This window comes from Mauremys reevesii, linkage group 11, assembly GCF_016161935.1.
Source record: "Mauremys reevesii isolate NIE-2019 linkage group 11, ASM1616193v1, whole genome shotgun sequence".
In the NCBI taxonomy this organism is placed as follows: Eukaryota; Metazoa; Chordata; order Testudines; family Geoemydidae; genus Mauremys; species Mauremys reevesii.
The window spans coordinates 63,469,482-63,613,660 of NC_052633.1; the positions used below are offsets into that span (position 1 = coordinate 63,469,482).

The 144,179-nt window shown below is 40.8% G+C and overlaps 1 long non-coding RNA gene across 2 annotated transcripts; it reads left to right on the top strand.

Moving 5' to 3' along the window:
* The first annotated feature begins 10,112 nt into the window (after positions 1 to 10,112).
* LOC120375173 lies at positions 10,113 to 111,713 on the top strand. Of its 2 annotated transcripts, none has more exons than XR_005586482.1 (4): positions 10,113 to 10,367; positions 20,336 to 20,417; positions 104,463 to 104,587; positions 107,162 to 107,588. It is a non-coding gene; the product is annotated as an uncharacterized LOC120375173 (long non-coding RNA). The 2 variants fall into 2 exon arrangements; XR_005586481.1 differs by lacking the exon at positions 107,162 to 107,588 and adding an exon at positions 111,097 to 111,713 and having other exon boundaries at positions 10,114 to 10,367.
* Positions 111,714 to 144,179: the final 32,466 nt, after the last annotated feature.

A 144,179-nucleotide genomic window follows, 5' to 3' on the forward strand; every position in this document is an offset into this window, starting at 1 on the left:
CACTGCTCAGGGCCATAATCGATTTCATCTCTCGCTGCCTGCTGGCTTTCTGCCTCTCTCCGGGGGCAGCTCCAGGCCCCAGCACTCCAAGCACGGGCTTGGGGCGGCAAGCCGCGGGGGGCAGGCTGCCCTCGGCGGCTTGCCTGCGGAGGGTCCGCTGGTCCTGCGGCTTCGGAGGCCCTCCCGCAGGCACGCCTGCCTGCCGTGCTTGGGGCGGCAAAATCCCTAGAGCCGCCCCGGCCTCTCTCATACAGACATACACAACCAGTCAGTCTCCTGGCCCCTGTGGTTGCAGTCATTCCCGCGGAAACCACTCAGGCCACATGGTTTAGCTCTGTTTACCTACCAACTTGAGCAGTAGCCTTCTGTTGTTTCAGCTATCACTGCACAAAGGGGCATTTAATTGTTTCTTCCATCTTGCCTGAAAGCACAGTGCTTAGCACACCCATTAGCTTTAATCAGTTCTATAAGGACCTATGAAGAACAGAGACCTAATGCAAGCATAGCACTATTAACATTTCTGCATTCTGACTTTTTTTTTTAGCACCAAGACATTAGAACAAAATGTCCTAAATCAGATCTAACCAGGGACTTTCTCTTCCATTATGAGTTTGGCACAATTTAAATTTTATAGGCACATTGCCCCAACTTAGAATATTTCATCTAAATGTGTGCAACACTGTTAGTGAGGAGTAAATACTCTTCATAACTTTCATGATGTACCCTATTAAAAACAGAGCACATTTTTTGGGTCATCAGAGTCTAGTCCTTTGTAATTCATTTGGTATATTCTGTCCAGTGAGGAACAGCAAGAGATTACTAAGAAAGTTGACAAGTGCTTATGTTGAAAAATTGGAAAGGGTTCAGAGTACCTACATAGGGGAGAGATTTATGATAGTAAACAGCAGAAAAAGGCATAATGGGATTCAATGATTAGAAGCTGAGGTTAGACAAATTCAGACTAGAAATAAGATGCCATTTTTTAGCAGTGAGGATAATTAACCACTGGAACAATTTACCTAGGGAGGAGGTAGAGTCTCCATCTTTATGGCAAGATTGAGTATCCTTCTATAACTCAGACAGAAGTTGCATGATGCGGCAGGGGAGGTGGGGGGAAGTTTTTGGCCAGTATTATGCAGGAAATCAGATTAGATTATCATAATGGGGCCTTCTGGCCTTAAAATCTATTAATCTATTTAGGAGGCTTTTTGTGATTCCAGGGATTCTGCCACACTTATAGACTGAGATTTTCAAAGTAGACTACAGGAGTTAAGATAACTAATCCCATTGAAATTCAATGCAAATTGAGAGTACACAGCACTCTGCAGGATTGATCCCTGGAGTGGACATAAAAAGGACATTCTCAACATTGGGGAGAAGTCAATTGGCACTCTCCTTTTGTAAAGAATTGATTTTTGTTTACAAAGTTGACCAGTCAGGAAAAATATAGTCAGGAGTTTGTTCTTGCATCTGGGTACTGGAAGCTGAGATAAAGACATCTTTTCAAGTCCACAATAAAGCCCTTTGCCCTAAACCGTAAACATACTCATCAGGATCATGAATGAGGCAAATCAAAGGAAAAGACTAAGGTAGGAGAATTTTTCCAGCAAAATTTCAACCCACTGGATACTTCTGTGTGCTACTGACATCACAAATTTTCTGCAGTCCCTGAACCCAGAGTAAATGCAGCACAGGTTACAGCCGGGCAATGGATAAAGTACTTGGATTATTCAGCACAACAACTAGATTATCTGAAGGACAAGCAGGATTTATTCCTCACTTCTTCACTGACAATTTTTTTACAAGTGATTTTCTGACTTGATATTCTGCCATAATCCACTGGAAGGATTCCTGAAAGGATGATGAGTCACAATTGAGATTTCTGGAGCAGTCTCAATCTCTCTGCCACCGTGGAAAATGGAAGCAAAGTATCAAGATAGACAAAGACCAGTTAAAGATACCTGTGAAAACAGACATGTTAGAAAAAAAAATGTCTGCAGCCAAGAAAAGCAAGCAAAGCCAGGACAAGGCATAAGCAGACTAAGCAATTGCTTATGGCCCCGAGCAGCTCAAGCGGGTCCCCTATTAATTATTAGTATGTGTGGGGGAGGGAATATTCCTGCTTAGGGCCCGCAATGGGCTAGCACTGCCTCCGAGCAAGACATGGATGTTGCAAAGATGGTCTCCTGTCCAAATCTTCGTTCACATTTGTGGGTTCATGGACTTCACTGGCATTATCTCTGCACTTTATTTTCTTCTGTTCAAGTATTATTTACTTCTGTTAAAGTAAAATAAATGAGCAATGAGGGACATAGGAGGATGCACAAAAAGTGGAATAGAATAAAGAGCCACCAAGACCAGAATTTTCACATGGACTCAGCTGCCACAATCATGTCAGGGGGTAAACACTTCTGAACATTTGGTGCTATGTTCCAATGGTAACTTAGCCTTTTTGAACACCTGGATCTGATTTTAGGTGTTGAGTACTTGAAAATGTGGCCCCAGGTGCATTTTAAAACAATTGAATAGTCAAGGACGCTACACAACAAGAATGTTCATTCAAAATATACCATTACCACGACTTCAAAGCTGAATCAAATTTTGAAGGGAATATGGGTGTCCTTTTGCTTAAGATACAATTGTAGGAGTCAGAGACTTGGTTCTGTTCCTGGCTCTATTGTGTACTTCCTGTGTACTATCTTGGGCAGCTCAGTAAGGCTGACATCCTCAAGCTTGAGTGACTAGAAGTTAGGCACCTGAATCTGGAGCTGGCCACCTAAATAGATGGCCTGATTTTTGAGAGGTAATAAGCAATCAAAACACTCAGTCAGTGGGAAGAGATGGGGTGAGTGCTCCGCATCTCTGCAAATCAAGCCATTAATTTAAGTACTTAATTATGGATTAATGTAGGCACCCAACTTTTAATATAAACAGAAGGTTGCCTAAGGTTGAAAGTTTTGGCCTAAATTTCTTTGTGCCTCAGTTTCCCAATCGACAAAAAACATTTATTATTTGTGCCGCTGGTTGTTATATTTTATTTCCATTTATTTCCCGTCACAGTCATAACCTTTTGTGTCCCTGATGCACGTCAGGTGCCTGGGGCCAAGAAAAGAGCAGCCTTATTCTTGTATGTCACATTTTAATGGCAACACTCTTGCAACCCATTTGAAGAGAATTTGGCCTCATGTTTGGTTTTGAATAGTTGGTAATATTAGTGATTTTTTTCTTAGGTGGTCTGACTCATTTCTTTGACTCTAAATCCTTTATACAGAGCCGTCCCTTGGGTAGGGTGAATTGGGGCAACCGCTCCGAGCTCTGCACTTTGTGGGGGCCCATGGGCTGGTGCAATTGGCCTGCGCGGTCAGTCCCATAAGAGACAAATCCGTCACTTCCGCCCCGGGCCCCCACTCTCTGGGCCCCGTGCTGTGGGGGACCCACAGGCTGCTGCGATTGGTCCCAGAAGAGACACTTCTGCCCCGGGCCCCGCACCCCCGTATGGACAGCCCCTCCTTTATATCAGTCCCTAACTTCATGCTACCCCTATTCTCTCTCTCTGCTTACAGGGGCACCCCGAATCTCCCCCCCCCCCATCAAACCACTAGGATCTTCTTTATGAAATTTAAGGGCTCAGCAGCAGCAGCAGGAGAGGTTTGCAGACCTTATCTAATACTGTTTGATCATAGACATGTGCACAGGCCTAGATGGGCAAAACTGAACCCACAGGTCAATTTGCCAGGCCACTCTTATAAGCTTCATACTAAAACACTAACACACAGGATCTGCCAACATTACTGGGAGCATGGAATAAACATGTAACATTTGCCAGGAACCATATTCCCAGTGGCACAGATCTGTATCTTACATAGCCTGTTAGGCAGTGTTGTCTATTGCTTAGAGTAGGTGACAGCCCTGAGTCTGTTCCTGGTTCTGCCTCTGACTCATTGCGTGACTTCAGGCAAATCATTTAATCTCTTTTCTTGACTTTACAATGAGGATAAACATTCTCGCCTTAGAGGAGTGCTGTGAAACTTAGATCCAATATATATTATCATTAACTATAGCAGGATTCCCAACCCCAGCAGCTCATAAATCATGAGTCAGACCCAAAAAGTCATGAGATTGGCCTAAACATCATAAGATTGTTATACCAGATTAAATCATTATTTTTTTTTATCTCTCCTTCTGATTTTTCATCTCCCCCTGCCTCCTCCCAGTGTATGTGTGACTAGCACTGTACTGCCTATGCTTGCATGTGTATTGAAAGGAAGAGGATTTTGGCTCCTGCTGCAGGAGCTCTCACAATAATGCAAAGCTCTTATCTTTATGCAGTTATGGAGCAAGGCCTGCAGGTACCACTCCCTATATCTTGCCCTCCCAGGCCAAGGCAGTCACTTGTTTCCATAGCTGCCAAAGTTTATGCAGCTCCATGTAGGACATTTTGCACCAGTGAGAAAAAGTCACTAGTCTCCCCAAAATGGTCCCCTGCCACTGTTTGTTGCGGGGGTGGGGGGAAGGTACAACCACATGAGGAACATTAAAGATTTGCTCACTGATGAGGAACATCATGCATGGAGCTGCACACAACTTTACTCCCCCCCGAAAAGTCAATGAATGTTCCATACCTTTTGTGGCCCTACTGTTGCCTCCTACCTGCTGCTCCCCTGCCAGAAGCCCTCACTCAGGAGTGGGGGATGCAGAGGAAGATGATGGAATCTGATCTCTCCCTTGCTCCTGGTCAACAGCAGCAGCTGTGCCCAGCGCAGAAAGGAAAACCGTGGGGAAATGAGCAGGAGGTGTGGGTGAAAGCTCAGAAACCAGGGCAGCACTGCTCCAAGTGGCTGCTAAGGGAGGCAATGTCCAGCCATGTCAGAGGAAGTGTATTAATAGGTAATAATTGGAGATATACCAATTGCCTAGAACTGGAAGGGACCTTGAAAGGTCATCTAGTCCAGCCCCCTGCCTTCACTAGCAGGACCAATTTTTGCCCCAGACCCCTAAGTGGCCTCCTCAAGGATTGAACTCACAACCCTGAGTTTAGCAGGCCAATGCTCAAACCACTGAGCTATCTCTCCCCCTTCCCCAGCTCCCCAAAACAATGTGCACCTCAGGGCAGTGGGAAGAGGTGGGGGATGGAGGGCTTAGACAGGGCAGTGGGGTGATGTGGAAAGGGGCAGAAAAGCTTACCTGACAGCCCGAGCCTGGCCGCCCAGAGCTGACAGCAAGAGACCCTCCTCATGGGGCTGACAACGGGAGCCCGACGAACCAGGCCTGATGATGGGAACCCCTCCTCTCAGAGATGACAGCAGGAACTTGGCCACCTGGGGCTGACAGCGGGACCAGGCCACCTGGGGATGATAGCAGGATCGCTCCTTGCGGAGCTGACAGTGGGAGCCCCACTGCCCAGGGATGATAACGGGAGCCCCGCCTCGTGGGGCTGACTGTGGGAGCTGCTCCTCATTGGACTGACAGCAGGAGCCCTCCTCAGTGAGCTGACAGTGGGAGCCCCACCACCTGGGGATGAAAGCAGGAGCCCTGAGCTATCCGGTTTGAGCATTGGCCTGCTAAACCCAGGGTTGTGAGTTCAATCCTTGAGGGGGCCACTTAGGGATCTGGGGCAAAAATTGGTCCTGCTAGTGAAGGCAGGGGGCTGGACTCAATGACCTTTCAAGGTCCCTTCCAGTTCTAGGCGATTGGTATATCTCCAATTATTACCTCACAGGGGCTGACAGCAGGAACCTGTCTACCAAGGGCTGAAAATAAATTCCTGAGATTTGAGAGTTCTATCATGAGTGAGGCTTAATTTTACTTATCAATCTCATCTCTCGTGATAAATTCACAAGAGTTGGCAGGTCTTCTATCTGTGGGGAACCAAGCATTCATATGCTGCTATGTGTTTCACAGAGTCAGATACGGACCTAGCCTGGAAAGGTTTAAAGGCTGCATAACCTAGACAGAGCAGACAGATCACACCGGGCAGCCAAAAATAGTTCAGTATGAAACCAGTGAGGTGTTTCGCCCTGGCCTCTCAAATAATTTCCTCCTTTTGATGGATTATCACTGAAAACACTGCAGGGGGGTATTTTGAAGGGAGAAGGAAGTCTGTCACCTATCCCTGGATCCTTGCAGGGGGCCTCCTGTCGCCCGGCTGGAATCCTGCCAGGGCCCCTTTGGCTGCCAGCTCTGGAGCCACTAAGGCTGAAGCAGAGAATGTCACAGAGGTCTCTGGAAGTCAGGGATTCTGTGACTTCCATGACGTCCGTGACACAAACGTAGCCTTAACTATGATCAAGTCCCACTTTGTCCTGCTCTTTGTGCATGGGAGTACAGTTGCATGGGAGAAGGCACAAAGTGAAACGTGAAGGATTGTATTTTGGCTTCTTTGCCTTGATGGTGCTACATAAGTGTAAAGTATTCTCAGTTTTGCAGTTATTAATTGGCATAATTTGTTCTTTCTAGTAGATTCTTACTTCTTTTTTCTTTCTTTTCTCTGTTTGGAGCGATGTATTGCAAAAGTTTCCCATGCATCTTATAGATATAACTCCGCTGCAAGCAGAATACATAAATAAGTCTCCAGATGTTAAAAAGGAATTTGAGCTCATGTTTTGAACTTTCCATGTGGCACTTTATTACTCATACCCAGAGTGAGAAAATATTCACCTTATGCAGGTGACAATTTATGCTTTAGAAGCGTTTAAAAACAGGAATGGTCTTTAGGGCACTTGAAACAAGTACACGCAAGGGAGGCATACAGGCAGGTGCAAGAGTGCTGGAGCTTTGCCTCCTTCAAAGAATCAATAATCACTTCTGTACCTTCGAATTTGTAACAGCAGCTTCACAATGACGTTACCCAAATACCTGTATTTTAACCTTCATGCTGGCACAGCAAGGATTTCAGTAATGACTCGGTGGGCATAGGCACAGGGACCCAAGGGTATAAAAACTTAAGGTAGGAGGTCAAAACAGAGGAATGCAGACTTAAAACAGGGACAAGTAAAATAAAGACCTCGCCTAATCTTTTCCCCACTCCATGAACCAACCCCAAACACACTTTCTGGGAGTTTAAGAAAGTGCATGTCTAAGAAAGTGCTGACACAAGAGGACATCCTTGAATTGGCCCAAACTGGAAATCTCTCTTCTTGTTGAAGAAAAAAACTAAACAAATTGAGGGGGAAACTGTTATGTGAGGAGTATAGTGTCCTCCCTTCTCTTTCTCTACACATTAATAGTTTAATGGTCCTAAGTGGTGCCGTTCCCTTCCTCTTGTAGGGAGAAAGTGACTTTCTGCATTTACCTACAGCCTTCTCCTTGCATGGTGTCAAGTACCAGGGGGTAGCCGTGTTAGTCTGTACCCACAAACCCAATGAGGAGTCCGGTGGCACCTTAAAGACTAGCAGATTTATTGGGACATAAGCTTTTGTGGGTAAAAAAACACTTCTTTTTTTACCCACGAAAGCTTATGCCCAAATAAATCTGTCTTTAAGATGCCACCGGACTCCTCGTAGCCTTCTCCTAGCATTTCTTGTTGACTTCTGCTGGTTGGGAACAGTTGCTGAGATTTTTCACTTGTCTCTCAGGACACAGGATTCAGAACCCTCCTGACAGCAGGTGAGAGAGCCAGTGACCTTTCCCTGTCTGTAGCAAATCAAAGGACCATTGAGCGCACTGCCAGAAGGCAGGCTGCTACTTGCTGCTGTATAAGGAGGCAGCTTTCAGGGCCAGCTTCCCTGCATCCAATAGCCTTTCAAGCTTTGTCTCCCCCAAGGCCAGGTCCTATTGTCCTTCCTTATCCCAGATTTTCATTTGTTTTCAGGGGAACATGTTTCCTGCACATTCCCCAGTATTAGATGCCTTAGCGGCCTAGAAGCTCCTATCTCCCCTCGACTCCCTTGTAGTTTTAGGGCTGCTACTATTGGAAACAGCAGCCAGTTTTGCCACAGATTCTGCCACATCTTTCTGCCTGTGGGAACCCAACCATTTGTTGATATGATAAGCAGCTCTGAGTAGAAGGTGTGACTTCTTCCCAGAAAAGAACAGGTCTTAAACAACTCCATTGATGTAATATATAACACACACACACACACACACACACACACACACACACACACACACACACACACACACACACACACACACACACACACACACACACACACACACACACTGTTCTTAAGTCTTTGCAGGATTTGACCCATAGAGTCCTCTGCTACAGCAATATAATTTCTGTTAGCTTTCACTACGGTCATATTTAAAGGATTCACAACCAGTCCTGCATTTGCAGCTAGTCTACTACTTTTCGTCTATTTGGATCACTTCTAGTCTGAACTACACAGCCATGTGTGGAACACATGTGTTTTATCCTAAGGCTAGGGAGCTACATAAATTACACATGCAAAATATGTCAAGCACATGTGAACATGTCCAGAATCGACATGTAATTTTGCTATGGAAAAAGTAAGTGGTGTTTAATTAGCTCATTTATTTAAAAGGGGCGGGGGATCTGTGTAGGGTACAATTTGCAGAAAATGAGATTTTATTTGTCATCGTGCTGTCCAAGTTGTGAAGTTGGGTGCCAATATTTCCTTCCCTTCTGTGAATTTTACTCATGCCCATATATTACAGTTCAGGATTGGAAACTCTTCCTGCAAAATTTAAGTTAAGACACCATGAGGTGAGCTCTTCCTGGCGATGATCCAATTCTTGAGTGATCTGATTATTGCTAGTCAGTGTTGGACCAGGCTCTACCTAAACATTCCAGTATTATTTAAGAAAATTTGGGGGAGAAAAATCTAAGAGAAATGCCTTATAATCTTTCTTGCAATGTATTGAGTTTAGGTATACTTTCCAGAGAGCTAGAGAATGAAATTGGCCTGAACTGGGACACCAAATTCAAACCACAATCCCCAACCTTGGGGAAGTTCAGATCTGGAAACAAATTTTACACTTGGGTATACTAACTAGAACACTGAATACAGAGAGTTGATGCATGGTGACTTTATATTGGTTTGTTCTTTCTTTGTTTCTTTAATCTAAAATAAAAGTTATCCAGACAGAAAGTACATATTTGGATTATCTTATTGTCACCGACTCGGAAAGGGATTATCATGTTTCCTTTTGATACTTGATTCAATAGAAGACAACAGTCTACTACTGCTACTGGCTAATGGAGTTATTCTGAGTTCAAGTGGCAGGGATCTGTGCTGTGGAACTGAAGGTCCTAGGTAAATTCAGCTGACAATAAAACTGGAAGGAGAGGGGTCATATTTGTTGGGGGGGGGTTCCCCTATGGAATAGTAACATCTTTTAAATCTATTTTTTTAAAATAGGTACTATCCCTTTTACACGTGTGTAGTTGATAAAACTGTTTTGATTACTTTTCTTGCTTCATTGTACTCATTTCCTTTTAAATAATAATAGACAAAATTCCAGTTACTGACTAGATAATTTGTGAAACCCCTCGTTTGAACATGTAGTGGAATGAAAGAATTTAAAAACTAATATTTATTGAAGAGAATATGTTTTGCAAAGTTTAAGTAACTGTGTGGAGTGTGAAGGGGTCAAGCCAAGGTCAATACAGGGTTGTGTATGACTGCATGGTTCCATAAAGGGAGACCGAGGAGTATGCAGGCCTGTTCAGGGCCAGATCCTGCAGGGGCTGAGTCACAACCTGAAGTCAGTGAGAGTTAAGGGTTTTCTATACATCAGAAGAGGTGACCAGGTCTTTGCAGGATCAGGCCCTAAGGAAGAAGCTTCTGGAAGCTGTTTTTGGGCTATGACAGGGAGCAGAAATCCAGCGTGAGGCAGGGTGATATGTTTTAAAACGTAACTGCAAGGCAAGGCTGTACCTGGCCTATATCTTTCTTGTTTGTAGTTTTCCAAAAGAGGTGAATTAGGTGTAATTTTAAAGGAAGGAGGAGGGGCACCCCCTCCCCTTTCAGCCTTGGGGAAGAAACAACAAATATTCCTCAGCCTCCAACTTTCAGCTGACTGGAGGGGAGGAAAGCAAGGCTGCAGAATGGGAAGCACAGGTGGGTTTCTGCTGCTGCTTTTTGCAGCAGTGCTCAGCTGAACTCTCATCTACTCTCACACCTCAGCTGTGGAGGGGAGGGGGTGCTCGGCTGAGGGGAGGCAACTGCGTTGAAGGCTACTGCCAATTGGGGCCACTCTGATCTCCTGTTGAGTAGGCAGGAGGAGGCTGCTGCTGAATCTTCTTCCTGGAACTGCAGAGCTCCGCACCTGGCTGGGCCACCCAAACACCAGCTGGCTCTGAGCACAGAGCAGGGGGAGCCTGGCTTGGCAGGCATGAGAATAAGCTGCAGATGCTGCTGTTTCTTCTTAGTCTCCACCCTGTCCGCGTAGCTCAGAGCCAGGTAAAGGCAGGGGACAGACCCAGTGGGAGGATGGCGTGGGCATGGCTTGCTGGGCAAGTTTGTGGTGGGACAGGTGCAACACAGGAGAATGACGGGGGGATGGCTGGAGAACCCTCGAGAGGGGATAGGACTGTGGGGAGAGGGGCCTTGCAGAGGAGGGAGCTGTTGCAGTGACAAGCACACTGTGAGAGTGGAAGCTGGAGTGAGTTCAGTGTGGGCAGAGCAAAGCGGAAAAAGAGGTGAAGAAAGGGGACACGGAGAAGGGGTCCTCAGGAGGCAGGGTAAAGAGGACAGTACTGAATGTTTCACTTAAATCTAGGCAGTTGTTTAACATGTTTTTTTGTACTCTGATACCTGAAAAATCAGTTCACTGTTAGACTTGCCTTGGAGTTGCTCTCAGCGAGAGCAAGTGATGCTAATGTATTTGAAAACCTCTAGTTGAAACTTAAGAGATGAGTGATTAAAAGCGAAGCGCACTTGTAAGAAATCAGAGTACTCCTCTGTGGGTATGGCTCTGGCAGTTGCCAGGAGACCCCTTTGCTTCTGCAAGACTTTTGTGTTGTGTTAGCAGCTGTGAATTTATTGGTTTTTGTTTGTATAATAGTAGCAGCTAGGACCCCACTGTGCCAGGTGCTGTACAAACAGAACCAAATAGACTGCCCCTGCCCCCAAAGAGCTGTAATCTAGATTGTAAACCCTTTGGGGCAGGGAATAGGGGTTATCTGCTCATATTTCTTGTACTGGTGGCGTGTTTCTTCTATGCAAAAAGAGCCAACAAATACTTTACATCTGAATTCTTTTTATTTCACGTTCATTTGCTCTTGTTTTCTTAATGGAAAATCTCCATGATAGGGCCTGTGGTGTGTGCTGCTTTGTAATTGGGCTGCTCAGAACTCAGTGCAAAATGGCTGCCAGCTTCTGCAGCTGGCAGAGTGCTTGGAGCTGTAGCATGCAGAAATGGTCATGAGTTATGCCACAAATATAGGCATAACTTTTGCATTGAGTTGCCGTATTACCCAGTTGAGAATATGACAATTAAACTAAACTTATTTATCTATAAGTGCTGAATGTCAGTCTCTCTTCCCCTCCTGCCCCCAGTTGGGGTTCACGCACATGTGATGGTGCACTGTACACAGCCAGGAAATTCTGATGCACAGTGGAGTGTTTGGAGCAGCATGCAATCTCTTCCAGTGTTTGGGGGTATTAAAACTGAACCTTTGTGAAATAGGATGAGCACTGCAACAGGTCATTAAACAGATTTATCTGCAAGGACTTAACCAGAGTCTACCACCCACCTCCTAGCCAGGGCTTGCAGTCAGGATGTCAGAACTCAATGGAAATCAGCCCAAACAAGACTCATTATAAATTTGTCCAAAACATATTAATCCAATCTTTATCAGCTTTGGGGCTTTAGCTGTTTTTATACTCTTCAGTTCTTTAACAAGGGGATGTTCTGAAACTCTCCTGATTCCATAAGTGCCTCCCCCACTACTGGGATGACATCAAATAAATCTTTAGTCACTGGTCCTCTTCACAGAGACCTATTAGAAATCACCTGTGTGTCTGAAACCTAGGGGCTAATGGTTTTGTTGTTCTAATCACCAAGCACCTCACCAGTCAGGGGGCATGTAGTGCAACTTCAGAGGCTGACATGATGAAGATTAATTCCAAGGCTCAAAAGAGAGAGTGAGCTACTAGTGCAGAAGGTCAATCAACACAAGTGGGTGTTTTATGGTACTGGAGTCATGCAGGAAAATCTTAACACAAAATACTTAGATAGTTCTCTACTCTGTTGATGAACTGAGTATAAAAAGGACATCAGGGACCAAAACTGAGGATTTACTTGTATTGGTCGCAGAAACATGTTCAAGAGAAGTTTCTAAGGGGTCTTGTTTTTTATCCTTACTGCACTGGTGAAATTGTGTAAAGAACACTTAATTCCTAATGTAAATTATATCTCAGTCAGGATGGTTGCATGGCTAATATGCTGTGAATGTGCTAGTTGCAAAAGTCAGAGTTGTTCACGCTGGGGCGAATCCTGCCAACCACTTCACAAGGAACACAAGGTGCAGAATGCAAGAGCACTACTTTTCCTGTGTGGGTGGGGGCCTGGCTGTGTAGAAACCTCACCGAAGGATGTTACACTCTTTGTTCCCATGGAGTAGGCTTCTATAGTGGCTCTGCATACATACTGCATGGTGATGGGGGAGGAAGGAGGATGAATGTGGGGAATGAGCATGACCAAAGGATCCTTAAGCTGATCTGCAGACCTAAAACCCCAGTTAAAGGCAGAAATGGGCCACATGTGTTACCTTTCCCTGAAGGAGCTGATGCCAGTCAGGTTTGCAGATGCCTCTGTCCCTACCTGCAGGTCAGAGTTGAAGGGTTCCAGGCTCCAAACCCACCCACCAGCCCTTTTGAATGGACTTTGCTCACAGGAGAGGAATTTGTTTTGCAGGGTTCTTTTCATGTCTTAAACTGAGTGGTGATTATGGAAGTGGAGGACAAACAGTACAGGCTAATATTAGGCAGAATCAAGCAGTGAGCCAGCACTCCTCCAGAGTCTCCCAAGGCACCCCAGTCCTAGCCTGCAACACTAGTGCTGTCCCTCCTGCAGGGCCTTTGCTGAGCAGATGTTTAACAATCATGTTCTAGTGGTTTTGTGGTTCAGCAAGCCTGATTCTTAATTTACTCCTTTGGACCCCAGTCCCAAAGGGAAGAGTTAAGTCTTCTCACCTGGCCGCTTTGTCTTTTTATTTCACCCTGGACATTCCTTTGTTTGTTTGTTCTCTGTGGCTTTTTTGACACCACCACTCTTACTATTGAGCACCAATCAGTGAAATGCAAAACAACCCAAATAATCTGCCAAGCCTGGGCTTTACTTGTATCCAACTTTCATTCCAATTCTCTGGCTTCTAGCCACACCCCACTGCTTTCCTTTTATCTCCTTCCTGAATATTTTCTCTACTGTGGTATAACAATGATGAGATAAGATTTGGCCCAAGCACTAGAAAGCACTACATTTGAATTTCTGGCATCAAACATCCTGCTGCACTTTTAAAAGTATCAGATGTTTCAGGCTTCCAATTGCCAGTTTGTATATTGGTGTGTGTTTGTGGAGATCTGACAAATGGGTGTTTCAGTTACCAGCCAGCCCCATTGGCGTATCAAAACACAATTTGGAGTGGGTGTTTATTACTTCCCGTTGTTTGTGTTCACAAAACAGCTATTTTAATGCAAGTAAGTATACTGCATGATTTAAATCTAACAAACAGAACTCTTTTTTAAAAAAAGACACATGGGTGTGTGCTAAAGTCAACTGTCTAGAAGCATCTGTGTGTGAAGCATTTTTATTCTGAGGATGGATCAGGGGAGCCATGGTGATATGACCTTTGATCTATTTATTGGCATTATACGCTTGTATTTTATTATATTGTTTAATATATAGCTGTGACAGAGGTACATTTTGAGCCCATATCTGTACAGCACATATTTAAGAATCAACTAACTAAATATTCAACAAGTTTTATAACTTTTGTGTGTTGTATCTGTTTTTCTCTTGTCTCTTGTGGGCATATAGGCACTGTAAATATCATTTGTATGTATTATATTTGATCTCTGCCATTGCTGTTTAATATTAGGCAAGAATGAGGAAATATTCCAAGCCATGTACATGCCACAGTAAGATTTTATTGGTAGGAGGCACAACCATTGCCATAAAAAAACTCAGCATTTCCCAAATTATTACAGAGAAATCTGAAATTCCCTGGTTTTTTCCCACACACCTTAGAATAGGAATTAACTATGGTCTTTGTGTGGTATCTTTGGTACCTTTAGCAAATTCTGATTTTGGTTTTAATGCCCACCGCTGTATCTGTCTTGTATCAATGTATTCATAAGAGGAACAGAAAAAAACAAACTTACCTTATATTTTTAAAAACAAAGTGATTTTTAAAATCCTTATATAAAACTGCTGGAGACCTTAGGCACTTCTACAATTTCTGTAGCTGTAACTAGCAACTTGCCAGCCCTTTAAATCTAATCTTCTCTGTTCTTGCCAAAACAAACAAACAAACAAACCTTTGGAATTGATGTGGCTTTGCTTGAAGCCACACTTCAATGGAAAGAACAGGCAGTTTTTAAAATCATTTTTCTGTTCAGATCTGAGTTACAAGCTAGTGGGATTTTTCCTCAGTGTTAGTTTTTCCTAAAATACCAGCTTAAACTGGAGCTACATCAGTTTCTGGGCCTGTCATTGCAATCAACGTGGGGGAAATTCACCAGGTAGCGGAAGCCAGAGGGAGTCATTTGTCGCCTCCCCCCCGCACTTCAGTAATGTGGCCAGCTGTTTGGAAGGTGCATTATGGGGCAAGGTAGGAGGAATGTTCCCTCCTAGGCAGTAGAGTGGCTACAAAGCCACTCGCCAGAAACTGCTTCATCCCAATGGCTGAAGTTGGCTATAGGATGCACTTACACAACTGCCATGTGAGGGGGGAACTTGAGATTCTGTGCTTCTGTAAATCTTTACTCTGACTTGTCCTCTCTGTGCTTCTGTATGGGGCACAGCATGTGTGCACCTATAGAGCCCCTGCCTCACCTTCAATGCACATGCACTAGTTCTGGTGCACAGGAGCACTTCTCAGCTGCAGGGGAGGGGGTTGACTTATCCTGGATGCTGTCATGATGAGGCAGTGAAATAAGAAGCTGTAACCGCCTTCTTGACCACTCACTAAACCCTTTTCTCTGCTGTGCTCAGTGGAAGCTGCTGAGAATCTACCTATAGATCCTAGCGTGGCCAAGTGAGAGTCTCAGGGTCTGCTATGTTAGTTCTGTTCCTCTTGCCTGGGAGTCCAATGACTGATTAACTGTGTAACTGAAAATTTATATTGCAGATTTTAAAGCCTGTCATAATTATGTGTGTTAAATGATGTGAAGCACCTACGTTTTGGGAAAGGATCTGGGTAATTCCAAAATAGTAAAAGATATTTTTCTTAAGTTTATGTTTTTGCCTAAAAACTTTTCAATTTTTTTTTTATTTATAAATGCAAAGATAGGTTCAGGTCTACATGCCAAATTATTTTGCAGGTACATAATTATAGATGGTTTTTAAGTATAGATAAGTTTACATATCGTACATTATATAAACACGATTTTATCAACCTCTAATCGTTTATTCTGTTGGATCGAAAAATCTTTTTATTGAGTGCAGTTATTTTATGCATGCACAGATTCACACACAAACTTAAGTTATACTGCTACTCTAGACTTTGACCTTTTGCCTCTTATTTCACAGGACTCCCAAGGCAAGTTAATTGCTCAATGAACTGCATGCATGTCCCTTATAAAAACTTTTGAAGCAAAATGCATTACTATTAAATTTGTTATAGAAAACATGGCTTCAAAAATAGTCTTAAAAGCAGTCAGAATGCCAAATATGCATGCTTTTAAAAAAAAGTAATCATTTTCCTTCTAATTTAGTTTGTACATGATCATTCAGGATACAGAGCTAAAAATATAGTCCAGTGTAACTGAACAGAAAAAAATAATGAGAATTAATTATAAATGAGGCATGTTTTTAAAATAATGATCATTAAAATCAACAGGAATTTGTCAATGGGAACTGAAAATCAGACTCGGAGCACCCAGAGCTCTTATAAAATTTCTGATCCTCACCAAAATAGTTTTTAAATATGCATTTAGACAAGAAGAATTAGTCCTCCTCAGTCTTACCAACTATCAGTCTGTGGCGAGTAATTACCCATGTGTGCAAGGGTTGTGTATCATATCATATCTTCAGCTGTTCGGAATTAATAATGGTGCACAGCAATTTCATAAGTAAAGTGCTTTACAAACATTATTTAGGCCTTTCAACATGCTTGGGTGGTAGAAAACTACTGCTTTTCGGCTGGCTAAACTAACTTACAGAATAGTTAAGGGCAAGATGGTCAAAAGTGGCTAGTGATTTTGGGTGCCTCACTGTTGGGTGCTCAACTTTGAGACATCTTGAAGGGGCCCGGTTTTTGAAACTGCCAAGTACCTCAGGTCCTGAGTCAAGCCAGAGGAGTTGTGGGAGCCAACACTTCTACCTTGAGCCTAATGTTGGCTCCAAACTTTCTCTTTAACTTGACTAATATCACTATTTCACTTCACCAGTGTACCACTGCCTGGAAGCAGCAATTGAAATCAGACCATATATTACATTTCCCTGAAGACCCCAAGGTGTAATACTGAAAACAAAGGCTTAGCTACCTAAGTAATTGCTCATTCTGTATGAGTATTCTCAGCAGTGCAGCAACAGGATCAAAACAATACTATTAAAGGCACAGTAAGTGTCAAGAGAAGAAAGTGACAACATTTACAATAAAAGCTGGAATAAATGCTTACAAGAAGCTGCCAACCATCCTCTGATACATTTAAACAATTCTTAGGCTTACCAACCAGTGTCACTAAGGAACCACAAAGTACCTGAATCAAAGCCCTAGCAGTGGAATGAGCAATAATTAGTTATAGCATGGGAAGGCACATCCAAAATGTTTTTTTTAAAACAGAACAAAACTTCTGCTTCTATCAGAGAAACCTTATAGGCTTAAAAAAAAATCCTGCATATCCTGACTCACCTGAGTAGTGCAGCTGGAGTCAAAGAATTTGCATGACTAAGTACTGCTTGGGTCAGGAAGGGCTTACATACATTTGAGCTGAGTCCCTATAGTTTCAAACTTGGGGGCATAAAGTTAGACAGCTGAATAACAGTCCTAATTTTCTGAGTTGCAGAACCACCCCCAGCTCCCATTCAAGCCCTCAGAACAATCAGGTCACTTAATTAGGTACTGAAATATGTGCATAGGCGTCTGAAAACGTGGCTATAGTGACCAGGGAGCTGCTCTTGCTCCCGCGGTGGACAATGAAATTAGTCATTGGTTTCACTAGCATCATGACTTGGCCCCATTTCACTCCACAGTTGTTGTCCCTGATGTAAAGGAACCTTAGTTGCTGTCATTCTGCGCATGGGGTGGACATGGCCAAATGCATTAGCTTCTCACCCCACTATGGCTCCTGTAAACCAGGGAAAGAGGCTGGAGCAGCACAGAAAGGATCTAAATTCCCGGGAAGTGATGAAGACAGTAACAAACCCCAGCCAGATCTATCAGGGGTGTGAAGGGTTGGAGTCCCTGCACACAGTTGGAGTCCCGGCTGCAGAGATCCAGGCAGTGCCGCTGTCTGTAGGTAGACCTCCTGGGTGGTCTAATTCATGCCAGGCTTGCTCCAGCCTTCAGAGCAACTCCAAAGCAGACAGGTGGTTTTAAAGCCAGCTTATCCACCCCTCTTCCCCTTGGGTGTAAGCACTTAGAGGTGCAGCCTAGCCTCTGACCCAATGTCACTAATGCCACATCGTTTGTCACAGAATGTGTGACACTGAGCAATATTGCACAGACCCCATTGTGCTAGGGGCTGTTCAAACACAGGAAAAAAAAGTCCCCAGGAGCTTACAGCCTAAAATGAGAGAACAAATGGAGACAGCCGGGGAACTACAAGGAAACAATGAGACAGCGCTGGTCAGCCTGATAAGCAGTGGTCTCCGGCATGCCAGCAGCTGTTACGGATGTCTAAGTGGAGCTCTTCCAAAGTCTGAGGGGAAGCATGGGCGAAAGCATCAAGGTGTTTGTTTGAAATTTAACAAGTGGGTGATGAAGGCTGACATCATGGGCTGACAGAAGTTGAAAGTCCACATCATTCAATAGCGAATGAGTGACTATAGATAGGGTGTGGGTAGCTCGTGAAGAGCCTGCAAAGTGAAGATAAGTAGCTTATGTGTGATGCAATAGAGGAGGAGGAGACAGTGGAAGGATTCAGAAAGAGGTGGCAGGTTCAAGTGACAGGCTAGCAAAGTGCTCTTTGGAATTGCATTCTGAATGGATCTCAGTAAGGTAAGAACGCATTCGCCAAGGCCAAAGAGAAGGCTGTTGCAGTAATTAATATGTGATATGAGACCTTGGATGAGCATTTTAGTTCTGGGGATAGACAGGAAAGGCCACAATGTTATGTAGAAAAAATCTGCAAGACTTAGTCATAGCCTGGATGCAGGAGCGGCGCCAGGGTTTCTAGCGCCCTAGGCAGAATTCGGGGGGCGGCATTTTGTGCACTTCCCACGGGGCATGCGAGAGCTTCCGGTTCCACTCCCATCGCGCCGCCGAAGAAGGACCCTCCGCCGAAGTGCCACAGGCGACAGTGGCAGTCATTGAGCTGCTCAATTGCCTGCCGCTGTTTTCTGCGGCATGTCAGCAGAAGGTCCTCCTTCGGCGGTGCGACGGGAGCGGACCCGGAAGCTCCCGTGCGCCCCGTGGGGAGTGCACAAAATGCTGCCCCCAAAATCCTGGCGCCCTAGGTGACCGCTTAGGGTTGCCTAATGGAAGCGCCGGCCCTGCCTGGAGAGCGTTCCAAGTCGAAGACAACATCCAGGTTGCAGGGTTGAGTGACGGGCAGAATAGTGATCGACCAAGGAGGTAGCAGCAGGTCAGAGTAGTAGCTGCTTTAGCCATGCAGAGCTAAACATCCATGACTAGATATCCATGGGGCAATGTCAGAGAGGGAGGCTGAGATTTTAGTTTGGAGGGAGGTTTGGAAGAGAGAGTTAGGTCTGTGAGTGGTAGTTCAATTTGTGTTTTATGGAAGAGATCACTGAAAAATAAGATGCAGAAGGAGAATAATAGTACTTTACACATAACATCATTCACTTGTAGATCTTAGAACACTTCACTACAATTATTATTTTATTTCTACCAAAATATTTTATAAATATCAATTAAACTGCAAAATATCTTGCAAGTAGTAGTATCCCCATTCAACAGATGGGAAAACTGAGGCATATAAGTGAGGTAACTTGCCCAAGATCACACAATGATTTATTTGCAGAGCTGGGATAGAAGTCCTTACTCTTGAATACCACATCACCCTGTATGAAAAGCTTTTGCCTTTTCCCCCCATTATTTGTTTGCCACGTTGAAGTAGCAGATATAATTCTGCAGATCACCTGTACTCATACCCTACATGGGAGCATGAAGTACAACTCCTTATTACATTAAATATTATGACCCTGAAGCAGTATTACCAACAGTGGCAAAATGTTCTGCAAGACCTCACACAGAGGATGAAATCCTGATCTCATTGAAGCCAATTGGGATCAGAACCTGGCCTTTTGTCCGCTACACTACCCAGTGGCATTTCTTCAGTTTGACGGAAATCTGGTCAGGGCAAAATTCGCTGGTCCATTCCAAGCTGCAGAAGGCCCACAGCACAGCAGCAGTACCCTGGTTGCATTCCATAAGTAACAAAGAATCCTGTGGCACCTTATAGACTAACAGACGTTTTGCAGCATGAGCTTTCGTGGGTGAATACCCACTTCTTCTTTGTTGCTTTTACAGATCCAGACTAACACGGCTACCCCTCTGATACTTGATTCCATAAGTAGTGCCAGAACACAGAGGTGGCACTGTGGCCCCTGGCATTCTTTGGAAACCATGCAGTGGCATCCGACAAAGTGGGTATTCACCCACGAAAGCTCATGCTTCAATACGTCTGTTAGTCTATAAGGTGCCACAGGACTCTTTGCTGCTCATGCAGTGGCTGTAATTATTACTATAATCCATGGGCTGTAGTAGCACCCACAGCCTCGCTATGCAGATACTCCTTGCCCTACTTTTATCCTGAGAGAATTCTGTCCCCTCGACACTGTATTAGTCCCACATGCAGAGCCTCCAGCTTTGGGGAGGGGGTGTTTTCACTCTAAAAGAGCCCTCCTGGCAAAAAAATGAAGCATTGTGATAAGATAAGTAGGTTTCAAAATGATCTACAAGGGATTCCCTTGTAAAGATACTGGAGACAACCTCCAACTCTGAGCCCACAGCCCCAGAAGGGGAGGAGAAAAACAGGATAAAACATAGGGTTTGACATGCATGCTTGTTGTTTTTCAGGATTCCAGGCCTCTAAGAGTCACTTTGACATTCATAGTCTGACAAATGGGTGTTTGTTCTGTATGAGGACAGCTGAAACAAGGTAAGATTACATTACTCAGCTATGTGACCCTCCTTCGTGGGACTGCCATATGCTGTACATATTGCCATGAGGCTTTCTAGACAAAAATAAATGGTTGCATAGATCCTGCTTCTCGAAACTGACTTCCCAGTTTGTACCTGCTGGTTTGAGAGTGCAAACCAGGAAGGCATCTAACTGCCAACCATTGTGCCGACAAGTGTTTGTGGGCAAACCACTGTGGGTACAAAATGAGTGGTTACGTTCTTAGAGCTAGCCTAATTTTTAAGGCATTGTTTGGGAGTGGTAGTGACCCATGATTCCATGCTCCTGTGTAGGAATGAATATGCAATATGAGAACAGCTTCTTAGCAGCAGCTTCCAGGGGGGCACAAAACAAGCAAAGGCCTGCAAAATGCCTAGAAATGCCCCTGCCGGGCCGCCGGCCGGGAGGGGAGGCGGGGGGGGGGACCGCGGCTGGCAGGTCGACCAGAGCCGGGAGCGGTGAGTGGACCTGCGCATGGCTGCGCGCGCGCTAACCGGAGCCCGCGGGCACGGCCGCGCCGCGCATGCCCGCCCCCGGGCCGGGGGCGTCGCGCCGCCTGCGCATGGCCTGCGGGCGGAGCCAAGGGAGCGGGGGAGGGACCCGACCCGGGGGGGGGAAAGGGGCGGCGCGCCGCGCGCGCTGCTTGGGGCAGCGTGATTTCTAGAGCCGCCCCTGGCAGCAGCTAGCATGTTTCTTGTTGTTGTGGATTAAGTTATACTTTAAAATGTCTGTCCGTATTCTGGTACCCTAATTTACACCTTACTCCATGGACCATCTCAGTGAAGTCAATGGGCTACTGTGACACAGAGACCCCTTGGCAAAGGGTCCCCTGTTCTTTGCAAATGTTTCTCACCTCAGACCTGACAAACTCACTACACCAAACACATGCCTTACAGGATGTTTATCCATAAAGAGTAACAGGTAAGGTACCACAGAAAGCTCATAACTAGTCAAGTCATTGTGAAATGTCCATAAATAGAACTGTACAAACATACAGGTAACATTTTAGGAGTAATGTATTTATTCTGAAAGCATGCATTAGGGCCTTAGAGTACGAATTAGTCACCAGGCAAGAATGTGTCTCAGTGTTGGCTGATTTGGGCAAAGGAAGCCAGTCACCCGCCCTGTTCGGCTGGTGATATAAAGCGAGGTTCAGTTGGTTAGCCTTGTGCAATACTAAGACTGTAAATGGGAAACCATCAGAGGCAACAACAATCAAACCCACTTATAGTTAAAAAAAATAATCTTTACAAGAAGACGGGGTTCACCCTGACCGTGAATAGAAACAAAAGGCTTCTTTTCTGTAAACGCAGAGGAAGGGAGAAGCACTCTGTATCCATTAACTGAGGGAAACCCTTTGTGGAGCAGGGATGGTTTAGTGAACATTTGGATCCTCATTTTGAGAAACGAGCCAACTCTGCAATGGTCTGGACGTTTGGGGGCGGAGGGGATTACTTTATAGGATAGGAAAGGTAACTCTTGGTAAGTGTAGAGTCAGGTTCATGTTTATTATTTTAATTTTGTATTGTAACCCATTTGTTTCCAGCACACTCTCTTGTTTCTAGTTAAATACTTACTCTTTCTTAAATAAATCTACTTTTGTCTTACTACAAGTGCTCACAAGTACTGTGTGGTTTATGGGTGCGGTGGTTTAAGGTAAACTGGGGTACGCTGCACCTTTGGATGCAGAGGATCTGGAATTTCTGTGAATAGCCAGTGTCAGGGGCTGGACATCACAGAGGAACGATTCAAAGGGACTCAAGGTTTTGGTGCTATTGTTAACCTGCAAGGCGACGTTAGGGCTGCTGGCAGAGCCCAAGGCGAGCGCTTGTGTGGCTAACAGTGTGGTGGTGCCAGGGAGCTGTCACCCAGCTACCACAAGAAAGACTTGCTCTTGCTGGAATCAGGGAGTGACAAGGTGACTCACAGTCCTGGGATACCTGAGAACTATCACAGCTTCTTGTAAGATGCTACTTAGGGTGAGTAAGAATATCAGGCCTGGTGTACACTAGAAAATTAGGTCAGTTTAAGCACAACCTTGAGCGGCATAGTTAAGCCAACTTAAGTCCCTGTGTAGGCAGCACTAGGCTGACGGAAGAATTCTTCTGTAGACCTAGCTACCGCCTCTCGGGGTGGTAGATTACCTATGCTGATGGGAGAATCCCTCCCGTCAATATAAGTAGTGTCTACACTGAAGCGCTGCAACTGTGCCACTGTAGCCTTTTAAGTGTAGACAAACCCTTAGATTGTGGCTCTTTAAAAGTTTCTAGATAACATCTCATATAAGTTACTTGTTTCAGTCTGAGTTTTAGGTGCTAAAATCGTGGTTCAGGGACACTAGCAACTTCTGCTCTTTCACATTTTCTTTATATTCTGTTATGTGCATTTTTGCATGGTTCTGCATGAAAACAGGTCTGATATGCACACAATTTTGAGTTATAAGCCCTTTCTAAGGTTTGTCTCCCCTTAGTTTTTAGCTTTAGAGTTCAGAAGCACAAAGAAAATATAGGTGCATAGCTGATGAGAATCAGAAGACACTTTTATTCTTTTTAAAGTCATAATATGTCAATTGGACAAAACTATTCAGTGGAATTACACCACAGATGAATTTGGCCTCTTTATAAAAATTGCTGGTTTTTTTAGAAAGTATAGCTCTTGATTTGGGACTAGAAGAATGAAACAGATTATTATTTTATGCATTTGGGATATTCAGTATATTTCTGATACACAAACCTTTCATTAAATCAGAACTCTTTGAAAGAGTAGAATAAACCTGAGCTATTCCTGACTTGAATTTGAAATAGCTATGTTATAAGGTTAGTGCAAGATAAATTTTTCTGGACTGTTTTGCTGAAATCTGAACATTCTAAATCTTTTTTCATGCTGACTAGTGAAAGAGATCTCTCTATATTAATTTGGACTTCATACATGTCACATGATATTAATACATTCCAAAAGCTAAGATACAAGATTACTCCTTAACCATAGAACTAACCAACAGGAATTTTAATCAAGACAATATCCAATAATGAATAAAGACTGAATGTTTTTGGAGGGGATCCAAAATACACAGTAGGGAATTTTAATCTTGATCATCTTTGAATTTTGTAAAAAGGATTTTAAAGTTTGTGGATTGTGCCAGTCTGGGCTGATTCCAGAAATGAGCCATCTAAGGTATTAAAGTGTTTCATCTGTACAGACACTGAATATTGCAAATCTGTCTCAGTAATTGATACCAGATAAGTTAAAAATGAACTAACCTAAGTAACTGAAAAAACTTGTTTCTGCTCAAATATACTGGATCATAAAACAGAAAAACAGATAAAATGTCTAGCCTTGATCATTTTTCCGACAAAATTAAGGCATTCATTTTTCATAACTTATCAGTTAACTTGCTTAAAATTATTAAAGCTGTAATTGTATCTGATCACCTGGAATTAAACAGCAGGTTTCTTACTCAGAGTGTGTGTATATACCTAACATACATGTGTGTGTGCGTCTATATCGACATATCTGCTATCATGATCAAAGTTTCCAAAAATACTTTCAGTTACTGCTGCAGAAAAGGGACATATCTTCTTCCAGTTCCTCATGTTGGTATGTATGTGGCAGCTTTAATGCCACATTCTGCATGAAGTTTCTTTAACAGAAACCACTTAAAACAGGTTTTGCTACTACCTGGCTGGAAATTCAGAATACTTATTGTACATATTCTCATAATATACTTGGCTTATGTGCGTTAAGGTACATTCTTTTCCTCCAGCTTCCATTCAACATAATTATAGATGCAGTCATTTAAAACAATTTAAGAAAATGAAATAATTGAAATGGCCCATTCTAGGCTATCCTAATGCCTTAGCTGGTAAAACGGTATCACTGAGCTTTCTTGCAGGAGATTACAATTTAGGCACAATTTAGGGATTTCAGCTTTTTTAAATTGGAAAGGGACGGGGTCATTCCATACATGCTGTTCCCTGTCTCTGAAGAGAGGCCTAGCTTACAGTAGTAATCAGATCCTGAAACAAATGTATCTAAATATTTAAGTAAAAAGGTAGTAGGAGTTTAAGAGGAGGGGAAATTATTCACATTTTTTTTTGTTTCTTCCTAATATTAATGCAAGTCCCAGTTACTTTATTTTCATCTTCCAGCCAGTCGCATGATTTCGTTTCATCTATGTAGTGAAAGTTTAAAAGGCTAATGCTGTAAGCTATAAACCGAACTAAGCACAGAAAGGAATTTACAGTATGTTAAAAGAAAAGAAGAACCTAATAGAGTTATAGACATTTCAAGGATAGAATAATCAAGTGTGTACAATATAAAGCAGAAGGTTCATAATGATTGAAAAAGGAGGGGGGGAAGCTATTTTGTAGTAGCTCCGTGAACTTTGGCTGAACCTTTCTATTTGGCAGCCTCCAGTAAGGACAGCCTAAGATGAGGCATTAGGGTTTGAATCTGAGAAGCTGACATCAAGCAGACAGCAAGACATGATATCTTATTTTCCTGAGCTATGCTGACACAAATTGAACTCCACTTATTATTTTCTTATGCCAGTAAAGTTGCACTTGGCATTTAAACGTTTTGCGTGCAGATGTTTGAGCATTGGCTGTCTTCATTTAAATAATTTGCAGATTGTTTGGTACTATTAAAAGATAGAAACTATTTCTTCATGAGTCCAATTGAATACGCTTTCTTTTTTTCTTTGACCTTATGGAAGGTAAGAATTTGGTGTTAAATCCAAGTAGCCGACGGGTATAAAGCCAGTTTTCTGTGTTGTTAAAGGAGGAAAACTGAGAATGGAGGAAGCTTGGCTTTAAACTGTTTGATTTCAGTAAAGGAGAAAAGATGAACGTTATTAAATATTTCTGCTCGGGAAAATAAAAGTTCAGTTTCTTAAGCAGTGCAGATTTCTTAAGCAGACAGTGCAAGTTGTGACAATATTGAGCAGAGGGTGACCAGATGTCCTGTTTTTTGGGACTTTTTCTTATAGAGGCGCCTATTATCCCCCCCACCCCCTGTCTTGTTTTTTCACAGCTGCTATCTGGTCACTCTATGCATAAGAAGTACTTAACAATGCTTAGAATGTGTATTACTTATTTTTCTTAACACACATCACGGTTTTGCATCAAACCTGGCATCTAGATACCTCCCATTACTTTTTTACATATGATGCTTGATCTTTTTGAATCGCTGACATACGTTCACTATGTTAGATTTTACTTATTCATAGGAAAGAATCTTTTGCTTGGTACAAGGTGTTGTTTTTATTTGCTTGTTTGTATTCTTAGGCAACACATACATAGAGAATACTAGTGAATAGCTCTTAGAAGAGAGTAAGATGTCAGTCTACATTACAACCGCCTGGGGTGAATGGAGAGAATTCATAAAGGGTTAGAAAAAAAGGTAGTGCTTTATAATGAAATGTACTTCGTGTAATTTATGACTCCATAGTCAGAGAGTAGTCTCTCTTTCCCTGTCTCTACCCCCACCCCTACTGTCTAACAATTCTCAATAATGGTCCAGGGGGAGAATATTCTCTACCACTTATTACCAAAAGAATTCTCTTTGAGAATTGCATAGCATAATCTGACAACATGGACAATAATTCAAGTAAGTGTTGTCCATGAGCCAAGACTGGGAGTCAGGAGATAGGCGGGAAATCCTGGTCCCATTGAAGCCAATGGGGGTTTTCCCATTGGTGTCAGTGCAGCAAAGATTTGACCCAAGGTTCTGTTCCTGAGTATTTTACTGACTTGCTTGGTGATCTTGTGCAAGTCACCTATAACAAAACATGCCTCATTTTCTCCATCTGTAAAATGGGGAGGATAATGCCTGAGGTAGTACAAATGGTGAGAACTTGCAGCTGGGTGATTCTGCTTCAGGAATGGGTTGAATGTCATATATGGATCATCAGTACAAAACAATTCTCCCAAATTGTAGTGTGCTGTTCATGAAAAATGTAAAAATACATATTATATCTAAAAAATATCTTACCTAGAGCAATATTTTTAGTATGATTTGATAAATTGCACAGGAAGTGAGGGAAAGAATTGGTGTGTCTGCTAGACTACCAGGGATTAATGGGAGCAATTAAGGAGGATAAAGACATTGCAGAGAAGTTAAATGATTTCTTTGCATCAGTCTTCCCCACATAGGATGCTGGTGGATACCTACTCTTTTCTAGTAATAAAGATGATATGCTGTCAGAAACTGAAGTTTAAGAATGACATGGCTTAGTTGCTAACACAAATATACAATCTCTAATTAAAATCCACTATACCTGACGACCAGGCTCTATCTTTAATAAATGAACTCCCAGTGATCCTGGGAATTACAAGCCACTAAGCCTTTTCTCAGTACTCAAAGTAGTGTGATTGAAATGAAAAATTAAAAATATATTAATTTAATATGGATATAGTATAGCCAGCACAGCTCCTGCAAAGGAAAATCATGCCTCCCTAATCTGTTAGATTTCTTTGAGCATTTTAACTAAATAGTAGATTAAATAAAACTTGCTCGTATGTTTTATTTGGACTTTCAAAAGACTATTGTTAAAGCCCCTCACAAGAGACTGTTACAAGAGACTATTAAGAAAAGTGGTTATGGAATGACAGGCAAAGATCCATCACGGATTAGAAACTGGCTAAGAGACTATTAAAAAGAGTGGTAATAATTGGTCAATTTTCAGCATTGCTAGTGGGATATCCCAAGGTTCCATACTAGGAAGTGTCTTTAATATATTTATCGACAATCTGAAAAGGTGGTGAACAATTTGGTAGCAAAATTTGTAGATGACAAAAAAGTATTTATTTTAGTCAATACTAAAGGAGCCTGTGAGAGACTAGACCAAGAGAGAGAAATAGATAGCATGATGGCACATGTAATTAATTGCTGAAAGTGAAAATTATAGTACTTAGCAGTTCAAATTATTTATTTCTAATACACATTGTTGGACTCTAAATTAACTGTAACCACTCAGGAAGAAGACCTGGGCCTCAAGGTGAACAGCACAATGATAACCTCTGTACACAGTTCAGCGGTGGTTGAAATAACAAAGTGAATGCATAAAGAATGGGAGAGAAAACAATACTGGTACAATCAATGGTATGCCCTACCATGGACTACAGTGTTCAGTGCTGTGCCGTTATCTGATTAGAGTATGACCATGCAAATCATTGTTGCTACCACTGTTCTATAATGGCAATAAATCTTATACAAAGTGTGATGCATGGCCAGAAAGCGTTAAGCAGCTTGCAGGCTAATAGACCCAGATTCAACCTTTAGGGACATATTGGTAGATAATGTTTGTGTTTTTATGTGTTTACATATATATATTGTTAGATCTTAACAGTGTAATCAAACAGTCCCCGTCTATGCTGTATTCTGTTCATTGAGAGATTAAAAGGACATCTTAACATTTAAATTAACTGTAAACATAGTGATATCACTGTACTCATCTCTTTGAAACATATAGCAAATCACCTGCAAATGGTGGAAACAGGCAATTGACCTATGTTAATCCATGTATCTAATTACTGGTGGTGTTTAGGAAATAGGTCTCCTTCGAAGTCTCCATGATTGCCTATTGTTCGCCTAAGCTGTCAAAGAGGATCTGGAACTGTATAAAAATGTCTTGCGTCCTGATCCTTTTTATCTCAGATCTGCTTGATACTTCATGCAGGGGAAGTTTAAATGTCCCGTGCCCCACACTCCCCCATAGTGACGGCACTGCTTGCTACCATAATGAGAGTAGATGGGACTCCCTGCAGCTCATCAAACCCAGTGCCTTGTAAGTAGCCCAGAAGGGTGTAAGGCTAAGGGAGCAACCCCTTACAGAAAAGCCACAGTGCCTTGTGGATGAATTTGGGAGAATGTAAGGCTATGAGAGTAAACTCAGATGGAAAATCTGAAGTGGAGCCCCAAAGGCCATCAAGTACTCAAATTTTAGTGTCTTTCCAGCAACTTCTGCAATGGATCCAGGTACCAGTGATGCTGAGTGGAGGGGGGGCTGATGCATGGCCTCCATATCATCTGCCCAGGCTTGCACCCTGGAGAGGTACTCCAGCTTTGCCTCGAGCATCCACACAGCACAGGAGGCAACAGTCACAAGTTCTAAGCTCTTACTTGATTGGTGTAGAGTTGAGCACCCGGAGCTGTCTCTGACATCGTATCTCACTGGACAACCACCGCCCGCCATAAAAGTGAGCAGCCTCCAGACAATAGGGTTTTGGCCAGCTACAGTCTGCCTGCTTCAATGGGTGCTTGGGGGTTAGAGTTTCATAACTTGACATGTGGACTTTAACCAATGCACCAGGCAAATCAAGTAAAAAAAAGAAAACATCCTTAAAGATAGGGTGCTGGAACGTTCGCACCATGACAACTGGATTATCTGAAGACCTTCAACAGATCAATGATGCATGTAAAACTGCCATGACCAATGATGAGCTGAGACAACTCAGTGTGGATATTACGTCCTTCCAAGAAACACGTCTAGTATCAAGTGGGTCTCTCTGAGAAAAAGACTACCCATTTTTCTGGCAGGGGGGAAGCGCAGAAGAAACACAAGAGCATGGAGTGGGATTTGCCATCAAGAACTCACTGCAGGGGATGATTGAGCCACCTACAAATAGTTCAAAGAGAATTTTGGCACTATGCTTGTTCACATCTGAGGGCCCAGTCAGCCTTGTGAGTGTGTATGCCCCAACACTCTCCTCACCTTCTGACATCAAAGACCAGTTCTACAACCCGTTGAACACCACCATCAGCAAGATTCTGAAACACTAATATGCTTCCTGCTAGGGGACTTCAATTCAAGGGTGGGAGCTGATCATGAAGCATGGACCAACTGTCTTGGTCAACACAGAAATGGTAAGATGAACAGAAATGGTCAGAGACTGCTAGAATTTAGTTCCTATTATGACCTCTATGTAACAAACTCATTTTTCCATCCAAGCCTGCAACACAGTGTCTTGGAAATATTCCAGATCTGGCCACTGGCACCAACTGGATCTTATCACAAGGCATACCAACTTTAACAGCATCCTCATTACCTGCAGTTATCAAAGTGTTGATTGCGATACGGATGACTCTCTGGTATGCAGCAAGGTCAGACGTAAGCCAAAGAAAGTACACAGATCTAAAGTAAAAGGATGTCCTCGTATTAACATCAGTGCTACAGCGGACCAAGAAAAGTCACAGCAGTACAAGAACATACTATAACAAGTCCTTGACACCAGTGATTGTGCTACAAATGCCCAAATGTAGTGGGAGCAACTGAAGAACCAATCTACAATGCAGCTCTATCAGTCTTTGGGGAAAAGGAAAACAAGACCAACGACTGGTTTGACGCATATTCCAGTGTGTTGACACCAGTCATAGAGGCCAAACACATAGCCCAAACCAACTACAAGAGAGACCCAAATGAAAAAACCTTACAAGCATTGAGAGTGTCAAGAACCAAAGTACAACAAACTGCTCAACGCTGCACCAATGGCTATTGGCTGTTCTTATGTGAAAGCATCCAAGTAGCAGCTGATGCAGGCAACATCAGAAACATGTATGATGGGATCAAGAAAGCCTTGGGTCCAACTTCAAGGAAGACAGCCCCATTGAAATCAACAACAGGGGAAACCATCAACAACCGGACCAAGCAGATAGATCACTGAGTAGAACACTACTCTGAGCTTTACTCTCATGAAAATGTTGTTAGGGATGCAGCCATCAATGCCACTGAAAGCCTGCCTGTTATGAACCAACTTGATGATGAATCAACTATCAAGGAGCTTAGCCTTGTCATAGATGGCCTCCCCAATGGAAAGGCCCACAGAAAAGACTGCATACCGTCCAAGGTCATAAAATGTGAAAAATCTATTCTACTGCAACATCTTCATGAGTTGCTCTGCCTGTGCTGAAAAGAAGGTAAAGTACCACAAGAAATGAGAGATGCCAACATCATCACTCTCTATAAAAACAAGTGTGACAGAAGCGACTGTAACAATTATCATGGCATTTCCCTTCTTAGTATTATGGGAAAAGCCTTTGCCCAAGTTGTCCTGAACAGACTTCTGTCTGTGCAGACAGAATCTATCCTGAACCACAGTGTGGCTTCAGAGATGAAATGTCTCAGCGAGAAGATCATGTCAATAGTAGACAACTACAAGAGAAATGCAGAGAACAAAAAAAGCCAATTTACATAGCCTTCATTGATCTCACAAAGGCTTTTGACTTTGTCAGGTAGAAGTGGACTATTCACACTTCTAGAAAAGATTGGATGTCCCACCCCAAGCTCTTAAGCATGATTTGATCCTGCCATGAAAACATGTACGGCACAGTCCAATATGACGGCTCAGTGTCTGAGGCTTTACAGATTCATAGCAGAGTTAAGCAAGGTTGTGTACTTGCCCCAACTCTGTTTGGAATCTTCTTCTCCCTGCTACTGAAACAAGCTTTTGGTTCCTCAACTAAGGGAATCTACTTGCACACAAGATCTGATAAAAAGCTGTTCAATCTTGCAAGACTCAGATCTAAAACCAAGATTCGGGAGGACCTTATCTAACGCCTCCTCTTTGCTGATGATGCAGCAGTGACAACCCACACAGAAGCTCATCTTCACAGCCTAATGGACAGTTTTTCTAAAGCCTGCCAAGACTTCAGGCTTAATATAAGCCTAAAAAAGCCTAACATAATGTGTCAAGAAGTTGAGGAAGCACGTTCCATCAAGATCAGCAACTATGAACTTGAAGTGGTGAATGAGTTCACATACCTGGGGTCCACTATCGCAGTCAGCCTTTCACGTGAAACAGAATTCAACATCCGCACTGGAAAAGCCACCACAACAATGTCTAGACTGAACAAGAAGGTATGGCAAAACAACAAACTGACAGAACACACAAAGATCTGTGTGTATCATGCATATGTTATCAGCACACTTTTGTATGGGAGTGAGACGTGGACCTTGGGCCTCTTTTCCTGATGAGAGTATAATGGCTTTCATTCCTCAAATCTTTGGAATCTCCTGGAGGGAGACGTCACCAACACGGAGGTGCTCAAATGGGCCAGCATGCCCAGCAAACACTCCTCAAACAGAGACGCCTCCGCCAGCTTTGGCATGTGTGCCGAATGAATGATGGGTGCATCCCAAAGGACATCCTCTACAGCGAATTGACATCTGGATAAAGACCCAAAGGATGCCCAAAATTGCGTTTCAAGGATGTGTGCAAGCGAGACCTCAAAGAAATGGACATGGATGTGGACAAATGGGAAGATCATACTCAAGACTGCAACCTTTGGAAACAAGAGCTTAACAAAGGTCTCTGGAGTTACAAGAGGAAGTAGTCCAGCTTAGCAGAGGCAAAAAGAGCTCACAAAAGATCAAAACATCACCTTTAAATGTGACCGATGCAGCAGATATTGTTTCTTTCGAGTGGGTCTCTTCAGCCATGTTCACGGCTGCCATAAAACCAACTAAGTAAATTCTTTACCACTCAGGGGTGCATACCCATGATCTCTCAAAACTGAAGGATGCCTACTATGTATTTAGGGAACAGCTATGGCTCTGTCAAAGTAGAGAGGAGCCATGCCTGGAAGGCATCATGCTAAGTACAGAGAATGAGCTGGACAGTTTAACCATCAGCACCTCTACATAAAAACAAAATTAAACTTTGGTTTAGAATTTTGTTTCCTGAAGGAATCAGAGATGCCCAGCAAGTCTTAGAAATTCTACAGTACTTGATTTTTATTTTATTTTTTAAATTCTTCTTAGGTATTTTAAGTCATGCAAAAAAAATTAAGTTGCAAAGCTATTATTAGATTCAAGGCAAATTAAATTTTTAAATCTCTCTAAAATTTTATTGTCTTTTTTTTTTTTTTTTTTTTTTTTTACCCCAGATGTGCAGTACTTTGCAATCATCATACACTCATACATTGCATGGAAGCTAATTACTCACTATTGCATTCTGTAACCAGACTTCATTAACAGAAGTAAGTCATCAATCATCTACTACCATTAACTATTATGGATCAGATCCTCAGCTGGTGTAAATTGGTATAGTGCCAATGAAATCACCATTGCTACGCCAATTTATACAAATGAAGGATTTGGTCCTATTTTTCTATTATACTATCAATATAGCAAATTCTATTTTATAGTCGTGGAAGATTAAAGAACATGTAAATAGCAAGAAGATACATCAAAAAGATTCCTTTAGTTGAAAGCATTTAAACATCCTGCTTTCCTTTTGGTCAGTAGATTGCTACATTACATTGAGAATAATGCAGCTTGACTGGAGATGTAATTATTTTAATAGGTTTGTGGTTATATTGCTGGAAACTTTTAACTAAGAAAGATTTAATAGACATGGAATCAACTTGTAGTATTAACCAAATATAATCCTATGTAGCTCTACTGCCAGCCTTGGTCTCCCTTTTTAGTAATGAGACTAGAGGGAAGAATCTTAGATTCAGACTCATAGACTTTAAGGTCAGAAAGGACCATCATGATCATCTAGTCTAATCTCCAGCATATTGCAGGCCAGAGAACCTCACTCATTCCTGAAATAGCCCCCTAGCCTCTGGATGAATTACTGAAGTCCTCAAATTATGGTGTAAATACTTCAAGTTACAGAGAATTCACCATTTACACTAGTTTAAATCTGCAAGTGATCCGTGCCCCATGCTACAGAGGAAGGCAAAAAACCTCCAGGATCTCAGCCAATCTGACTCGGGGGTAAATTCCTTCCCGACCCCAAATATGGCAATCAGTTTACTCCTGAGAGCATTCTGCGCCAAATATTTAAAAATTCTGTGCATGGTATTTAAAAAAAAATTAAATTCTGCAAGCTTTATTTGTCAATAAATAAATTCAGAGGCTCCAGCATGGCAGTGGGGAGCACAGGCCGCTGGCTGCACAAAGGTAGGAGATCATCCTGCAGTCCCCCCACCATCGGGACATGAGGCTGAACCCTACTCTGACACAGCACAAGGTCTAGGCCTGCCCCAGAAACACCCTGGGGCCCTGCCCCTCTGCACTAGGAGCACCAGGTGTGGGGCAGGCAGGCTCAACCAGGCAGGATCCAGGTGTGGAGGGGCTACGTGTGGGGGGGGATCTGAATGTGGTGTGAGAAGATTCTGGGTGGGACAATCTGGGTGCAGGCAGCTTAATGGGAGGTGCTAGGTGTGGGGGGATCTGGATGCACAGAGGCTTGTTGGGGGAGTTCCAGGTGCAGGGGCAATGAGACTCTGCAGGGACTTCTACGTGAAAGTGGTTGGGGCTCAGCGGAGGGATCTGGGTGTGGGGGGGGTCTCAGCAGTGGGGGAATGGGGCTTGGTGGGATGGGGGTCAGGATGTAGGCCAGTTTATAGCTATTTGTTCTTCTGTCAATATTGGTGCTTAACTTAAATAATTCCTCTCTGTCACTGGTATTTATAGAGAGCTATCCTACCTCCCCTCAGCGTGCTTGATGAGTTTCAGTGAGAATCTAGTTGTCATTTGTTCCCACATGAACGATATTCAGTGGATTCTTTCCTGCTCCCATTAGGACCCTCTTCAGCCTGAGGTCCATATCTCATATCTTCGCTCCCGAAGTAGTATACCCTTCTGTTCTTTCGATTAACTCTGGTGACAGGTTTATGGAGTCCCTAATCATGTAGGCCTGCCTTTTCCTAGTGATGGTGTTATTTTTCTGGCCTTCCTTCTGTTCTTTCTAGCTGGCTTGTCTTATTCTCCCTTGCAATCTTCTGTAAGTCATCCTGTATCCTCCTGGGGCTCGGAACATCTCCATTGGCTCTTCCCCTCTTCTTAGAGAACCAGTTGTTCTTGTCTTCTTCCTTGCTGTACCCCTTCTTCATTTTCCAACTCAGAAAGCCTGTTCCTGAGCTCTATTTCTCCTTCACTAGCCCGTCTTTTCCACTGCCTGGTTCTTGTAAGTCACATGCTCCCCCTGACCACTTTCCTTACCCAGCAGTCTCCCTTCTGAGTTCTTCAGTCCAGCTTGCATCTGCAAGTCTTGGCTTTTCCCTTCAGCTTCCTCTTGCCTTTGAGCCATCATCTGCTTGAACCCCTTTTGAAACTCGGCCATAGATTCACCTGCATCTACAAGCCTTGGATCTTCTCTTCCATCAGCTCTGCTGAGCAGCACTTCATACAAACACAGCTCTTTTCAGGATCTAGGATCATGTACATCCCACAGCTTCCACGTCCGGTCATCTTCATTGTCTCTTCCATGGAGATATACCTATCTGAGCTGGAAGAGACCCTGAAAGGTCATCGAGTCCAGCCTTCTGCCTTCACTAGCAGGACCAAGTACTGATTTTGCCCCAGATCCTGAAGTGACCCCCTCAAGGATTGAACTCACAACTCTTGGTTTATCAGGCCAATGCTCAAACCACTGAGCTCAATCTCTGTTGCCTCTGTAGCTGTCATAGTTTTCCCACCTAAATTCCTGCCAAGGGGCAAGAAAAAAAACCCCATAACACCAACCCCCCACCCCCAAACTGCCCCTCAAATGCCACTGTTTACAGCTCTGTTTGCTGACCATTTGGCTGCCTTTATAGGCCCCCTACTCTGGGAAGCCCCTCCCCCTAATCAGGGCTCCGCTTCTCTCACAGCACACTGCCCCCTACCATCCTCTACAAACTGAACAAGGAGGAAAAAAAAAGAACCCACACAAAACAGAAAAAAACACACAACGCCCACAAAAAAAACTCACTCACTGCCCCTAAGGAGTGTTCCTTCCTTCTCCTCCAACAGAACTTCCACTCACATCCCTCCGTTTACAGCTCTGTTTGCTGCACCTGTTCTAACTGGGGTCAGTAGCGTTTTAAAATCTTTAGAAGGCAAAGTAAATATTTCCCTCATCAATTAAATTATGCCATGTTGAGAGGAGCTAGGGTGGTAGAGCACAGACTGAAATGTCAGAAGGCCATAAAGAATTTAGAAAATTGAATATTGGGGATTGGAGTCAGCATGGGTCTGTAAATGCAGGCAATAAACTGTGGAGAAATATTAATATTCAGCAGGAGACAACTGAATAAAGAGCAGTAATGCCAGGAAATAATTCTTTCAAATTCTTCCTAGTCTAACTCCGTAGACGTCACTGGACTTACCACAGGGATGAATGCAGTCCAGCAGAGTTAACATAAGCATGCAGTGTGAGGAAAGAAAATCTATTTGAGGATGTATTTTTCGGAATCTTATAAGACAAGAGAGCTTGCAATTCATTTTTATTCAGCCTGAGTATGTCGCACTCTGTTTTGGTCACTACAATATAGAAACGGCATAGATAAAGCTAGCGGGACACAAAAGGGTGATTCAAAAGTTAAGGGACTGTCCTGTGAGGAGAGATGTACAGAATTTACTGAACTGGATATGTCTCTCTTACAAGAGCTGGCAAAGAGGGGACATGGCCAGTCTATAAATAACATTGTGGTGGGGATAATGAAATAAGAGAGAAATTATTTAGAGTGGTTAAAGGCATCAAGACAGGGGTTACAGTATGACAGAGAGGGGAAAAACACCAGAGAGGCCCGTCTGGTATTAGAACAGTCTACCTAAGGAAATTAGCAGGATACTTTCACTACCTCATCTCAATTGAAATTGGATTTAATATTTAGGGCTCGATTTTTTCAGGGTGGCTACTTTGTACTTACACTGCCAGTGTAACCTGACCCTAAACACTGCCTAATCCACTTGGGGAAAGTTACCCAGTGTCAGAGTGAGCCTTCTGTGGCACACGGACTCTTATGCCTCTTTTCTTCTTCTGCCAGCATAGCAGGGAGAAGGGGGCTTGTCACGCCAGTCACTGGCCGCTGATCACCCTATTAGGGGTGTCTCCAATCAGCACAGGCAACTTATACAGCAATAAGGGGTGTGCAAAGGTGAACTGTAAATTTTCATTTGCACATACAGGCTACTGTCCTGCACTCTCTGCAGACCAGCCTTACCCTAGAATGTAACCCTAAGGGTAGCACTTATACTTTTGCAGGGTGACCTACAGTGTTCCTCCCAGCCTTTAAGTTTATGGCTCTGGTACTCTGCTGCATTAAGCAGCGTTCCAGAGCGCCACTGGTACAAACCTGCCCTAAAAGTTGAAGGTCTGGCCCCAGGAGGATCTTCCCTGTGCAGAAAGGTCCTCGGCTAGTGTTGAACCACTGTGGCCCCTGGTAAGAGAATGGCCACAGGAGGACTAGGAGGCAGGCATCCCTTTGCCCCAGCATTTCTTTGCTGCTGCAGTGGTCTGCTGAGGCCATAAACCATCAACACAACTTCCAGCAGCCTTCAGGTTGCTCTAAACTTATTCTGGGGACCAACTCAATATATGGGAGCCCCAGGATCAGGCAGCAGAAAGTTCAAATTCTGCTCTCATTTGAACCAGTGTGAATCCAGAGTGACTCCACTGAAGTTATTTTGTGGATTTGCAACTTCATAGAGAATTTGACCCCAAGCGTTTTGTCAGTCTTATTCTGTAGGTGGCAAAGGCCCCCAAAAGCTTCAGTGGAAGCAAGATATGACCAGTATGATAGTACAGTACGTGTAATACTTTCAAACTAAACTTAACAGGTGTTTCTCTGTTTTACAATGGGCCAAATCCTGATTCAAGAATCCCACTGAAATTAACACAGTTACTTTTGTGTATAAAGCAGCAGTATTAATCCCACTGGGGGCACATACATTCCAGACATATAACAACAAAATAATAGGGGATTTATGGTTGTAATATCATCTGACTTCTGTACCCAAAATTTAAAACATGAAAGATAGAATATGCCTTCTCCATTGGAGAAAAAAGACACAGAAATTAAATTCGTGGCATATAAATTAAAAATGGCAGCACTGATGAGATTATATCTGTTATCTTCACAATTGCTTTTAAGCAGAGGCTTGGGTAACGAAGGACAGAAGTTATTTTCATATTAGCATATATGTCGTGTTTAATCAATCAAAAGAGAACTGTAATTACTTTCTTCTTAGCAAACTTTAAAGAGAGGAAGTCATGAACCTATAAAGTAAATGCCATCCTGTTTGGATAGTTATAGTTTTATAGGTAATTTGTTGCAGATTTTATGCAGATAACTGATAATTATTTCCTTTCATGCTCATCTTCCATCCTGCAGTTCAGTTTAACACAAACATAAGGACTGCATATGCAAGGAATGAATCGATGTCGCTAATTTTTTTTTAAATTGGTGCACACGTTTACAAGTCTGTTTATGAGCCACTGTGCTGCTCCTGAACTTGCCAGTAGTCTGAAATGCAGACACAACCTGCAAAGTGGAAATCAAAAGGTATTAATCATCAATAGGTCTGGCCAATTTAGCTGTAACTTCAATGGGATTGCTTACATGAGTAAGAGCTCACTGACTCACCAATATAAGGGTTGCCCAGTTTGGGGACCTTTTGTGTCACTTTATTTTGTTTTCTATACAGTATGTGGTGTCCTGCATGAACCATTGCTGCTGTGCTGGGAAAAAATGGATGGTTATGCTAAAGGGAACTTAAATTGTCAAAAAGCATTGAATTCCCTCTACAAATCCAAATGAATCTGTTTTTTAAATGATCTAAAATCACCACTGCTGCTTGTTTTGAGAATTTTGTTTCTTCAGCACTAAATAGTCTGTATTTTTCTACTTCATGGATTAAAACTGCATTGGGAAAACCCTGAAACAGTTCCAGAAAGCAAAATAGAAAAGAGTATTTTCACAAGACGGGATTTGAAACAATTATTTGCCTGTATAATATGAAGTTCTCTTTTTGTATTGATTTTTAGAACTTACTTAGAGACCTATGAGTATGGAAACTTGTGTTTATCTCCATTTCAGATTTTTAGGCCAAAATGTGGATTTCATTTGTATGAATATTGGCAGCCTGATAGTTGAGTGTGTCGTCTTGTCCACCCTGTAATAAATTATACAAGAACATCTTATTTCATCACCCAGTGAAATGAACTAATCAAGATATGCACCAGATAAATATTGCACTGCAGCTAGGGACATTTATTTATCCCAAAGCTTTGTATTGCCTGTAAGTCACTAAAGAATCCTGGCATCTGATCCAAATAGGGAAAGAAATTGTGATGTTATCTGATAAAATATGACCATGTAGATCATTGTTGCTGCCACTGTTATATAATTGCAACAAATCTTATACAATGTCAAGTAAGGTGTCTATGGAAAGGTTACGATTTGCTGAATATGATTATGCTATTTGTATGCATGTATCATTTTTGTATCTGAAGTTATAAGTATTAGCTCTATACCTGTATTTCAAATGTTTGCTTCTGGGTAGCATCCACAAGGTGTTTAGCCAGTACATTGTGAAGGAAATATTTAAGTTGAATCACCCATTTAAAAAACATTTAACTCACAATGGAAGATGCCCACCTACTCTTAATGGACTTTCCTGCTATGACTAAGTGAAATCATGCATGGACATATGACTTGCCCACCTGACTCCAAACACCATCTTGTCACCTGTAATTTTCCACGGGAGAACAACGGGTTTTCCTTCACTTGAGAGAAACTATAAAAGGTTCTGGAAACATCATTTTGCCTCTTTCCTGCTCAAATCTCTGGACTATGAACTTATACTAATGGGAGTATTCTAACCAAGGGACTGAGGACCTTCCAATGATTTGGAATCAACCAGAGATTTAACAAGCCAGCAGTTTATTTCATCACTGCTACAAGCCTGAACCAAGAATTTTGCAGTTGTATGAAAGCAAAGTTTTGCATGGTCTCCCTGGTGGCTTCCATCATTCCTTCCCTGGATCTGAGGAACTGGTACGCCACCCTCAACTTGAAAGATGTTTACTTTCATATCTCCATTATCCCGGCCCACAGACGGTTTCTTTGCTTTGTGGTCAGTGACCAGCACTACCAGTTCATAGTGCTCCTGTTTGGGTTCTCGGCAGCCCCCCAGGTATTCACGAAGTGTATGGCGGTCAGAGTAGCCTTCCTCCGCAAACGTCAGGTGCAAGTTTTCCGGTACATGGACATCTGGCTCATCAAGGCGAAGTCGCAAGCACAGGTTGCAGAACATGTGACTCTGGCTCATGCCACCTTCCTCAGGCTGGGCCTCATAGTGAACGTGCCCAAATCCACACTAACCCTGATGCAGAGAATAGAATTTGTAGGGGCTCTCTTGGACTCCACACAAGCCAGGGCATTCCTGCCTGAGCCGCGCTTCCAAGGTCTCAGGGATATTATCGAGAACCTCCGTCAGTTCCCCACAATGTCGGCCAGAAATTGCGTGAAACTGCTGGGGCATATGGTGGCTTGCACATATGTGGTCCAGCAGGCCAGATTGCGTCTTCAGCCCCTCCAGACATGGTTGGCACAGATGTACAGGCCCAGCAGGGACCCACTGGACAGAATAGTTACCCTCCCCCTTCACATTCCTTCACATTCTTGGGTCTCTTCTCTGGTGACTACAGCCAAAAGTGCAGGAGTACCCTTTGTCAAACCGCAACCTATGCTATCGCTGGTCACAGACACCTTGTCAGTGGGTTGGGAAGTGCATCTGGGCAATATCAGAACCCAAGGTTAATGGTCCCAGGCAGAACTATTACTACACATCAATGTAAGGGAGCTGAGGGTGGTTTGTCTGGCATGCCAAATGTTCCAGGCCCGCCTTCGGGGCACGTGTGTATAGGTGCTGATGGACAACACCACAGTGATGTTCTATATAAACAAACAGGGTGGTGCTCGCTCCTCTCTCCTGTGCCAGGAAGTCCTTGGGCTGTGGGACTTTTGCATCACCCACTCAATACACCTAGAGGTGTCCCACCTTCTGGGGGCACAAAACGAGCTAGCCGATCACTTCAGCCGCTCGTTCCACGGTCACGAACAGTCCCTCAAGGTGGATATCGTTTTCAATTTTCCAAAGATGAGTCTTCCCCCCCATAGACCTGTTCATGATGTGGAGCAACAGGAAGTGCCAACGGTTCTGCTCCTTTCCGAACCACAGCCCAGGCTCCATCGCAGATGCTTTTCACCTTTCATGAACAGGTCACCTGCTATATGCATTCCCGCCCTTCTCTGTCATACACAAAGTCCTCCTCAAGACTCACCAGGAAAGGGATTCATTGATCCTCATAGCACCAGCATGGCCCTGCCAGCACTGGTGCACCACGCTGTTGAATCTATCAGAGGACAGACCAGTAGCCCTTCCTGTGTGCCCAGCCCTCATCACACAGGACCATAGCCGTCTACAACACCCCATGGTTGCATTCGCTAGAGCTCCCAGTGTTTGCACTCAGAGAAGTTCTGCTGGGAAGTAGGAAAACCTCCATTCGTGCCACATACCCTGGTGAAGTGGAAGCGGTTTTCTATCTGGTCTCAGCAGAAGGGCAGCCCTCCGCAGCAAGTGTCAATTCCCCTTGTTTTGGACTACCTATTGTACCTGAAGCAGCAAGAGTTGGCAATATCATCTATCAAAGTGTACCTGGCCACCATTTCAGCCTTCCACCTGGGTGCAGTGGGTAAATCAGTCTTTGGGAATCCCATGGTGGTCTGGTTTCCCAAGGGCTTGGACAGACTTTATCTCCAGATGCGGCAGCCCGTCCCCCAGTAGGACCTCAACCTGGCCCTGTCCATGCTCATGAGACCTGCCCTCTGTCCTATCTTTCCTGGAAGGTGGCCTTTTGAGCCCATGGTGACCTGCCCTCTGTCCTACCTTTCCTCGAAGGTGGCCTTTCTGGTGGCCATAACCTCCACCAGAAGGGTCTCCGATCTCAGAACGCTGACTCCTGAGCCTCCCTCTATGGTCTTTTATAAAGACAAGGTGAAGCTACGCCCTCATCCTGCATTTCTATCAAAGTTAGTCTCCCAGTTTCATGTGAACCAGGACATATTTTTACCTGTGTTCTTCCCTAAGCCACATGCCAGTAACAGAGAGCGAATGCTCCATTCCCTGGATGTGCCCTAGCCTTTTACATTGCGCACACAAAGCTGTTTCTTACATCACCACAGCTCTATATTGCAATCACAGAGAGAATGAAGGGGCTTCCCATCTCGTCCCAGCACATTTTGTTGTGGATCACATCCTGCATCAGAATGTGTTACGACCTAGCTAAGATTCCAGCCCCACCATTGACGGCATACTCCACAAGAGCGCAGGCTTCATCCACAGCATTCCTTGCGCAGGTCCCTGTTTAGGACATATGCAAGGCAGCAACATGGTCTTCCATCCACACCTTCACATCGCACTACGCCATCACCCAACAGGCGACGGATGATGCAGCCTTTGCCAGGGCAGTCCTGCATTCAGCAACCAGGTGAACTCCGACCCCTCCTCCGGGGAAACTGCTTGGGAGTCTCCTATAAGAATGCACATGAGCAATCAGAGAAGAAAAAATGGTTACAGTACCTACCTCTCGTAACTGTTGTTCTTCGAGATGTGTTGCTCATGTCCATTCCAAATCCTACTGGCCTCCCCTGTGTTGGAGTATTCCTGCAAGAAGGAACTGAGCAGGCAGCAGGTCGGCAGAGACCCATATACACTGTCATGAAGGGGCCACTCCAGGGGGCTCCACAGCCAACCTGACGGGTATCGCTAGGGAAAAAACCTTCCGACAATCATGCACACATTGCGCATACACACCTATTGGAATGGACATGAGGAACACATCTCAAAGAACAACAGTTACCAGAGATAGGTAACGTTTTGGGGGGTGGGGAGTGTCTCCCCTATTTCTCAGCATTTTGTCCTTAATTTGGTATTCTCAGTTGTGACCCACGGAGGCACGGTGACAGAAAGTAAAAGGGGAGATAGCAAGAGGAGAATATAACAGCAACAGGGAATGGAATGGAGTAAAGGCAAAGAGGAAGACAATAAAGTCTGGGGGCTGCATCTGATCCACCAGATCATAGTATTTGGTCCACCACGGCCCAGTTTGGGACAGAAAATGTGGTGGCACAGGAAGGGGCTGGGCAGGGTGTCACGTGGGTGAGTGGGGCCATCTGTGCCTGGATGCACACATCACATGATGCCATGGCAAGAGTCAACGGGATGGAGCAGGGAGACAGGCTCAGCCCTGTTGGACAGGAGTTGCCACTGGAGAGTGAGTGCAGGACGGATTTGATCCCCAAACCATGCCCCCCTAACCCTGGGGCCTCTGAGCCCCTGGGAACAGGACCTGAGCCCCTGGGGGTAGGACCCAATCCATCCTACTTCACTACCTCCCCCGAGGCAATTAATTGATCTTTGATTATTAGCAGGTAAATATGCCCAATGGTCTGTGATGGGATGTTAGATGGGGTGGGATCTGAGTTACTACAGAGAATTCTTTCCTGGGTGCCGGCTGGCGAGTCTTGCCCACATGCTCAGGGTTTAACTGATCACCATATTTGGAATCGAGAAGGGATTTTCCTCCAGGGAAGATTGGCAGAGGTCCTGGAGGTTTTTCGCTTTGCTTTGCAGCATGGGGCACGGGTCACTTGTTGGAGGATTCTCTGCACCTTGAGGTCTTTAAACCATGATTTGAGGACTTCAATAACTCACATAGGTTAGGGGTTTGTTACAGGAGTGGGTGGGTGAGATTCTGTGGCCTGCATCGTGCAGGAGGTCAGACTAGATGATCATAATGGTTCCTTCTGACCTTGAGTCTATGAGATGTCATACTTCCCAGCCTGCCAAATGGTGTTAGTGGTTTTTGTGTCCGTTGACTATCTTAAAGTTTCCCGTCCCTGCTCTAAGTGCCAAGGAAAGAGGGATGAGAACATTCTAATTAAGACACAGAGGTATTCCTGATTCAAGCACCTGGAGCTTGGGAGAGTTGGGATCCTAATTTATATCCAGACATCTGATCTAAACCAAATTCAAAATGTGAACTTTGTCAAGTTCTGAGCTAGTTCAGATCCAGATGCGCATTAGCATCATATCTTTTCCTTTTAATCTCCATACCATTGACATCAATATCTCTTCTATGCTAAAGAGGACTCAATTTTCTCTTACTGTTTTAAAAGCATCTTCTGCTCTTTCAACTTCCCTTTCTAGATTAGGGATTTTATTTGTAACTATGAGTAAAATTTTCAAAAGTGCCTGAGTCCCATTTCCAAAAGTGGCTTAGGCTCATGGGAACCTAAGGGTGTGTCTTCATAGCAAAAGCCATGCACGGGCTAGCCTACCCAAGCTAGCTTGAATCCAGCTAGTTTGCATAACAAGTGAAGACAACATGAGTGTCAGAGCAGGCAGTACAACCCAACACAAACCCTGTGTACGTACTTGGCTCGCTCGCCCACCCTGGAACCTATGTGTTCTTCACTGCTATTGTTGCCTATGTTAGCTGGATTCAACCTAGCTCAGGTAGACTAGCTGGTGCACAACTTTTGCTGTGTAGATATACCTTTAGTCCCATTGACTTTCAATGAGACTCAGGCTCCTAAGTGCCTAAGTCAATGTGAACATGGGACTTAGGTTCCTAAATCACTTAGGAAATTTTACCTTCAATCTGATTTTGAATCCAACTGGTCAAATCCTTTAACTGAGGATGACATTGCTGAAACAATAGACCTTAATGCCTCCTGGAATAGTTGCTGATACATGTTTCACCATTATGGGGCCCTTTTTCTTTCAGAGTGTTTTAAAAAGAATCTCGAGAGAGAGACAGATACATATACACAGGCGTGCGCGCACACACACACAGCACTTTCTCGCTCAAAAAAATACAGTTACAACATAAAAGCCAAACATATTAAAAACAAAATAATATAAAATGCTCAAAGAACCTGTAGTTAATTATGTTTTAGTGCCTGACTGCCAAGTAAGCAGGGTTGCATACCACATGCACAACAATACTTCCCTTATTCCCCTTCCCTTGAACCTGATGAGATTTTCATTATATCCTTTATAAATTGGTTGCGGCCATTCAGCCAGGTGTGATATCTGTTGTGCATCTTTAAAAAATGAATAGATTACATTCCATTAAAACAAGTTTTCTGCCTTTTGGATGGTTTAAATAGCAACAGAATAGTCCTTGCTTATAAAGGGAGCATATTCTAGGCCCAATAAGTACTTTTTTAAAAGATGCCCATTTCTTCAGGATCTTTCACCTTATTGGTTTCAGGTCCTGCTGTTTTGATTAGAGCAGCATGTCAAATTATTTCATGACTAACTCCCCCTTCCCCCGTGTATAAATCTGTACATACTGGTTGTTTCTACTTTTTCAGGACTGTTCACTTGGAATATAGAATATTTTAGGTTTGGTTTATTTTTGGATGAGTTTAAAAAGCAGGCTGCAGCTATATTAATTATACAGTAGAACCTCAGAGTTATGAACACCAAAATTAAGAACTGACTGGTCCATCACACACCTCATTTGGAACAGAAAATATGCAATCAGGTAGCAGCGGGGGTGGGGAGGAAGCAAATACAGTAAAGTACTGCCTTAAACATAAAGTATTTTAAAAAAAGGAACTTTTTTTAAAAAGATTAGACAAGGTAAGAAAACTGTTTTTGGGTTTGTTTCATTTAAATTAAGATGATTAAAAGCAGCATTTTTCTTCTGCATAGTAAAGTGGCAAAGCTGTATTAAGCCAAAGTTCAATTGTAAACTTTTGAAAGAACCACCATAACGTTTTGTTGAGAGTTATGAACAACCTCCATTCATGAGGTGTTTGTAACTCTGAGGTTCTACTGTACCTTGGGAAGGGGTACTACATTGCCTGCCCCAGCTCTCAGATACTAAACATTTCTTTGGTTCCAGAGTGAGTTGCAGGGCTTTTATCGTGAACCTCACAATAACTCAGGGTAGACCCTCCCTGGTCTACCCCATGGACTCAGTTCAGTTGTGAAACTTCTTCCCTCCTGCCTCCCCCGCGTAAGGGGGATGGAGTGACAGAGGCCACAAGGCTGGTTGGGGGCAACCCCAGCCCGCAAAGTCTTCAGGCTCCTCCCCAACATGAGTGCAGGGTCAAACAGTGCAATCCTGGATCTCATTTACATGGGAGCCCGCCCTTTTAGCCTTTACCCACACTGGACACTGATCGCAAGCTTTGACAAGTCAGCAATCATAACAGCATTATTTCAACCTCAAATCTTATTGTTTCTAACCCAACTGTGCTGCGAGGCGGCTGTGAGCAAGGCAAAAATACCCACCAGGCTACATGCCAATTTGGCCCAGTGGGAACAATTCCTCCCTGGAATTGGAACCCTGCAAACAGATGATCAGTCAGACCCATAGTGTCATAAACAGCACAGCTTCTAATCTATGACTCAGAGGAGGGAGGGCAGAGCAACTAACCAGAGACTAAGAGGCTGTTGCAAAATGCTGCTTTAGCTGAAATAGGCAAGCGATGTGTCTTCCCTGGCGGCAGGAAATTTGCCAGTGGGGATGTTGTCGCAATATCCCTTCTGCCTGGAGGCTTGTAAGAGAAGGTGACAGTGGAAAGTATCACCCCTCCCTCTGTACTTGTGCACTGGCTCTTTCTGCTCAGGCACTGCTGTGCAGTGTGCATCAAATGAGCATATTTCCAAAATTAAAAAAAACGAGGACACTTTTGTGGCAAGGTTTTTGTGGTCATGAAATACTCGAGTGCTTCATAGTCTCTGATCTGCTTTGCCTGGATCAGAGGATCAGATCAAAGAAAGGCTACTTGTCCTTGTACCCCTCTGCCTCTCACTTCCCCTCTCTCTCTACTTCTGGCAGTCGTAAAAAGGAGGGAGGCAAGAGACAAATGGATCTCTTCTGGGCACCCACCTTATTCCTCCCCAACCCCACTCTGAAGGCTCAGAGGTTGCACTGACCTGGGGAGGTTGCACTGACAACACTGTGTCACTGACTCATTGCAACGTTAACACTTGACATGTTCTCCCAAGTTTTGGTCCTGAGCAATGGCTAGCCCAAAACACACTGGTGATGAGTGAAACAAAGGTGTGATTAAAACATTGTATATTGTTGTAGGCAATACATCTGAACAGACATTTTGTCGCTGTAAAAAAAAATGTTTTGATTAACTAAATGAAACTGGGACAGTTCTAGGAAATCAGAAGAAGCTATCAAGAATCCAGTTCAATGTATGAAAAACTGGGACTGTCCTTGTAAAATCAGGACTTAGAACTTTAAAAGTTCATTATTCTAAAACAGCAGGTCTAACCCAAAGGAGTCAGTGCAGATTCACTTGTGATAGCAGAATTTTGCCCTCGATTTAATTTCTCAGGTGCTTTCCTGAGTATTTTCTGTTTTTAATCACAATGATAACATTTCACTACGTAGACAATAGCACTGTGGCCAACTCTTGATTATCCATATCTTCCAGATTCAAGAAATGAATCGGCATTCCCTGAAAAATAAGTTCACGCTCATGCTTTTTTCTTTGAATTCCTCCTCCTCTGTATTTCCATATGGCTGGAGGTTATTTCTTTACTTCTGTTTGTCCAGATCTTCAACTGAATGGGCTTGATCCAACTCTCATTAAAGTCTATTGCACTGGATTGAGCTCCATAGAATCATAGGAATGTAGGGATCTTAAGAGGTCATCTAGTCCATCCCTTACACTGAGGTAGGATTAAGTAGACCTAGCCCATCCCTGAGAGATGTCTGTCAAACCATATGGCTGCTTGTAGCCTCATATAGCTTCTTTTAAGATATTGAATTCTTCATCATCATCCATAGAGAGAGTAGCTTTTAATTTCATCAACTTCTCATTGAACTTGCTGGAAGTTTAATTTGAACATCGATGATTCTTTGTATCTCAGAAACATCTTATGCTTTTTGATTCACGAGACCAAATTCTGTCTTGGGAGCTAAACAGGGATAATAAAGAACATAAATATCACTGAATAGGCACCTAAATTTGTAGTCAGGAAGGCACCTAACAATAATGGCCCAAAAGATAAAATCTCCAGAGTCTCATGACAAGTCTTGAGTAAGAGAAGTTAGCAGCAAAAATAGGTGTGGTACATTCAAGAAATGAGTGTAAGCTAGTTAGTTTGCATACTATTTAGATGAACTCCAAAAAAGATGGAATAGGTTCAGCTAAGCACATGCCATAAATAGGTTTATATACTGTCTATGACATTAAACTATTTGGAGAAGCACCTCCATGTACATATACACTGACATTCATTCAGATTTCCAGCTTCAATTCATGTAATTCTTGATGCTTATGTTTGCATCACCTTTACACTAGAGAGAGGCCTGAACTAAAACTTCGCTGCATTTCCAATCAGATAAATTTTATTTTTTGTTTTCTTTCTGCTTGCTTGGGATACACATGTTATAGATTGGTTCTCTCGGTGCAGAACTTCATCTTTTCCTTACTGAATGACAGGAGACTTAAAATGAGTAAATATTTAACGGTAATATTGCTTAGCACTGCATAGACTGGGGGGCTCTCACTGGAACTCCTCAGCTTGCTCTTCAGTAATATAGATTCTTGTACCACCCAGAGTAGGACAAGAAGTAATGAGCTTAGTTTGCTGGAAGGGAGATTCCGGTTAGATATCAGGAAAAACTTTTTAATGCCAAGGCTAGTTACGCACTGGAACAGATTCCCTAGGGAGGGTGTGGGATGCCATCCTTGAAGGATTTTTAGAACAGATTAGACAAGCACCTGTCAGGGATTATGTAGGTATACTTGGTGCTGCCTCAGCAAGAGGGATTGGACTAGATGACCTCTTGAGGTCCTTTCCAGCCCTGCATTTTTATGATTCTGTGGTAAGATATCTGGTCTTGATTTAAAGACTTCAGGTGATGGAGAATCCATCATGTCCCTAGCTAAGTTTTTCCAATGATTAATTACACTCCCGTTAAAAATTTGCACTTTATTTCTAGTCTGAATTAGTCTACCTTCAACTTCCAACTATTGGATCTTGTTATGCCTTTTTTTTTTTTTTGGCGAGATTAAAGAGCCATCCACTATCAGAAATCTTTTCCCTAGGAAGATATTGGTAAATTATGAGCAAGTCATCGCTAAACTTTCTCTTGGATAAACTAAATAGATTGAACTTCTTTGGTTTCTCACTATAGGGCATATTTTTTCAGATCTCATATCATTTTTGTAGCTCGTTTCTGAACCCATTCCAATTTTTCAACATATTTTTTAAGTCTGGACACTGTCAGTAATGATCCTCACTAATGCCATGCACAGAGGTAACACCCTTTCCCCTGCTCTTACTTGATATTCCCCTGCTAGGGCATCCAAAGATTGCCTTCTCCGGCTTCACTACAGTTTTGCACTGGAGCTCATGTTCACTTTGTTCTGTTCCATTACCCCAAATCTTTGTCAGTGTCGCTTCATTCTGGGACACTGTCTCCCATCTTGTCATTCTGATCCATATTCCTAGACCGATGGCCTTGCATTTCACCCCCAGCGCTCCTGACCCCGGCAGAAGCCATATAGCCTCAGGGGAAGCCCTTCGTGCCCCTGACTCCATCCCTGGCAGAAGCCGGGGGCGGAGCAGTAGGGGAAGCCGTGTCCCTGGGACTGGAGGAGCTCATGTTACCTGCTGTGGACTCAGGGCTGGGGGACCGCAGCGGGGAGACAGAGCTTCTCCGGTCTTGGGGCCACAGGGGAGAGGCGGAATGGGGGGGGAAGGACCCTGGGGAAGGGACTTAAAGGGGTGGGGCCATGGGCAGGATCACATGGAGGGGGAGGAATGGGAGCAGGACCACAGATTGAAGAGGTGGGGCAGGGAGAGGCCCCCCACTTGATCTGGCCCAGGGCCCCAGGAAACATTAATCTGCCTCTGGTGTCAGTCCTTCAAAACCCACAACTGGATTTTTCCTGTGGTTACAAATTCAAAACTGTCTCAGATTCAGAACCAGAACCATCATGAATAGTTTGTTCCTTCCTTTATACAGCCTGGGCCTTTGATCTTGGCCTCATGTAACAGGTGATCAGGGCATGGCTTCAAAAGGCTGGGTTTTTAAATAGCTAGAGATGTGAAATTTGAATTCATCTCCCTTTAGTTATTCTCCAGGAAAACCACTTTATGTTCCAAAAGTTCATTCTTGTCTGGCACATTATTCAGTATTGTCCTTTGAACCCCCAGGTCTCACTTTTGTCACATCTCCCTGCTCAAGAGGTCTCATAAAATCCCAGCCCACTATAATACATAAAAAATTCCTTTAATACAATGGCCACCAAAGATACTTAAACTTAATTCAATAAGGTCCCAAGGATATTTCAGGAAATGTTGCCATATCTGTCACCCTCTGCTTACCAAACAATCCAGATCAGCCCAGATAACTGACTTGTCCATGTTATTTACCATTCTACCAATTTTTATGTCATCTGCAAACTTAACAGGTATTTATTCTATATTTTCGTCCAGATCATTTATAAAGATACTGAACAGACTACATCAGAAAACAAAATGAAAAACACGTTAGTTTTTCCACAGAAAAATTTGACTTTGTGGCAAAAAATTAAAAATGGAAAATTTTTGAGTTGGAAATGCCTTTGTGGTGCTTTACAGGAGTTATAGTTTGGGTGCCTCAGGCAGCCATTCTCCGTGGGCTGGACTACGTCTCTTAGGATACACCGTGGTTTCCCTCTTGCTGACCTTACCGAATGCATCAGGAGAATCCCTGGCCACAATGCCCAATCTTGAGGAATGCCCTAATTTACATTACTACTTCATTGTCCCCTGTGGGCCACTGCTAAGTCATAGAAACACAGGGGTTTAAGACTAAGCCGGCCACTCCTCCTTGCACCCCTGACATGCTCCCTTTCACCTCATCCCATCCTACCTCTGATAAAACCTTACTCCAGAAGCTCGTGCAGAGGTGTCACAGAGATGTACCCCTTGCACTATTTCTTTTCCCTTCCATGTGACTCCTTTGTACCAGTTTATTTGCAAGGCAAAGCTCATTAGGACAGCTATGAATCTAAGGGCTCTATCTTTCAAATGCTTAACTTATGTATGTTCATAGTTACTCACACGAGTAGTCCAGCTGAAGTCAATGTAAGTAAAGTTACACACTCATATGGGTTTTCAGGACCAAGCACTAAAAGGGCAGGGGAGGGGGAGACAAAGGGAGGAGGAGAAGTTAGAACATACCTGCATAATGATCATGGTGAAGATAGACACACATGTTATTAGTTCCTTTCCCTTCCACCCTGCCAGCCACTGAAACAAGCAACATAGGAAGGGAGAAGACGAGGGCAAAAATACAAATATGTACTTTAAACAACCATTTGGAATACATCCATATTTCACAGGAGTTTTTGATGCCTCCAAACCCACTTGTGTCCCACTTCACTAGGGACTTATGTGGTGCATGTAGCCACTTGCTGCTTTTAATCCCTCACATACCATGCCTAGTATTTGTGTAGGCAGTGTAATTACAGCAGGTGATAGGGAGTCAGGTCAGTCCTGGGTTCTATTCCCGGCTCTGTCACTGTCTAGCTACGTGACTATAGGCAAGCCGCTGAAACTATCTGTGCCTCAGTTTCCCCATCTATAAAATAGGGATGTTACCCACCTGACTGGGGTGTTGTGAAGTTTTTAAAAAGTAACATTTAGAAAGAGGGAAGTGCATTTCATCCCTCATATATGGAAATATTATATCACTAATTTCCCACTGTTCTGTTAACAGGGGTTGTACTTAAACATGGCTTGATCCTTGGAAAGTATAGATTTTAAACTTATAAACCATATAAATCAGTAATAACTGTTTTAAGTTTATTTGTTTTTTTAAAATCTGTTTTCCTGCCCTCTCTCTGAACATTGGCAATTTAAGATCCAAGTAAATTTCTACAGCAATAATTGCTTCAGTATCCTGTGCAGTAGCTTTCCGGAAGAATTATTCAACATTAAATGACAAATTCAATTGCAAGAAAGATCCTCTACCCCTTTTGCATTTCAGAAAAAAAAAGTCCATCAGTTTTATTATTTAGTGACACGTAGGGTGTGATTCCTCATTGCCTGGCAACCTGTGTAAAGTGTATAAAATGCTACCATTCTAAACTGGTAACATTTTATAACCACGCTGGATAAACGTAAATGACTGTACAAGGTGAAAAGCAGCAAAATCTAGCACTGTATATAACTGTTTTTGGTTGATTATGTACTTCATTCCATATTTTAGGCATTCTTAAGCGTTCAGCAATATTTTTGCTTTGAAGATTTTATCTCACACCTTCAAAGAAAAAGGGTCAGAACAATTGTTGTGAGGTCAATGGAGCTACTCTAGATTTTCACTAGTGAGAATGAGAATAAATCTGACCCATAAAGTTATAATGATCAGAGATTGTTCATGCGAATGATTTTTATTTTAACTGGAGCTGTCCAACCATTACTACTTTATCAGCTTGTCTTACAAATATCACTCTAAACCACAGCAAGCTCTTTGTCTTGACTAAGGTTGTAAGCAAATCTTATGAACAGGGAAGTATTAGTGGAACACATCACCTTATGGAATGTCCATATTATCACTTTGATTTAAAAGCTGTCCACAGTAAATGAGCTCAGCATAACCTTTCGCCCTTTAGATTTCCACAGAGTGATCCACCTGGCAAAGGGTTAAATGCAGACCACACTTTACAACACAGTCTGTAAACATCAGTGCCTTTCCCTTCAAATTGTTTTTTTAAGCTTGCCTAATCACACCTCACTTATTTATAAGTAGTACATGTGGTTTAACTTTGCACCCACTTTTCCACTGGAAGACTTAATGTTAACACCCAGGGACACCTGTCTTAGATTAGCAAAACGGTTTACAAATGATGGCACCGAATAGCTGTTCTTATTCTTGCTTTTAAAACACGAGTTTGGGTCAAATCTGCTTTTGCTTTTTCATTTTACAAAATGGTAGATGAAAGTTGAGAGCAGAGGAAAATATGTTATCGTGTTGTTCAAATGCAACCACCCCAGTCTTGCTTTTCTGTGTAAGAGCACCTGAAAACCTCATGTCCATTTGACAAGAGCATTTTTGTCATTCCACAGTGGCAAAACAAGTGCAAGATTTGAAGTGGTCTGCACACATGGCCTTAAAGGGCACAAAGGTTTGCAGGGGGGTCACCTGTTTTTGGATCTGGGTGAATTTCATGGTCCCAGCTGTCCAGATGATTTGCAGAGAACACCAGCAAACTAGAGCAACCTGCTGTGAATCTTCATCCAAATAGGTTAAAGCATGGCAGTCGCCCTACATGGTCTTCAATAACAATCATTAAAAAAAATAAACTTCCCCAGCACCAGCTTCCTTGATATATCCTCCTCTTCTCATTTGATTGATTGGTTGGCAATTACTTAACTCTCTCGCATTTACCTGAAGCTCAGTCTTCCAATATACACATAATAGCCCTAAACAATATTAAGAAAACAGGGGAAGAGAATGGATTTTTTATATTCTTTGCATTCTGATGTGAAGATCAAGATATTGATGTACTAGGGTGATTGCTTTTAACTTCTTTTGCTAAAAATAGCAGCTGAAATGACTGCAACAGGCTTGTTCCTATTTTACATTTGCCTCCTCCCCCTCCCCCCAAAATGCGTACCCCTCCCCACCCCCGACAGAGAATTAGTTTATCCTTTTACTGGTAGTTCCATCCTGGGCCTTGAGCTTAGATATTTTCTTACTTGTTCATCTCATGCCTCTACTCATCAGCACCCTTCTTTCTATGACCAGTGCAGATTATGAAGTGGTTTTGAGAAGAAGAAAGTAGAATGAGTGTAATTCAGTTTGTCATTTTTCTTCTTTTTCCACTCTGCCCCCTGGTAAACTTCTTTTATATATTAAAAACTGCAGCAAGATTTCAGATATGTCATGTTATATGTTACGTTATTGTTGTCATATTGTTGCCGTCGTGTTTGAAAGATCTTCATATTAGATGTCTGTGCCACTGCCCATGGGAGCATAATGGGTCATTTACAAATATTTGCCCGTATTTTATTATTATTCTCACTTCAGTGACAGAATACTGGAAAAATGTTGATGCGAGCTTCAGGAGCGAATGAGATAACCATTCAAACTAGTTCTAAAACTTTTACTCAGCCATACAGTAATATAACTTGCACATTGCTGTTAAGATATTGCTATGAACTGGTGTCATTAATTTTCATATCCAATTAGCTGAGTAGAGGTTAATTTACTGTTACAGGAAAGTAGAATATCTGGTTATGGGTGCATTGGAAATCATTATACAAAATTATAAACACATTAGGCATTTTAAACCGCAGTACTAGAGCTTGTATTTTGCTTCATTATATAACAATGCTGTAAGATGTTTCAAATAGTTTGCTCCCTCTCCTAATGCATAACATTTTGAAATCCCGATTTACTCCTGACCAGAAAATGGTGATTGGGAATAGATGGATGCTATTGTCAGCTAAATTTGGTTCTCAGAAATTCCTACCACCCACTCACTGACATCCATTCAGCTGTCTGAATATCAGACTCTACAACATGAGCAAAGAAGTAGCCCTTTAGCCGATAGCCTTCTCATAACACTGTCATATAACACACTATCATGCCACTGTCATTGAGCAAGGATACATGATGGCGGACAACGTCACGTGTGTCACTCAAGGACTACAGTAGTTAATGAGCAACCAATTCTTGTGCATTCTCCAGCTTTTCCTGCATTAAGCTGCTTCGACAACATGTCTGTTAATGGCCTTGTTTTAGGCTTACAAACATGACTGTTCTGACAGGCATGCAACTGAAATGCCATTTTAGTGATTGGGGCCCTTTGATGGGGGAAAATCGCAAATAGACGATGAATGTCAATAAATACAGTTTGGAAGTTGTGAATTATGAGTGACATCAGGTTTCCAACAGATGTTTTTGTGTCGTAACGGAAGCTTATTTAAGAAGTCTGGTTACAGCTGGCCGTGGCTATTTGGGGCCCCACAGAAGTGAGTCAGCCACAGAGGGTTTGCTGGAGTTTTTGTTTTGTGTTGTTTTCTTTTTGCTTTGGTTTTCTATTTAGAGCAAGGTCTTGAATTTCTGCCCAATAGCACAACAGAGGGTATGTGTGGTATTCCCCAGGAAATGCCAAGGAAAGTGCTTGCGTTGGTAAGTCAGAAACACTGGAGTCTGTCATCTGAAAAGAGTCCTCCCTGCTTTTTAAAAACATCCTTATGTTTGTCACAGCTGGAGCTGCATATGCACTAAGGTGCCTGCCCGGCAGCTGGGAATCTTGCAGGTGCATAAATCTCTGGCTTTGATTCTCTCTGCTTTCTCTGTTTTCAACAGAGCTATGATAAAAACTTCTCCACACTTATTTTTTTAATGTGGCATAGGAGGTGAAGAAGAGGAGGAAGTTGAGTTGTTGGGGGGTGTGGGTTGCTTTTTAAAGACATGGGGCCCCATCCTTCTTCCACTGACATTGATAGGAGCTTTACTATTCACTTCCATGAGATCAGGTTCAGGCCTGAGGGTGGCAAATGTTACTGTAAAATCTGCATCCGGTCATTAGTTGTGAGTTGCTCAATCTGTATTTTAGTGCCCCTGATTGAATGGCCCATTGCATAGGCTATCCCAGATGAGCAGGGGTACTGGTAAGAGTCTAGAGGTTTGTACACAACTGTAATTCAAAGCAGGCCTGATCCAGAGCTCACCGAGCTCAACCAAAAGACTTCCAATGATGTCTGGAGCAGGCCCTTAATCAGATGGTGTCATGACCCACAGTCTCAAACTCAGATCTGCAGGGTTCATGGGAGCAGCCATCCTCCACCTGGCAGCCTGCTGACAGTAGCCTATCAGGGACCCAAGAAGCCCAGCCCCGGTGTGAGGCTCTGTCCTGCAGTCCAATTGGCTGAGCCCTGGAGTCCTACTCAAGCCAGGAGCAGGAACAGCAACGTAGCCAAACAACTCGGGTCCACCCTGCTTTGAACTGTGCCCCTTGTGCTTCCTGCTCCCACTCCCTGATTTTCTGACATCCCAACCCAGCTTGGCTCCTGGCATCTGACTTGTGGTTCTGGACCTCTAGTTTGTTTCCTGACTCTGACTTCCTGGTATCCTGACCTGGCTGGACTCTGGCTCTGACTACTGGATCTGGCTGCCCGCAACCCAGTTGTCACAGATGGTATTTTCTGGGTAACAAATGACCCATGTGTTTCTAGTGACAATAATATTAATACTTCAAGTTAGCCATGCTGACGATTTGCCACCTGAATATTAAGACACTAAATCTACCTTTCAGAAAATTGAAAAGGCATTATAAAAGAATCAAGAAGAAAAGTGTAAAGACTCATGTTTGCTCTTTGATGTGGTGTGCATTTTATTAATATGCCATGAGAACATATGAGAGAGACAGGGTGGGTGAAGTAATATCTTATATTGGATCCACTTCTGTTGGTGAAAGAGAGAAGCTTTCGGACTTCCACAGGTCACCCGAAAAAGAGCTCTGTGTAAGCTTGAAAGCTTCTCTCTTTCACCAACAGAAGTGGGTCCAATAAAAGATATTACCTCACCCACCTTGAGTCTCTGATATCCTGGGACCAACACAGTTACAACAGCACTGCAAATAAGACTATATAGCATTTGCCTCAGTCCCCAGGCCAAAAAGGCACTAAGAGTAACCCAACAGCTAGTTAGCTGACTTAGAATGGTATTAAATCAATAAGATAATGTAGGAATGCAGTGCCGCATCACGCCAGCTAGATGAAAAGTACTACATGGGAATTTAATACCTAGGCTTTTTTATTGCAATTATAAAATTGTTCTTTAAAAAAAAAAAACCCAAACATAAAAATAGAATGTTTGAGATGTAGCTAGTCTTCTAACAGATTTATTTGGGCATAAGCTTTTGTGGGTGGTAAAAACCCACTTCTCCAGATGTGCATCTGAAGAAGTGGGTTTTTTACCCATGAAAGCTTATGCCCAAATAAATCTGTTCATCTTTAAGGTGCCACTGGACTCCTCATTGTTTTGTGGATACAGACTAACACAGCTACCCCTCTGATACCAGATATTCTTCTGTTCAAAAAAAAATGACCCCCCTGGTGGAAGAGAGACCATAGGAAAGGAGAGTCTTTAAATATATCTTTATGAAGTTGGGTCCAAGTCAGATTCTTTGCATCTGGAGTTTTACTTTGGCCCATAGCATAGCCAGGATCACTTGCGAAATTCAGAACTGCATCTGATTTAAAAAAAAAATTACAACCCCCAAATGTTTAAACTGTTGGACTCTGCGCTTTCTCAAGCCCATAGCTGAAATTCTTTCATTTTATTTTTTAATTTTCAGGGCCAGGTCCTCAGCTTGTGTAAATTTACATAGCTCCCTTAACCCCCAGTGAGGTTTGACATCATCTAGGGGTGTAGCCAGCATTTTATAAAATGCACCAACTTCAGTCCTGCTCCAGCTGACATCTTTACACAGGCATTATATTGCTACACACCACTGACTGAAAGGGCCTGCAGGAGCCTTGTTAGAAGCCTTTGAGGATCTTGGCATTAGTGCCCATCACGTATTTGAAACTGAAGCAGTTCCTATGCTGCCAACAATTCTTTTGAGTTTCTTGAATCTCAGTAAGAACCAAGAGTTTTCAGAAAACCAGCTTGCCACTTAAACATTTATTTTGATCATTGCAAACTGGGCTGTTAGTGTCTGCAAGAGAAAATGTTTGCTATTCAAACTGAAATATCATTAGCCTTTTAGAAATGTTATTCTTGCTTCTCTGTTCCCACTCATTCACTGCTCCTACCTGGCTAAACTGAAATGTTTGACTCTTCCGGCTGCTACTCAGGCTGCAATGGTGGCACCGGTGAGCTACAGAGTCAGGAAATGGAGTGGAAGGGAAGTTTAGTGGCGGAGTGTGTTACCTGATGTGGGAAACTGAGGGTAAAAAGAGACCTTACTGGAGAACAAGAGAGGCTGACCTAGGTGCAACTAAAGTGGCCCGGAGAAAACAAAGACCTTGGGCCTGATCCAAAGCTCATTAAAGTCAATGGTAAGACTCTGGATCAGATCCCGAGCTTGAAATGAAATGAGGAAAAAAACAATTTTAGGAAAGGGAGAAAAAAACGAGGAAGTGGAGGAGGTAATGAAGAGAGGTTGTATAGAGATGGAATTTGTCTGGCTGCAAGGAGAGGGTCTGGCAGTTGAGCACTAAGATAGGGCTTGGCAACTGACAATACTAGAGTTTGGCAAATGGCCTGAAAATATTGAGCGAGAGAGATTTCTGTAGTGCTTGGTAGCAGACCAGGCCCAGAAACCCCAGAGAGATTGGAACTGGCTGGCTGGCTAAAGAGTATAGTTAATTATTCCTGCCAAGGGGATTGACCCCTTGAGATTTTTTTTTTCCTGTTTAGTTTTTCTTGCTGTTTTTATCTGGAAAAATATTTTTTCGATATTCCGAGTATCTTCACCAAAAAAATAGAGGATTCCGAGCAACTTCTTGGAAGTGGGGAAATGGGATACCGGGAGGAAACACAAGGAGGAGGGTGCAACAGGGGAGGCCTCCTGATTCACACTGAGAAAATAGGACAATCGGCTAGTTATCTTAGGTGCCTGTACACAAATGCAAGAAGCCTGGAAAACAAACAGCAGGAATTGGAAGTCCTGGCACAGTCAAGGAACTGTGATATGATTGGAATAACAGGGACTTGATGGGGTAACTCACAAGACTGGAGCACTGTCATGGAGGGATATAAACTGTTCAGGAAGGACAGGTGGGAGAGAAAAGGTGGAGGAGTTGCACAGTATGTAAGAGAGCAGCATGATTGCTCAGAGCTCCAGTATGAAACTGGAGAAAAGCCTTTTGAGAGTCTTTGGGTTAAGTTTAGAGGCGAGAGCAACAAGGGTGATGTGGTGGTGGGCATCTGCTGTAGACCAACAGACTAGGAGGATGAAGTAGACAAGGCTTTCTTTGGACAATTAACAGAAGTTTCCAGATCACAGGCCCTGGTTCTCATTGGGGACTTCAATCACCGTGACATCTGCTGGGAGATCAATAGATTAGTGCACAGACAATCCAGGAAGTTTTTGGAGAGTGTTGGGGACAACTTCCAGGTGCATGTGCTGGAGGAACCAACTAGGGGCCATGCTCCTCTTGATCTGCTGCTCACAAACAGGAAAGAATTGGTAGGGGAAGTAGGATTTGATAGCAGCCTCCAAGTATCTGAAGGAGGGTTCCAAAGAGGATGGAGCTAGACTGTTCTCAGTGGTGGCAGATGACAGAACAAGGAGCAACGGTCTCAAGTTGCAGTGGGGGAGGTCTAAGTTGAATATTAGGAAAAACTATTTCACTAGGAGGGTGGTGAAGCACTGGAATGGGTTACCTAAGGAGGTGGTGGAATCTCCATCCTTAGAGGTTTTTAAGGTCAGGCTTGACAAAGCCCTGGCTGGGATGATTTAGTTGGGGTTGGTCCTGCTTTGAGCAGGGGGTTGGACTAGATAACCTCCTGAGGTCTCTTCCAACCCTAATCTTCTATGATTCTTGCAAATCAATGTCTGAATTTAATCCAGTAAATTCTAAACTTCTTTGCGAAGTAAGTAGGACACTTTAAATAATAAAAAATAAAATTTCATGAGGGCTCAAGGTCTAACTGTTAAATCCAAAGGGAAGGTTAAGGAGTGACTTGATTGTAGTCTATAAGTACCTACACGGGGAACAAATATTTAATAAGGGGCTCTTCAATCTAGCAAGAAAGGTATAACATGTTGCAATGTCTGAAAGTTGAAGATAGACAAATTCAGACTGGAAATAAGGTGTAATTTTTTAATATTGAGAGTAATTAGCCATTGGAACAATTTACCAAGGGTTGTGGTAGATTCTTCATCACTGAAGATTTTCTCTACGAATTATTTTGGGAGAAGTTCTATGGCCTGTATTATACACAGGATGTCAGACTACATTATCACAATGGTCCCTTTTGGCTTTGAAATCTATGAAGTTGAACCCAGACCAAATGCTGAACTGAACTAGCTTTGGAGCCTATTGTTTTAACCCAGTAGAAAACTTTTCCCTGAAGATTTCTGGGAAATGGGAACATATAAATAACAGAAGATTACATTACATTTTCAACACTCCCCCAAGGCTGTCAACAGGAGTTTAAAAAAAGAGTTAATGCTCTCCTGGCCCCACTGAAGTCAGTAGTAGTTTTGCCATAGGCTTCAATGTGGCCAGGATATCACCCTTTGAGAGAAGAGCAGTCTTGTAGCACGTTTTCCCAGGGTCCGTGATTCTGCCTCAGGAGCGTAACATGATGATTAAAGTGTAAAGAAATGTTGGCTGCAAGTGAGAACAGAAAGCAAACTGGACCTATATTTGTTAGGTATATAAGACAGAGGGATAAAAATATGCAGCAGAAATAAAGGAGAAAGTGCTCGCAGAGAATTTTTGCAAAAGAACCAGATTGAGAAATGAGAGAGAATCTGAAGCAGAAAGTGGTTCTACCGGCAGTATAAAAAGCCTGGACAATGTTCTGCAGTCCAGGAAAAGCAAACAGGTTGTTATGATAATGCAAAATGTCCCATGGGGAAATAGATTTGAAGTGGCAAATGTGCTTGAGAGGGATAAGTCTGAGCTTTTGAGAAGGAATTGCAGCAACAAAGAGTGGAGAATGTGGTGCTTTCTGATAGAGGAGGGCTGTAGGGGATTCTCAGCATTCTGAGTGCCAGGAATGTTGAGTACACCAGTATTGTGGACAAAAGAGCTGGGATAATATCAAGCAGCTATCAATGACAGCAGAGAGGGCATCCTGCACGCTGGCAGTGCAATGGGTTGTTAAGACTTGGGCTCAGGGACACTAAAAGAAAATAATCTTATGCTGACTTATGGCCCTTTTAGAAGCTCTAGATTAAGTACAATATCTTTTGGAAGCTAAAGAAAAAAGATACTCGAGTAAAGGATGGAGTTAACAATATAAGGAGAGCAAATCTGGAGGGGGAAAAAACCCTTATGGAAAGGAGCAGTTTCTCTCTCTCTCTCTCTCCCCCCCTTTAAAAAAGTAAGTAGCCAACATATGTTGGAACACGTAGCACATATAAAATATTTCATCTACTTGATAGAAGGAAAACTGTCAGGCTTGAAATTTGTCCCTGCTCTAGCTTGAAATCAGTAGTTTTAAATCAGGGATGATTCTAGTCCAATATTTCTCCCTCGGTCTTATTTAAACTATTGAAGAAGGTACTTAACTTATTCAACAATGAGAGAGATAGGCAGTACTAAGGCATCAAATAATACCCACCGATAATTTCACTCACGAGACACAGATTTGCATGTCCATAGGTCATAATGCACATCACCTCCCTACCCCACCCTCCAAACTAAGTTTCTGTAATGTAAATAAAATGATATAAAGAAATGCCTTAGTACAGTGCAATGTGCCCAACATTGTCCTGCTCACTTTGCCTGTATGTTGTACAACTTTTCCCCATCCTTTGTCTCTCTGTTTCCATCTTTTTTGATGATTGTAAAGTCTTTGGGGCCAGGACCATGTCTCCCTATGTGTTTGCTGGACACCTAGTACAATGTGATCTAGATTCTGACTGAGGCCTCTGATTTCTACCAGAGTACAAATAAATAATAATGAAACATGAGGGGCAGATTATTCAACATAAATTAGACAAGCTAGATCCCCTTTTCCTTTTAAATGTGATTTTATTTTCCCTCCTGGGGAATGCTACTGGAGACATTATGTTGCACCCTGAGCCTTCGCTGTTTCACTGCTCATTCCATCAAGGAACTGGAGAATCAGGCTCATTGACTCCATATGGGTCCCAATCCTTGTCTCAAATTCTTAGGCACCCACATGTGCCTGTCTTATAAAAACAGGCAGTGTGCTTGCTGGCATGTGTGCGGTGGCTGACTTTATAAGACACTCTGTGGGGCAGGCACAAGCGTCTGACATAAGAATCAATGTGTGGAATGTATTAATTCATGGCAGTGTAAATAGTGTAGATTACTGAGATGAAAGAGAAATATAAGGAAGGACCTTTGATAGGTAGGTAACAAAATGGGTTTAATCCGCAATGGATTAAACAGATTGTTTGGGGGGGGGATCAAAATATGCCCTTAATTATAACCATGCAACCTCATTGGCCCTTTAAATGTAAAGTACTAAAGATCCAGTTGATAAATGGACTGAGTAGTTGAGAACCTGTCCTGCTTAGTGTTGTGTGGGTGAAGGGTGTGAGGACAGAAACTTGGTGTTGTGTGAGTAAGGGTAAGTGAATGTTTCATTTCATGCTGATGCAGACCTTTTCATGGATTACAAAATGCCTATCCGTGTCCTACTTAAGGACCTAATCCTGCAGAGAGCTACACATATGCTTAATTTAGTCCCCGGGACTACTCGTGTGCTTAAAGCTCCACGCATGTGTGTCTTGTCAGGACCGGAGGCCTGAGGTGGCAACGCTAAGCAGTTCTACTAATACCACATCCACATTCTAAGGAGGGAGCCATTTATCAATCTTTTCATAAAATAAAATACAAACAAACAAAAAAGCCTCCGAATAATTGAGGGGTCAGTTTTCATGCTGTGTGTGTTGATGTTCAAACTTTGTGTTACATTTTCTCCAGGTTCCACAACAATGTCATCATTTTACATATCTATCGTCAGTGGAGTTACTCATGTATTTAAAAGTTTAAGCACGTGCGTAAGTGCTTTGCTGGATCAGGGTCAGAATGCTCAGCACTTTGCAGGTTTGAGCTCTTTGTTGGTACATTTTGTTCTTGCTCTTAATTTCAGGTGATGTCATTTACCATTATCTTGTTCTGGCAAGTTAATTACCTGTAGAGTATTGAAAATGGAATACAAAGTTTGGACAGAAATAAAAAATAAAATAAAATAAAAAAATAAATATACACACAGCATGAAAAAATGAACATCATAACTTCTTGGGGCAGAGACCCGTCCTTATTCTGTGTGTGTACAGTGCTTAGCACAATGGAGCCCTGGATACGAGCTTCTAGACACTATTGCGATGCAATAACGGATGATAAAAGTAGATTTTAAAAGACAAAGTGATATCATTCTTCTGCTGTGGTGGTTATTTAATGAAAGAGTTTGGAATGGAATTTTCTCATTCTTTGCTGCCTGTTGTTTCATAAATGTGCTGAAGTAAAAATGAGCCATTTAAGATAATTTCTAATTTTTTCCCTTAACCATCTTGGGCAATTGCAAAAGTGACTTTAGAAATCTGTAGTGAATGAAAAACAAATGGTCTGTATATGAAATTTGGAGGTTTCTAGGGGAAAACCCTTTAGCAGATAAATTGTCTTTTTCTTATCTGAGTATCTTTGAAGTGACCTTCCTAGAGGAAGCATCATAAGGGAAGCTTTATTCAGTCATATTGGACTGCTAACGGCTTTTGAATGCAACATCCCTATTTTCTAATCTACCATAACCGCTTATTTTCCCTTATTTGTTCTTTGGTGATTACTAGACATAGACAGGCCCTGTATATTTTGCACTTAAAATATTTACTGTATTATCACAAGTTAACCATCTAGCTTTACCATAAATTTCTGTGAAGTGACACTCTAGTTCTACCATACAATCAAATTAGTTCATCCATAGTCATTTGCAGTTTGGCAAGGTCTTTGCCAAAATCCATCAGTTCCATTTGAAAACCTACCCCTAAGTGGTATCATCATGTTGACCATCTGTTTATGTCCATCAATTTATGAGTTTTCTGCATCTTGGAGTGGTTGCCCCTAGAGTAAATAATAATAGTAATAATTAATAATATAGGAATAGATTAAATTGAACTACACACTTTTGAGTTTCAAATATTGAAGAAAATAAAATAGAAAATAGATATAATATAAGAATGGCCATACTGGATCAGACCAATAATCCATCTAGCCCAGTATGCTGTCTTCTGGCAGTGGCCGAAGCCATATACTTCATAGGGAATGAATAGAACAGGGCAGTTATCGTGTGATCCATCCCCTGTCATCCAGTCCCAGCTTCTGTCAGTCAGAGGTTTAAGGACACCTAGAGCATGGGGCTGCATCCCTCACCACCTTGGCCAATAGCCATTGATGGACCTCCATGAATTATCTAATTGTTTTTTGAACCCAGTTACACTTTTGTCCATCACAACAGTCCCTGGCAATGATTTCCACAGGTTGACTGTGCACTGTGTGAAGTACTTCCTTTTGTTTTAAAGGTGACTCCTGGATCTTGTGTTATGTGAAGGGGTAAATAACACTTCCTTATTCACTTTCTCCACTCCATTCATGATTTTATAGACCTCCTCATATCCCCCTTTAGTCAGCTCTTTTCTAAGATGAATAGTCCCAGTCTTATTAATCTCACCTCATATAGAAGCTGTTCCACACCCCTCATCATTTTTGTTGCCCTTCTCTGGAAGTTGAGAAAAGCCGGGAGGTGCTGAGAAGTACTCAGATCTGATCAAATCTGCTAGGCACAGCAGAAGTACTAGTGAAATTGTGGCTCTGGTAATATAGGATAAAACTCTCTATTTAAGGCTGCACTTGGTAAAACAAGAGGCAGAGGAAGAAAACAATCAAAAATGTTCACAAACCTTTACAAATAAAGGGCCAAATTTGACTCAGAGGCAATTTGCATCTCCTGTGCTTTGGGGAGAAGCTGGGAATTCAGCTCAGGAGAAGTCCTTTTCCTTCAGGGTTCCTATTGTGAAAAGAAGTCTTTAATTCTGGTCAGGAGAGGTGCTGACTTTGTAGACTGCACCAATCAATTTTGAGGTCTCCTGGCAGAATGTCTGATAGACTCATAGACTTTAAGGTCAGAAGGGACCATTATGATCATCTAGTCTGACCCCCGGCACAATGCAGGCCACAGAATCTCACCCACCCACTCCTGTAGCAAACCCTTAGCCTACGTCTGAGTTATTGAAGTCCTCAAATTGTACTTTGAAGACCTCAAGCTGCAGAGAATCCTCCAGCAAGTGACCCGTGCCCCATGCTGGATAGTGTAGGGGACAATTTCCTGGTGCAAGTGCTGGAGGAACCAACTAGGGGAAAAGCTCTTCTTGACCTGCTGCTTACAAACAGGGAAGAAATAGTAGAGGAAGCAATAGTGGATGGGAACGTGGGAGGCAGTGACCATGAGATGGTTGAGTTCAGGATCCTGACACAAGGAAAAAAGGAAAGCAGTAGAACAGAGACCCTGGACTTCAGAAAAGCAGACTTCGACTCCCTCAGGGAACTGATGGGCAAGGTCCCCTGGGAGAATAACATGATGGGGAAAGGAGTCGAGAAAAGCTGGCTGTATTTTAAAGAAACCTTATTGAGGTTGCAGGAACAAACCATCCCGATGTGTAAGAAGAAAAGTAAATATGGCAGGTGACCAGCTTGGCTTAACAGTGAAATCCTTGCTCGTCTTAAACACAAAAAAACAGCTTACAAGAAGTGGAAGATTGAACAAATAACCAGGGAGGAGTATAAAAGTATTGCTCAGGCATGCAGGTGTGAAATTAGGAAGGCCAAATCACACTTGGAGTTGCAGCTAGCCGGAGATGTTAGGAGTAACAAGAAGGGTTTCTTTAGGTATGTTAGCAACAGGAAGAAAGTCAAGGAAAGTGTGGGCCCCTTGCTGAATGAGGGAGGGAACCTAGTGACAGAGGATGTGGAGAAAGCTAATGTACTCAATGCTTTTTTTGCCTCTGTCTTCACAGACAAGGTCAGCTCCCAGACAGCTGCACTCTGCAGCACGGTATGGGGAGGAGGTGACCAGCTCTCTGTGGAGAAAGAAGTAGTTCGGGGCTATTTAGGAAAGCTGGACGAGCACAAGTCCATGGGGCCGGATGCGCTGCATCCGAGGGTGCTAAAGGAGTTGGCCGATGAGATTGCAGAGCCATTGGCCATTATCTTTGAAAAATCATGGTGATCGGGGGAGGTCCCGGATGACTGGTAAAAGGCTAATGTAGTGCCCATCTTTAAAAAAGGGAAGAAGGAAGATCCAGGGAACTACAGGCCAGTCAGTCTCACCTCAGTCCCTGGAAAAATCATGGAACAGGTCCTCAAGGAATCAATCCTGAACCACTTAAAGGAGGGGAAAGTGATCAGGAACAGTCAGCATGGATTCACCAAGGGCAAGTCATGCCTGACTAACCTAATTGCCTTCTATGATGAGATAACCGGCTCTGTGGATGAGGGAAAAGCAGTGGATGTGCTATTTCTGGACTTTAGCAAAGCTTTTGATACAGTCTCCCACAGTATTCTTGCCAGCAAGTTAAAGAAGTATGGGCTGGATGAATGGATGGTAAGGTGGATAGAAAACTGGCTAGATGGTTGGGCTCAACGGGTAGTGATCAATGGTTCCATGTCTAGTTGGCAGCCGGTATCAAGTGGAGTGCCCCAAGGGTCGGTGCTGGGGCCGGTTTTATTCAATATCTTCATTAACGATCTGGAGGATGGTGTGGACTGCACCCTTAGCAAGTTTGCAGATGACACTAAACTGGGAGGAGTGGTTGATACCCTGGAGGGTAGGGATAGGATACAGAGGGACCAAGACAAATTAGAGGATTGGGCCAAAAGAAATATGATGAGGTTCAACAAGGACAAGTGCAGAGTCCTGCACTTAGGACGGAAGAATCCCATGCACTGCTACAGACTAGGGACCGAATGGCTGGGCAGCAGTTCTGCAGAAAAGGACCTAGGGGTTACGGTGGACGAAAAGCTGAATATGAGTCAACAGTGTGCCCTTGTTGCCAAGAAGGCTAATGGCATTTTGGGTTGTATAAGTAGGGGCATTTCCAGCAGATCGAGGGATGTGATCATTCCCCTCTACTCAGCACTGGTGAGGCCTCATTAGGAGTACTGTGTCCAGTTTTGGGCCCCACACTACAAGAAGGATGTGGACAAATTGGAGAGAGTCCAGCGGAGGGCAACAAAAATGATTAGGGGGCTGGAGCACATGACTTATGAGGAGAGGCTGAGGGAACTGGGATTGTTTAGTCTGCAGAAGAGAAGAATGAGGGGGGATTTGATAGCTGCTTTCAACTACCTGAAAGGGGGTTCCAAAGAGGATGGATCTAGACTGTTCTCAGTGGTAGAAGATGACAGAACAAGGAGTAATGGTCTCAATTTGCAGAGGGGGAGGTTTAGGTTGGACATTAGGAAAAACTTTTTCACTAGTAGGGTGGTGAAGAACTGGAATGGGTTACCTAGGGAGGTGGTGGAATCTCCTTCCTTAGAGGTTTTTAAGGTCAGGCTTGACAAAGCCCTGGCTGGGATGATTTAGTTGGGTTTGGTCCTGCTTTGAGCAGGGGGTTGGACTAGATGACCTCCTGAGGTCCCTTCCAACCCTGAGATTCTATGATTCTATGCTGCAGAGGAAGGCGAAAAATCTCCAGGGCCTCTGCCAATCTGACCCGGAGGAAAATTCCTTCCCGACCCCAAATATGGTGATCAGTTAAACCCTGAGCATGTGGGCAAGACTCACCAGCCAGCACCCAGGAAAGAATTCTCTGTAGTAACTCAGATCCCACCCCATCTAACATCCCATCACAGACCACTGGGCATACTTACCTGCTGATAATCAAATATCAATTGCCAAAATTAAGCTATCCCATCATACCATCCCCTCCATAAATTTATCAAGCTTAGTCTTAAAGCCAGATATGTCTTTTGCCCCCACTGCTCCCCTTGGAAGGCTGTTCCAGAACTTCACTCCTCTAATGGTTAGAAACCTTCATCTGATTTCAAGTCTAAACTTCCTAGTGTCCAGTTTATATCAATTTGTTCTTGTGTCCACATTGGTACTAAGCTTAAATAATTCCTCTCCCTCCCTAATATTTATCCCTCTGATATATTTATAAAGAGCAATCATATCCCCCCTCAGCCTTCTTTTGGTTAGGCTAAACAAGCCAAGCTCTTTGAGCCTCCTTTCATAAGATAGGTTTTCCATTCCTCAGATCATCCTAGTAGCCCTTCTCTGTACCTGTTCCAGTTTGAATTCATCCTTCTTAAACATGGGAGACCAGAACTGCACACAATATTCCAGATGAGGTCTCAGCAGTGCCTTGTATAACGGTACTAACACCTCAGTGACCAGATGTCCCAATTTTATAGGGACAGTCCCGATTTTGGGGTCTTTTTCTTATATAGGCTCCTATTACCCCCCTCCCCGTCCCGATTTTTCACATTTGCCGTCTGGTCACCCTAACTGGGAACCCCTGGCCAAGATTCTTCTGGCATGGAGTGAATCTGGCTCCCAAAATACAATGCCAGTGCATCGAGCTTAAAAGCAAAACTGAGTGTGTTGGAATGTCTGATATAAGGAAGAGACCTTGTTATAGCTGGTGTTTCAGAAGCTAGATGGAATAAGAAGAGTGAGTAAGATACCATAATTCCTGACTATAAACTGTAAAGGAAAGAGAGGTAGAGCTGCAAAGGTGAGGAGAGTTATGTCCTACTGTGCACATCAAGGATTTCATAGATTGTCAAAATACAGCTTTTGGATGGAGCAGACCTTGAGGTATAATCAGCATGGATAAAATTCCCAGTTAATGAAAATACAAAGAGTAGTAGCGTGGGTTGTAATAGCAACCTTTAGATCAGAACTGCAGTGGTGAATGCAGGTCATTGGGAGAAAACTAAATATAATAGAACAATAATGAGTGACTTCAAGTACCGTACTATAAACTAGTTGAATTTCATCTAAGAACACGGTCTGGAGAAATAAATTATCAGGACTATAAATTACTGCTTCCTGGAACAACTTGTTCTGGAAGGGAAGCTACTCTTGCATTGGTGCTGTGCACTACCAAAGGTGGTTGAGCTTCTAAGCAACGGTGACAGAGTGGTCTATATCCAGGCATAGTCCAGTGACACACACAAAAAAAATCAGGAAAGGGGGATTTTTAAAATGTGGATCCTTTTAGAAATAGCCTGAATAGGCATGAGGCAATTCTCCAAAAAAGGCTTGTGGTTTTGGAGTTTAATGTACCCGCTCTACACACACCCACATCATATATCATTTGAAAGCTTATTTTATATACATTTAGATACGGTATGATATGGAGCTGTCAAGGGGTGCCATAAGCCTGTAGGCAAGGTGAAACAATGGTACTCAAAACGAGGGTCATTTTTTACATTGTTCCAGAAACATTGCAACATGACTGTAACTAGAGCATTTACTGTTTAAATTTATTTGAAAACCTTAGTTGGGTGTTTATTGGTCAAAGCTACCAAACAACAATGTATTACAAGATTGTTATGGTTTCGCATGGGCAAATAATTTTTTTTCCAGAAATGATGAAGCTTTTTAGCATGTGGCAAAAATGATGAATATCAGCAGTTTGCACTATACTAACATGAAATGCTTTCACATCGCATAGTCTTAATGTCAAAGTATTTCACAAGTGATTTATAATAGTTTTCTATATTTTCAGTTGAAATTTCCTGACCAGATCAGCCTCACACTGAGGTAACAGTAGATTGCATGCCCCCACTTTGCATTGCATAGTGGGTAGATATAAATGTAGTGAATTCCTAATGTAATGCGTCTGCATTTGTAAGCTTTTTGTACATGCAAGGTGGCATCTAGTCTGCCTGGTGGAAGGTTTTAATTTGTAATTGTCCATGCACCCAGTACTAACTTTCTAATTATGCACAGGTCAGTATTAGTGCTAGAGATAACAATACACAGCTTCATATCATGAATATGCAAAAGCTATGAAAGAAAGAAGTGGCCTAACATGAAGTAGTGAAAACAAAATCCACAGGTAAGTCCTTGCCTCTGCACTGAAGAGGGATAAAGAGCATGGTACTGCCCTTACCAGCCATGGCATTAACATGATGACATTTGCCCCTGACTCACATCCAGAGGTGCATATCAACATATCTGCTGGACTGCCTTTAACATCAGATGTACAAGAGTCTCTACTGAAAATAGTGGATGTCAGTGAAGAAGAAGTGGAGAGGTTTGCAAGAGGTGCACTTGATTCGGATGGGACATGAAGCTTTTTCAGCCCAGTCAAGAAAGTTGGCATCAAAGCATTTGCTGAAATAGCCAAGAAGACCAAGGCTGTGGCTACACTACAGAGCTTACAGCAGCACTGCTAGTGCAGATGTTCTAAGCCGACAGCAGAGAGCTCTCCTGTCAACTTAGTTATTCCAACCCCTGCAAGTGGTTCTCCCACCGACATAGCGCTGTCCACACCAGTGCTTAGGTAGGCATAACTTACGTCATTCTGGGGGGTGGCTTATTGACACACCTCAGCGACATAACTTATACCGACCTCAGCTGCAGTGTGTACATAGCCCAGATTTAGTTCAGGGGTGGGAGGAACAATCACAGTAGCTATAAGGCCAGAAATTGTTTTCCACGGAGCCCAATCCTTAGCCAGTTGCCGTGATGATGTTTCAATGGCAACTGGTCTTAGTCACCTGATAGGACCTGTGCCTATCTCCTCCTTCCATGCTGATGGAACAATGAGAAGAACAAACAAATCTTAGAGTCAAACTGAAATAATCTATGAGCTAGGAACATGCAACAAAGATACCACAGTGTATATCAGAGATGCCAACACTGTCATACAAATGATGACTGAAGACAAATTCCACACATACAGTGAACTGCTTGCTGAATACTTGAAGCAGTTCCTGCAAGGATTTGACAAAGCTAAATCTATAATCAAAATATTTGACAACAGTAACTCTGTGAAAACTGCAGAGAGACAGCACTGGACAGGATCCAAGGTCAGATGCAAGAAATACCAGGTGATTGGTTGATGCCTTGTGCCGCCATGGAAAGTTTCTGAATGTGGCATAAAATCACTTGTCAAATTCCTCTGAATATATGGTTCAAAAAGCACCTGAGACCGTAGAAGTTCACCCAACACAAACACTTCTCCTTGCTGGAGGCTTTTTCCGGTGGTGAGGTAGAAAACGCCATCAACAGTAGAGGTGTTGAAGTAGCCCAAGACTTGTACAGTACTCAAGAGGAAGCAGATACAAGGATCCTCCTGCATTCTATATGTGCCAGAATAGCTTTGGGGTCTCTTGGTGTCAAAGGAACCATATTAATTAGGTCACCTGATACAAATGTTTTGGTCCGTGCTATTAACTACTTTCCAAAAATGAAACAAATAGATAAGATGTGATTTGAAACAGGTGCCATTACTAGCACAACTGAGAAGCATTGCTTCATACTTGTGCATGCAATTTGTGATGCACTCACTCCTGACTTCTGCAACATACTTCCTTCTATATATGCTTTAACAGGATGTGTGATCCCTATTTGGTACTGGCAAAAACTCCTGCAGTTAATGTCAAAACAAAAGGAGCTTACTGCTTCAGAGAACTTGCCAAATTTGGAGAGATTGACAGACAAGCCACAATTTCTGCAGCAAGGAAGATGGTAGCAGTGTGGTATGACCACAGCGAGAAGAAAAAGAGACCCACAGAGATGTGAATTGCTTGTGTCTCAATTTAGTCATCAGAAAGGACAAGTCACTAGCCAAACTCCCACCATTTGATGACAGTTTTGACAAGTATGTCAAAAGAGCATCTTGACAAACAAAGATTTGGGTGTCTCTCACGTAAGTAAACTGGATATTGGATTACCATTGCAATATGGATGGAAAAATTATACTTCCTGTATTCTTCAGGGGCCTAGTGACATCCACGCTTCTACAAGCCCAGTAGGAGGTCACTGCACAATCAACTGTGTCTGTAGTCTGAACAATCTTCCCTAAACAAAAATGTGTACAAGGCAATAAAGACTTTGGTAACCCATGCATTCTCGATAGACGTCATAGAGATGAAGAAAATGCTGATGATTATGTTGCCTATAAAGATCAACGCTATTACATTTCAATGATACCTGTATACATTTATTATTAATTTTGTTTTAGCCTATAGATTGTTGTTGTGATGCTTTGGGGACACAAAGAAATCCAATTTTATGTCTTGCAATAATACATAGAATCATTAAACTAACAAATGAAAGCAAATATTTTAAAGTGATTTTAACGTGTTATTCATGTAATTTTTTATCCTTGTTTCTATGGTAATGGCACCACGTGACAGGTCCACATCAAATACCTTAACTTCAAGTAGACATAAGAAGTTTTCAAATGGTGTGTGTGGGTGTGGAAAGGGTACATTTAGTCGACCAAATCAGCAGGGTCTGCCACTCGCCTGGGAGGGAAAAGTTAGGAAATTAAAATCCAAAACATCATCTTGGAGGCTTAAGCAAATACCAGTAGAACCATCACAGAAAGTGTGCCCATTTTAGTGCTAAAAAGAAAAAAAGTAACAAAAATATCAATACAAAAGTAATCATATTGCAAGGTACAAAAGTTTATTCAAGTTCAAAGAAGCACCCTTTAAAGAAATAAAAATTCATCCCAAGTGAAGTTAAGAAAACTATAGACTGTGGCTTGTGACAAATAAGATGGAGACTAAGAGGAGTAAGAGGAAATTGGATGAAGAAGTAACCAAATGGTCAAAGACAAATAATAATTCTTTAAGTATATCAGATGTAGAAAGCCAGTAGGGTCATAAAGAGGAAAATAGAAAAAAGTTAAGATTGTTGAGACACTGAATGGTATTTTTACATTGGCCTCTTCCACACAGCATGATGAGGAATTACGTACCGTGCAGTTAATCTGTTACAAGTCATGAAGGTGTGGCACTGTCAGAGACAAAAGAATTGGAAACGGAGAGCTAATAAAGTAATGCAACTCAAGGAGCGGATTGATCTAATTGGAGTCTTTCCATTGACTTATATTGGCTTCTCCGTGAATGGATGCAAACATGTTCTAGGGATTTAAAATGAAGTAACTGTGCTACTAACAAGAATATGTAATGTAAAATTAAAATCTGCTACTGTGTCATTGACAACATTATGTCCATCTTAAAAAATAAATAAATAACTTGCTATGGCGATACCAGGTACTCTGACCTAGTGAAGGTTGCTTTCACAACAGGAAAAAAAAGGTAGAGGAAATTATCAGGTACAAAATTATTTCCAAGCCTCCTTATAAGCATATGATAAGGTCAAAGCAGCAAGATTATTGTAAGGATAAGTTATGTCTCTCTGTATTCTTTGAAAGTACAATAATAAGTGAAGGAGGACCAATGGATATAATTTATTTAATTTCCGAAAGGCTCTTGATAACGTTCTCCACAAGGGGCTATTAAGGAAACTTTGTAATTACTGATTAAAGTTCCGTCATTGACAACTGTCCAAGTGATAGGAGCAAATAGGAGGAATAAATGGGCGTTCTGAGCATGGAACTACATTGTAGGAGGCTGCTCCAGGATCCATACTAGGGCTTGCATCGTTCATTATCTAGGGACCAAAATTAGTTAGTAAGGAGGTTTGTGAGAGACTCCAGAAGGACGTACTAAATGAGAAAATTGGGCAGTGTGGCAGATGAAATTCTGCTTATGCTGGTAACTCATGTTGGAAGGTGCAAATTCAGCTAATACTCTCTGTTGGGATGTGGAATAGTTGTAAACTTCTAAGGCACGGTTATGGACAATTCAATGAAGACATCTGTTCAAATTCAATACACGGTGGCAATCAGAATTGTAAATTTGATGTTAGGCAGCATTAAGAAGAGGATAGATATACAGAAAATATGATGACCTCCAAATCAATGAGCCATACTCACTTTGAATAATCCATTTAGTTTACTCACCTGCTCTCAAAAAGGTGTAGCAGAAATGGTAAAGGTTCAGAAAAGGCAACAATAATTGTTGGAGGAGAGAGTTCATATGAGGAGAGATTTTAAAAGGTGAGTCCATAGAAGAGAGACTTTAATTTAGAAAGCGGGGGAAAGTATGCGGGAAAGGTAGACGCATGCAGCATAAACAAGAATCAAAGGAAAATTGTGCACTCTTATATTTCCACTTCCCATTTATACAGAAGGGACTTGTATGAAATTAAAAAGCATGCCATTTCTAATACACAGAGGTAAATACCATTTTTGCACACTTCATAACCAGCCGGTGAATCTCATTGCTTGAAGATATTACTGAAGCAAGTATTTTAGTAACATTCAGTGATTTGCATATTTCAGAAGCTTTTATTAAGAGCACATGTATACACGCGATGAACCATGTGTGGATAAAAATTGCATCTACAGGACTGTATTATTGTGTCACAAAACCAAAGAATTTCACAGTTAAAGAACTAATCTACTTTGGACAAAATGAGATAAGGGGCCAAATTCAACCCTGGTGTAAGCCTGAATTCAGTGGAAGTTAGGCCTGATTACATCAAGGCAGAATGTTGTCCTTAAATACAGTAAAAACAATTAATATGGTGTCCTATTGTTACTTCAGCATAGCTGCCAATGTACATGCATCGCCTCCTTAGCAGGGTCTTTATGTAGTTCCTGCTCAATGAATTCCATTTGTAAATATTTTTAAATAAACAAAAGATTTACGAATTCCAAAGACTGAGCTTTAATAATCATTTACATTACTGATGGTCCAGAACCACAAATGCCTACTGGTCACCTAGACATTATTTGGGAAAAGTATTACAGGATAATAGAGGCTATTGTCATTTTTAACCCTGTGTATGTGTCTAGGAACGACTGTGAAAGACACATCTGTATAAATGTAAATATTTACTTTAAAAAAATCAGGGAATGCAAATGAAAACTCTCTGAAGTCCACACAACTAATAATTAATCTGGATTTCAAGAATATTTTTATAGTCTGCTCGTTAATCCCTCCCCCCAATCAAGAGTAGATGTCTTTCTAGAAATTAGAAGAAAATGTAGGAGATAATTAAAACAATCCTCATCACAATATTTTCTACAGGTATATGATTTTGAAAATTAGGTCAAGGAAGGGAGGGAAAATGGTGATTCATTACAATGGCTCAGAAAAGCAGAATTACCTCATCATAAAGTCTAAGTGATCTGTTTTTCTCAGTTGTCATTGTAATGAATCACCAGGGTTAATAAATTGGGAAGTCAAGTTACTACCTGGATAAACTGGATGCAATCTGACATCTGTCTTCATTATAAGGATGCCAATAAAATTGATGAAAAAGTACTTTATCCAGGTTATGCAACAGCAGATTATCTTTAACTCCAAAACTGATATAACACTTAGATTCTACGGTGATAGTTGTTGCACAAAAGCCTCCGATTGATAGATTTTACAAATGCCTAGTTTACAAAATAGCAGTTACAGAATAAGCTTTGGACACTGAAACAATTATTCCAAAATATATCAAAGTCCTTGCAATCCTTGAAATAATATGGGAAGGGATAGTTCTAATTTATTTTAATAGGCCAGCAGAGGTAATAAAGAATTGCTTAATGTCATTCTCTACAGATTTAGATCTCTACAATACAATTTTTATGAAATGGAATATATAACCAGAAAAGATCTACTGAAACTGTCTGCCAGTAATAATTTTACTAGCTTTGGGAATTTCCTTTAATGTGAGTCTATTTTTATCTTAAAACTAGATTCTGAAGATCTTGTAGACTAGGCCAATGCAGATAATATAGATACAGCAGCTACTGTACCCAGATAAATCTGAGTGACCAACAGTCACTTGTCAATAGATGATAGCATGACCGAATGAAAGGTAGTGACTAAACGTTAAAGCAGAGGATTAGGAGTTAACTTTCTGAGTTCTACTTCTGATTTTGCTACTGACTCACTGTTTGACATTGGATAAGTCACATGAGCCTGTGTTAAATGGGTATAATAATATTCATTATACAGGGGCGTTCACAGTTTTAATTAATGTTTGTTTGTGAAGTGCTTGGAAATCCTCTGATGAAAGTGCAAATTATTATTATATAAATCGTCTAAAGTTTTGTCAATACTCTAGTCAGAAACACACAATTCTGATAATGGAAAGCTACTCTAAATTGAGTTCCACGGCTAGGCTGAAGTAGCATCTACTTGTGATCCACATGATTTTTCTGTTGATCTTAGGAAAACACTCTGTTTTTGTTTTACTTTGTATATCTGTATATATAACAAATATATATCACAAAATAAATAATAAAAGTATATTTCATATAATTTCCTTTGTTTTTTTGTGATCAATGTCAAAATCTTGCAGAAAAAAGAAAAGATTTTTTTAAAATGCCCCATATATTCGGTCATATGGTCTTTGTGTTGAGAGTTTGAGACATTTCAGTGGTAATTCAATAGGTTAATGTTCTTTGACAAACTCATATAGCAGTAGGTCAGCCTGACAGGAGACAAGATTAATATTAGATCTGTCAGTACGGTGTGTCTAGTCCCGTCCCCAGCACTCAAGGCAGGACTAAGTATTATCTAGACCATCCCTAACAGGTATTTGTCCAACCTGCTCTTAAAAATCCCCAATGATGGAGATTTCACCACCTCCCTAGGCAATTTATTCCAGAGCATAACCACTCTGACAGTTAGGAAGTTTTTCCTAATGTCCAACCTAAACCGCCCTTGCTGCAATTTAAGTCCATTGCTTCTTGTCTTATCATCAGAGATTAAGAAGAACAATTTTCTCCCTCCTCCTTGTAACAACCTTTTACGTACCTGAAAACTGTTATCATGTCCCCTCTCAGTCTTCTCTTCTCCAGACTAAACAAATCCAATTTTTTCAATCTTCCCTCATGTTTTCTAGACCTTTCATCATTTTTGTTGCTCTTTCCCCAATTTGTCCACATCTTTCCTGAAATGTGGTGCCCAGAACCGGACACAATACTCCAGTTGAGGCCTAATCAGCGTGGAGTAGAGCGGAAGAATGACTTCTCGAGTCTTGCTTACAATACTCCTGCTGATACATCCCAGAAGGGTGTTTGCTTTTTTTGCAACAGCGTTACACTGTTGACTCATATTTAGCCTGTGATCCACTATGACCCCCAGATCCCTTTACACAGTACTCCTTCCCAGGCAGTCTTTTCCCATCTTGAATGTGAGTACTTTGCATTTGTCCTTATTGAATTTCATCCTATTTACTTCAGACCATTTCTCCAGTTTGTCCAGTAAAGATCTTTCTGATTCTTCACTGAAAAATCTTTGAAAATCTGTAAAAAGAACAGGAATACTTGTGGCACCTTAGAGACTAACACATTTATTTGAGCACAAATGTGTTAGTCTCTAAGGTGCCACAATTACTCCTGTTCTTTTTGCAGATACAGACTAACACGGCTGCTACTCTGAAACCTTTAAAATCTGTGTTAGGGCCTGGTCTAGATCACATTGAAGTTAATGGAAGAACTCCCATTTGATTTCAATGGGCTTTGGGTTAGTCCTTAGTGACTAGAATTAAAGTCTAAATAGCCATGAGAGGATCAAAGGAATCACTATCTTTGGCTTCTCCTCCATAGTCTTTTTTGCGGACTAATAAAGATTTTTTTCTTTTTTTTTTAATGTTAGCATGATCTCTCCCAGGTTTCAGGCACATTGTAGATTTTTAAGCTCTTAGTGGCAGGGACTGTCTTTATGTTCTATGTTTGTGCAGCACCTAACGCAATGGGGTTCTGGTCCATGACTGGAACTTCTAGATGCTACAATAATACAAATAATAAATAATAATTACAGATCAGTTAAAAATGCTGTACAAACACACATACATGCTGCAGCATCAGGGGTATCCAAAGGAATGAGGCCAGATCATATTGTTACAGATATCCAACAGACTTTAATGAAGCCAGAGCCCTCACATTGCAGCACTTGCCTCTACCAGAACTAGGATGGGTGTCTCCACATCCCACTTGGTTTCAGTTTCCAGTCCCCTGGCCCGGCTCTCAAACCACACCTACTTACAACCCAGCTAATGGGTCTTGTAGTACAATTTGCTCAGCACACTTCATCTAAGAATTTCAAAATACTTTGCAAACACTGACTAATTAACCCTGGCAAATCCTTGTAAGGAATGGTTAAGCATTATTTATTTTTATTATTAGCCGCTGTTACCTGCACACCAGTTTGCAGTTCTGTGGAGTGTGAGTGATTTTACAGTATCTCCCCCACTCCTTATCCTTCTACTTCTCTCTTCTTTCTATGCTATGGCTTGTTCATACTCTCCCTGAAGCCAGTGAAAAGACTGTTGCTGATTGCAATGGTTCACTAGGAACTCAGACACTCATTACTGAATGGTGTGATTGTAGCATCAAAGCAAGTGGGTTACACTAGTGGCAGTTCACTAAGACAAAGAAATAGACAAGCAAGGCTGCTAGCTAAAAAGACTGACAGACAACACCTGTTTTCAAAATGGCCTGTGATTTTGGGTCCCTCTGTTTTGGGGTTCCCAACTTAAGACATCCTAGCCACTCTAGATACTATTTGTTACCACCCAGGATAAAGAGCTAGAAAAACTCTGATCAACCCACCACACTGGTCAGAAAAAACAAGCTGTTTGGCTGTATTAACAGAGAGATTGTTAATAAAACTGTTGTAATATACATTGCCTGGACGATTTGTTCAGATTTGGTCACACTCTTTCAGAGAGGGGTATATTAGAAATGAAAATATTTAGAGGCATAGGAAAATTCCATGAGAAGAGACTGGAAAAGGTAGGAGTACTTAGGCTATGTCTACATAGGAATAAAAATTCCATTGCTAGCCTGGGTCAGCAGACCTGGGCTCCCTCGCAGGGTCCCAGAGCTCAGGTATATAGCAGTTTTTCAGACCCAGAGCCCAAGCCCCACAAGGCTGAGTCAGCTGATCCAAGCCAGCCCTGGCCAGGCTGCGGATCTTCTATCCCTGTGCAGACAAAACCTTAGTTTACAGAAAAAACAGGTAATATGGTGAAGATATTAATTAAGCAGAGCAGGTCAGTCAAGTGCTCCTACTTACTCTTTCTCCTCATACTATAACAAGGAACCACTTAATGAAATTAAAAGCAACAAATTTAAAACAGATAAGTACTTTTTTTAAATCAAGTGGTTAATTTGAGGAACTCCCTGCACCCTGCTCCAGGATATTGTTGAAGAGGCCATTGAAGGCAAATTGGGGTTGAATCCAATGAACCATAAATATTTGTTTCATATCTTCAAAGCCCACTCTATATTTGAGAAATAGAAAACTAAGAAATCCCTAATGTGTGCCAAGCTAGGTCTGCTACTAGTTAACAATACCCAGCAAAATGCTCTGAGGGGAAAAGAGGCCCTTTTCTTGCTCCTTCCTAAAATATTATCCTTGTACTTCCATGAGGAAAAAAAAACCTGGCCCCAGTAGTGAAAGAGTCCCGGCAAGAAAAATTCAATCCCTGTTTAGCTCCCAGGTGCTCCTCCTTAGAATCTAAATCTGAGTCCTAAGAGTCTCCATAATCAGCAATCTCCCCTTTAGAAATTTTCCATTGTTCTTCCTGAACTTTAAGGATCTGAGTCAAAAAATAATTGAGTTCAGTAAGAAGACTCAAATTGAGTTCAGTGGGATTTGGATTAGGCACTAAATGATTGGACTCAGGGGATGATCTCTGGTGTTTCCATCCAGATACCCTCCAGAAACAACAGTCAGAAGGGCAAGGGAAAATAAAACAGGTTTAATAATACACCTAATGGCCTACTAAGAATTTTGCTAGGGAATAAAGCCAAAACCTCTGGGTAGTTTTGAGCCTTCATTTATAAACAGAGCAGGGAAACTCTTGGCAAATTTCCCAAATTCAAGGTGCACATCTGAAAGCATTAGCTCTAAATAATTTCATCCTAGAAGTACAGCTTGAATGGAGACCATTACAGCTATCCCCAAAGCATGACTAGCCAGGACTGGTGAGGTAGGTTGAATCAAGCTGGTGAATTGCTTTAAAAGCTGATGTGTCAGTAGTACATAAGTGCAGTAAGAGCATAGAGCAAGATCCTCAGGTGATATTAACTGGTATAGCTCCATTTACTTCAATGAAGCTACATGGATTTATGCTAGCTGAGGATCTGGCCCATGCTGTGTGTGAAAGGGGCAAGGGGTAGAAATGGAACGTAATTATTAGGTAAAGCATGGTTCTGTCAGGGACTGTAAACCTATATATTGTAATAATCCAATCTAGGTGGCTCCAAAGTACAAATCACTTCATCAACCTCAGATTAAGGCAGTATGAGCTGGGACCTTCCAATGCTTCTGAGGGGAAAGAAAATATTCTAGCATCTGGTTATAGGATGATGTTCACATGAAAATGCCAAAATCGCCCCAAGTTTTTAATCATGGAAGTTATAAGTAGCAAAGATACTGTCAAGAACTGCTTATAGAAAAGGTGTGGTCTCAGACACAGAGAATAGAAGAAGACACTCTTTAGTTCAGTGGGCTTGGAGAAGTTGTTAATCAGGGCAAAATATGCCCTTGAAGTTTACCATTGTCAAGCCCATGATATGCTGCCATTTCCTATACTGCCTTATTAACTCTTGTATTTTATAGCTGTGTTCAGAATTAGATAACATAAGAACATAAGAAAGGCCGTACCGGGTCAAACCAAAGGTCCATCAGTGGCAATGCAGGTGTGCCCTGAGAGAGTGAAAAAAACAGGCAATGATCAAGATCTCTCTCCTGCCATCCATCTCCATCCTAGAGCTAGGGACACCATTCTTACCCATCTGGGCTAATAGCCATTTATGGACTTAGCCCACCATGAATTTATCCAGTCCCTTTTAAACATTGTTATAGTCCTAGCCTTCACAACCTCCTCAGGTAAAGAACCCTTTTATTTGTTTTAAACCTGCTGCCTATTAATTTTTCTGTATTATGGGGATAATAAAAATAACTTTTCCTTATCCACTTTCTCAACATCACTCATGATTTTGTCTTCTCTTTTCCAAACTGAAGAGTCCTAGCCTCTTTAATCTTTCCTCATATGTCACAACCCATTTTCCAGTTAAATTGTTTTTGGTCTCTGCTTGATTGGTGCCACGCCTTTGTTAGGAGCAATCCTTGTTCTTACAACTTCTATTTTCAAAAACTTCCCATGACTTTTGCTTTTAAACTGTCAATACCAAATAATAACCAGATGGTAATATGCAGGGCTGTTGTAGCTGTGTTAGAGAGACAAGGTGGGTGAGGTAATGTCTTTCGTTGGACCAGCTTCTGTTGGTGAGAGAGACAAGCTTTTGAGCTACACAGAGCTCTTCTTCAGGTCTCGTAAAGGTACAAAGAGTGTCACAGCTTAATACAAGATCGAACAGATAGTTCAGCATAAACAGTTAGAACATTGAAGGTGAAGGGGCCCATTAATACCCCTGTAGTCATAGGACAAAAAGTGGAGTTAAGACCATGATTTTTTGTGTCTAGCAAAGTTATGAATTTAAACTCCCAGGCTTGTCTTTTGAACATGTTGTGCAGACTTCCTTTGAGAATGAGGACTGATAGTTCAGATATAGAGTGGTCGCTTTGTGAAAAGTATTCACCCACAGGTGACAGGATGTTTTTGTCTGTTTTCATTTTCTTGTTTGAGTTCATTTGAGAGCATAGTGATTGTCTGGTTTCACTCACATGTTATTGGGCATTTAGCGCACTGGATGAGGTATACGACATGTTGTGATAGGCATATGTAGGATCCATGGATCTTGGAAGGTGTGTTGTGGGGGGTAGCTACAATGATCAACACCCTCCACAACAAACTTTTAAAGATCTTTGGGTCTAATGAACTCACACAGGAAAATAAGAAGAGACAAAAACAGCCTGTTGCCTGTGGGTGAACACTTTTCACAAAGCGATCAGTCTATATCTGAGCTGTCAGTCCTCAAACGAAACCTGCACAAGATTTTCAAAAAACAAACCTGGGAGCTTAAATTCATAACTTTGCTAGACACTAAAAATCATGGTCTTAATAAAGACACTTTATTTACAATCTGTACCCCCCTTTTTGTCCTATGACTACAGGGGTGTTAATAGGCCACTTCCCCTTTGAATGGTCCCTTACAATATGTTCTAACTACTTATGCTAAACTTAAATCTCGCATAGGCACCGACTCCGTGAATGCTCTGGGGCTGGAACTCCCACAGGGAAAAATTAGTGAGTGCTCTGCACCCACCGGCAGCCAAGCTCCCCCGCCCTGCCCCACCTTCTCCTCCGCCGCCTCCGATGAGCGCACTGTATCTCCCTCCTCTGTCTACCTCCCAGCAGTAAATAACTATGACAAGATAAAGCCAGAGATAAAATTATGAGTTCTGCCCTGATTTGTGTAGACATTAGATATCTTAATTTTATCATAGAAACTGTTGCCTGTATATATTCTGGTTTTAATTACAGGTTAACTGACTTGACTGTCTTTGATTTTGACATTTAAGAAAACGCAAGATAAATGCATACAATGATCTTCAGAATTAGTAGAAATGATTTGGGTTTGAGGATTTGCTTTTTTGGAAGGGGGGGAAGGTGTGTTGTGGAGGGTGTTGATCATTGTAGCTACCCCCCACAACACACTTTTTAAGACCCTTGGGTCTAATGAACTCACACAAGAAAATAAGAAGAGACAAAAACAGCCTATTGCCTGTGGGTGAACACTTTTCACAAAGCGATCAGTCTATATCTGAGCTGTCAGTCCTCAAACTGGGGGGAAGGGCAGGGGTTGTTCCTTCGTGTATCGTGAAAATGTTTGTCATATAGCTACTCTTTCTAAATCCTGAAGTCCTTTCTGAGTCCAAAGTGTGTGTGTGTCTCTCTCTCTCTCTCACACACACACTCTCTTTGTGAAGTCAGTAATAATCTTGCCTGAGTGAAGAGTGAGTAAAAGCTACGTAAGGTCAAAGTCAGTATTCTAGCAGCAGGTATACATGGGCAGCTCCAACTGAGATAATTTATCTGAAGACAGAACGTGGCTCTTTATGTCTAGATGTAAGATGAATAATATTTCATTAGCAGGGAAGCATCTGGGAAATGTCCAACCTTCCAGTGTGATGGCTGTCCTGTAAAGTCCTAGGCATGTTTGTTGTGCTAGCCTGCTCTGGCCAAGATGAGGAAAGGCTGAAAGTTTGATACCTCACAGCTAAGTTGTAGTGAGTGCCTGGCGTTATGGAGAAAAGGTTTCTGTATCTGACAACTGTCAGTGGTGGGCATACTGCTATTTGTCATACTGTCAAGAATTAGTGGCATTAGGAACAAGTGGGTGAATTAACATCTGCTGTGGAAACACCTGAGTTTGGAGTAGGAGGAAATAACTGATAAACCCTACAAGTTGAATGACTGCTTCCTTAGGCAGAGAGGTGTCCCTGTCCATAAGGTGTTGACAGGAGTTATGGTCTTCAAATCCTGCATTACTTAAAGATCCACAGTGAAACAGGGTCACTCAGACTCATGGATCCTGGGATACTAAGACATCTGGCATGGAGTCTTGGAGATCCAACCCATCTTCACTGCTCCCCTTATCTCCCTCCCCATTAGCAACACAGCTTGCTCAGGAGCCAATGTGACATTGGTTCCAACAGTTGTATGGGAACAAGTGCCTGGTTGTACTTACCCCATTTTCCTGAGTGGGGTAAGAGCTGCAGAGGAGGTCCTACAATCAGGTGTTCTTGCAGAGGAGTTGTTAAGGATGTGCAGTGAAGAGAGGATTGTGCCAGGTAGTCACTCCTCTCCCCTCCACTCCCATGTTCCCATTCGTTGTCTTTCCTCACTGCTACATGACAGTGTGTGCAACTGTCTCATGGCAAATTGTACCCTTAAGTGGTGAGAATTAGCATGGTCTTCACCAGGAATTTGGAGAATGAAAAGTGTGTGATAGAAAGAAGAGAGGGATCTTTGAGGAGCGAGTAGGAGAATGACAAACAAAACCATGCAAGAGCCAACCAGCCAGAAGGCTGTGTGTCTGGGAATAGCAATACTTTCAAAGAAGAGAAGACCTCCAACCTACAGATTTCTTCCAGTCCCTCTCCATTTTTTGTCTCTGAAGCCTTTAAGGAATATGTGCCCTTGCTCCCTCGTGTGCCAGGAATGCGTCCCAAATGTTCACCAAAATCCAGGAGGCAGAATAAGTAATTAGTCACTTTTTAAATTTCTATTATACTTAATATAGGTAGCATGTAGTAAAGAGTGGATAAGGCGGCTCTCCATTAATAATTTTAGAAATTGTTTTGCAAACGTGTATCTATATATCAAAATTAATATATTATTTGATTTAGTCTTGCTCCCCCACTTGTCTTTTTAGGGCCATATTGTGAACTCCTTTAATCCCACCGATGAACAATTAATCATAATAGTCTCTTTGTCTTCACTAAGACTGCTGCTATGAGTAATTGCTCACCGGGACAGGGAACGTATCTTCTATGTTTGTAATGGGGCTTCTGGTTGCTATTGCAACACAAATAGTTAATAATCAATTAATTATTAAGGTCTCTAGTCATTTTACAATTACAAGGCAAGATCCTGCAAGCACTTACTTATGAGTAACTGTATGCTACTCGGGTGTATAAGTACCGTAATTGTAGGATCAGGCCTGTGCAATGTTTAACATGATATTTCATGTTCTTCAAGTGTTTCATTTTTTAATGCTAATTTTTTAATGCTAATTTGTAGCTTGTCAGCCACAGTAGTATTCATAAGCAAATGTGATTGAAATTTATACCACCATTTTCTCAGTGACGCTTGGGAGATTTAACAGGAGTTATCCATGTAAATCCCTTGTGCAACAATAGCAGAGAATAAACCCCCTCATATAGACTTTGAAGACCTATGAACTAAGGTCAAGTGGGATGTAATACAAAATATCTGACTGTGACAACAACAGATGCCCAAAGCTTGGGAGAAAAAAATAAAACCTTAACTACCAAATACTCTGTGCATTTCCATGAAGAAAAAGAAACAGCAACTACTCCAATAACTTCATGCATCAGCCAGTAACATAGCCACAAATTATAAGGAAGAAAAACAAAGATTTCTGCTTGCCTGGCCCCATACTGTTTAGCTCTTCCAAAAATATGCAAAAGCAACTCCAAAATAAATAGTCATCACGATTAATAACCCTAGCCATACTGAACGCTTTGCCATAAATCTTTAATGTTTTAAAATGCATGTTGAGTATAAGAGAATGTTTTGTACATCAGGCAAGAGGAGCAACTAAATGATCTTTCCATAGTTCTCAGATAATAAGCTTGTTGTCCTTTCCCTGGCATCAGTTTTACATTAATGTAACTCTGTTTATTTCAGTGGGATTACTCCTGAATTACACCAGTAGTAAGTGAGAGGAGGATCATTCCCCAAATGACATAAAATAAAGTTTATGGAGAATGTCTGTTCTGATTATATATTTTCACACCTGTTTTTATTTGTTATGTTGAAATCTCATTTTAGAATTTTATTCTTTACTATTGTTTGTATGGCCCCAGAGGTGTATAAGGTGCTTTACATTCAAGGGGAAAAAACATGTCTCTGTCCTGAAGAACTTACAATCTACTATAGTTTTTATTTTCTGTGTCTCAGTAAAAGCACTTTGTCTTTTCGGGCTTAGCACTGTTGCCCAGCTTTTCATGTAGGATCCTGCCAAGATTTTCACACTTGCATAACTTCACTCACAAAGTTGAAGTCTGTAGGATCTATGCTAAAAAGTCTTTGTGGGATCAGGGTCCAAGTTAGAAGAGGTAAAAGGATAAATATCAATTCTGATCCCCAGACTTCACTTATGTGAGTACTCCCACTGAAGTGAGTTTCGCTCAGTATGAAAGTGTTTATTTTAACACTGGCTTAAGTGAAACTGCTCTGTATGATTACAGGCTTCAAGACAGGGCTCGTTTATTAACGGATTCATTGATTCAGTTTAGTTACACCTCAGAGAGGAGCATAAGAAACTAGAGTATTTTTTATCTCTTCTGTAATTAGTTGAAAAATGAACATTAATGAGGCTAAAGGCAACAGATTAAAATATTGAAAGAAAGCTGGAATGATGCAGGGGGGTCATCACTTCTCATTTGTTTTGAGGATGACTCATTTAGCAAGAACTTTCTGTAAATTTGCAGATGGCTAAATGGGTCCAGTTGCTGATTCACAAGCTGGGTAGTGAAACTCAGTAGCATTTGTGATTATCCCAATTCCTTTTTCCCTCTGCTTGCAAACCACTATGCAGTGGAATTGGACAAAATGACCCACTAGATGGTCCTTCCATGCTAGTTATAAATCTGTGAGACTAATTAATTCAGGTTCTCTTCTGTTTTGTCAACCTTAAAATAAACACCTTTATTGCACACTGAGTTAAATGCAAGTTCATTAAAAGATCACAATCATTGCTCCACTTTTTCCATGGAATTCTTAGACAAGAAGAGCCAATCTGTGCCTTCCTTTTGTTTGCAGTGTTGTTGCAGACCTGAAGAAGAGCTCAATATAAGCACCAATTCTCGTCTCTCTCATGAACAGAAGTTGGTCCAATAAAAGACATTATGTCACCCACTTTGTCTCTCCTGCCTCTTGTGCGATTTACACCAAAAAAATTGGAAATGCATTTTTCATATCATTTTCTCAGAATCACAGTTCATCTGCTTAGATAATTAGCACTGCAAAGAGACCATTATCTAGTATGTGGCAGTGCTATAGAAGAATGGGAAGAATGCACAAATTCTAACAGACAAATAGAGATAGAAGAAATTGAGAGAGAAAATAACCAGTATCAACTAGCAAACACTGATGCTTATGATTGAATACACTTCATGATGGTTTTTAAGATAAAATTAGTGCATCTCTGTATCTGTTTGCAGACACACATATCATAACTTAAAAAATATTTCCTATTTTATTTTAGTTTTTTGCTCTGCTACTGCTGTCATACTTTGTCTCCCCTGGGGATTTTCTTGAAAGCAAGATGCCATGTTTCAAGAGGTGTTCTGATTTTAAACAAAATTTACTGATAAATGCATGATTGAAAACTATTTCAGCAGAAGGGAAATCAGTACATTAAAGCTACCACTACCTCAGAGGGCTGGGTATGGTTCCATTCAGACATTTCATTTCAAGGTTTATAAAATTACGATGCCATCGTCTTACTCATGGTTAGATAATGTATGGGTTATTGAAGATTCTATATCTTATATTTAGAACACAGCTGTGCAAAGCTCTGGTTTGGAAGTCATACAGTTTCAGGGAACATAACTTGGAAGATTCCATTCTTAGAGGTGGGTATCAAAGCAGAATAGGAATTAGGGAGATTAAGTAATTCTCTGTATGCAGTGCTGGTTAGACCAGATCAGATATATTACATGTAACTTGGTGCACCATATTACAGAAAAAAAACAGAACATAAGGGGAGATATGGAGGGGGAAGCAATCAATAGAAGGTTTCAGTGGGAATAGACTATGGGAAAAAGTTAAGCAAACTACTATGTACATTGTAGAATGGGAGAATTAAGAGTCTCATACATAAAGGGGTTCAACAGAAGAAAGGAGAGAATTGAAATGAATTGACCCACTGGATTTCAACTGGCAGAAAAAAAACCCCATCTGAAATAGCAGAAAAGAAGAGGAACCTCAGGCCAAATTCTGCTTGCTTACATCTGTGTAAATCCAGCACAACTCCACTTAACTTTAACTAAGAGCAGAATTTAGTGCATTCATACTGAGCTCCAGGAGGGAATGCTTCTTAAAAGTAAATGGTGGTAGAAGCAAAATTGCTGGCAAGTCAAGTCACAGGGTGACAAGCAGTCTTTGGATAGAAGCTACTGTAGAAATATTAGTTTTGAAAATAAAAAAGCAGAGGTATGGTCTTAATGTAAGATTTTGGTAAGCTCAGAGAGCTGATAGGTAAGGTCCCATGGGAATCAAGACTGAGGGGAAAAACAACTGAGGAGAGTTGGCAGTTTTTCAAAGGGACACTATGAAGGGCCCAAAAGTAAGCTATTCCGCTGGGTAGGAAAGATAGAAAATGTGGCAAAAGACCACCTTGGCTTAACCACGAGATCTTGCATGATCTAAAAAATAAAAAGGAGTCATATAAAAAATGGAAACTAGGACAGATTACAAAGGATGAATATAGGCAAACAACACAGGAATGGAGGGGCAAGATTAGAAAGGCAGAGGCACAAAATGAGCTCAAACTAGCTATGGGAATAAAGGGAAACAAGAAGATGTTTTATCAATCCATTAGAAGCAAGAGGAAGACCAAGGACAGGGTAGGCCCGCTGCTCAGTGAGGAGGGAGAAACAGTAACAGGAAACTTGGAAATGGCAGAGATGCTTAATGACTTCTTTGTTTCGGTTTTCACCGAGAAGTCTGATGGAAGGCCTAACATAGTGAATGCTTATGGGAAGGGGGTAGGTTTAGAAGATAAAATTAAAAAAGAACAAGTTAAAAATCACTTAGAAAAGTTAGATGCCTGCAAGTCACCAGGGCCTGATGAAATGCATCCTAGAATACTCAAGGAGCTAATAGAGGAGGTATCTGAGCCTCTGGCTATTATCTTTGGAAAATCATTGGAGATGGGAGAGATTCCAGAAGACTGGAAAAGGGCAAATATAGTGCCCATCTATAAAAAGGGAAATAAAAACAACCCAGGGAACTACAGACCAGTTATTTTAACTTCTGTGCCAGGGAAGATAATGGAGCAAGTAATTTAGGAAATCATCTGCAGACACTTGGAAGGTGGTAAGGTGATAGGGAATAGCCAGCATGGATTTGTAAAGAACAAATCGTGTCAAACCAATCTGATAGCTTTCTTTGATAGGATAACAAGTCTTGTGGATAAGGGAGAAGTGGTGGATGTGGTATACCTAGACTTTAGTAAGCATTTGATACGGTCTCGCATGATATTCTTATCAATAAACTAGGCAAATACAATTTAGATGGGGCTACTATAAGGTGGGTGCATAACTGGCTGGATAACAGTACTCAGAGAGTAGTTATTAATGGTTCCCAATACTGCTGGAAAGGTATAACAAGTGGGGTTCCGCAGGGGTCTGTTTTGGGACCGGTTCTGTTCAATATCTTCATCAATGACTTAGATGTTGGCATAGAAAGTACGCTTATTAAGTTTGCAGATGATACCAAACTGGGAGGGATTGCAACTGCTTTGGAGGACAGGGTCATAATTCAAAATGATCTGGACAAATTGGAGAAATGGTCTGAGGTAAACCGGATGAAGTTTAATAAAGACAAATTCAAAGTGCTCCACTTAGGAAGGAACAATCAGTTTCACACATACAGAATGGGAAGAGACTGTCTAGGAAGGAGTACGGCAGAAAGGGATCTAGGGGTTATAGTAGACCACAAGCTAAATATGAGTCAACAGTGTGATGCTGTTGCAAAAAAAGCAAACATGATTCTGGGATGAATTAACAGGTGTGTTGTGAGCAAGACACGAGAAGTCATTCTTCTGCTCTACTCTGCGCTGGTTAGGCCTCAGCTGGAGTTTTGTGTCCAGTTCTGCGCATGGCATTTCAAGAAAGATGTGGAGAAACTGGACAGGGTCCAGAGAAGAGCAACAAGAATGATTAAAGGTCTTGAGAACATGACCTACGAAGGAAGGCTGAAAGAATTGGGTTTGTTTAGTTTGGAAAAGAGAAGACTGAGAGGGGACATGATAGCAGTTTTCAGGTATCTAAAAGGGTGTCATCAGGAGGAGGGGGAAAACTTGTTCACCTTAGCCTCTAATGATAGAACAAGAAGCAATGGGCTTAAACTGCAGCAAGGGAGGTTTAAGTTGGACATTAGGAAAAAGTTCCTAACTGTCAGGGTAGTTAAACACTGGAATAAATTGCCTAGGGAGGTTGTGGAATCTCCATCTCTGGAGATATTTAAGAGTAGGTTAGATAAATGTCTATCAGAGATAGTCTAGACAGTATTTAGTCCTGCCATGAGGGCAGGGGACTGGACTCGATGACTTCTCGAGGTCCCTTCCAGTCCTAGAGTCTATGAATCTAGAGTCTATGAATCTATGTCTTACCATTAGGCCTTTCCTGCCCAAAGGTCCTGGCTTGTGAAGTGTGCACCATGTGCCCAGCAGACAGCATCCCTCTTTGTGAGGACAGGTACAACACAGAACATGTTTAACTAATCTGGGCTCTTGCTATCTGCCCCACACATGATTTTTATAAACGCTGACTGCTTCCCTTTCATTTCAAACCAAAAGAATCCAGGTGGCATTAGAGAGCATGATGGACAAGACTGCTAAGATCACCTACTGTTTGTAGAGACCTACACGACACACCACGCTTGGGTGGTGAGCGGACCAGATTTCTCATCTTAATTCTGTACTTTTTTGTGTTTGTGGATTTATCATAACATACTTGTGTATAGTTAAATGGCTAATTATCTAGCCTTAAAATTTAATAATATTAACCTATTTGGGGACTAAAACTCCTGCTTCCACATGCTCCTATGTATTCATTTGGACATTTTGCTGTCCTTTTGCACAAGGCTGAATTTCTCCCTGGATTTGTTGATGGGAAAATGCTAACATCCCAAACTTGAACACATTGAAGACCTGATTCAACTTTTTCAATTTATTTCACTGAGAGTTGGATCAGGCTAAACTAGAAACATTTAAATTTTGTAAACTTTTTTTTAAAAATAGTGACACATAGTATTGGTTGAATTTTAGCAAGAATTAAATGGATAATTATTTTTTCTGCCAATTAGAAATGCATGTAGAACATATCTTAAAGGTTAAAAATGTATTTTAGATAATCTCTTAGAAGTCACATCTGCCATCATTATATGCCCATAACTCCAAATGACAGTAATAAGTTACTGGTGCATATATAACTGTGACAGAATAGACCCTCTTAGAACATTTCAAGTCATGATTAATATTGTTTGGGAGGGGAGTTGTTTTGTTTTTTTAACATTTCTCTTTGCAGCCATGACAGTTAAGAAGATGGGTTGCTTGGTATTTATTGTTTGGTGACTTCAGTTTAAAATTAAATTGATTAAGATCTGCAGTAATACTAACATCTGTTCATACAGTATGTATTTTAGTTCAGAGCATTTTTAGTAGCTATGAGCTTAAATTTGATATACATATAGATACAGGCATATATTTATACAGTAGCACAACTTTCTGTCCATGAAAAGCCTGTCAGAAACAAGTCAGTTCAGGCAAAGATACATGTGCATTCTTTGCCTAGGAGAAATATTCTTGTCACATAAAAATCCCACTATTAATCAAAAATCACATTATAGCTTCTGAAATGAAGTTTCCTTTACTACTTTTTAATAATAAGTCCAAGATAAGATAAAAATTGGTAATTGTATATTCTCTTCTGATGGAAGATAATACTAAAGTGTTATAGAAATTTGAGTTACAAGAGTATATTCACTCTGTTAATAGGCTTCCATTATGTAGTCTTTACCGATTTATTCATTATACATTTTCTCCACATACAGAAAAATTTAATTGAAAGTCACTTATTACATTGTTACAGATTGTTAACTAGAAAGTTTTCTTCAATCGACTGATCGTTAATGCTAGGAGAGCTAGTTGATTTCAATAGAGCATTCTTCAAGAGCAGGCGTACAGCAACCGTTACCAATAATGGTGTTACAACAAAGTTTATGTGAACATTTTCAGGGGCTACACATGTGCAATTGCAGCTATATGAGACAAGACAATGATTTATTTGGGTTTGTGACTCTCCTTACCAAAAAGTTTCAATGAAATGTGAATTACAAGCAAGGGCTAACCTAGTAACTCATCAAGAGTGTGATATCAGGAGAGGAAATTGCAGCATTTAGAGTAAAATTCTGCCTTCAGATTGGTACACACACATCTCCCAGAGAAATACATGAGAGATGTGTTGCTCACACAGCGAAGGACAAAATTTGAACCTTAGCGTTGTTGTCCATCCTGAAGAATAAATGCAGGAGGGGATACAGTATGCAACACACTCAAATAGGTTCATCTCACGTCATTTCTTCTGCCTAAACCATTCAAGAGGGAGGAGATGGTACCATGGACACTATCCGTACAGACTCCAAAGCAGTGATGTCTGCTTTCTAAGGTCCTAGACCTTGGGGCAGTAAGAGCTGCTCTACAAATTCTGAGAGTGGGCTCACTGGTCATGACATATCCCCACAGACTGAGTGTGGCTTTTAACTACCTGTCATGTACATTACAAAAAATTAAAAAGGGAAGATGAAAGATGGTCTTGTGGCACAGAACATGTGTTAAAAGCCATTCTCAAGCCAGTATGTCCAAACTATCGGCTCCCACAGGATCGGTCCTGCCAGGAGGCATCCAGGAAGCTGGTGGATCCTGGCTTCATGGGCTGTCCAGACCTCCTCCATGAGGTTTTCAAACTTGGTTGCAAATATGTCACACAGCTCTAGAATAGCCATAACTATTCCATAAAGTCCACTCAGCGTTCTGGTGGCAAATAGCTGGGATTGCAGATGGATGGACAGATAGATAAATTCACGAACACTCAGGTTTTTAGAATCTAAACCTATCTGGATCCAAAGTTTGCAGCTGGCCCATTTCTACAATGGGATGCACCAAAGTCCAAACCCAAACGTTGTGAGTAGCTGAAATCTGGATCTAGATCCAATATCTGCACTTGAGGCTCTTATGTGATAGAGAAAGAGAAAGTTTTTAATGCACGAAAATGATGCCATTAATAGGGACTGAACCTTTAAATTCATTAAAAAACAGGTACAATATGAGCAGTGCTAGTACAAACTTCCCCACACCACTCTGCTGCTTTTCAACACACGCGGGTTCAGGAACTAATTCAACCTCCAATACTCTTCAGTCCTTGGTGTGTCTTCTGAGACTGCCAGCAAAGTTTGCAGTTAATGACAAATGTGGCTTTTTGATATGGACAGCTATCCATTAGGAAGTGGATTGAGACCACCAATTAATTTCTCATGGACTACTGAAGAGCCAGCAAATGTAATAGTTTGGGTAATTGAATGGGTGAGTATTAGTGATAAAGGGATCATATATAGGCTACACAAGAGTATCATTGATTAAGCATGCTCCTTGCAGGTCCCTTTGAATAATTGATACTTGTGTCCTTGCATCATCTATGTGTAGGGTTTCTGTTTTTGAGGGTCCATGAGTTTCTCCTTTTTTGGTGTTTATTTTTAGCAATTTTTGACTTTTATATAGCTGTCTAAAATTTGTGGATTTTCAGGACTTGTCTCAGTATATACTATGGTGAATAATGTATAATGTGTATGTTTCTTATTACAGTCACGAGTAATCTCTTTAAGTGTTTCAAACAGCACTATATTAAAGCGTACTAGGGAACCTTCAGTGCATACCAGCAGGGTCTACGTAGACCAATTAATGCACTGCACATTGGTGAGCTTTAGAAATTGTACCCTCATAGTCTGAATTACAGCTCCATGTAGACAAGCCCTTAGATACAAGTAGCCATTTCTGGGTTTTTTCCAGGATTTATTGGATAAACAGTAATTTCACTTGTGAGAGGAGGGAAATGATGTTGAATTGGGGATATATTATCAGTTAAAAAAAACCTAAAATCAGATGCCCCATCTATATATGATCCATGCACTTTTATTGATAAGTAACCCAGGAGTGAAAAGCTACATATGCTGCTGTCAGCCCCTGTCAACTGTATATGTGTATTTTACAGTGGGTAGGGGGAGAGTACTAATCTGTTTTGGATGTGTAAGACTGCAACTCAGTGCAGTTAACTATAGCACACCAGCTACAATATGAGAGTCAGAATTTGTTGCCACATTGTCCTCCCTGAGGTCCATGTACCTAAAGAAATAGAATAAATTGAAGGACCTACATGGAGTTTGCCAAAACTCTGCTTTACAGGGAATAGCAATATTTTTTTCTTCTTAAATTAAGGGTTTCTCTCTGGAGTTCTTGAAGGTAATGCAAATCTGAATTTCAAAAGCTTCAGAGAATACTCAAGATCTGGATGCCCTTGGCCTTCAGCCTGGTGCCTCATTATGTAACCAAAGCAAAGAATTACAAAACAAAACCACCTGTTGTGTAATGTGTCATCCACTTCCTATCTCTCTGTCTAGAATTATATACAGTATATGAGCCAAATGCAGAGGTGATGCATAAAGAAATCTTAGGAAGCCAAATTCTGCTCCGAGTTATACCAGCATAGAGGCAGAGCGTTGTAACTAAAAGCAGAAGCTAGACCAACTAGTCTGAGCACCTAAGTTGATGTAATTAACATCCTCTTCCAACCCCTTAAAGACATATTCTTCCTTGACTTGCATCCTATGGAACTCCACTGATGTCAATAGATGTGGTAAAGGTGTACATCAGAGCAGAAATTAATCCTTTATGGGTAAATTACACTATCCTAAACTCCTTGAGACCCATTTACCAATCTGTAATTTGTATCTTTTCATCTCTGAAATTGTGTCTGTGTGTGTTTATAGATTAGGTTAGCTATTCTGGAGGAGGGGAGAGGCTGCCTGAATAATTTACAAATGGGAAAGTCCATATAGTTGAAATTTGGTAAGAAATATTTGCTTTTGGGCTGCAATCTTGAATATCAAGTTGCAGTCTAGAGTAAATATTTATGGCCAAGTTACAACATGTCCTAAAAATATGGGGATTTTAATAGAAGTACTGGCAGATAAGCGTGTAACTTTTGCCAAATAAAATGTTATGTTAATGATAGGTTTCTGTTAGTGTTATCAAGCATATATTCTTGAAATTAATGTCTAAATGCTTTGTAATGATTTTTTTAACCACTTATCAAGCAGCTGTTTTGTATATGACTCAAAGTTCTTTAACGGACAACTGTTTTTCTTTTAGTGACTTTGTCAAGCTTAACTTGGGATTAATTTGACTGCAGGTGTCAGATAAGAACAGTATTTTAGCAGCACTACTGAGAACCATGTGGGTAAAATACAGAAGCATGAAAGCATGTTGGTCAAAACTTTGAAAGATTGATGGAACTGAGTTATGCTGCTTAAATATCTTTGTTCATCCTGAAAAGCTGAGCTTGCAAAAGGATGGCAGGAGTTACATTCGGTTATCATTTTCCAGTGTTCCCAATTATCACAGGCGAGTGATTATATTTTGGGGAGTTTTTTAATTGCAATTCCTTCGTTGACATAAAATATAGAAAACTACCTTCATAAATCATGTAGTGACAGCTACTGTGGTTCTCCAGTGCTAAACACAAGTGGACTCTTTTTTTAAGCTGATGCTTCTTAAGTTGTCTGCGTCAGCGCTGCCCTTCAACAAACATCTGCAGTTCATCTTATCGTTTGAAGAAATATATGAGTTTCTCCGTTGTTTTTTTTCTCTCGTTTGCAGCTTCTGCTTCTTGATTTGTTTGAACACCATCTGCTACATATAAAAATCAGAGTATTTGTGAAATGTGCATGCAGTGAGAAAATTTAAATTGTATTAACTTTTTTTTTCTTAAGCCAAGATAACTTGATTTTTTTCATCATCCTATGGATATATTATGTATTGAAAACCGACATGTTCAGTGTATTACTCAGGTAGTTTCTAAAAGGTGACCTATCTCAGTAATAACTCAATTGTAAAAACAATGCCGTTAAGTTTTTAAAAGAAGTACTTTAATGTATTTCATTTGAGTTAGGTATTCAAAAAATACTTTTTATATGAAAGATTTACCTACGTCTTACTTGCATCAAAGTGAGTGATGACAATTAACGCTTTGGTCTCAATATTAATCACAGAAGACTAATAACTTTATGAAATATTACTGTGTGTTGCAAGAAGGCCACGTTAAACTGAATGTATGTCATGGCATAAAATTACCACAGGGTGGTGGAAGCAGTGCAGTTCCAATTGACACTGGGACAAGCTTACAGAGAACAAGAGGAAAAATAGAATGGGAATCACTTTGTGTTCCAGTTAGCCTAAAGAGAGGTGTCAAAAATTAGGTTTAGCTCATGGAAAATCCAGATGGTTAAACAGTTGACCCATATCTAATCCCTCTGCCAAGCATGCACCACCACCATCATAGTCAACATAACATAGCACATGCGGTTAAAATTGCTTAAGTTCCAAGAAGTACCACACAGTCTGTAGAAAATTACATTTGAAATCATGTTTTAGGGATAGAAAATGCAATCCTGTTAGTATTTTATTATTCCAACTTTAACCCAGAAGAGCAATAAATATTTAAAAGGAAGTCTGTGGGACACTGACTCACTGTAGTTCTTGGTAGCTTATCATGGTGACAGTATCACAAAAGGAATCTAGCAGCTGTTTTGTCCTGAAAAATGTATGAAGTCAAATCTATTTGATTGGGCTAAAAATGTTTAATAAATATTTTTCATAGTATCAGAAGTACAAACTGAGCCCCTCTTGCAAGTCCTATATATTACTTAGTGCACTGATATCAATAAAATATTAATTGCTATTAGTAAAATACCAATTTTACTAATGGATTGAGTGAAACATTTAGGGACCCCATGCTCATCTGGTGTAAATCATTGTAGCTCCATTGATCCGTGGATTTATACCAGCTGAGGATCTGACTTCTTGATACTTGGTAAATCATTCACTTATACCGGGGAGGAAACAAAGGAAACTTTGATAACACCTATAATATAATATAATGTGTGTGTGTGTGTTCCTCCTACTTATACTGGATTTACATTGACACCAAAGTAGTTATTTACACTGATGTAAATCAAGAGTAAGAGGAGAATAGGGCTCAAAACCGCTAGTACTTTGTCAGGACTGAATTACATATTCAAAAATAGCTCTGGTTTATGTGGTATAGTATTATGTTTTAAACAGTTAATAAAGGAAGCAAAATGACAACGTAGGTGTGTGAATGAGATAAAATAATATAAACCTTCCTTCAAATATCAATTTTTTTTCTGCCTCAATTCACTTTCCACAACAGAGTGAGTGAAAAATCCATAGAGAATAAAACTAGTGATCCCTTTGAGCAAAGATACAAATTTACCTAGATACGTCAACCACGCAGATTTATGGGACAAGGAGTTTTTCACCCAGAAGAAAAAAAGCTTTCCTGTCAGTCATCTATAGAAAACTGAAAATAAAGCTCTCAGTTATTTTCATGTATTAAGAATTACAGGAAAGTTGGGTTAGGGTTTGTTTTTTTTAAAAGCTTTCTTATGGCCATGGAATAGTTTCTTCATGGATGTAAAAGAAACACTTGTGTTGTACTGCTATTAGTGGTATGATTTGTTAGTGTACTTTTATGTATGGAGTGTCTGCATCTGGTAAGGTCTACAACTGTAGCTCCTTGACAGTGCCAGATGTTGTGAAGATAAAATACCTTCTGGGTGAGGAACTGGCTGGATTCAGGATCTGTGATAGGTGTTCTTAATACGGTTTAAAAAGGCATCTGTCTTCAAATAATTTCAACATCTTACTCTTCTATTTACTGTTTTGCCAGATCATTTTGTTTCCATGGAAATATATTAGGGTCCCTGTTGACGTGATTTTTAAACTGCAACTTAAGTTCTCCCAACCTTTTGTTCTGATGCTGTTACTTTAATGAAAAGAAAGGAAACTTGGTAAGGGACTTATATCAGTTTAATCAGATTGACCAAAATGAGCAAAGATACATTCAACAGATATTTTTAATCCAAGTTAGCAATGAAACAGAATGCAAGATATGAATATGAATATATTCAAGATTCATTCAAAATATTATTGTATAAAAAGATGAGCAAGACTGATAGAAGGCAGAAGGATAGCAGCACTGCTTCACTATCATACCCCATAACTCATTACATTGTCAACCTCTTAAAATAGTAATGATACTTGACCCTTATTAGTATTTCTGGGCAATATATGAGCTTGAGTTTCCTTGGGTGAAAACTAATGCTTTAGACCACCCTTTAGACCACCATTCTATCTAGTTATAGTACATATTAATGTTATTCTTGGGTCATTTAACTTACTCTCAGCGAAGAGTGGAGAATAGTGTTAAGCTGTAAATCAACTCTCTTCTGGAATGGATTTGTGCCATAACAGATCATCTTGAGAATTCCAGTCTTGTTTGACCATGGTAAAGAGATTATGGTATGTAAAATTCTGCTAAACTTAGCTTGTTTCATTTTTATACTTCTCTGCTTGTCTGTCTAGCTATGAATGGTTAAGACCTGTTATGGTGGACAATGCATTGAAATGGGAATATTGCTATAATAAAACCCTTAGGGCTAAAACTTTATCCATATGTGGTTAAACTCTGCATTCCTCCTAAATATGAACTACAACAGCAAGGAAAATATTAAACAAGCACATAGATACCGAGCATCTAATTTTAATTGCCAAAAGAGAATCAAAACATCATTAAAAAGATCCGCTAACAAATTTGTTTTTGTTTGCAAGGTTACTCTATGTTGTGAATATTCACACCAATAGGATCAGTTTTAAATTACCAATGACTTAGCCCATTAAACTAAAGTCAATACTGCATATTCTAGAGATGTTAAGAAAAAAAAGCTAATGTATTCTTTTAAAAATTATCCTAGTAACTGATTGTAAAATCATAGATACTTTTTTCACATATTTCTGGCAAATAAAAAATATTTACCTTCCACTTCCTAGAAAAGATTTACAGGTATGTCCCTAGTCTGTTTTGCAGATGTGCCTTCATGAATTTAACAGTAATATATACTGTCATCATGGCTGTCTTCAAATCTTTGAAATCACGTTTGTTTTTTTACAATATATATTTTATTGAATGTCTAGTAGATATGCATGCATATTTGGCATTTGCGTGTGGGCATGTGTGTTTAATACGTGTATTTAGCTCTTAAATACTATGATGATGGGTGATCAAGAAATGCCTAAGATAGATATATTTTGTGCATGTACATACAGTTTGTAAATGTATATCTCCTCAAATAGACAGATGCAGAAAGAAAAGTGGAGAGACATCTGCAAATTAACAAATCGTCTATCTTTAAGGTCATTCACAAATTAGTTTTGCAGAATAAGGTAGAATAAAAATGTAATTCTGATGAGCATTTGTTCAGGCTATTTACCATATTCAATTTTGTAACATAAGTAGACACAGGAATTTTTACACAGCTTATTCCTTATATTATTACTATGCTTTCACAACTCGGTGTAGATGTTCCATTCTGAATAGTGCCCTTTGCTTGATATTTGTGGTATTTTAAAGTTTTAAGTGGCTATGATGTAAGTAGTTTATTGGAATACTAACGGGAAAAAATATTCAAAATTGAAAACTGTGTTAAAAAAGGAAACCTTTTAAATTCCTTTTCCCCGTGCCAAAAAAGAGTGTTGTGTGTATTTCACCTGTAGTGCTATTGTTTCAATGACTGATTGTAATTTAACTTCATTTAATATCACAATCTGCTGAAGAAACCTAAATATTCTTAACATTTTATTAGATTTATATAATGTTTGTTGATTATTTGAAATTAAAGTGCTTTTCCTTTGTGTTATGAGGATGAAATACTTCTGAGTTGAGATTTACTCAAATATATTTTGAAATGTACACATATTGCTAACTTTATGGCTTTACATTGGTAGCTTTATTGAGCAAAAAACTGCATTTGCTCTTTTAAAGGTTATTAACTCTTCTACTGGCCTTGAATTGTTTTTAGAGTTTCTTTTTCTGTTTGTTAATTACTTTTTCCCAACAAAAACCAAAAGTTTATAAATATAATATACTTTTGAACTAAATCCAAATAAGTTTTTTTTATGCAATTCAGATTATTAAACTTCCACCAACACTTAAACTGTAACTTTGCCTATTTTTGTAAAAGTCCTACAATTTGCTCTAAGAAAATTAACTTACTGCAAATAATCAGTACATTTTCTTTTCACTTTTCAGCAGTCTAAAATGACAAAAAGCAATGGAAAAAATTTGAGATTATGCAAAGCATGAAATCTTAACTTTGTATTTGTAATGCTTTAAACAAAACTGAAAGCTGAATTTGGAATTAGCCACTTTAACTCTAGACTATTTGATATCATTTTTGTTTTAACATAAAACAGCACTACATTCTTCTTGATATATCTTTTTAAACAATTTCAAAGGAAGTTTCAAGAACTTTAGACTGTAATCCTCATGTGGTATCTGAAAGCCATCCACTATATGTATAATAATAAATTAATATAATTAAAATATTTCATATATAAGGTTTATTAGATCTTTATTAATACATTCTGCAGTGTGAAACTCCAGTAGACTGCATGTGAGACTACAGGCCAAATTTCCTCCTGGCATAACTCCACCAAAGTCAATAGTTACATCAGAAGAGAATTTGCTCATTCATCTTTGTGCCCATGTTGTTTTAACTGCACAATAACATTATGTATGGTGTTCATTGGTTTGTTATGTAGAGTCAATTTCAAGATTGCAGTTAATCTTGTTGTAAAATATATCTTGTTTCTGCTCTTTTCCTGTATCCATACTCTCATGATTGGGCCCGGTTTACATCAAGCTAAATTCCCATGTGACCCAATGTACAATCAGGCTTAGGACAGCATATCCAATACACCCTTTAGTCTCAGATTAAGTAATTAAAGCACTGAAAATGAATTTCACATCCAAAATCATGCAGTTTGTCCTTTTTTTATATTTAAACCCCTAAGCATGAACTACCACTATAATCATAATTAGAACATATTAACCATTTTAGGTGCTTACATACCCCAGTGATGGTGTAAGAACCTAGAGAGAATAGAATTTGAAATCTCGATACTGTGAGGACTGTTATTGCTGTTTTTGCAGGTTCACCAGCTCCACCTCAGAGCAAAGGGGAATTTCAGGTCAGAGCAAAGGGAAACAGATCCTACATGCATTTTACATACATGCAAAGATATACAGAGAGGGTGTCTTTTTACATCCTCAGTGAGATGTTTGCCCTTTTCCAAATGCACTTTGTGTAAGAACCTGTTCACATGGCTTAGACTGTTATGCTGGTGATGTTAAATTTTCTTTGTAACTCTAATGATTGAAAGCTATACATCAGGATACGAGAGCATTTTTTTTCTTTCTGTGGTCAGATATTGGATGGTACTGAGATAGCTATTCAATTAGTAGCTTAATATTTGGAATAGCTTGAACTTTTTACCGAATTATTCAGATACATTCATCTTAGATGTTTTGTACCACATGCAGTCCTTTGGTCCATAATGCATATAAGTAATATTGTGTTATTCATTCAGGGTATAACATGGGTAAAACAAAGATGAAATAATTTTAAATCTGATGTGGGACTTATATATCCCATCATATTTTGGCTAATGTCCACTTCTAGAACTAGGATAAATAAACATATAGGTATTTATTTTGCAAGGTAATAGTAAAATTTTTGAAAACAGGCATCTAGGTTGTAATTGAAAAAATAGGCACAGACAGATATTTGTGCGTGGGTAACAAGCTGCTTTTTACACAGCTTCGTATGTGATTAAATTCACTGTGTTGGAATTTAGGCTGAGCAATAGACCTAGAAGACAGAAAAAAATGTTTAGATGGAATCATTTGAGTACTTGGGCTTTATGCAGGTGAAGTGCAAAGGCCAGTGCAGGGTGGTGTACTGCAGTCCTGCTATACCCACAGCCCACTTGTGTAGTGTATTATGGCCATTGGGGCCACGTAAACAATGATCTCATAATCCCCTCACCCTCATACAAATGAGTGTCTAGATCCCCTCCACCGTGCACAAGGGGCAAAGCGCAGCCAAACGCAGAGCCTAATTAGTTTGGAGGGCCTTGAGCTGGCCCTCTGCACCAGGGTGAATTTCATCCATTGGGCACAATTACCTTTTTTTCACCTATGTTTGAATGTTTGTGCATTAGGCACCTGTTTTTCAAAATCTGACCCTTCATAGAATGTTTACTTCTCTTTTATCGCTACTGATCTGAAACATCAAACCCCAGATGAGAGTTTGAAACAGTAACAGAAAAAATGAAGTAATATTCAATCAGAATGGTGTAGATATTATATCCGAAGATGAATAGAAAGAGAGAGAGAGAGCCTATGAATGTTCTAAGGAAATCTGTTTAAACAGACTAATAGAAAGAAACACACTTTAAATAAACCTTAAACTTTTTCTATATTGTGTGAAAGTTAATAGTGCCAACATCATTGTTAGAGCTAGTATGAATACATTTAATATATAGAAGCCTATAGAGTTTCCAAGCTGGAAGTTATATCTTGCACCATGAGATGTGTAAATATATTTTCATCAATAGATCCACAAGTATTCATTGAAAATATGTTTGAACTGTCGTATCAAAATTTATGAATGTATCACCTCAAATGTAGTAAAATAAAACATTTACCTTTGTGTCTCTTCCTGAAATTGACAAAATAATGGGAGGCACTTTTTTCAGACTTTAGTGAGCATTTTTAGTTTAGGAAAAAATAGAGTTGGGAAATGTTCTATATAAGCTATTCGCTGCCATTAACAAAATGGCTTTTTGAAGCTATATAGAGCTTCTGTATAATTATAAGACTAGAAGATACAGTGCATTTTTAGACAGAATAATTTGACTACATGTCTGAACATGAAAGCTTGCAATTTGCATTGGGATTTGTGGTTATTTTAAGATAAAATACAGCATCTTTTACAAAGATGGTTTAATTTGCTGCCTGCATAATACATTAATTTTATCCATCATTTTTAATAATATGTGGCACAAACCTAGAAATATAGTAAGAATAAAGTAAATTACATGTATATGGAGCTGTACATCAAAGTTTGTAATGAAAACATATATACCATGATATAGAATGAATTATTACTGTATAACTCACCATTCGTAGAAATATTCAGGCATAGAAGTTAAAACAATGGAAATGTTACAATAAGAAAGTGTGGAGGTTAGTGAAGGTAAAGAAGCAAAGGTATGAAGAGATATTAAAAGCATTATGGGAACTGGTATGTCAGCACAGGAAGGAGGGTTTCATCTGCCCAAACTGAAACTTCGAATCCTGACATCCTTGAATTTATGGAAATTTTTGATCCAGATCCAAACATTGGGATTTGTTCTTGTCTCTATCAAAATGGGTTTTTCAAGGCAACTGAACTATAATTCCCAAGCGGCGCCATGGCAGCATTCCCAAATAAAAATATTTCAATTTTGGGGTGTTTGTTTTTGGATAACTAAATCAGATTTTTTCATGGATCCCACATACTTTTTGCAATAAATAAAGTTTACTCAAAACCCCTGTTCTGTTGAAAGAGAGTTTTGTCAGAAAAAATTCTGCCAACAAAATTTCAGCTTCATACCCCCCACCCCCGATCCTAACACCCTCAGAGTGTTCTGAACTTTTTGGCTCGGGGCGAGCCGTATTTCTTTTTGTAATAGATGGGGAATTGGTTGAGCAGACGGAGGTATGATGTAGATTGTGCCCACGTAAAAAGTTTTCATACTCTGACCCCACATCCAACCACCCACAATGGGTTCCTTTCAGATGTGTCTCAAAATCAGCTTTTCCCAATAATGCTTCATGGGGGCACAACAGCCTGGGTAAAGTAGCTTCTGGCTCTTCTGGCATCTGAGAAGAACCAATTGCAAGAGAATAAGGACAGGCTGTCCTGGACAGCTCATCGAAGAAGCCAGCTCATGACCTCAGTCAAGTGCTGGTGAACCTCTTGGAGTGTCATGATGTAGGCAGAGCACCTTTGTTTTATATAGTATCAGAGGGGTAGCCATGTTAGGCTGGATCTGTAAAAGCAACAAAGAGTCCTGTGGCACCTTATAGACTAACAGACATATTGGAGCATGAGCTTTCGTGGATGAATATCCATTTTGTCAGATGCATGTGCTTTATTTTATATAGGTTGATTGAGTTCAGTCATCACAGTGCTGAACTTGGTTTAAGAACCTAGATGCCAGGTAGATATAGCTGCCCAACTCTGCTATCTAGATATTTAAAATGTCTTCCAATGTGTAAGCAGGAATAATGTTTCTGACTGTGGAACCTCTCACAACAGCTGGTGTGAAGGAAATACTTTGTTTTCCTGTCATATAGGATCACAAGACAGCTTAATGCATTCATACCACAAGGGCTTGTATTCAGCACCCCCAGCTTAAAAAGGGCTGCAGTTCTGTGTCAATAATAATATTTCACATTTTAGAGACAGTAACTTTTCTTCATAACATACCTGTGCATGGGGTATTATCCCCATTCGACAAGAATGAAGAAACTGAGGCAGAGAGGTGAAACAACTGGGCCTTGGCCACAGTGGGAATCCATACAAGAGTCACTAGAGGAGCCCGATATCCTGCAACCTAGGCCTGTGCACAGAATGGTAGATCGCACCTCTCTATTCCATGCTATTATGTAGCAACCTTGTTTACTATCATCTATTTGCAGTGTTTATCTTAGAATCATTAGGAATGAACAATTGAAGTTATCCCCTTTTCTCTGCAGTGCAAAAGCAATGACAAAAATAGGTAGATATTAGGTCAACTGTTTGAGAACAATCTCATCTCTGGATGTAAAAACAGTTCTTATGTCTTGATAGCATAAACTTAGTCAGGTTTTTGTTCAGTCCTGTTCTTCTTATAGACATAAACGTCGACTCCCTGGGTGCTCCAGGGCTGGAGCACTGCTGGAAAAAAAGTAATGGGTGCTCAGCACCCACCGGCAGCCCTGCTGATCAGCTCCTCCTCCTCCCTCCCAGCGCCTCCCACCCGCCACAATCACCTGTTCAGCAGCGTTCAGGAGGCACTGGGGGGAGGGGGAGGAGTGGAGGCAGAAGGAGGCAGTGGGAGGGGTGTAATGGGGTAGAGTGGGGACAGGGCCTGGAGTGGGAATGGGGGTTGAGCACCCCGCGGGAACTGGGGAAGTCAGTGCCTCTGATTGTAGGGGAGTTTTCCTGGCACTAAACAGAGAGTAAATTATTTGAGTTTAAGTCTGGCAATATGCCTTTCTCTACAGACTACCATGACACAAGGCTTTGAGCTGCTTACGTTTTTTGCTGTCAAATATTTTTCTTACCCTTCAGAGTGTGATTCTATAAACAGTGACAACTATGTTCTTCGTAGCTTTAAGTATAAGAAATTATTTCTGAGAGTGACTAGGTGTCTAGAGTTGATTGTATTAGAAAGGCAGTTCATCTGGCAGCACAATGCCACCAATTAGACTAGGAAGCTGCCTCAGTTTCATACTGTTTTCCATATCACTCTGTATACAGTTCACTGAAAGGAGTGTCTTGGTGCATTGAATGTTCTCCATGTGGCTTTGTTATCAGACTGATTTCTTACTCTAATTCTGTATTTTCCCAATGGAATAAAATAAAAATATATGGTACCACAATAATTGATGTAGGCAGGGATTTTGCTGCATTGTCATGTATTATGACTATATTTGCTCTGTGCATGCAACTTATTCTAATATTAGAATTTAAAAAGGAAAGAAAGAAAGAGATAGGGAGAAGACAATCATCTATTTTAACCATTTTCCTACTTCCTTGTTTTCCTCCATAGATTCAAAGCCTAGAAACCAAGATGGAAACCTATCAATGTCACCTGAATGGCAGTATGGATAACAGCTAGACCCCCAGAAATGGATATTCCACTAACATCAAAGGAGTATTGAGAATCTGTACCAGGTATGTTCAGCACCACATAAAGGACACACCAGCTTAGTGCACCTGGTAAATTCCACATCACTGAAATTGTCAAAGAGCTGGATAAACCAGAAAGACTGATAACTCATGTGGGACTTTTTGTAAAATTTGAACAGAACTCCTGTGGGAGCAGTTATAATTTACCAACTGGATTTTTGGAGGGACTGACAGTATTTGTTTATGCTAGAAAGAAGCCTTAGCCACAAAATTCAGACATGGATATGGATCCAAGCATCTCCCAAGTTCAGGATCTATGGTTGGGGGGGAGGGATAGTTCAGTGGTTTGAGCATTGGCCTGCTAAACCCAGGGTTGTGAGTTCAATCCTTGAGGAGGCCACTTAGGGATCTGGGGCAAAAATTGGTCCTGCTAGTGAAGGCAGGGGACTGGACTCAATGACCTTCCAAGGTCCCTTCCAGTTCTAGGAGATTGGTATATCTCCAATTATTAAAAAAGGAGTGTTTAGCATGTAGGATTTGGTGTGGGTCCATCTCTGGTTAAAGCTAGGCATGATTCAGGCTTCTCTATACAACCAATCCTCTCTCTTGACTTTCAACATCTTTAACATTCCTGTACTGTAGTTCTCCTGAAGTATGTGTACCAAATTGTTTGGAGGTTTAGTAATGACAAATGTCCACTAGAAATAGGCTAAGACCATCAAACTCATTTTAACTTTTGCTCTAGATTTAAACTCAGATCTTCAAAACTGAGAAAACAGGTCATAACTTACCCTTCCTGTAAGAGTGGAAAAGAATGCCAATTTGTACAGAATACATATATATTGCATATGACTCTATCTGATACCAAGATAGAGCAGAGCTGGCTGGAAAACTGAAATAATTTTTTCATGAAAGTTATTGTAACATTTTCTTTTTACTAAGTATTCTGAATTCTCTTCTTATCTCAAGAAGTGAATAAATCTGAAACATGAGCTGTCAATCCTAGCCAACTACTTTTGTAGTGAAAGAAAGAAGGTTTTGCAAGTACATTTACTACTCATGAACATTGCCAGATTAACAAACATAGAGGGAAGGACATTGTCTGTTTACTTCCAAAACAGATTTAACACTAGCAATAGTATTGCAACTCTCCTTGCAGTGCATAAGGGAGTCTGAAGGAGTTACGCCCAGGGTATAGCTGTCTCCAGGCCCATTCACACCTAGGCCTCTCTACTGATACTGCTGGTGCCTAATTTGGTTGTAGTTTTTGTAACCTGGAAACCTGTCTGCTAAGAATTGGAGACAGAACACCAGGCAGACTGTGGATTTCACATGAGCCACACAACAGTCATCGTATAGTAACAACATGACAGACCTGGAATAGATTCAAACCAACAACCAAGAAGCAAACAGCTCCATTCTCTGATTAACTATTCTTTGAGTCATCCAATCCAATGGACAGCCTCTTTCTATATTTTTTCCCCTGTGTAATAAAGAACAGCAAGAAAACCCCAAATCCAAACACTCTTGAATTTTCAGGAGCTCAGAATCCAGATTTAGATCTGAATTTTGCAGTTCAGTCCCACCCTTTCTGTAAGAAATACTATTTGAGAGATCATAACATTCATTAAAAAATTATGCTGCTTGTTTTCAGTATAGTTCAGTCTAGGAAACACACATTTCCATCTGTTTGACTTGAATTAATTGGTTGTATGATGAGCAAAAGCTACCTGTGTAGCCTTCAGCAGCAGTTTATAGATAGTTGGGGATTGTTAGAGATTATTTGCTTCGTGTGAAAGACAATAAGCTGAAAGACTTCATTGCAGAATATATTGTTGTTGTTTATTATGAGCTAAAGGAGATCTTGGAAATTGTTCCACACACGTTAACCTTCTAAAGATGTTTACATTGCAAAATCATGGAAAATAAGCTTTATGTATGTGACTCTTGGTGTGAATTAAGAATCTGAGGAACAATAATACTCAAATGAGGACAAATAAATATGGCAATGGGGATTCCATACAAGACACATGTATGAGACCTCTAGTGCGGAACAAGCATCTCATGACCATTAGAGATCTTAGAACATGAGAACATTTCTCTCACAGGTTCCAGCCAGTCTGATTGTTTGACCGCTCAGAAGAATGAAATGCTCTGTTTATTCACAGAATAGCTATGTCACAGGGTAGGTCTACACTTCAACCTCGGTGTAGTTCCCAGTTTGAGGAGACATACCCATGCCAGTTCTGATCAAGCTAGCGCACCAAAAATGGAGTGTAGCCATTGCAGTGCAAGTAGTGCCAAGAGCCAAGTATGGTGCCTAGTGTCTCTGATGGGTACAAATTCAGGGTGACTAGCACCACCTGCAGCTCATGCCAGGGCAGCTACATTCTGTTTTTAGTGAGCAGACTTGGTCAGAGCTAGTGCGGGTATGTCTCCTCAAGTTGGGAATTTCACCTCGACCTTGAAGTGTAGACATACCCACAGGCAGCAGCCTGGAACATTTCCCCACAAATCCCTGCCAAAGATTTTAACCCTGATTTGGAAGCACTCCCTCATAGGTTGATTGGTTCAGTGAATGTATATCCCTGTTCAGACCATGGCCTCTCTTCTTTGCAGCCTCAGCAGCTTGTTGTGTAGTTCCAGCTGTAATATAGACACTGGATGCTGAATTTAGACCATGAAATCATTTCCTATAGACCATCAAGCAGACATCAGATGGCAACAAGAGCTGGTCAGAAAATGAGGATGGGGAAATGTGGATATTTGTTTTAGAGCTGATCGAGCCAAAAGAAAAAGAAGTCATGAAAATGTTGTTGACCATTTTTCCTGATTTTTCATCAAAATTTGGCCTGTCAGAGCAATGAACTCCATTACCTGCAAATAAATGCCGAATCTGGCAAGAGGGACCCCGTGCCCAGAAGTGAAGATGACAGGGACAGATGACCTATTTTCTGGGAAAGGAGGAAGATTTTTTCTATACATTAATTCCACCCTCCCCATACCAGTGTATTTAGGTCCTGTGGCTTGTGGGGGAGGCAGCTAACAGTGGAGCTGAGTGAGTCATTCACAATGAATAAATGGTCTGACTAATTTAACTTGTTTTTCTGCTCATGCTTATTCCATGAACAGATCACCATTTCCTCAGTTTTATTCGTTATTTGGATTTATCCTGCAGGTTTGGTGTTGGCTTTTTTTTTTTTAAACTCTCTTCAAATTTATTTTACTCTGTGGTTTGATTGTGAACTACTTGCTGAGAGTTCAAAAATGGAGCTGGGTTCTAGCTCAGTTACGTCTGGTCAGATTAGTCAGGGATGCCAGCACTACTGAAAGGAAAACAAGTGCTGAAGGGATATTACTGTGCATATTTTTTTGCTGTATCAACAGATTTTAATGCCAAAACGGACCATTAGATCATCTAGACTGATCTCCTGTGGAACACAGGCCATAGAATTTCATCCAGATACTCCTGTATGGAGCCCAATAATTTGTGGTTGCCTAAAGCGTATCTAAATCAATCTATATCATATCTGCCCAACTCTGGCTAACAACAACGTCTGTGGAGAGCATATGTGGGATGACATCACCTAGGGAAGCACTAGGCTTTAGCCCTCACTAAAAATATAGTGGGAAAAAGAGAAATCAAGGAGAATGTTTAGGGCTGGATTAGGACAAGATCCTTAGGATCCAGACCCCACAGTTAGAGGGGCCTAGACATTACAGTGAGTCAGAGGCAGAGCATCAGGAAGTGGTGCATTGTACAGTTGTGTGGTACCGGCAGCTGCCTGCTGGGGTAGTCTGAGCTGTGCTGCTTCACTTGGCAAGAAGATCAAGGGCTCAGAAGTGCGAGGGAGACAAGAGTCCATCCTGGAGGGCTGGGAAGAAGATTGTCTCCAGGGGTGAGAGATGGAATTGGCCTGGGAAGGTTTAGTCTGAGAGTCTGTTTGGGGCAGGGGTGGGGGGAGCCTTGCCTGGGAAGAAGACTGTCTCAGAGAAGGACAACATTTGCAGTGGAGGGGAACTTTGGTTTCTTCTTCAAGCCCAATTTGGTTTTCGTCCTCCCCTGGCTTTCTTTTAGTTTTCATTTAGACTTTATTTCTTTAAAGTGCTTTCCCCCAAAGGCTCTAGATGCTTTTACAAATGATTTCAAGTACACAAAAACCAAGCATAGCAATCAATGTGCAACAAACCCAGACTAAATTAACACCCAGCAAAACTCTAAGTAACCCACCCCCTCTGAACCTGTCACGTCACTAAAAACCCAAGAGGACAGATAAGTGTGCCCTATCCATTAATAATTCCAGGCACTTTTGAACCTAGGGGGGGAGTGAATTCCAGACTCTTCATGGAAAACATCTGCTCTGGAGCTCCTGTCATTGAAATTACAGGTCCAGGACCTAGGTAAAGTGCCTGATGGATTATAACTGTGAGGGGGACCTCACAGAGGAGAGGAGCAGTCACTCAGTTTGTCAGGTCCTATTGAAGGCCTTTTGTCAAAACCAATACCTTAAATTTCACTTGGAAACTAATTAGAAGCCAGTGCAGACTGCAGAAGAGTGGTGAAATGTTCTCCCTGCATGAGGCACTGCTTAATAAGCATGCAGCCACGTTCTGCAACCCTTCAAACTGCCTAAAGCGGGTAACCCCATGGCACAGGGTTTTTACGGTAATTGATCTCCAGGCTTTGGAATCGTGGATAGCTGTTGCAGCAGGTGTACTCAGTCCGGGATGATGATATAAACTAGGTCACAACTTCTGTTTTTTAATCCGGTCCATCCAGCTTTGCTTGGCTGCTCCTTAACCAGTTATTCCTCCTCCCAGCCCCATCCTCAGTCGGCCACTGGACCAGCATTTCAGTGGGATGATTTACCCCAGTGTCTGAGATTAGGGCTCAGAGTGTCCACTGGGGTCACGCAAGGTGTATAAATAGGACTGAAAGCTACTCTAAATTAAACTGTCTGTTAACAACAGCTGGGGATCAGCCAGGGTATTGGAGCCCATAGCTATGCCCTGGTGGCCAGGAGCTGCTACACCAGCTTTAGGGTGACTTTGTCCAAGGGCAGGTCTACACTAAGGGCGGGAGTCGAACTAGGGTACGCAAGTTCAGCTACGTGAATAGCGTAGCTGAATTCGAAGTACCCTAGTTCGAACTACTCACCCGTCCAGACGCCGCGGAATCGAAGTCCGCGGCTCCAAGGTCGACTCCGCCACCGCCGTTTGCAGTGGTGGAGTATCGGAGTCGACTGTGGCGCTTCCAAAGTTCGAACTATCGCGTCCAGATTAGACGCGATAGTTCAAACTCCGAGAAGTAGAACTCACCGCGTCGACCCGGCTGGTAAGTGTAGACTAGCCCCCAGTGTATTTGGGAGTTAACCCTGAGGACGCCTGGCATTGTTGCTCTCTGGGGCCTTAGCCAAATCATTTTACTCTCCGCCTCGCTATCTCCCTCTTTTATATCAGCTGTCTTAAGTCACTTACAGCATCCCTTCTTTCTTTTTCCATTTTGATATTTTTTCTCCTGGGGAAAAAAAAGTTTGTTTGTTTTTCAATTTTAATTTAGCTTTCCCATGGCTTATAAACCAGGTGCCATTGAACAAGGGCAGAATGAATCACAAACATGTAACACAGGTGTGGATGCACTCTACGTTTTCCATCAACACTTGATTTAAAATGAGTAATTGGCCGCATATGACTTAGGGCTTGCCCTCTCTGTCCATATGTGCCTGAAACTCTACCAGAAGCCGGGGAGAGAGAATAGTTAGGGCGTCATCTCATAACAATTCTGAATTAAAATACATGTTTAAAGATTTTGAGGCAAATATTTTAGTTGTACATTTTTATTTTGGACGAAGCAGCTGAATATTGCTATGCAACTGTTTAGCCATGTCTAATTCGGCAGTATATTAGAAAGACTTTCAGCTTAATATGCTTGAATCTATTGTAAATACTCAAACATTCCAGTCAACCAGACTGATAAAAACAATTTAACGGGGCTATTGGCAAGAGTGATCTCAGATTTGCTAAAAGTCATGTCTATGTTCATGCATGCAAAGCAGCATATTTTCACTTACTAATCTGACTGATTGGTAAAATTTTAATGCAAAACAAAACAATGGATGTACATTCAGAATATTAGATTGTTTTTTATTACTTTTTAGTAGACACAAGAGTGTTTTAAAATTCTTATGATATTTTAGGTGAGCTCTCAGAAGTTTTCCCTATATCCAAATTTAAAGAATGATCAGTTGTGATTACAAAATGCATCTTTAAGGGTTTCATAAGATAAAGATAAAATGAGGTCTTAGGATGTTTTTCTGACTAAAATAAAGTGCTATATTACTGGGAAATACTGGAAATTAGTGAAAGTCAAAGAAGCATTTAGAGCTGTGATTTTTTTTTTCAAAGTCATAATCAACGTATGTTAAGGGTGTTAAAAAACATAATCTCAGAGTAATTATAAGATCCTCGATTCTTTGTTTGTTCATTTTTACAAGGCTTTCATCCTATTTGTTCATATTGTGTTCTATCTTTTCCTCTTTAAATATGCTCTTTAGTGATATCGGGATCAATCCTGTCTTGTGCAGCACTGATAAGAAGATGGGCGTAATGTTTTTGACACTACGTAATGTTTCTATTTGTATGGACAACCTGTAACCTAAGAAATACTTTTAAGCAAAGAGAGACTCAGCAAACTGGTGAACTTTACACGTGGAATGAACTGCACCTCAACAAATAAAAAACATTTCTCCAAAGATCTAGCTGCCTATACATTCAGTTAAACAGAAGTTGTAAGAGTATCTGTAATAGCGCCATCTGATGAATCCCAGTAATATTGCATCCCCCTTCTTGTAAACCTTGTATCATTAACATAAGTTTAGCTGTATACTGTTTTTAGCAACATTGGGGCTCTAATGTAGATAGGCTCCCATCTCTGGAAACCATTTTTACCATCTGTCAAACATATTTTTGGCAAGACTAATTAACAGAGAGCAGAATACAGCTGCTGGAGCTAGAATCATCTACACTTGGGCTCCCAATGTTGTTAACACTGGTGCAGTTGGATAGGTAGTAGTAATGGTAGGAAAAAATATTAAAAATTGTCTCATGTAGAAAGTCTACAGAAGAAAATGAAAAATTATCAAGTTATCAATGTAAACTTAATATGTACTGTCTACCCAATATTCACTACTATTTATATATATATATATATATATATATATATATATAAATTATAATTGTTATACTATAATAATCATAGTTTGCGAAAACAAAATTTGTCAAAAGATTGCTACTTATGTTCAAACAAATGATGAACTCTATTATAATAAATTTTCTTAGATGCAGTCTGCCAGTTGCTTTTGCAACATGAATACCTTGGGTAATGTTATTGACTTTAAACATAACATGTCTTGGCTGTGTGAGTTCTGGTGTGTTCAGATGTATTGTGCAGTTCTGATGAACAAAACTTTCTGGTGGTATGGGTCTCCTGCACTCTGATTTGTACCGCTATTTGTTTTCTGTTTGCCCATTTGATGGTGAAAGGTTGTGTAATAAAAATCACAGGTAGGTACTAGGTGGTGTGTCAGTGTCCGATACTATCTCCTAAAATATGCCACGTCCAGCAAAGATGCCATTATATTTCCAAAATACTCTGGAAGTTTTTGTGGTTTTCAATCTCTCAAGCTCAAAATAATTACTATAAAAGTATACTATAAGCACATTGTTTGCATTATCAGTGTGAAAGAACCCATTGCTATCTTCTGTCATGGGCTAGATAGCAGGTAATAAAGGTTCAAGGGATCCTTAGAATTTGAGGTGTGATGCTATAGGCAAATTAGACTTTTTAGAAGGTTTTTAATTTGTATATTCATACGAGGCTGAAACTATAGATTTCTGGCCCTGAACTTGTATAACTTAATTACTGTATGTCCCAAATGAAGATCTCTGTGTGCAGCTTGAAAGCTTGTCTCTTCCACCAACAGAAATTGGTCTAGTAAAAGATATTACTTCACCCTCCTTGTCTGTATGAATGAATGAATGTTGGTTTTGATCTATTTGATTGTGGAACCAAAATTCTTTTTTTACCTTTCAAGCAGTTAGCTCCTTACGGAATGTCCAGAATGGAATCTTATGGCAGATGCAATTGTGTTTTTCTTGGTCAACCAGCAATGGTAGTTTCCAGCAACATAGATAACTGGAGATTATCTTAGTTACAACCCTAGTCTCCGTCACTGTGATGTCTGATATAGGCAAACTGGACATGACTAGATGAACATGTGCATCAGATAATTCCTCCATATTGCCACGCCCTGCCAGAAACAATTGGTGTAATATATCAATAACGAGTATATAATTTTCTGGTTGGTGTTTAACTACCATATCCTATTTTTGCAGGTGCAACATCATTCTTTGTAACCTTGGTGGATGGGGTTGGTTTGGTTTTTTTTAATGATTACATTTCCTGGCTTACCTTTTCTCCCATACACATGTTAATAGAAGCACTCACAGCTCTATACCTGTGCTCGCACCTCTTTTTCAATATAGCTTATTTCTGTGCTTGAGAGAGTTGTACACATAAACCAATGGCTTCCCTTTGAGCAGTAACACAGCTCCAAGTTGTCGTTTGGAGGCACACACCTGAAGTGTCACCTCTTTATATCAAACTGTAATGTTAAGCAATGTGCCTGCACTGGCAAGTAACTGCGTCATTTTGGTGAAGGCAAACTCTTGCTGGGATATTCCATTGAAATTCTTGAGTCTTTCTTTAGGCGCACCAAGACTTCTGACAATCCCCCATATCTTTTCTAGCTTAGCATGGTTCTTTGATGGCCTCATATAGTGATTGCTGCCACTTTTGCAAAGATGGCTTTGATATCCTCTGCTGAGTCAATTTGACCTAAATATTTCAGTTGCAAATATAAATCATTTGTTCTCTTTTTTTTTTATGTGATCCTTTTTACTCTGCCTCTGCAGCATGCCATGCTGATTAGTATCATGGTCTTCCACTATGGCTGCAACCTCACAAATCACAGTATAGATTTCATCCTCTTTCTTCTGAAGCACTTCTCTAGCTGAATGGACACTGAAGGATCAGTGAGCGATTCAGTCCTTCCCTTGTGGAGTATTAACACTGGTCACTATTGATCTTTCTTTGATCAGTTTTATTGTTCATTACCCAGCTGTGGCATGAAGGACATTGAAAACCTGAACATCAGCCAGTTTACTCATTGCGTCATCACATGTAGGCATCTGGCAATGCTCTCGCTGGATTGCCTTGGTGAGTTCTCATGGATTTGGGCATAGACTCAACTGTCTTTTGTGTGGTTTTTCTGCTGTTCCCTTGGACTCCCCCCCCCCCGCCCCCGCTCCAGCTACTTTGTAAATTATCCCTAAGTTTTCCATCCTCAAAATCTACTTAGCTCATTGACGTCACATTACATCTGAGATTTTTTTGGGAGGGTGAGGCTGAGGGGACGACATGTACTCTATGATCTACAATGGCATCCATTTTTAGTCTTGTATTTCTCCGGAAACTGCCTTGACCCATGCAATACCTGAATATACTCTTTAATTACTTCATCAGGTTCAGCAGGTATTAATGGTACTGTAAATGGGATGTTTGAGTATACCAATTTGATCAAGTTAAGATCCAAGCATAATCTGATACCAAGCGTTAGTGGGCTTCTGTATATGAAATGTAAAATTGTAGACATTTTGTAACCTCATTGTGCTAACATAGTCTGGTGCTTGTACCTTGCACGTCCAATGGCTTGCGCCTCTCTAATGAAACAGTTGTGTTGGGATGGCGTTAGAAATCTTTAATTGATAAAGAGCTTTGGGGGGTGTTACATTGACTTGTGCACAAGTCTCTGGTTTGAAATTAACCTGGCAACACTTCTCCCCAGTAGTAACCTTTGTGGACCTTTGTGGTCCCTTCTAACCGCATGGTTCTGTGATTCGAGATCTGGGTCCAGTTTGGCAGCTGCAACTGAACCTATTGTTGTGCTACTCCTGTTTGCGCAAGGGTAAAAAATCAGCTGTGGCTGTTCACCTGCCCACAATAGATTATTTTGACTTTGCTCCGATTCGCATACTTTATCTGTTCTTTTTTTTTTAATTTCTGACTCCTTTGTAATTTTGCTAGGGATTTATCTGGCTTCGTCGCTGCCCCCACTTTTGCCAGAGGCTCACCCCTTATCTATGGGCTTGTCGTCTGCCTGCTTGTGTGCATGAGATATTTATTTATTTTCATTGTTTCCTAAAGGCACGGTGATGCTTTGCTGCTCCATACGCTGCCTTTTCCTTAAATGTTGATTTTAGCTGGACTTTTGCCAGGTCAAGTGTTGTAGCAAAAGCATATTGCTTCATTTAAATCAAGATCAGTTGCCCAAATATGATCCAATTCCTAATAGTTTTATCCATTTCAGTAAATGCAAAATCCTTAGCCAACAACCCTTCGGTTCTATACTAAATAAATGATTTGATTATTTTAGTCAGAGAGATTCAAGCAGTGAACATCTTTGCTGCTGTTATGCTGAAGAATTAGCAATACAGCATTTCTCCAAGATCTAACTGGCCATACAGTCATTTTGACAGAACTTGAAAGACTGTGTGGAACAGCACATCTAGTGGCTCCCAATAATATTACGTTGGAGACAGAGAACACAGAGTGTCTCTCCTTCCTGCCCCCACTGAGTGCATGTTCAAAGTAGTGCTCAGAGTAGTGCAAAAAAGAAGTCTCGACTATGACACCATTATAAATGACGTGCCCAAGCTTCAAGGTCTGCAAAATAGGAGGTGTGTCCTCCCTTCCCCATCTTGCCCACCCAGCACTGACTAGCGTCTGTGTCACAGTCAGTGCTAGCAGGTGGCAGGTAGGAGTGCACTTTGCCGCTCTTACCCCAATGAATTAAAGCAAGATACCCCACACAAATAGTGCCATGCCTAGCATGCCCAGCACCCCCCGCCACATGATGCCCAACACGATGTCCTGCCATGGCCCGAAGGGCTCTTGTCACAAACATGCTGGCCTGCATCTCAGTTCCTTCCTGCTGTGCCAATCAGGACAGGTCTGCCATGTCATGTTGGTTGCCAACCATGTCTGCCAAATGTTCCTGTGTTCATACAGATATTGCTAATAAAATAATTATAATTAATAATAATAAATAATTACACAATGTTGCTTAAAGACAGAAGAAGAGGCCTCTGGAGCTGACCCTGTTGTTTGATGTGTTTTGCATAAATGCACCTGGTAGAAATAAACAAAAAATTAGGAAAAGGGAGGGAAGAAACACCACGTTTTATTTTAAAATTGAATAGTTATAGTTGTACAATAACAAAGCACCCAATGCCACTGTAAGAACGGATCCAATAGCCCTAGTCAAGCTACAGGCCTTGCCAGTACCTATGAACGAAACTGTCCCTGGGAATTTACAGGGAAAGGCTGTACATGTAGGAGGCTCAAAAGGGAGTCAAAATAAAAGAGAGTCTAGTAGGAAAAGCAACTGAGTCATGTCACCAACAGGATAACTACACAGCTGATCCGGAGCTGATCCAAAGCCATCCTCTAGTCCACACAATTGCTTGTGCATTGTACAAAGGAGCCAGATGCTCCTGTTGAAATTGCATCTTCCACAGGTTGCCAGATAGAGCGCACTCTATCCCAAAAAAAGGAACGGAATGACCATGTTGTTCTTGGTGAAATGCCACGTTTTGTATTAAATTAGCTGAAGAAAGCATTCAAACGGGATGTTTTGGATCCGTGTGTTTTCAAGCCCATTCTGCCCACAGAAAATATTTGCTTCATCACACTTTCAGGCAGAGTTGGAAACAAATATCTGATGAACACAGGCAGGCAGGGCACACACACCTGTAAATAAGGGGAGAGCCTGTGGCGAACATGAGTCATGTTGAGAGGTCCTTGCAGGTGCCAGGAATAGAATGGAATTATCGTCTTAGCTGGAGAGAGAGAGAGAGAATGTAGCTAAGACTGTGTGTGTGTGCGTGCGTGTGTGTGTGTGTGTGTGTGTGTGTGTATATATATATAGGGAAACTGAGACACAGAAAGGTAAAGTGACTTGCCCAAGGGCAGGAGAACCCGACTCCCAGTCTTCTACCATAGCCAATGGACCTTACTGCCTCATCTTTCTTCTCTATCAGACTTCTCACCATGGTATCTAAGTGCCAGACTACAACTAAATTTAGCAGGGAGCATGCCCAAATGGGGTTAGCATCCCACAGTCTCCACTAGTTCCTGTATTAATTATTCTAACTCATTACAGCAAGGTCAAATATATTTACTCCTCCTTCACTTCATTCTTGAGAACAGTGCTTCAGAGCAATAATCTATGTCATGCGCCTAAAATGTGCCTCCCAACTAAATCATATACACCACAGCTCAATGACAAGGTCAGAAAACACTGTAGCAAACTAGCTTATTATTACTAGGTTATTTTTGCTTCTTTTTTGTTTTGTTTATATAAAATTAGATTCATTTAACAAAATATGTGGAGACCGGGATGTTACAGTCTGCAGTTCTTTTTCTTCAGCCCCTTTTAATCTGCTTAGTTCTAAATCATGTAAAACCAAAATATGAGGCCTGACCCTCAGTTGGAGTAAACTGACATATCTGCACTGAAGAAATGGAAAGTACATTAATTTACATCTGTCTTGGATCTGGCCTATGAATTTTAATTTGACAGATTTCCACATGCAAAAATCAGATTGATGCAATATAATGTTTACAGTATCGTAAAAGAGAATTTTTTTATACAACCTTATCTCAACTCCTCTTTATCGGATTTTCTGATTTTTTTGTCCAGGTTGAAAATATTCACTGTTGCAAATTCAGTATCCAATATATAGAGAACACCTACCACCACTCTTCTTAGTGCATACACAATTTTATAAAATATTAGTGAATGTGAGTCACTTTATCAGCTCTGTGACCGGCTTTAGCAGTTGTTGTAACTCAGTAAGGGCATTGCATTCATACAGGACTGCACTTTGCTTTCCTCTGTGTTTTACAGTTGCAAGATCTCCAGTTAATTCTCTTAATGTGAGCAAAATAGTAATTCTCAGATTATAATTCTCAGAAATAACACTATTAAATTTTAATTATCTATGTTGAAGCAATAATAAAATGTTGATGAAGTGACAGGAGTTTTGTTGAAAGATATTAATGAATATAAGAAACTGTAAAAAGCATGAATGAACAAAACAAATCCTAAATGGCAAATCGCCACTGCTATTCAGGTATATACTGAGATGGGATTATTTTTGTGTCATTTTGTATTCATTATATAGTGCCTGATGCTTTAGATATTGAAATCAATGGTAAAATGTTCATTGGCCTCAGTGGAAGTAGGATTACGTCTGTACAGCTTGAATGATCATTACCTTATAAATTATAAGGGTTTTTTAAAAATAATTCCTCAATTTAAACTGATTTTTAGAAAAACTCAGTTCTGTTTCTCCATTCACCAACTGTAATCTAGAAAGCCCTTTTAGAAATATTGGAAATATCACTGCTAACACCATTGCCAGTAAACTGAAATTCTCTGTCTCTAAATCAAACATTTAATTCTGAAAATAAAATATTTTTATGACATAGTTCTTTACTTGGAAAAGTATCATACTATCAAAATGCATCTGGATATTTGTGAAAACGTAAACTTTATCAGGTTTCAATGTATTGGGAAGTAGGGGTGTTAATTTAAAGGAAACCCAGAAGGAAGTAAGGAAGTATTTGTATTTTATTTCACATGCTGTTGATTATGACAAGCCTGCAGTTCATTTAATTTTATAAGTGGGGGGACAGACAGACAGAACCAGTGGATGGGTAGGTGGCTAGATTAAAAACCAGAAATAGGGTTCTCCCTGATAGATGTATAGTAAATAAAAATCAGAGTTTAAACATTTCGAGACAGGCTAAACATGTCTTTGCCAAATACAGTTTTCTACTAGTAACTTTATTCTGTCAGAACATAATGGGTCAAGTTTCTCCTCAGCTTTCTCAGAGAAATGGGATTGCTGAAGCCAATGGGACCTTTGTATGAGTAAGATGAAGTAGGATTTGGTCTGGTATGTGTAATTGTCTTGTACTTGCTACATATAGATTTCATAATCGACATGTATGTCACTTGTGCCTAATTCAGTGGTTGCAAAGAATTTCTGCCGTAAACCCCTATCAGTTAAAGATTTTCTGCACTGTCCGTTATATCTGAGGAGAAGAGAGCAAGTTAGAGAGGGGGCTTTTTATTTTTATATTTGGCCCAGTATCTTTGGGTGTATGTGTATGAACCCCTCGGGTGGAAATGAGTGGGAGAACAAGACCGCTCGTGAAATGACCATAGCATTCCTCTCATCCAGCACTTTGAGAACAGTGTGGCCCTGCTACCCCTTTCTCTCTCTCATAGAGGTTAGAGTATTTACAAAGTAATACAAGTTGAGGCATGTTCGTAGACTTCCTTTGTATGTTAACTTAGCATTTTATTGATCATTTGGGAGCAGAATGAATGCTAATCATTAAGTTTTATATTACTGTTTCTATTACTCAAAGCCTTCTAACCTGTGCTCAGTTAAGATGTCGCCTATGTAAATGAAAGGTAATTCCACATTAAAAAGACATTTTCTAGAGCATTTTTATTCAGTTACATTTCTGCTGACTTAAAGGACATCTAATACAGCGAAGTAGCGCTTTGGAATGTAAATATGGATATTAGTTCACTAGGCCAGGATAGTATTTCTCTGCAGTAGGTTTCAGAAATACGTACTCTATGTACTGGTTATGGCATTTGAAACTCAAGGCTTACCCGGACTGCGGGGGTAGGGGAGAAGGGAACCATCTCATATGAACAAAACATTTTCTGTGAAAGACTTAAATTCCTTTTGGTTTCCATGTGCAATACAGTCAGCATTTTTTGAGTTTTCACTGATGTTCTCACACAAGCAAAGTGACGCTTGGAAATACACCATTACAACTTAATATATCCAGAATGTAATTTGTACTTAGCAGAAAGATATTTAGGACCATTTGCCTCAGCCATAAGACTTTCAGCTGCACAGTGGGAGGTAGTGCTTCAATGAAACCTTTGTTTTTAATCTTCTGATACAGTCACTGAGGCAGTTGGCTGGCTTTAAAATTACATCAGTCTTCTTTGTAAGCTGGGGCTTGCACACATTACTTTGGGGCACCTACCAAATCATATCATTTCATGTGCGGAGCTACCATGAGTTATCTCTGGTTTATCTTTGTCCAGGAAGCACAGAACTAAAGGTTTAAAGTGAAGAAGGGAAATAAAAAAAATATATAATCTTGGAGCCCTCATTTCAATCTTATTGTACAGTGCAGAACAATTAAATAATGTTTACTTTGTTTCTGCTTCCTAAAATTAGATTATGATTCCCTGAGTAAGTACAATGATATTGAACTTGGACAACCAGGGATTTTAATCACTTCAAAGCATTGCCCTATTTTGACTGAATATTGCTCCTCTGTTGAAAGACTGTAGAAAAGCAAGTCCTCGTGCACATTCATCTGCATAGCAAGTTGGGTGGTAGTCGGGACATAATATAAAACTGTTGCCTAGTGTTCCACTAAGCTCTGCCCTCCTCTGAAAAAATCCCTCATAATTCAGGCAACAGCTGGAAAGCTTAGCCTAATGGTCTGTGCTTAAATGTGGAAGGTCACAGGGTACTGATCTAAGGAGCTGAGAAGTCTTGCTCACCCGACTGTTGACACTTAGTAAACGGAGGAGGAGGTGCCTATGCGTGCATCTGAGAAAGCCATACCCAAGCAGAAAAAAGAATAGGAAGCTACTTCTATTCAAGATTTGCAGGGGTCCTGGAACCAGTAGGGAAAAGCAACAAGGCCCTTCACTGCCTCTAAGTTACCTTGTATTATAACAGGATTAAAGTACATTTAGCTTCTCTATTAGCATACTTTAGCCCCATTTAGGCTTACTTGATGTTTCCGATGGCCTTTGATCAGCCTTGCATGGTGCTGGTCAGTTTCAGGACACAGCAGTCAAAAAGCGAGACTGTGAAATTATCCTGATGTTGAATCTCACAGGAGATATTTCTGGCTGTTTAAATTCTCTCATCCCCAATATTCTTGGGGGAGGTGGGGGTTCTTTCTTCCTTTCTTTTCTTTTTTTTTTTTTCCTTAAGAAAGAAATTTACACATTGTTTGTTTAAAAAGAGAGAGAGAGAGAGATTAAAAGGAAAAGGTGTTTTAGTAACCAATAGTAATTAGTTCCTTGTTTGAAATCAGAATGCTGGTTTATGTGCCTGTGTAGCAGCATCTACTCAAAATACTATAATTTCTACAGTGTCTGACTTTTTATTGCTTACATTTGCATATAAATTAAATCCATATTGTAGCTTTAAGGCAAGCTGGGCTTAGAATTCCGTGCAGCTTAGGGTTCTATTGTTTTACATCTACTTTCTATACTGCGGTTAAATGAAAAGGGAGGAGAAAGTAAAGGAGGGAGAAATTCAGCTTTGTAAAATTTTTAATTGCTTCTCCATCAATTATGGATAAATTAATATTTAAACTTTGTGCTTTGAGAAATTGTTTACAAAATCCACTTCCTGGTGTACATTGCTCTTTGTGCCGACAGCAACATTTATATTGGAATCATCAATGGAAATTAAAAATAACTAAAGATAAATTGTGTTTTCTTTTTTACAATTTTCTGTAAGTAAATATTGTTAATTGAATTGTAAATATTTTAAAGATCCTTTTTCCAGAGAGCAATCATAAAAGCTGCATCATTCAACCTTGTTTCAGATGGGACAGTTTATGTGCATGAAAAGATCCCGTATTGTTTAGTTCACTTGATTTTCTTTTTCTTTTTTTTCCCTTACATCTCTTTTTCTTTCTGTTGTTGTCTCTGCTAAAATGATACAGGTTGGCCTTTTTGAATTTCTGTTCCAGTGAGTTTCAGAAATCCACAGGCTGCTAATGCTAACACATCAGGGCATAGCCTGGGAAGACAAGAGACATTTGCAAAGATGAGTAACTAGAAGCAAATGGCGCCTCAAAGTCTCTGTTTAAAAATTCTTTAATGAGATACAGTACATTTTTTTAGCTCTTTTTCTTGGGCTAATGCCTAGTATGTACCAACCACTGGGCCACATTTTCATGAAACATCTAAATCAAAAATCAGACGATTACACAGGGACGTAAGAAAATCTTAGGATGGCAGGAAGCCAGGAAGTCCAGCTAGGCCTGTCCCTTCCTAGCATTACCAGTTGTTCTCCATACTATATACTTTTTTCTCTGTATTGGCTTCTTGCTCCTTTTGAAAACTGGTCAGACTGGTTGCTTCTAGAGCAGCACTTGTTAATTTATAAAACATACTGACTGGCAAAAAAAAATATTAAATTCCTCCAGCTCAAGACCTTTCGTAGCTTGAGTCATGTGTCTCGGTCTTATATTAGACATTAGCTCTAATAACTGCAACATCTTGCCTCTCAATTCCCTCCAGCATTCTCGGCAGCTCAGTGATGTCCCCTCTTAATCTTTTCTTTTTCTAGGAATACAGACCTAGTTTCACTAACCATTTCTGAATCACTAAGGACCTCCAGTCTCTGTGTCATTCTGGGACTTCATTGTACTTTTTCCATTTCCGTAATATTCCTTTCATAATTAGGTAATCAAGACTGTGCACATTCCCCTGTTGCTTTCTGAGAGCTATTTTATTTATCATTTTTATATTTTATTCTTCATTTAAAAAAATAATGGTCACAAACCCATCTTGCTGTGCTCATTGCTAGTCTTTGCAACCGTGTGCTTTCTATCCTGGTATCTAGGCTTGGAAGAATTAGATTTTTATTTTTTATCATTTTGACGGAATGTTTCTATTTAAGTATTTTTTTTTTCAGTTTTTACAGTTGCATGAAATTATGGGTTTTAAGCATTTTTATTTTTAACTATTAAATGTCTAGAGTTGTGGAAAATTATTGGGGTGTCAGGCAATGGGGGGAAATTGGGGTGTCAGGTGTGGGGGGAAATTATAATTCTTTAATGACAGCTGATGTTGAGATTCAAAAAGTTAAAGCTTGATAACTGTTAAAGCAAATTGTCAACATCAGATGTCCAAATATACAAAGTAAACATCCTTAAATCAAACTCTGCTACGATCTCAAGCAGCATTTTTCTTACCTTGCCTTGTCGATGGAATTTTTTTTTGTTTTCTTTTGTTTTTTTGTCACTCTGTGTGAAATTGACGCTTACCAACATTTACCAATTAAAAATCTAATCTTTCCAAGCCTACTGTTGCCTTTGTCCTCTTTCCCTGGTTCCTTCTGTTTATACGCATGCTTAATTTTAAGCGTGTGAGTAAGTATTGAGTAGTCCCGGGCCATTGAAGTTAGTGGAGCTACTTGCCTGCACATGGATAAGTGTGTGTTTGCAAGATCGGTGCGTTAGATTGTAGACTCTATTTTACTATTTGCTTGGTCAATACTTAGCACAATGCAGTCCAGATGCTGCTTGAGTTTCAGTCCACTATTGTTACAGTAGTAGTAATAACAAAACTCTTTTCATTCATAGATCTCAAAGCACTTTACTAAGGAAAGAGGCTTATCCATATGCCCAGTCTACAGATAAGGAAACTGAGACCCAGACAGGTGAAATGACTTGTCTAATATCACATTTCATCTCAGTGTCAGAGCCAGGAATACAAGCCAAGTCACCTGATTCCCTATCAGGTACCTGACCAGGTGGGTCATGCGGCCTCAGTCATGGCCTCGCTAATCGTTTTCACATCAGTGAAATAATGTTTTGACATATGCCTCCTCTTACATATCCAGATTATTTACATCCTCTTAAATCCTTCCCCTCCTATTCCTCTGTGGGATCTGACTAATTATGGAGGCTAAGTTTCTTGACCTAAGGCCCTTATCATCTTTTATTTCTCCATAAACCATCCATGCTCATAGTGCCATTTCCTTTGTTTTGACTGCTCAGTGGGTCTTTCCATTGACTTCAATGGACTTTGGATCAGGCCCTCGGTTTCCAGTTTTGAAGTATAAGTAAACTGCATTTTCTTGCTCTATGTTTGGTGTTTTTTCCCCCTTCAAAGTCATAAATATATTAAACGTCCAGATTCTGGTTTCAGATAAACATACATAATTACTATTAACTTCAGTTCCATAGAGGCTCAGATTATTATCATAATTCATTAAGGGCCAAGTTCCAGCTTCAGTTCCATTTACAGGCTCTTGCTGACTTCAGAATATAATCCCAAAGTAAGATCGTATTAATTTGTACTTCTGCAGTGCCTTCTATCTGAGGATCTTGAAGCATTTCATAGACGTGAATGAGTTCAGTTCCACAAAAAACCCACAAGATAGATAGGCGGTATTGTTCCCATTTCACAAACTGAGCAAACTGAGACAGAGAAAGTCTTAGAGCTCTTTCCTTCAGGGTTCAGAGCATTCTGGTCCTGATCCGGTAAAGCATTTATGCTTAACTTTGAGTTGTCCCATTGACTTTGACCCAGGGTTTTGCTGAACTGGACCCAGAGTGTTCATCACTTTGCAAGACAGAGCTCCAAGTAACTTCCCCAATATTACACAGGACATTTGTGGCAGGTTGGGATCCAAGTCTCTTGACTTCCCATTTGGCATATCAATCACAAGGCCAGCTACACTTCCTAAATAATAAAAATGTGTGCTAATGCTCTGGCACTACTACTAGTCATGTCTGTCTGTCTCAACTGCTTCTATTCACAATTAGCCACAGTCTTTGATATCCAAGCCTGTCTATTGTATAATTAGATACCTCATCCCCCATACCAGGCTAGCAGGTATTGTAGTGCCCTTTCAATGTAGTGCTGCCAAGCGATGTCCTTGGTATAGTACTGTACACTTAAAGTTTGAGACATTTTCTCCATATTTTTCCTTATCAACCTATTTAGTTTCCATTTCTAGGCCTGACCCAACACCAGTCGAAGTCAATGGAAAAATGCCCATTGACGTCAATGGGCTTTGGTCAACCCCTTTTATGAATTAATGATATTTTAATGGCATAATTTTAAGGTATTCTGCTGGTCTGTCTCTCCTTAATGTTTCCGAAAGGGATGGTGAACCAATTTGGAGAGAATTGGAACACGCTGCAGTCTTGAAAGACTGATTACCTTTTTGTCATTACTTTTTACCCCCCTGCCCTTCCATTCTCCTGCCAGCACTGAAAGGGGAAGAGCCGTTCACAACATCAAGGGCTTGTCTATGGGCAGCACAACCTGAAACAGGAATCCCACAAGAACGTCTGTTCCCATGAAATTTTCAGCCCGGTTCTGTAGACCCAAGAGGTTTAAACAATCATCCAAGTTTGGGGGAGAAGAGGCTAAACTAAATTGAGAGCAAACTCCACCACGTTTTGTATGCACCCAGGAGTGGCTTCTTGGTGTCTTCTCCAATATTAAATTCAGACTTACACAAAACTAAAACCTGTATCTTCTTTATGAACCTTTCTTCTAGTGTTATATGAGGTTCTCTCCAGTGTTAGCTTCAAAATCGGTTGTAAATATCCCTCTTACTCCTTGAAGCTGAAAAGATGTTTGACCATATTGAACAGCTTTTCTATTCTTAACCCTTCAGAGATTTTACACTGAGAATAAATTACTCAGCTGGGTGCATTGTTTCTAGGGCAAGCCCCAGGTAAGCGCCTGCATCGGCAGTTCTGATTTTTACGGACACATAAGAGGACTTCTCTCTTTCTCGTCTCATTTTTGTCATGATGGTGGGAATCCTAGCTCAACTGAGTTCTCCAGACATACCAGGTCTGGTTGTCAGACAAGATGTCATATCGCTTTTGACAGACAACTTTCTAATCTTCTGTACAGACCTGGATTGATGCACCCTGCCCTATCCCAGATGCTGGGAAATAATAACTCAGTATCTGGCTATGATGCTGTTAGATAAATCTGAGCCTTTTCTCATTGTCTGTTAGCCATTAGATTCTTATGGTGCCTCTAACTTGGGTTTTAGATATTGGAATCCCCAGTATGTGCCTGCAACATAAGCTGCTGCTTATGGTGAATTCCATCTGAATAATGGTCTGATCTCTCACAAGAAGACTGAGGCCTTGTTAAAGTAAATATGTTTTGTCTTTACCAACATCTGGTTGACAACCCCACTACCATCCTGACAATTCTCTAAATCCCCTAGATCATGGAGCACATTTCAAGCTCTCTGACTTTCATTTGAGGAAAGGTAATAATAAAAAAAAAAGGTAATAATTGGAGATATACCAATCTCCTAGAACTGGAATGGACCTCAAAAGGTCATTGAGTCCAGCCCCCTGCCTTCACTAGCAGGACCAATTTTTGCCCCAGATCCCTAAGTGGCCTCCTTAAGGATTGAACTCACAACCCTGGGTTTAGCAGGCCAATGCTCAAACCACTGAGCTATTCCTCCCCCCCTAGGAGCATGATCTAACGGGCCACAGTTTGTTCACTGCTTTACTTTGGTGGCTCCCATGGTCTCATGAATAGTGAAATATGATGAGCTCTCAGGGGCAAAACTTCCATTTACAAATATACTCCCAGTAGGGTGACCAGATGTCCCGATATTTGTGGCTTTTTCTTATATAGGCTCCTATTACCCCCACCCCCACCCCATGTCGTGATTTTTCACACTTGCTGTCTGGTCACCCTAACTCCCAGTGGCCTTTTAAAATTTGAACTGCATATGCCATATCTTTGTTCACACTCTACACATGGAATAAAATTCAATATCCTAGGAATCTTTCAGGAAGGATCCTTGATTAATATGTTTCAAGTCCTGGGAGGATGCTGGTATGTTTCCTGCATCATATATATGTTCCTGTATCATATATTCTTGGGAGGTGTATGATTTTTTTCTCATTCATTTTTGTGTCTAGAGCAATTAGTTTCTAATATTTTCAGCTGCATCATATCGCACACTTGGAGGGTAAGGCTCCGCTACAGTACAGTTGGCTGAATCACGTAATATCCTGTTCAAAAACTTTTCACCACATTAGAAAGAAGGTTTTCAGCTGTCTTCTCAGTAGTCCTTTATTATTTGTTGTTTGTCCAAACAGAAAAGAGGGCTAAATCTGTTTTTGTTTTTAAAGAGTAAATAGTTCAGCCTACTCCAGTTGATGTGAAGAGATTCAAGGTTTGTGAAGCCAATGAAAATCAAGTCAATACTCAACACATACAGGGGCAAATTTTCTCCTCCTGTGTATGATCCCCTTTTTACAGATAAAGGTCATGCTGACCTGGACTGATCTTTTATGGGAAAGGACTGGAAGAATACATGGGAATCTGTCAAAAAACCTACCTCTTAGGGGTAAAAAGCAAGGGCTTCTCCTGTGTTTATGTCCATGCATGTACCAACAGGGGCATCTGCTGAATTTATCTCTCTGTGCATACCATGAGCCCTTTCCTGTTCATGATTCATCGTGGTATGTATGGCAGCATGGCAGGGCAGATGTAGGGAGACAGGCATTTGCATCCTCATATGATTCAGTCCCTTTGGACAGCAGTTCTGATCCCAGGTTTTTTATCACCTGCTCCAGATTAGGAATTCTGTTAAGATTTGGAGCAGAAGCTATTGTTTGACATGAAGTTTTGCTCCTGGTCTGGTAGATTATGCATGCAGACAGGTCTACTCTATAGTTTTCTTCTGAAAAAGCATTCCATTCATGGGTTTCTTTCTGGCTTTCTTGCTGTCAGATCTCTCTCCTACATCCCTCAATCCTGTGTCTGTTCACTAATCACTGAAGCTGGTTGGAAAATGATCCAAAAAAATGATTTTTTTTTTATTTTGAAAATGTTCATGAAAAAATTGTGAACATCCTAAAATTTTGAAAATGTGTTGGTCAGCTCTAGGTGTCACCCTTGTGGCCCTGCCTGAAATCTTCAGTGGACATGTAGCATTACATCGCTGTTACACATACACCTCAGCCTCTCTTAAACGTAAAACAAGGGGGCCCATTCTGAAGCTGCTGTTTGAGCACTCCCCAGTTTGTCCTGGTTAATATTACAGTTGGAGATGTGAAGGGTGAGCTCACTTGAAATACAGCATACCAATAAAATATTAGAGATGTAGGCACCAGTCTTCAAAATTAGGTGCCTAAAGTTATGCACCTAATTCCATGCTTAGAAGTAGCTTAATAAAAGCTGTCGGATTTTCAGATGTGTTGGAACCCATAGGTTTGAAGAGAGTTGTGGGTGCTCAGCACCTCAAAAAATACAAACCACTTTTTATTTTAGTGCTTACCTATAGATTTAGGTGTGTAACTTTAGGGACCTAAACTTTAAATTTGGAGCTGAAATTCTTATTGGCAAATTACAAGAGTAGAAGCAAAAATAATAAAATTGGTAAAAAAAAAAAAGTCACTCAATCAAGTATTATGGAAAAAGTTACTTGGAGGGCCCTGCCCTTCCATTGTTTAAGATATTTGGTAATCTTACATGGCAGAACAAAGTCTCTTTCTTATACTAAAGTCTCTCGCCTTCTGTCTGTCAGTTCCGAGTTCAATCATACAGTCACAATGAAGTATAGGTAAAGTTCTAGAATATCTGTTTGTGTCTTATGGTCTTACTCTTGACTGACAAGCACTATATCTAGATCAGCATATAGCTTAAGTCGTGTCCCTCAAAGCAGATTAGAGAGGTAAAATCAGTTCGGACGACATGCTTCTTGTTCCCCCTCATACGCATCCAACCGGTCTTAGGCCATTGTTTCTTTAAGTCACAACTTGCAGCATCACATATATAATGAACAAATCTCAATAAGGATATCTAAGGCACATTTGGGCAAGTTCCTGGATGCTCTGGGCCAAAAGCTTACACACCAATAATATGATTTATTCAGATCATACATATCTAGCTATGCTAAGATCTTATTAGCTCACATAATCAAAATTCATGCATCCAGTCACAGCTATCTGTCTCAGATACATTGTATTAGCTTTCTTTTTGTTTTTTATTAGTATATTTATGGGGAGGAATAAAGAGACACACAGAAAATAGTCATGAGTAAGTTATTTGTTGTCCAGAGCCAACAGCAGGGGCCTTCCAAATCCTACAGAGAGTCGGCATGGGCATGGAGACTGGTGTACTTTGTTTTTCTGAGAGGTGATCCCCTTCAGACCTGGTTTACAAAAAATTAGTGGGACAGTGTGAAGAAGCCTCCACTCCAGTGCTATCAGTCAGGCTTTTTGACAAACACTACATTAACTTTAAGTAAATAATTAATCTGAATGTGTGCCTTGAACAACTAGAGTGGACAAGAAAGTCTGGATTTAAAATATCTACAACATTAGATTGGTGTGGCATCGGGGTTCTTCTTGAAAAGTAGTGTCTGGAGCCTACACCATTCTTCCACTTTTCCCATGACCAGGAGAGTCATGGATGTACTAGCTGAGACAAACTTAATTTGACGTGGTGCAAACTAGGGATTATGCTAGTGAAAATGTTGGGAAGTGACAGAAATATATGGATCAGCAGTCAAGTAGAAGTGAAGCAGCTAAAATAATCACTTGTGTATAGCCAGGGAAGAAATAATGTTAAGCAGCATTGCTGATTATATAATGCCCCAGGAATTAAAAAAAGTGTTAAGATTCAGCGCAGTACAAATATATTTGTAGAGCATTTTCTAGGATGTCAGTATACAAATGCTGAAACAATTACAACGTAAATAAATGAAATAGTTCTGAGCCAGAATTTGATGCTTAACCGTAGGCAACTGCTTTTGAATATGTGGGGTTAAATCCAATAATTATAGAATAGGCCACTTATACAGATGTACCTATTTGCCTTCCTGACGGCTATCCCCACCCCCATCCCCCAAAAAAGACCTGTGAGGACAAGCTTGGGAAAGAGGACATTTCAGAGCCACACTATCAATGACTGGAAACAACAGATGTTCATAAAGATTCGTCAGAACATAAACAGAGCAGTCTGCCAGCAAGTAAGTATTCATCTGAAACCCAGAGACTTCCATTAGCCTTTCAGGGCTTACTTCACTACATGTTTGTAATGTCCTTTGAAATCCTGGGATAGCAGGTGCTATAGAACTGAGGACGCTACACCATTAGCACGCATATTCCTGAGCCCATGTGTTTGGTCTGTGTGCTAACTTCTAGGATTTGATGCCTTAGATAATCAAAAACTTTCAAAAATGATTTTACCATGAATCTCACATTTCCTCGCTTTGGAGATGATTTTACATTATGTTTAAAATTATACATGCTTTCCCCACAATTAAACCAGTGGAACAAATGTTTCATCTTATATAATCACCTAGCAAAATGATATTAGCACTATCCCACCTTTCATATTACTACTGTCTCATTCCTCTGGGTAAAATATGTAGGTATTAAAATATTTAAAAAGAGTATTAATTAATAAAGACTAAAAAATGTGGGTGTGGTGCAGATTAGTCATCCTGTCTCTGGAAATGTATTCTACTGTGGACGGAGTTTTGTGCCCCAGCATATTCAATATCAAGACTTCGTCACTGGTGGCCACATCCCACATGTGGGTCACAAGGAAATGTCCATGAGGTAGAAAAAAGGCAGCTTTGCAGTCTCTTGAAATACTGTTCCTCCAGAGCTGAGCACTGTGTGAGCAGGGAGTTGGAAAGCACCCAATCCAGCAACCAACATCAGTAACCCCCTTCCAGCCCACGTGCCCATTCCTTCTACCAGCTGCACACTCAACGCCCCGATCCCCCACCCCACCCCGAACACTCTACTGCCCCTGTCCCCAGCCCTGGCAACACCCACCAAGACCATACCTAGTACTCACAAGCACCCCCCTTACCCACTCCTCCCATTAGCCCCCAACAACAGCACCATCCGAACCCTCAAAGCCTCAGCCTCAGAAACTATTCCCGGTGTCTTGTTCCGGCCACAAAGAATTGTGAGATCCAAGCAGGTCACAACATAAAACTAAGTGTGGTTTTAGGATTCCAGATGGAAACCACTGCTCTTGACACTTTTATTATGAGAAAGATTCTTTGGCAGCTATAAATAATCACTTACTTCTAGAGAGTGCTAAATGAGATGTATAGAGATGTATTTTCATCCATTTTAATATGTTTGAATTCCATATGATTTGCATATCTACTGGACACATATACACTATTAACCAATATAGGTTTGTTATCAAAACACATGAAGCCAAAGTCATCATTAGTGCATAAAACTCCATTGGCTTCACTGGAGTTGCCCCAGGAATTAATCTGGCCTATTATTTTTACTTTGCCAACTCTCATTGCAACTGGAGGCTCATTGGACCCAGCACTGAGGGACATGGGGGCCCACAAGGCCTTGTGCAGCCCCACTCTTCTCTCCTCTTGTACTTTATGCAGCAGGACAAGACCTTTTGTGTGTTTTGCTGGTTAAGCGACCATGTCCATTTTGGAGAAGAAGAAGGCGGGGCTAACGGGTTTAAATTGTATCCATGGACTGGTGGATTGCTCACTCCTTGGAAATATTGGTGGAGGACCTAATCGTTCTTGACCCAAAGCAGGCTATGGAGATGGTCCTAGGTAGGTTAGTGGTTAATAGATGTGAAAGAGCCATATTGGGCTGTGGTTTCTCTTATAAAAGGAAAAGGTAATGCTAACAAGAGTAACAAGCTTGGATTCTACAAGGCCATTCTAATTCTATTTTCATTTTAATATAAACAAAAGAGATGTTTTGGGACTATGAAGGACAATTTCTACTGGTGTGTTGCATAAAGAATTTGTGCTCAGTGCTATTGCCAGGCAGTGAGGGAGCTGAAGGCCTTATGATTCCAAAATGGAAGTACAGGTTTGGGAGTAGAGCCATTTAGTTGATGAATTTTGTCACAATATTTTTTAAGAGAACATTATTTGTCTTGATTTTTCTTTTTCATTAATCAGCTTTCTTCTTGGACCAATATCTGTGGATAATTCTTGTTCTCTAGCTGATTCCAGGCAGTTCATTGTGAGTAGTTAATATTGGAACATTGACATTTTAGCTGTTTTCACTAGACCAGAACAGGTGCAAGCCATGACCCTAGGGAATAGCAGCCCTGATTCTTCCAAAGAGAAAGGGGAGACAACAACGAGTGAGTGGCCTCTGCTTTTGAGTTTAGAGGCATTTCATAGTGCCTCTGGCCCTGATGGCCTGACAGATAGCTGCTGGAAGTAGTGGCATGTGCCTTTTACATTGGGTTTCATGTTTAATAAAGTTGTGGCCTGTTGGCTTCTACCACAACACAGTTTCCAGTTTTATTTCCCATGGGTTCCTGGCAACAGCAACACACAGTAGTTATAATGTGTCATAAAATAAATATTAGCAAAAGCAGATGAGAATCTCAGCTCAATCTGGAGAACACAGTTCCTGTAACGTACATCTCTGAAAACAAAAGTTATCATCTGCTTTAGAGGTTTTTTTTAAAAATTTCAATCCAGTATGATTACGCAACCTGCTGTTTTGAATGGCATAGCTAATAAAGGCAAGTACTAATACAGCAGTTCCTTTCACATTGCTTTAGCCAGATTGTGCTTTAAATTAAGAGGCTGATAGTGTTTCTACTGTAAACTCATATTGCAAGGGCTTAGTAACTCCACTGAACAAAATTACGTCTAGACTTAAACCTGGCATACAAGGCTTCTATGTGTAGAATCAAATTCTATCTAATGTAGGGGAAATAAAGTGCACATCTCAAGATTGTGGGCTTTAAGTTCATGGCATTTTTAATATAGAAAAGCTATTTTAAGTAATTTTCAGGTTCATAGAGCTCCCTCAATGCCTTGCACAGTTGGACTCATAAGGAATGTCTACAGTGCAATTAAAAACCGGTGTTTGGCCTCTGCCAGCTGACTCAGGCTTGTGGGGCTCAGGCTAAGAAGCTTTTCATTACGGTGTAGACATTTGGGCTCGGGTGGAGCCCAGGCTCAAAGATCCAGGGATGTGACAGGGTCTCAGAGCTCAGGCTGCAGTCTCATCCTGACATCTACACCACAGTGAAACAGACCGTTAGCCTGAGCCCCCCAGCCCGAGTTAGCTGGCCTAGGTCAGCCACCAGGGTCTAATTGCAGTATAGACAATACCCATAGTCACCTGGCTTTCAAGTCAGATGTACTTAGAAATAGTCACAGTAAAATATTTTTAAAACTCTCTAACCCATTGCTAAAATATGTTTTTCCATAAGCATGTGGCACGTGGAGGACACATAGCTGAGTGGTGTGAAATAAAGGTTTTTATCAGCACGTGTTTGGGGTGACCAGGTCAGTAATTGCAGAATTAAGAAGGGTTTACATGAAAGTCGGAGTTGTTTTGCTCTACCAGGTCAAAATTACCCTTCCGTAAACCCTTCAATCCTTACTCACAAGAGCAGTCCCATTAAAGTTGTCAGACACCCACAGGGAAGTCAGAGACAGACTCTGGCAGCTGCTGGAGCAGAAGCAATGGAAGAGGAGAGAGAGTCAGGCTGGTCTTTATCCCAAGACCTTGGACTCTGCCCTAATGGCCCAACCCCTCCTCTAGTGCCGTGCTCATTTCTACTGGGGAAAGAATCTGACTGCGTGAAGTGAGACATATGGAGGATTCTGAATGAGGGGCTGCAGCCCTTAGAGAGTCTGAGTGGGGGAGATATGAGGAAGAGGAGCTGAGGAAAAGAAGACAGCGCTTTAAAATATATTTTTTGAAATGATGAAAAGCAGTGTGTTCCACATAATGGCTGAGGAACGACAGCAGATGTGCGGTGGTTGGGGAACTACAGTCTCTATCTGTAGAAAGAGAGGGCAAAGTCTGGGTAACAGACTAATGAGACAAGGGAGAAAATTGTTTACATAATGCAAGTATGTTACGGTTGCGTTTAGAGTTATTAGTGAACCACCAAGATATGCACAGAGTGATTAACACCGAACCAACACCAAGGCAAAGATAAGCTGTGTGCGTGTGCAGGGCTGCTAAGTTGACTCTCAGCGTTGTGTCAGTAACCTTCACCTCCCATCCCCCACTCCACCTTCTCCCTCTGGTCTGTCTTTCCTCACCTTGTCAGGTCTCTGCCTAAGTTGTAAGCTCTTTGGGTCCAGCTCTGTGTCTTTTCTTTATTTGTCTGTAGGTTACCTAGTACCTTTTGGGTACTCGTTGAATAAGCAACAGTACAGGACCTGATGGGCCCTTCCCAGGGAGAACACCCATGGGATGAGGTCTCGTTTAATTTCCTCCCCGGTTAACCCTGTATGGAGCAGGCAGCAGGGCTGGCCCCAAACCCTGCAGATTCTCCAGAGCCAACAGAAAGACAGGGCTGTCCATGTATAAGCTCTGTACCCCTGCACTGATTCCATCTCCACAGTGCTCCTACCTGCCATGGTGGCGTAACATCAATGGAGCTGCACTACCAAGGCTTCTACAACCAGCTGCTGCCCCTGGGTCACCCTTTCAGGGGATTTCCTAAATGCAGAGTGGGGAGGGCACAGAAAGAGAATGCAGCTTGGGGAATGAAGCCATGGAAGCGACTCCCTTCTGTGCAGGTGCACTAAGAGAACCTAGATGCAGGACTGGGCTCTACATAGGAGACTGTAATAGCTCTAGGGTAGCCATCGGCGGCCCAATCCTGCCAAAACACAAAGTGGGGGTTTGCAGTGTACAAGGAACAGAGAACCAAACTCCTAACGTATTTCTGAACTGTTATGGTCTGCTGTATAAAACTTGATTTAAGCCCTTTGAAAGGAGGGTGATTTGAACTTGCTAAGGTGAACCAACCCTGTTAAAGCTATTTAGTTCTATCGTGGGACTGTGTTTTAGTTCATAGATTGCTCCTGTTGAACTATTAGCATCTATTGTGTCAATTGGGATCCTGTGCCTACCGAAAATGGGGATTTGGAGTGCATGAGGAATACAGGAACATTGGCCCAGATCATGAAAGGTATCAAGATGCCAAACTCAGATTCACTTCAAATCCCTTTGAGGATCTGGGCCCTTGTCTCTCATGATTGCCTTGTTAATACACCCATAAATATTTGCACAGGATGCTACAGTGATTACACAGCAGCTTTACATTAAGTTCATCTGGTAAAATATACATACATTGAAGTACCTATAACACTAATATTTAATTGGGGTAGATAACATTATACTGCTTATAAAGTCCAAAGTATGTGCTTATATAAAACTCAATGTGCACAGTAGACACCAGAGAAACTAGGCAAATACCATATGCTTAGTATGCTTTTCTGAAAGGGTTTAAGAATAAAATTTACGAACTAGATTAAATGTAAAGAACATGCAATCTGGTGAAACCAAGAGAATCCAGAAAAATATGATTTAAGGCTAATACTCTGTAACTTACATAAACCCCTGCTCCTTGCAGGTGCTTAACTGTATTTGCGTTCTTAGCCTTATTTACAGGTTTCTGCATACTTTATTCCAAGGTCAGGAACATTTAGTGTTGTCTCCTGCAGATATGCTGTTTGCTTACAGTGCAAGAACATTTCTTTTTACCTTTGGAATGTCTGACTTCAAATACATCAGATTAAGTTCATAGATAAGTTACGTGATTTTTGTTTCAAGAGGTTCCGCTCTCAATTTTGCCTGAGCAAGAAGTCTAGGGTCAGGTGCCAGGAAAATGCCTGTTGATCTCCTCAGGGAGCCAAAGAAGGAACCTTCTCCAGGAGTGCAGAGTGACTGTGGAGCCTTTCCACCGCTAAAACTGCAATTTCTTACTGGATCTTTGCTCTGTGGAGATCAGTAACCAGCAGTTCCCCATAGCAGCAATCCCACGGTCCCATCTCTCCATACTGCTCCCTACACCCGTCTCATGTGAGCATGTATCCTACAGGAAGCTGAACTCCATGCCAGGGGTGTGCACTGCCTGTGTGGAATCCCCAAAACTTCCACTCCATCACCCACACACACATACACTGTCATGCATTAGCTGACTACAGACCGTATGAAGGGATCTTAATTAGCTATTTCCTATTTACAATGTACATGAGATCTTTCTCTGTTCTCGTGCAAAGATCTCTAACTCAAGGTGTCATATATCATAAATGCACTGAAAATAATCACACAATATTGCCTCCGCAACGTTGCCATGTACGCTTGATTGTATGGAAATGTAGTGCAAACACATTTAGATTCCTACCTGTCACAAAGCTAGCGTACAAGGCTTAGTCCTATCCTAACTTCTTGTTCCTTTATCTTGTTTAATTCTGAGCACTCTGAGATACGGCTGTATCTCTGTGAACTCAAGTGGATTTGTCCACAATACATGTATGTATGTAAGACAGATGTATTATGCATACGTAGCATTACTGTATATATACAGGAGTATAGAGTGGAGTAGATAACACTATGCCTAGATGAGTCTTTATGATATGCATTCTTTCAGTATTAAGACTTCTCCAGATTTTGTATATCTGTTAACATAGTTCTAGTCCAAAATTCTCCTAGCATTAGTTTTAAGAGAAAAGTCTTTGTGACAGTTGCTGCTGATTTACAACTAATGTTTAGCCACTAATGGGTAATTGTATTAAACTCAAAAAAAAAAAAACCTGCTGTAAAGTCAACCCCAATCTGATTTTTAATTTACTGCATCATCAGCTACTTTTATGATAATATTTAATCTGCTGAAACAAAAGTACTGCAATATGAATATCTATAACATTGAAGAGAGATTGTTTTTTAGCAGTTCTGCTCCTGGGGTTAGGAGTTGTTCATTATTATATGAATAATCCATGTGGGTAAATGTATTTATATTTGTTTTCACTGCTGTAATACTCAAATAAGTAATGCATTGTATTTCACTGTAAACTGCTAACAATTAAGTATGGAAAGTGGGTATCATAAAAGAAAAAATGTGCACCAGTGTTTTGCAATAATAACATTAATGAAAATTATTTAAAAGTGTGCTGCAATTCTACTAAATGAAATGGTGGCTATCAAATAGCATTTTCCATTTTTTTATATATAATACATATACTCTTCATGCAATTGGGATAGTCTTTTTTATGACCATATTTAAAAGCAGAGCAACCACATAGATATAAGAAATATAGAGTGATCTCTTACGGATTAAACTGTTTTGAATTTACAGGCCCATTTCCGATTGTACTAGTGTGTTGGCCTGATCCTGCAGTCCTTACTGAAGCTAAATTCCTGTCAAACCTGTGCTGAGTTTAGTGGGAGGTTTATCTACTTGAGTATTGCAGAATTAGACCCTCAGAGCCCGATCCAAAGCTCATTGAAGTCAATAGAAAGATTCCCACGGATTTCAGTGGGCTTTGAATCAGCCCCCTATAGTTTGCATGTGTTCGTATTCTTCGACACACTAGAATTTAGATAGCTACTTTCCACTAAATCACAAAATATATTGTTAGGGAGGATTATTTGTATGTTTATCTTAAGTATTAATTATTTACTGTAGAAATAATGTGGACCAATGTTACATGAAAATCTCTTTCTAGCTATGCCTGTATCTAATACCTGTTAAAAGAAAAAGACTTATTTAAAGCAATACACTGTCCATGCTCCAAACTAACAGCAACAGAAATACAGTGATGTCCTTTAAAATGAAAAGGGTATAAGTGTGTTGGAAAAATGTAAGTCTCTCCACACGAGAAGGTATACTGCCGAAGAAATTTGACCTAATAAAAGAACAGGACTGTTAAATGAATTTTCTGTGTTCCAGTCCATTTAATAAAACAGCAGAGCTCTCTTAAATGATTACCTGTGAAAGGAATAGATCTGTTAAAAGAACAGAAAAATATTGGCATGCCTAGGAATGTATATTGTACCGTGTGAATTGCTGATCTTTATCTGTCCTGAAACATTTGTATTATACACACCTACACAAAGTGAAAATATAGCTTAAGTTTTAGTTACACTAACATATAATTGATTACCTATTTAATTTGCAAGAAAGGTCTGTTGTGGAGCCTATTATAATATCAGCAAGTAAGGGTAACAAGATAAACTAAGGTAAAACAAATAATTCTTAATGCTGTGCAACTACCTATTATTTTATCCAAACAACTTCTGCTTTTGCCATCTCCTTATGGTCGGATGCTTATTCCCTAGGAACAGAGTGGAAGTCTCTTTTTACCTCTGTAATTAGCTTGTTTGAAAGCTTCCACAAATTCTTCCTATCATAAATTTTGCATTGCTCTATCCACAATAATGCACATAAAATTAAATAAACAATTTAATTAATTTAATTAAAATTAAATATTAAACATATTGTGTATAAGAAGCCCGTGTCTTTGATTTAATTGGGCGGGAGTACCCAAAGCAGTTTGGGTAACAGTGAAACATAATTAAAAACAACAAGTACGGTAGCCTCTGGGTATGAAGAATAGTTGGGAGCTTTCTCCTGAGAAAGGTTTATTTAATTAAAACTAAACTAATCTTTGAAAAACACTTGATAAGCATTTCATAATACAAATCATAATCCAAAAATGAAGCTTCTACTGCATCTACACGATACAGGAAAATAACCTTAAATAATTTAATTCTCCCGCAAGCTACTTCCTTAGCATGCACAAAATAATTCAATAAACAGTATGTTTACCAGCTTAAAATTCTCTGTACCACTTAGTTCATCAAGATAAATATTAGTAAGTTGTATAAAGGTATAATGGATCTGTAAGTTACAAATCTGAGAATTAATGATTTATTTAGACTGTTTATTGCTTCTTATAGTTGTAGATATAATTCTAGACGAGGAAAACACCATGCGCTCATTTAAAAGGCAGTCTGTGCATGTGGCTGTGTTGGCAGGTGAGCCCTTTGGCCGCATTCATGTTTCAGTATAAGGATTGTGCTGAGTTTCGAACCCAGCCATCGACACCTTTCACTCATAATGCACTATATTATTTCAGCATCTCATGCCAGGAGAGGAAGAAGTAGATTATTTATAGTGCAGTGTCCCTATCAATATTTCATTGTTGCCAAATGCTAGTATTTATATACTATACAGTGATCATTTGAACTCCCTGGAAAACTTGGATCCCTCCCAAGGTGGCAGACAATCCGCCTGGACATCAAACAGTCTGCTTTGCACAACTGTTCTCAAGCTGGATTGCAAATGCTGACAGGCTTTATAGGTCATTTCAAAAACAAATGCCTTGTTTTAACACCTAGACTGTAGCAACTCTACAACAAGCTACTGGTGCCAACTGGCTATTTAAAAAGTGAATGTACCTAAGTAGATCCTAATTGACACTCTTAGGCCACTACTCAACATAACTGATTATTACTCCCATTTCCTTAGAACAGTTTTTAAGTGACCGTATCATTTAACTGACCTTTGATAAATGCGAATATAATTGAAAATGCTACTTTTGGGCCCAGTTGTGCTCCCATTGAATTCAATGGCAAATCTTCTACTGCTATGAATGAAAGGAAGATTAAACACTTCTACTATTCAATTCTGTTGTGTTATCCAAGTTGATTTGGGGGAGGGGTAAATTCTTGGGTAGATTCTTTATAGTGACTTGAAATTGCTTTGTGTCATCTCAGGCCATCAGTTTTTAAGCAGACACCCTATTGAAGTTAGTGGAGAGTTGTGTCTAACCCTCAGTGGTACAATATGGCTCTTGACATGGCATGTGAATTTCACTCATGTTGGTAAAAGAGTACTGGCCAAATCCATCGGCCATTACTCAGGTAGACGTCCCTGTTGACTCACTGAAGTCACACTGCAAATTCTCATGAAAGTCAATGGCATTTTGCCTTGGTAAGGACTTTAGGAGTTGGCTCTGTGGAGATCTTTTCAGCTGGACAGCTCAAAGAACTTTGTGTGTAACCCCCACTGACCACCAGCGCGGCAGCCGCCAGCAGGCGCGCATCCGGGGAGCGCGCATTGCGGCGGAGTGCCGCTCCGCCCGACACTGTGGGCGCAGGTCCGCTCTTCCCGGTGGTGGACGCCGGGCCAGCGCCTGCGGCGAGGCCGAGCCCGAGCTCCCCCGCCCCTGAGCCGCGATGAGAGGAAGAGGACCCGCGCGGGACTGGGGGGGGCGCGCCAGCGCACGCGCTGCTTGGGGCAGCCTACTTTGTAGAGCCGCCCCTGCCACTGACTGATGTCAGGCTCTTCTTCATACTGGCATACAGCACATACTCATAATACATACACATACTGTATAGTCTTCATCGCACTCAGCACCTTGCATGATAGGGGCCATAGTGTAGTAAATAGAAACATACATGGCGGGCCAGATTCTTCAATGTCATGCAGCCACTTTGCACTGCACCACCAGTGGAATCTGGCCTTAAAGCTGGCTTATCTGGCCCCACAGGATTGCATCAGTGTAATGGCAATCCTCCTGTAGTGTACAGTCATCTTAGCAGCTCATACACCCATCCCATCTCCCTGCTGCCAGCATAGCAGGGAAAAGGGGACATGAATGGAGCCATTTTAAATTAGAATAGCCTTCAGTCTGCCCTAATTTATGCCAGGCAACCTGCTCTATACACAATTTTAAACCACCTTTGCACACACACACACACACACCCCTCTAGATTTGCACTGTCTGGAATTTGATCATTACCTTAGATCTGTCCTGTGGTACATACACAATGAAGCTAGACAGAATATTATCTGTGAACATACAATGTTTCTAACATATATGCCATAGCTGTTATCAAAAGAGGATAGAGCAACATAAATCCTGGTACTATATCACCAGTCATTTAGAACCACCTTGGAAAATATATATGTCTGGTAGATAATATAAATATAACAAAGTGGGTTTTTTCCATTCTTCTCAGAGCACGTACATACTTTTCCATTGTGGTTCAATAATTACTGATCAAAAATATAGACTAGCTTTTGGAGTCATGAAATTTGCTAGAAAGAGAGATTATCATCAGAAAGAAATGTGCATTAAAGGAATGGTTCTTCCATTTCCAGAATATAAAACAGACATTGAGAAGAGCAAACAGAGCAGAGAAGAAATGATGGTCATTTGAAAGTAAAATATTCCTAAACAATGTAAGATTGGATTAACTGTTTCATGTATTTATTGTGAAAGAATATATAAAACTTCACATGAGAAACTATCATTACAAGCAAGAAACAATAGAGAGCTGTTGAACACACAAAAGTCTGCCTTAAGTTTAATGTTTCTAAAGAGAGAGTACAAGACCTTGTTCCTGTTTCTACTGAAGCCAAAGGCCAGATTCCTATTGATTTCAATGGGAGCAGGATTGGGCCCCAAGGATTTAAACTTTCGCCCTACAATGTTTTTCAATAATACTATGAATTTACTCATCTTAAAATATAAACGTGATTAATATGTATTCATTGCTGAGGATGCCATTGTGAAATATGGCAAAGAAAGATAATGATGTAATTAGGGACCTGATCCTGCAGTGTGCCGAGTGCCCTTTATTTCTATATGTAAAAAATGAACTGAACATAAAAATGACACATTGAGTACAAGCCTGCACTCATGCGAATCAGACCATTGATGGCAGAAAGGGCTGACTGGACTAGACAAGCTTACTATGGTCTTCATTCAGAGTGTTCACAGAATTCCAGTAAATCTGTTGTGAGCAGTAAATCATGTGAACTCATGATTAGTTCACTGGTTTTAAATTTTCTTACAATGGGGTAAATATATATTCCCCCAAACCCAAAATCTAGTTCTAAAGAGACACATTAAAATATTTGCATTGGTTTATCCAAGAGTCATTCTAAAAGCTACTTGACATTCATTGCATGTATAGCACGAACGTAAATTAATGCACAGCTAATTCTATTATTTAACCACTGAAGATTTACTGGTTCAAATGGTCACTGCCGTTCAAGAACAGTCACTTTGGGGTGTTTTTGTGTGTTTTGTTTTGTTTGTTTTTACTGGTCAGTAAACTCCTTTGGCAGGTGAACATTTATTTGAGTCTTAGTCTAAACAAGAGCGATTTCCTAGGGAAAAAAATGAAAATGCACCAGCACAGATGATCAGGCAATGGAATAGACTGCCTAGTGAGATAATTATGGCACCAGCATTGGAGATGTTTAAGATAAGGTTAGACAAATTTATGGCAGGATTAGTGTAACTTTTTAACTGGCTTGATGCAAAAGGTTGGACGAGGCGATTTAAGAAGTCCTTTCCAAACCTGTCTTCTTTGATTCGGTACATGAGAATAGTAATGTTTACTTTAAACCCTCTAGCTCCCATCCTGAGTACATTTTAAGTTTATCTTGGTATATCTTAATAAAATATCTAACATTTTGGGTATTGTTTAGGGCCAAATTCTGAAGTCTTGACTTCAGCTTTACTCAGTCCTTAGTCATGCAAAATTCCCATTGATTTCAATGACAGTTTTGCCAGTGTAATCAAATCTAAAGGACAGATTCTGATCCAAGTTACGTCGGTGTAAATCTGCATTCACTGAGGAAAAAAACAGGATTTGATCTTCAATATGTAAAGAAGCATGGTATTTCATGTTCAGTCACATGTATGCTTCTTTGTAATTCATTTTTTCATAATTTATTAGAAATGGTCAGAATTTGCCTGGAAGTTTTGTAATTTTAAATAAATCTCCCAACTAACACTTACAAGATTGTGGTAATGATACCCTACACCTAAGTAATGCATATCTAAGTGCAAAAATCCACTGCAAAGACATGAGCATTGATAAAACACAAAAGTAGGCCTGATCCTGCATTTTTGGCATACTCGGAACTCCGGCTGAAAGCCCTGGGCTAGATCCTCGTTTGGTATACATCAGCAGAGCTCCATGGAAGTCAAAAGGGAATTTTGTTGTCTGTCTTTACTCTCTTTCATGTCAGTGAAATCAATGGAGTTGCATCTGTTTATTACCAGTTGAAGATCTGGGCCACTGACTCGCTTCATTGACTTCACTGGGATTTTGGAGTGTGCAAGGAATGCTAGATCAGTAATTTTAACTTGGGGTTGACTGTAAGATGTTAATGCACTAGGAGACCCTGTAGGTGTCTGAAAATTAGTACAGCTCCAATCATTTGGCTTTTATCTGTTTTATTACTTACAGGGACAAATCCAGCTCACTGTATTCATTAAATTAAAGTCATTTGGAATTTTAGGGCTTGTGCGGTGGTCATTAACATAAGGATTCAAATCCTAAACTGTTATAAAAGTAGCATAATTCTATTGAAGTCTCTATTGAGCTATAACGATTTACACCAGTTCAGGATGTTCAGAAAAAGTCATAGATGAGATACATAAAAACAAAACAAAATGATAGGCATTAGCAACTTAAACAGCACTTTTGCGTGTACAATCAAAACGGTGCAGTGTAATAGAAATTTAGATTAAGTTGGGATTTGTGACTGCCTGTTCTCTTTTTTCATACCTACAGCACTGTGTAGGCCATTAATCTATTATTGTGGTTTAGGCAATTTTGATATATGCTTTTAAATAAAACTTCACGTGGACGTTGGCAAATTTGTACGCATAATGCCTTTTGGACCTAATTCTGACCTCGCGGACACATGCTCTACAGCAGTGTCACTTCACTGACTTCAGTAGAGCTGCTCTTATTCATGTCAGTGTCAATGAAATCAGAATGAGGCTATGTTTTTATCATTCATCTCTGTGAGCCCTATCCTGCTGCCACCGAGCTCTGTGGCAAAACTCCCACCATTAGCTTCGTTCCGTGGACTGAAACAATACAATAGATGCCAGTGTCTTTGATGGAGCTTGTGGAGCAAGTAAATAGTGCACATTTTAAAAAGTGAAATATAAAAGATCCACATCACTGATGTTCTAATAACTCTGAAAGAGCTAATTTTGTCTATGGGGTACATGTCAATATCTAAAATGTGTTTACTTGTTACATCATATAACAGATACCTCTGGAGTAAATTTACCTGTACATTAAACCCTATATAAATGCACTCGTATTTGTTCCCATTCCCACACACTTCCACCAGAGATCTGTGTACGCTCTCTCTCTCGCTCTCTCAGATATGATTAAAGAAAAACAACAAATTAAATAAAGCCAGAAAACCTCCTTAAAGATATGACTACCAAATCCACCTAAGAAATATATTAGATCTCTGGGTTGCTACTCTGCCTGTAGTTCACTGCTTGTGCCTAAGGTTTGGTTTTGCACGAGGAAACTTCTCACCCATTTTTCAGCACTAATGCAGCTGCCACAAGTCAAGCTCTAGTGGACTGGACATAGATGACACAGTCGTAAAAATATCTGCATCTGGTCTGCACTAGGACATACACCACTGGTAGCACTGATGCAAAGTGCATCAGGAATTTCCTGGTGTAGAAAAGCCTAGTTCTCACAGTACCTAGCTGGCCCAGAACTATAATCCTTACTCAGACAAAAATTTCAGAGCCATATTCTGAGCTGGTATACATTGGCAGTGCTCCACTGACTTCAGTGGAACTGTCCCAATTAATTCATTCCATCTGGGGCACCTGGTATTGGCCACTGTCAGAAGACAGGATTCTGGGATAGTTGGACCTTTGGTCTGACCCTAGTATGGACATTCTTATGTTCTTATGTAGGATCCGGCCTTCATAATAGCTAATGGGAGTGTTGCCTGAGTAAGTTCTGTAGAATTTGCCCCATGATACATAACATCAGTGAAGTTGTTTAGGTCAATAACACAGTGTGAACCCATAGTTTGTCTTAACGCTCATAGACTTTATGGTCAGAAGGGCTCATTGT